Here is a 107,681-nt window from a genome sequence, read left to right as displayed (position 1 = left end):
TAATACGTGGACTTTTCTCAGAATGGTGCAAAGGGAAAAAAACACAGAGCATGTCAGAACAAGGCAGAAGTGCTAAAACAGCAGAAGAAAACATCAGGTTCCACTCTTGTCAGCGAGGAACACGAATCTGAGGCTACACAGGCCCCTGAAACTAGACAGTTGATGATTTGGTGAATTGATGGTTCTTTTTCCAATCGTCAGCTGCTCAGTTTCTGTGGGCTGGTGTTTCCAAATACCAGGAGATCAGCAGTTTATGAAATACTCAAACCTGCTGTTCTGGCACCAACAAACATGCCATGGATAATGTTCCCGAGATAAGATTTTTTTCCCCTCGTTTTAATGTTTCATGATTTCAAGATTAACTGAAGCTCTTGACTTGTATCTGTGTGATTGTAAGCATTGTGCTCATAGGGTTGAATGATAATTAGAGAACTGATAATCGCAGATGTTCCTAATAAAGTAGACATAAGTTTATAGAGTCAACACAGTCACATTTGTTCCATGTTTATTAATGTTTTCTAACATAAACATTTCAAAATATTTATAAAGAATATTTGCAGTTCTGCAGAAAAATAATTTACATTTTTGTCTTGAGGTCAATAAAAGAATCTGAATTTAAATGGCAGACATAAAAGACCAAAAATTTAAAACATGGTAGGACACATGAAATAAATCATCAAGGCTGTCTGAAGCAAGTGAGATTGTCGAACAGTCTGCAAAAGAGCATGTGTTGGCCAAGTCATTTTTTTTACTTCACTATATTGCTTTAAGGACTTCCTTTACCACGCAAAAGGCACATTGTACTGTATATTTTCATTTCAAAATATATTTTGAGGTACCAATTGCCCAAAAATGAATCAAGGTCACAGATAGGTATGTCTTGTAAACCTCAGATAATAGTTTGTTTTGGCAGATTGTTTGCACGATAAATATTTGCGCTGTCGATACGAAAGCCTATGCTTATCTAAGCATGCAAATACAATCACCTTTACACAAAACCTTGCTTCACACTACTAAACAGTAATTTGTCATGTCTTCTGCCATGAATAAGCAAGACGATAAGGATCAGTCTGGAGCCTTGGGCAGACACGGTGAAGTGAGTTGTCAGAGATGGTGTGAACATGCAGCAGAACTGAGGCAGCAGTGGGGGTATAGAGTTTCAGCAGAAATAGACTACATGTGCTATTCATGTTTGTCTCTGCAACTGTTACCTTTATGTTGTCTTTTTGTGAATTAGTGATAAATCCACAGCATGTTTAATGCAGGCTAACACAAAAACATATTGCTGGTTAAGAAGTGAAAACTGGAAAATAAATTTAGTCAATTTACTTAAATAATAGCTTCATATTAAAGCGCTGATGCTACAACCTAGCTTTTAGACTAGCATTTAAATGTTAACAAATTAATACAATACATATTTCATACTTAAAGTTTAGATTTGTTAGAGAAACTCCATGAAACTTACCTGTCTGATGCCAAAAAGTTACTTTATTAGGATTCAAGTTTCTTTTTTCATTCTTTAAATACAGATATTTTAAAAAGAATTATAGTAGGAATTTAAAAACATTACCACAATAGTTGTAATTTGTCTCTGCTGTTAAAGTATAAAAAGAAAAACTAATAATTTCCAAGGGACTGAAAATTGATGTACAGGACATCAAATTCTATATGTCATTTAGATACCTTGGCAAAAATGTACCCTTTCACCCCAAAATAATCTTTGCACCATGAAACCTACTTGCATTTTGAAATCATTACCAACCAGAAAACAGGATTTATGTTGCCTACTTTCATTCTCATTATAATTCCTTTTAATGTTTCTAACCCGAGAAAAATGGCAAAGCCTTTTTATGTTTTTCATCTCTAAACTGGCTTAGTCCTATAATCCCTCAACCTTATTCCAGAGATTCAGTCCAGCATCCGATATCCTCTAACAGCTGGCAACTTTAGTCTTTTCCTGCTTCTGTTTGTTCGGCAAATTCAGGCTTGTTCCAGTTGTTTGGCTTAATTTAATTATTTCCACTGTGGAATAATATCACAGTTGGTCAGTAGTGAGTCAGAATTATGGTTGAGTAGATTAAAATGTGAGATGGCCAGCAATTAGCTGCCACTGTGATCCAGGGCACAAGAGAATGCAGTGGAAAGACCAGTAATAAATGTGATTCAACTAAACATTGTTGTTTTTCATCTTTTGTATTAGTTGGAGATGAACATAAAATACAGCAAGAAATACAGCAAGCAGCACATTTATTCTTTATTAATACATTTGGGTTTTTTTTTTTCGTTTGTCCAAACACAGACAAACTGACATTCACTAGTTGTTCTGATGCATGTAGTCAGGATTGCCAAATAAAATACATTTCTTACCCAATCTTTGGTAAAAAAAAAAAAAAAAAAAAGATAGACTAAAAGATTAAAAATATACACCAAACAGGCATATTATTATGACCACATGCCAAATATTGTGTTGGTCCCCCTTTTGCTGCTTAACAGTCCTGACCAGTACAGCATTAACAGCATTAACTTCTTCAGCAATTTAAGCTACAGTTGCTCATCTGTTGGATTGGACCACATGGGCCAACCTTCTTTTCCCACATGCATCAATGATCCTTGGCCACCCATGAACCTGTCACCGGTTCACCACTGTTCCTTCCTTTGACCACTTTTGATAGATACTGACACCTGCAGACCAGGAACAGCCCACAAGAGCTGCAGTTTTTGGAAATGCTCTGACCCAGTCATCTAGCCTGACAGACAACATCTACATAACAAATGGCAGCAAAAGCACCAGCCCTCACTGTACACAATAGAAATGATATGACTATCTTTTCCATATTGCTTTACATTATTGTGTGTTTTAGCATGATAAGGCTGAGACCACCAGGACTGTTAAAATCTCTGGCCAGCAGCAGACGGATAAAGGAAAGTGGGTGTAAGCTACAGAGCATGACAGTAAAGAGAAGCATTGGAATGGAAGGGGCTTTGTCTAAACTTGTAAACTTTTGGAAAACTGCAATACTCTTGCAAGTGTGAAGATAACCTACACACATTTTATATGCTTCCCCAAAACCAGGTAAATACATAATATGCATGATGCAAGCAAAGATTCCTGTTACATTGAAAAAAAGAAGTTGGAAAGAAATTTGAGGGGCAAAAACATGATCATTTCTTCTAGATATGTGTCCACAAAGCTTACTGAACTGATTTAAACTGGTATCTCTGCTACTCTACTGGCTATTTGTATGTAGTATGAACTCAATGCTAATCTCATGAACAATATTGTACACATGGGAAGTGATTTTTAAACATTGTGTATTTCAGTTAGAACACGTAGTTAGATGGCAATTATTTATTTAAAAATGTATAGGAAAATGCATAGGTTTTGAGTAAAAAAAAAATATATATTGACTTAAGATATAAAGACACAGAAATAGTAATTTCTAAAAATAACCTTTTCCTTTCAAAATCTACTAGTACAATGTGAATATTATGCAGGTATAGATTCATGATCCAGGTGTGTAGTTCGAGTTTGTACACACATCTATTTATTGTCGATGATAAAATATTAGTAATTGTTGACCAGTTACTTGACCCTGATATCCCATGTCCTAGTCTTCAGGGCGGAGATGGAAAAAGTACAAACATCCTTCACTCAAGTAGAAGTAGAGATACTCATACTCACTCAAGATAAAGTAAAGAATTATGGGCTCTGACTTGTACTTAAGTAAAAAGTATTCATCACTACTAACTGATTTAGTGTCACTCTGGTAACTGGATCCCACATCATATACAACTTTACAAATGTTGTTACCTAATGAATGTGTCCAGGCTACACAACCACCATATATAACACAAGCAGAGAAAAGATGATGATGATGATCAGGTGATGAGGAATGGTTCTGTTCTCAGTCATGTTTACATCGCTGACTCGCTCTGTCTCATCCACGTTAACCCCATACTTCTTGTTACACCAGTGGCAGGCTGAAAAAGCTATGCATTGACAATAAATAGGTTGTGCTGAAAACGGAGAGAAATAAAAAAAAAAGTTTATCATGTCACCAAATAGATTAAAACTAAAGTAATGAGCCTGGTTTGAAAATGTAAGAAGAAGAAAGTACAGATATTTGTGTAAAAAAAATTTATGAGTGAAAGTAATAAGTTGTCAGAAAAAGAAATAGTGAAGTAAAGTATTGATACCGGGAAAAATTCTACTTAAGAACAGTAACAAAGTATTTGTATTTTGTTACTTCTTATCTCTGCTTCAGGGAGATGAGGAAGAAAGTGTTCTCTTGACTAAGTTTAGGTTTTGGACCCGAAGCAAAGAACTAGTGTAATTGTTTTTTTCTTGCCAGAAACACTGGCCAGATGCACAGCAAATCAAAACAACACATTGGAGTTTCTGTTTGCAAGGCGTTTTTTTTTTTTACTATATACTTGGCCTTTATTTACTCTAAACAAACCAGCTGAGAACAATTTTTTAGACCCGTAAAAACATTAAAAGACTGTCAGGAAGACAGTCCAGTGTGCATTGTTACCCCCTCCCCAGGTTCTTGGGCAGACTCACAGAAACCCTGACCAGAACAAAAGGATGCTCTTGAAGATTTCTGAAGATGAATGAATGAATGAATGAATGAATGAATGAATGAATGAATGAATGAATGAATGGAAAAAATAAATAAATTGTTTTACAAAAAAGATATAGTGCATGCTACATGTTTCATTGTATCAGCATCTCAAGGCTGTGTCTGTTCCTTCCATTTTTCTTCATCTAAAATAAGCAGGGCCCAGGTGGCTCACACTCAGCAGGTTGCTGGAGATGGCCTCTGCTAAATGACAATTTTGTTGCTGTGCTGAAGGTCGGCCCTTGCAAACTAGGAGCTCTGACATATATGATAGATTTTTCTGTCTGCTTACAAATTATTTTTACTGTTTATGGCATATGATATGTAAGAGATGAGTATAGATGAGTAGCCATTAAAAATGGTAGAGGATGTGCAACAATAAATCCATGCACTCTATATAAATATAGTGTGTGCATATATATATATATATATACACACACACACACACACACACACACACACACACACACACACACACACACACACACACAATATGTGTATACATGATTTCATCATTGCATGTCCTTTCCTATTTTTTATTACAATAATAATAACAATAATAAAAGAATTACTCATCTATACTCATCATTTTACTCTTACATTTCTAATGGCATTTATGTATTATTGTAATGAGATTCAAAACCCCTGAAAGGTATTTATAGTAGAATAGTAATTCAGCACAAGTAAAATAGTCTATAAACTACACTATATTCTTAAGACAGAAAACATGTAAATGGCAACCTTTTTAATTTTTTTTGCTGCTGAAGTTCAGACAGCATTCAGGACGTGGATAATGTGTTTCAATTCATTCCATTATGGCAAAGGTCAAAATTCCAGACACATTAGCCATTCATCAATCACATCTGGCATTCAGTATTGAATATCTCTGGAGACCAGAGAAGGCAAGAAGAGAAGGAGAAAGAGGAAGAGGCTGCTCTAGTCTCAGGTGATAGTACCAAATAAAAGAACCCACTCAATTATTTTCAGTCATGAATGTGACAGATAATGACACACATTTAGCTACACATATACTTTAAAGCCCATCTGCATTGTGCGCGTGTTGTCCTGCAAGTTACAACTGATGAATGCAGTATTTGGGGATTTGAAAAGCTCTCTGGTGGGAGAATGCTACTGCAAGTTACTTAAGGAAGGTTATTACAAATGTGATGGTCAATACGTGCTAAAGACCTTTCCATCTTGTCTCCCACACTACACAGTTCACAGCAAATGATTGTAAATATTTTCATATTTTGTTGTCTATAAGCAAATGCTTTCAAATGCACCAAGTATTTATCTCATTATTATTATTATGGAGAAACTTATATATATATATATATTATTGTACTAGTTAATATTTTCCTTTGGGAAATTCAAACTATATTCACAGACAGACAGACAGACAGACAGACAGACAGACAGCTTGATAGATAGATAGATAGATAGATAGATAGATAGATAGATAGATAGATAGATAGATAGATAGATAGATAGATAGATAGATAGATAGATAGATAGATTATCAACTGATTAACTAATTATTAACTAATTATACAATGGATATATTAATGTTGCACAAATTATTTATTTGGGTTAAACAACAATTTTTAACTATAAAACACAAAAAGCTCAATGACAGGTTAAATATTTACAGTATGGCACTTTCCATTCTGCAAACTCCAACAATCAAAAAACGAGAGATTCGACTACCAAGGCAAAGCCAGTCATCACCATGGCAACACTCAGAGCGTCCAACCACACAGACAGGCGGGCCGTTGCTGATAGGATGTCTAAAATGGAGGAAATCTTCTTTGTGATGAAAACAATTCAAGAGCTCACCAGATCTTTGCGTTAGATATATTTGATGGTCTGCAAAACCATCCCCATCTGTAGTTTATAGCTTATAGAAGTGACGGCAATGCAAATGTACAGTTTTAAAAACCAAAAAACCTAACATATTATTTCCTCAGCTAAATAGACATTTGTTGTATGATCTAAATAAACACTGGAAGATACATTCATTTTGTCTACTAGCCAAACAGACACAAGAATGCCTTTACTAAACTTTTATTATAAACAATAATAATAATAATTAAAAAAAGTATGGAAATAACACTTGAATTCTTTGTTAAAAATGAGCACACACTATACATTCTCTATGCCGAAATGATTCAACTGCAACTATTTTTAAACGTTTCCAATGTGTTCTGTGCTTGTCTTCTCACAGGGCTGTTTCACATCATCAGCATTTTCATGACCCAATAAACTGCGTTCATATTTAACAAAAAAAACCCCAAAAAAACCAAACAGCAATCAGACACATTTTTACTTGAAAATTATTCTTCTCTTTAACAGATTTTATAAGATTGAGTCGTTTTTTTTATTAAAACTGGTGATCTATCTATACATCCATACATCCAGAATATAATGTTTGTATATTTATCACTAAACTGTTGTCCTTGTCCTTAATTTACACATTCTGTAGTCTGTCTGTTAGCTAAAAAGTCTAACTTGGTATAATTGTAAGGTTTAAGTATGATGACATATTACATATCTGTGCTGGCATACGATAGACAATTTTGGAAATAGTCCACCAAATTTTACACAACAGCTCTTTTTTTTAATACTTAACATAACGGACGGATTTATAGGACCCCAAAATATTTTTGGACAGATGTTCCTTTCATAATAAATCTTTTGATTTGCTTCTTTTTTTTTTGTTATTAAATAAATCGCACCACTGCAGCCTGAACATAATAAGAAAGCTCAAGGCCCAGTTGAACATGGGAACAGTGTATATTTTTAATGTAGTTGAACATGTATTTGTTTCGTTTCTGTAGTTTCCTCCAGCCATAAATAAAGATTACAGAACATGACCAGTGCTGTTTCCAACTGCACCACCATCCATTATAGATGAGGGAGAGAGGTAAAGCAGTCCCATGGGTCGTCCCCCAGCTGTGTTCCAGCAGTGCCACCATTTGCATGCGTTCCCACCCACTTTTCATAATCACACCGACAAAGCGAGGCGACTTCACCCGGCTGCTTGCACACACATCCCGTCCCCATCCTTTTTATCGGGCTTTTCTTTATCACGTGCAGCACTGAGCTGTCGTCTCCTTTAATTGGTTGAAAAACCTCATTTTTAGAGGGGTGGCCATTTTCCTAATGGACCTGCCACCATCCTTATCGTGCCACTCTTTAAAGTGCGTCTCCACACACATCCCCCATTACTGAGCCAATTTTATTTTTGCGCTTGTGATGTTTAATGATGCAGTGTGGCTCAGCTACTGACCTGGCTATAATCTGAGACTCTGTGCAATGTCATTAATGTGACTTCTGCTCCGTGTTGTGTCCAGGAGCTGCGAATGAATGAGTTGTACCTGCCCAGACAGGGCCAGTGCTCCCTTGAGGAAAACGCACAATCACAAAAGGCAAGATGAAAGAAATCTCTCTAAATCCAACTAAATAAATGAAAACCACTTCAATTTCAGCATTAATAATGCATGTACTGAGTGCGTGTGGCCTTAGGTTGCTTTTTTTAGGCAATCTGCCATAAGATAATTATTCTTTCCTTCTAGCTAAACTAATAACAGTCAGTAACTGACTATTGTTGTATTTAGTAACCTTAATATCATATAAAGCAGTTAACACTGCGTGTTATGTTGAATATATGTAATATCTATGATATTCAAAGAGGCTTATACGCTATAATGAGCGCTTCTATCTGCCAACTGCATGCGACTAAAATCACATAAACATCATGCAATGATATTTATAAATATCCAGACGATAAGATGAGGGTGTGTGGGTTTTGTGTGCAAGAAAGCCTTATTCTTAGAATCATACATGAACATCAGGGCAGAGCTTCTAATATTTGAGTCAAAGCATATACATTTAAAAATAATTTTATAACTAGTTGAAATATAATAACAACATGATTTGAAATTTACTAGGGTCACCAGTTTCAAATACTATGCGGCTTCGGCTTGATGCTGTTAATCTAATTTGGGGAAAATGTATTGTTTGTTATACCTTAATTTTGTATTTAAAGTATTTAAATATACTATACAATGACACACCCAATAACATGTCACAATGAAAGATAACATTTTCAAAATGGAGCTTGGGTTTCTGTCTGTGCAGAATTTCATTGTTTGTGCGGGTTTCCTCTGCAAACTCTGGTTACCTTCTAGAAACATAATGGTAGATGTTTTGAGTTGTCCGTCTATGGAAAGGTGTGTTTATGTTCCATATATCTGGATAATCTTCATATATACTGCAACGGATGGATGGATAGATAGAGGTAGATAGACAGATTGTTGAGACTTAATGGTAAACACAAATTTTTTTTTCTTCAGTGCAAAACATCCAACATAAACAAAACAACCTGGAAAAATGTAAGTAGATTAATTCAAACTAATATTATATGTTGTAATTTCTAGTCATTTAATTGTAATAGAGCTTGTAATAGATCCCTGTATGCCGCATGTCACTCACTAATATCCTCAAACCCGACTATTAAAAGATCATATAGATGTCCATGCACCAACTGGTCCTCCCAACCTAAAAGCTACAAAAAGTAAGGTTAGAAATACAAATCAAATGAAATGTATAGTTGGTTTTGAGAGGGAATCAAAGTTAGCCATTGGGGAGGTGTTCTGAGAGGAGTTGACATGTGCGTCAGGGAGTGTGAGCAGCATGACTCTTAACCAATCTCATTATCACGCACATGAACACACACACACACGCACAGACAAACGCACACAATTAGAAGCAATGACAAACCTCCTTAATCTGTTCATCATCCATCTCTCACACCCCTCCCCCGACTGCTAACCCATACTCACAGATACTCACTCATCCACATAATTGTAATTTGCTGTCGTGGTAACAGCTGTGTTTGAGATATCGTATCATCTGTTTTGAATAAACTGAATGAGGAAAAAGTTACTATAATTGCAGCATTTTTTTTTTTTTTATTATCAGCAGTTGTAATTGTAACTGCTGTAAATGTAGCTGCCTTATTTTTATTTATTTATATATATATATATATATATATATATATATATATATATATATATATATATATATATATATATATATATATATATATATATATATATTAGTCATTGCTTCAAAAGAGAGAGAGAGAGAGAGATAAAGAGACTGGAATAAAAAGCTAAGCAGATGGAGAAATGTGCATCAGCAATGGGATTTTCTCCACAGAGCCGTAGGTACCTGGATTTGAGAAACAGGATTAGCCTGTGTGTAATTATTCGGGTGGGTATGCCTGCCATGCATTGTGTCTGTGTGAGGAAGTGAAGTGAAGAGGCTGGGGGTATTATGAGGACATCTTGAACATTCAATTGTTTCTTGACGACTGAATTTAATCGAACTTTTTAAGCTGAATTTTGCAACGAAATACGCATGATGTTTGCCAAACTGTGTCCTGTGTGTTTACAAAAAAAACCCTGATAATATTAATCTTACTCCAAGACAAAGATGCAACAGATGACACCAGGGAAATCCCTTTTTAATCCTTGAGCAAGATGGCTTTAAACTGGCACTATAGACAGCTCCCACGCTTTAGGATTAGAATAAAAATAGCTAGGTGATTTAATTGACAGCCTGAGGAATATAAAAAGGTCCTATATATCGCTATATAGCTGCAAATATGAACCTCTTTCCATCACTACAATGTAAGATAATTCACAATTGAAACAATCTAGTGTGGTGCCAGGGTGAGGTCAGAGACTTGCTAAAACAATCTAACAAACACAAGCTTCATTCTGAACCACAAGAGAACTTATCACCCAGAACAGACTTGTCTTTGGGGCAACAGTTGCAAGTTGAAGCCTCGAGACAAGACAGAGTGAGAGGAGAGCCAAGCAAGCTAGAAGAGAAAAGAGACAGTGTTTCGCTAAAAATAGTAGTGCACTCACATGCACTTTCAAGAAGACAGAGAGACCTTCTCTAGACACAGGCAAGACTTAAAGAGTCCTTGTTAAAGTCTCAACAATACTCATTCTTCCCAAATGGCTTTGGCTTGATTTGATTTGATGAGTTATGGAGATAGCAGGTGCAAATGTGTTCAGCAATCCCTGAGCTGTGTGATATGAAAAGACACATTTGGCTGTAGGGGACAGAATGGAGTGATGACAGAATGTGTGTGTGTGTGTGTGTGTGCAGGCTGATGAGCCTCGCTCCACAGAGGGGTCAAGATTGTAGGGACCCAGTGGCACCAACCACGTCAAAACTGTCTTGGCACCTCTTTCACAATCAACACAGACACACATGCACCCTCCCACACGAGAAATGTGTTGGATCAGTTCAGCTCCAGACTTATACACTGAGCCCAGATTAACAGATGAATAAAATTTAACCATCCTAAAGCTTCGCTATATGAAAAAAAGGATACTGATAACTGCTCATAAGGCAGGAAAAAACAAAACAATGGTATTTCCATTTTGTTATGCTAATTCTCAAAACACCAGAATGAACAACGTATGTATCAAACATGCCTTGGATTTCCTTCCAAAAATGTGCTGTTTAATTCTCAGATTCGGATTGGTCACATATTATAGTAATTGTAACATGTTTCTAGATGGACTCATTAGCAGGGTAACGGTTCAGTTAACAGGGAAAAAAATCTCAATATAATTTAAAAGCTAATAATAGTAAAAAAAAAAAATATTAATTAAGCAAAAAAAAATTTTTTTGTAGAAAAGCTTCCTGTATCCTTTAATGAGGTAGAGATAGGAGAGCATCAGTCTGTAAGTTTTCCACCAAGACTTCAGGATAAGGGTGTCTGCCCCTTTTGGCTTCCAGTTAACATGACAAGCTGTGTGTGTGTGTGTGTGTGTGTGTGTGTGTGTGTGTGTGTGTTTATCATCATTAAGAGAAAAGAAACCAGAGCCTGCTAAGTGAATGACTGCTTATACTGCTATAACAAAAGTGAAATCAGGAAGGAGGAAGGTTTGTTCTACAGATGGTCTACAAGTCTGTTAAGTGAGAGATTTATAACTGGTTCATTAATTACTGTACTGAAATCACTGTTCATTAATAATAATTGCCAAAACTGTTGTGAAATAAAATCCTTTGAGGCATGCATTTAGAGGAAAATAGTCTACTTCAGGGTGTAAAGACTAAACATATTCACAGTAATGGATTATTCTCCTATAACTGTAGGCTCTATAGTGTTTTACTGCCAGTGCTATAGGACTTATTTATGTCACACACACAAACACACACACACACACACACACACACACACACACACACACACACACACACACACACAGCAGCCCACCTGACATGTTCGCGAAACTTATCCTATTTGTGCCGAAAAATCTTTACGACCAATAAATATCATGCAACCTGCATCTCTGGATGCCCACCAAGTCCTCTGAATGTTAATCTGCAGGAGCCAGTGTTTAAATGCCGCTTAGAAGCGAGCCCTCGTGTCAGTGTTTAGGGTCCAGAAGGCCTCTAAAACAACTCTCCATTACAGAACTCGGTGTTCTGTATTTTGCTGATTTCACTGCTGGAGTCATTCAGCACCAACCGCTTTCACCATCGCGAGGCACCGAGCTGCCATCTGTTCTCCATGCTGCGGGACGCACTTCTTCCTCCGGCACTGGCTCTGATGCTTTTTTTGTATAGAGTAAAAAAAGCATAAATTGAGTACAAGGGCAACTCACAGTGAGCTTGTGAATGGGATGTTTGCTCAAAGTCCTCAAAAGGTGGATGACTAAACTTCAAATGGGAAAGTATGTTGTAAACAGTGAGGAAGATGTTCCATTACGCTGAGTTTAAATAGAGGATGAACTTTTGCGTTTTACAGCATGCTTGTTAGCAGTAGTGGAAGGTTATGGGGAACATCATTGGACTGCCCAAGTAGTAGGTTTAAAAAATAAATAAATAAAAAAAAAAATCTGCACTTGGGGAATGATGTTTCTCGTCCCTTTACATTTTAGCCCGTTTTAAAAAATCCTACAATATGAGTGCACTGTTACAGCTGCCAACACTGAGGTGAAACAGCAGGCAAAATGCTTATTTTATACAACTTCACATTCGCTCTCCATTTCCAATAAATATTTCCATAAAACTAAAAACTATTAACTGGGCACAGAAAATGTAACTCTATTAATGAACTCAAATGCAACAACGCAACAGACAGAAATTCGAACAGTCTTCTTCTAACCGTTTTCTCTATTAAAAAACACTTTCAAATGCACAGAAAAAAAAAATCAATGATAAATTCTGATCATTCCGTAGCTGAATGAAATAGAAGTGAAAACTGTAGATCATTACACATTTATTAGCTTTACCCCACTTTCACAATTCCTCAAGGAATTGAATAAACATACAGATCACTGTTACAGCAAAGGAAATGAACCCTGCCTTCAGCATCAACTCAGGGAATCCAGCTGGGCTTGAATCATCTCCAACTACAAATAAAGTAGAAGAACAAAAAAAAATTAATTAATGTTTGACACTTTCAAAAGAGGTAGCATGCTGAATCTGTTTGGCTAGTCAAGTGGAAAAGTTAATGAATTTAATCTGACCTTGTTGTAGAACTCCAACAGTTCCTGGTGGTTGAATTCCACATGAACCTTCTGTAGATGCTGGAAGCAATTGCAGTTGAGGAGAAGAGATAAAAGAGCAACAAAAAAAAAATCAGTGAGAATCAAGTGTCTATATAGAAGCCTCTCATAAATTATTAGCATACATCTGTCTAGAAAAGTCAGTTCCACTAAAATGCATTTACACAGACCCAGTTTTGCCTGTGAAGTTGGAATATTAATAAAGCAAATACAAGCAAACTTGTGCTTGGTCAAATACAAATACTAGGCAAAGTAATACCTGTAAAATATTACATACACCATGATCTTTATGAGCTTATTAGTGGTGGCAGCAACATATCCACACTGCAGGTACCTGAACATCATGATGTCAAGTACAAGTATGTAAATATTCTATAATAATAAATCCTCTCGCATGTAACATGGGAAGTTGCTGTCGCAGAACAAGTAAAACTCTTCAGTATGTTCTCGTGTGATGCTCTTTAAACCAGCACGTATGAAAGCAAATTCTGGAGTTGCAGCACAAAAGAACCAGGCTTCATTTGACAGATCTAGGTTAACAATAACGTACACCCAAATCACAGAGGTGGTCCTCAGAAGCCAGATGATAAGTACTGAAATAAAAAGCAGTGCCCTCTTATCTTTTCTCCACTTTGACAACATTGTACCGAAATAAATATGGTTAAAAAAAAAAAAAAAGCGATGGCTTTGTGAAGACATGAGGTTTATTTCTAATTTCTGAATGAAACTTTAATGACAAATGTTGATTCATGAGCAGTTGGAGTATGACATTTCTAATGGTTGAGAAGGTGAGGAATGGCTGACACAAAAAGGCACTTCTCATGAATCATTTGGTTAGGTGAAATACTTTTTTGCTTCCTGTCAGTGAAATTCAGCATTTTTGAAAAAGGGGAAAACAAACAAACAAAAAAAAAAATTTAGAGGTGAAATCTTATTAAAAAGTTTTCTACTTTCCACAAGCCTTCAGTTCCCAAATTGTCAGGGGTATAGACAGCTTACTAACAGCAGTATGTCTTTTCTCATGTATTCTAAACTACAGAGTATCCCAATCGGTACATAGGGGAAATTAACACTTCTGCAAAGTCTACTAAAGTTTTTTGTTTATTTCTTTTTTTTTTTTTCCCAGATAGCCTTCAAGTTTGCCTTTGACAAAAGAAGAAAGTATTGAAATCTTTGGCTCGATTTTCATGGCTTGTTCGAGAATCTATTGCAAGGTTATGATGGAGTTTAACATGAAGCATGGCAAATGCATCATGCGCCAAACATGTATGGAAAGTTGGAAGTGTGCGTGTGGGTGTATTTTAAAGAAATGGAAATCATGTGCTGGATACTCTTGAGACCTCCTGCATTTAACTGACCCCAGAAAATTCACAAAGTTTTTCTTAGGTAGACAAATTAAAATAAACATGGCCTGTAAAAAGAATGATTAGAAACATATAAGATATATTATTTGTCATAATTTACAGTGGTAAAATGTTAGCAGATGCAGTTTCATTATAATTTAGGTAGCCAAAAGTTACTGTAGTATCCTTATGTTGCTTTTGTGCATTAGGAATTCTACTAAATCGGTGTGTTACTATTATATTTAACTATTTATATATTACAGCTAGCCTATAGGAGTCTCAAAAGGATAGTTATGTTTGGCATCTATTTTCAAATCTGATTATAAAGTCAGTTTCATAATGTTGGCAGAATTTTATTTACTTGTTGTTACTTATATTTAGTAAAAATGTGAAAAAATTAGTTTTACCTGATTACTTGTATCCTGTATACAATTCAGATGAATTTGGTACATATGGGAAGTGGGACCTCAGTGGATATGATACTGAACTTCTGATCGAAAGGTTGCAAGTTCAAATCCTAGCAAAACAAAGATGCCACTGTGAAGCCCCTTAACCCTCAAGTGCTTGCTTGTATAAACGAGATAATTGTAAGTAAATGTTTCGGGCAACCATTGTTGGCAATCAGCATTATAACTTACTACAAAGCTGAATTGCTTTTATATAACATTCCCTAAAGACTGGTAGAAAATATCTTCCAGCACCTGCTTGCTGTTAAATGTTGAAACTAATACACTATTATGCCAGAGCATTAGCTCATGGTGTGTCTCTCATAGTTTTGTCTGATTTGAAATTGAAGAGGAAGTGACTTTTTCGGATGCGGGAGGGTGGGTTCGATTTCGTTTATTTTACCTCACATAACAAAAAGTGGTATTTATGACAAATAGCATAATTTATCATACAATCTGTCCTACGAGAGACAGTTAACACCAGATGAGTTTTCTGAAGTATTTTTAGGTGCACACATGGAGCAAATTGGCTTCTATGTCACTTTCATAAGTCAGTTTTTAAGTGAACCGTACAGCTGATGCATCGGCAACTGTGCCAACCCTTTACATTTAACAGACACTGTCGCTTGTGTGTGTTAGATTTTTTTATAATTGTATTTGACGTTACCGCTTCAGTCAGAAAATAATTGGATAGTCATGTACTACAGCTTGTTTCAAATTTCTTTGTTATGGCAAACTCCAGAGGACCACAATTTCTCAATGGCTCCTGAGTTTTCCACCTGCGTATGATCTAGCTCACACTAACATTTTAAAAACTTGCAATCATGAAATCCAAATAAAAGAAAACTGTTAGGAAAAAGTTATGAAAATCCAGAAATAGAACAAAATAACAAGCTGTTTCTGGGAAATCATCACACAAACGATGAACAGAGCATTTATGTTGGATTTAAAAAATCCAGAAAGTTGTGAGTTAATTTTAAAATGACCCACACACTTGTAGTGAGACTGAACACATTTAATATCATACACAAGTGTTTGAAATATAGTAATGAATGTTAAATTACATGCAGCAAAGTATTATAAAAGATCATCATTGATGCCTTACAGTTTCAGGGTTACCGGTTTGATCCTGAGCTCAGGTTGTAGTGTTTCGTCCGAGTTCTGTGCTATCCTCCCACTTCCCAAAAGAAAGCATTAATGCGAAATGTGCTAATGCTAATGTTTTTATCAAAACAAGATTGGCACACACAAATGGCTCAGCGCTTAGCGCTTGGCTAAAGAACAGAAACAATGACGAATTATTTCATATTCCTGACACTAGTTCTTGGCAACCTAAAATGATTCATGTTTTATAATAAATTACAGTTTTTTTTTTTTGTTTTTTTTTTTTTTAAGAAAACAAATGTGCCAGTAATTCATGTGGCAGTCATGCCAATGATATATTCAAATGCATTTCATAATACTGTTTCTTAAAAAAAAAAAGGGTCAAAAGAATCATAGAGTGATGATCATTTACTTAATTCAAAGCCAAAATAAGAACGAATCTTCCTTGAGATTTGTGTAGCTGGTAGGTAAAGCTTGTATATTTGTTCCAGTATAAAACATCTATGTTACTGGTTCCCAATCTAGTGATAACATTTTCAAATAGGGTTGGAACTATCCAAAATCTTAATATGTTAATATGGAGATTATCAGACATGCATAATGACAAAGTATATCTACTAATAATAATGAAGTGCTACCAGGAATCACACTCACCCAAGCCACATTTAATGAACAGAAACATGTATTCTTTTGTGTTTTTCATCCTGACACACTGCACTAGTAGTTCAGCAGTAAAGATGAACATATTTCCCATCCAACTGTGTCAAACAAGCAAACAAATAATAACACCCAGCATGGTGTCTCAATCTGCACATTTATACATTGTTCTAGAGTAACTCTGTACTACTATTAAATGTTTTTTGCTTTTTATAGTTAATATTTAAATTGTTTAAAAAACCTTCATGGAGCGTTCAAGTCTGCTTTGTATACAAGTCAACTGGATTTTGCTACATAATTTTAAATGTAAGGAAAGAGTTTCAATTTAAAACTTTGCTCACGACAACTATCACGAAGACAGCGGACGTTTCAAAGTGAGACAGCTGGTTACTTTGTGTAACATCGCTGTGCATAAAATCGCCAAACCTTTTACACTAAATCTAAACCTAATGGAAACTTAGTGGACAGGGATACTTTGGCTTTGACGTGTCAGCTTGTGAATGCCACTTTTACGTTTTCCAGATGTGCATAAGATCCCAAACGAGAGTGTGAACAACATTAACCAGGCTTCTCTGCTTTGCGTTGGGCCACAGGACACCACCAAGTCATGGATTATTTTCCTAGAACATCGCACCATCTTCTAAACAAAAACTAACAAGTCTATTAATTATAAAATGTTGAAATGTCCTAGTGCTTCATCATAAATCTGAAATTATATATATATATAATATATTTTTTTTTTTATGTGGGCAAGGTATGCAGTTGCAAATAAACTATTAACAATGTTATTAAAAATTGTAAATTTATATCTGATTTTCAATAATATAATTAAAAGGCAAATTCACCAATTGTACCTGTACTGTTAAAGTCCCTAACTGTAAGTAGAGTTTCTAATGCATAAGTAATAAATTGTATGCACCGATTCTGAAAGCTCTTTATCAACAATTTACAGCACATATGGCAAGTTGGGTTGCCAGATCCAGTAACAGCTTCAGACGGAAATATGTCCATAATTAGAGTTCCACTGTGTTGTTAGGACAAGCCAGTATTGGAAAACTGCTCAATAAGAGCAGGAGAAAAGACAGACAGTAAAATCGTATGCCCTTTTGTATGTGATATTTTTGAACACTCTAGCAAAGGATTAATTTACATTTCAATAATTTACAGTTTAAAATAGGCAAAAGGAGGAAAAAAATCCAATCTCTTTATTTAATCATAAACCAGTATTCAGGCCTACAATCGCAGAAACCTTCAGACTTGCACCCTCACAAAAGTCGGCAGAAAAAAAAAATCAATAGCAAGAAGCTTACATGCCCCTTGTTATATTTTAAATGGACATATATTGACCATGTGAATCTTTAACCAAAGCAATGACCACAGAAGAGACCCTGCCACCAAGACACCCCCCCACCCACCCCCACCCCAAAAGGCATCCTTAATTATGGATAAACCCCCTCCCCAATTCCTAGGTTAACTGGTTGCCATGGCCACCGAGCTCTTGGAAAGGCTTTTCCGCTGTACTATGCTGTCTTTCTCCACATAAAATGTCAGTCTTCCTTTGTGCACGCATAGCACTGCTTCGAGGAATACATTGTAGAAGTTTCATTTCCGTGTCCCTCATTTTGTGATGATGAGTTTCTCAGGGGTGAAAACAGTGATAGCTGTTTTGACCAAAAGAACATGTACACAATTCCACTTAAAAATGCGAAGCAATTTAATATTTCGCATTTTGTGTGAATGTGTGAATATCGTAACTGAAGAGCGCTGCCAAAATCCTAATCCATGCTGCACATATTTACAGAACATACTGCATTGATTTGGCGACTATCTGCATGTGTTCTACATCGAAATGTGTTCTGCGTCTTGTCTAGAAGGAATTTGTTTCAAATATTTGGCCACACACCCCAAAGTTAGGAACAAGGAACAAACAGTATTCATATGTGAGTTTGAACAATAACTTCGATCCAAACAATATAAACAAAGAGTCTAACAAACTTTGCAAGCATTCATTGTGTGCTGCGAGCCGATGCTGGTGGTGGAGTCATGTCTAAAACCAGACAGTGGTCGCAGAGAACAATATTAAATCTTCTCTTTGTCTCGTCTCAAACAGTAAACATACTAAAGAACCTGAGCCAAAAGATGGTGGCAGAAAGATGCTAAAGCCTGTAAAGAAATGGGATCGGATGCATAGAAGCCAGCAGGATGCACCAAATGACGTTATAGTAACCCTGCATGCATGCAGTGTGAAAGAACTACAGTAGGAGCATAAACAGGAATGGGTTGGGTGGTGTATCTTTCTTTCCTGTTGATTTTATACAAACCCCCCCACCAACTTCATTCCCATTCTGTGGACTGAAAAGTAATTTATTTTAGCAAAGAAAATGCATGCTGCTGAAAATCAAGCTCAGTTGTTGCTCACGCTGCAGGAGCGCTTTAAAATAAACAAAAACCAGATGTGATATCTAAAATATCCAATAGATGATGCGACAGCAGTGTTTGTGGTCCCCCTCTTTTTTTCCGCACTTCGTCCTATGCTACTGAAGCACCCTAGAGGCGAGTGTGGTTTCATGTATTTTCAGCACTCAAACAAAGAGAAAGCCTAAGTGCCGACTAGCTCTCTGAGACGCATCCATCCACGGTGGCACACAGATTGGCATTTATGGAAAGCAAGATAGAGTCAGGCCCCAGGTGACTAGCATGATCCAATTAAGGCGAGGAGCAGTGCATGTCGACATGCCCGGCGAGAGGTTTAGGTCGCCTAAGACAGAAAAACAAAATGGCAACCGTAATTGGAGAAAGCGCAGGGAAAAAAAAAAAAATACGGATGACTACGCAACACATGGGCATGATTCCTAGAACAGAATTTTCATTTCAATAATGCATTTTCTTATGGCCCTCTCTAGGATTTGTTATCTCATAAATCAGGCCTCCTCATGTTTAGAAGCACTGATGAGTTCTCCGTTATAATTAGATTTCCTCATTTCCTTTTAGGTTAATATTCCATACGAGTCAAACACACACTGAATGAAAAGTGCAAGTTTATATAAAGGCGCACAAAAGCAAACGCCGTTTACTGACATTTACACAAATGAGAATGCGACGAGTAAACCAACCCAGCGATGTAGCTTTTGATTTGTTTAATAAAGATGAGGTCACCTAGGATATTTTTCTCGGCCATCATTACAATAAACCACATCCTCTGTTGTGGCTTCGGGTGGGCGGTGCTGGAACCAGAGCTCTGCCCCGGCAAAAACAAGCAGTGCACATCCGATTTATGACCCACAGTGTGCATCAGCCACAACACAAAACAGCAACCCCAGAACGTCGTATTAGTCTGAATTCGAAGCCTTTGGGGCATTAGTCTGGGCATTTTCTTTATGTTTGGAAGCAACAAGAATAAGAAAAATACCTCATTGTTCCAATAAGGGCCTGGTTCCCCCAAAGCTGGACGAATTCATGCAGGCCCGGGGGGGATTTTCACATGGTTTTCACACTGCCATTCAGTACAGTACACAGCCAGAGTGCAATAACATCACCGAACAAAGGCTGGGATTGTCCCGTAGCGGCCCGATGCTCAAAGGCGCATAATGACAGAGCTGGATGTACAGAGCACTCTTTCAGCACTCGTCACATCGCTAATCGTGGGTAGGCCTCACCTTCCCTATTGCTGAGCGTGGAAAAATAAGGGATGGTAACAGTTCTCCACTCAGTCGAATAAGTCTGAATAATATGGAGAGAGGCTCCCTCACATTAGCTGGCATGAATGGAATGAAGCAAGAATGGAGTGCTAAGCTCTGGTTTAGCATAACATAATAACAAAGGGCAGAATCTGTTTCGCTGTCTGTGTGCTTCATTTCTACCGTGTACATCTCGAGAATTACAGTTACTTCAAGAAAATGCATTCGATTTTGTAATAATAATTTTTCACTCTAAACCAGTTAATGTGTCTATAAATGTATTATTTATACTTTTTGATTGCTTGGTTTTGGGCTTCTACATACATTTACGAGTGTTGAATCCGCATCCAGGAGAACACTATAATTTAAATCTGTACTAAGCTGAATATTTTTCTAAATGTTTTTTCTTAAACTAATGTCAAGGAGTGATGAGATTCTACTCTGTACTTTCCGCTTTAACAGAGCCCATAAACTTAAACCATATGCCATCAAGCGTAGGTTTTTTGGCATTCCTATAGCACAGAACTTTTCCTAAATCCTTTTCCCCGCTCTTCCTGCCTGTGTGGTCAGCACTCATTCTCAAGTGTTTGCTCATCCAGACAATTACTGTTTCACCACATCAAAACCAGGCCAAGCAGAGACGTAATGATCTCAGGCTGCTTTTCGGTTTGCCAGGTACCAGACTGCACTTGTGGCATTTTAAACAGGGCCTTAAGGAGGTTCAGAGCCATGTCACATCTCAAAATCAGAAACCTGGCTGAGAGGCCTTCTTCCAATTTAGATTAGTTGTTAGTTAGATTATTTCAGACATACAGCCTCATTATATCCGCTGAGATTCATTTGTAAATGAAGATTCTTGCTGCTACACCCCTATACATATGTTTTAGGTTTGAAAATATTGAAAATTAGGTGATATTAGTGAAATACGGAATTAAAATCTCCTGAGATGGCTTAGGAGCTGCAATTTGATCAAATATGTTGAGGCTTTTCTTTCTGAATAAAGAACTGACAGTATGTTAATGTTGCTTGACTGATTTAGAGCCAATTGGTGCATGATTCTCCAAATCCTACCCATCTAATCACGTTTGACGTTCCCCTCGATAAATTAGCTAAGGAAGGGAACAAATTTCAGCGTCTTTAAAATAAATAGATAAATAATAAATCAGCTTTATTTATCTTCCCTCAACCTGCTAACAAGCTGCTACTTGTTGAATCAGGTCTGTGAATAAAGTTACTGCAAATTAATGAGCTCAAATGAAGGTCCAACCAAAATTGAATAAAAGATGTAATAAAGTGCAGCAAATGTGATGTGGTTTCCACTTTTTAAAGGGACCAAAAGTAAATTGAGCAACTGGTTGTTCAGCTGTTCCATAGTCAGCGGTGTACTTTTTCCTCATCATTTTACTGTTTTATTTGAAAGCTTTTTGCTGTAAATGCTTAAATGAAATCCAAACTGCTATCATTGGCACTATAGCTAGCTATCATTAAGTGGGAAAATGAACATTAGGTGTAGTTAAAAAAAAAAAAAAAAAAAAAAATCTATTACTTAGTACATCCTTTAAATAAATAAATAAATAAATAAATAAATACATTGCATGAGCAATAAATGGTCTGCAATGGCCAAGTCAATCACCTGAGCTGAATCCAACGGAGTATGAATTTCATTCGCTGAAGGCACAATGCCCTTAAGGACAAGCAGGAACTGAAGACAGCTACAGTAAAGACCTGATATCGCATCACCAGGGACGAAACCCAGCATCTAGTGGTGACTGTGAGTTCTAGATATCAGGCAGTCATTACTGTAAAGGATTTCAGCCAAATGTGTTTATAATGCTTTTAAAAGAGCGCTGCAATTCATATACCATTGATCTGTTTCGAATGCACATGCTTTTAAATTAAATGGAAAGTGTACTCATTATTTAATCTTAAATCCAACCCTTTTTTGGATATTTGTTCTAGATTCCCCAAGATGATGTACTACTGTATTGCAGTCCATAACAATGAAACATTTATTTTAGGTGAATATCCTTACAGTGCTCCGAACTCTGTAAAATAACTGAACTTAACAAGACATAATAACTAGACCCAGGTGAACGCCTACACTATGAAAATTTTCCCTCTTTCCATTTCTCTCTGTAGTTATAGAAATCAACACAAACAAGACTTCCACCCTTCTTTGCCCTTTGAGACACTTTATTTACACACATACCCAAAGATATCTCGCAGTGCCCTACTTGCTGAACCTTCATGAGTGAAGGCTCTTTCCCTGTAACTCATTAGTGTTTGTTTACAATCCAAGGGCGGCCTCAGAGGACAACAAGCCTGGTTTGAGCCGCTTCAAAATATGTAAAGTCGTTCTGTTCCTCCATCTTGTGATGCGACTTATTTCCATACCGCAGCTCTCGCTAAGGATAATCCGCCCTCATTAAACCCTGCACTCAGGAGGAGATTAGCAACTCATTAGCATATAGGAGGGCCCAAGACTATCCAAAAAGAAGCACTGGTGAATTGCAAAGTCTGTTTTGGTGGAGAGAGAGAGAGAGAGAGAGAGAGAGAGAGAGAGAGAGCTGGGTATGTGAACGTTTAACAGCATAGGTGTCCTCATTTCATGTTTAATTAAACTACTTTCAGTTGTCTTGCTTTTTTGTAGTCAGTATAAAAACACAACATAGGGGTGAGGCAGGAGTGAATATATCCGAGCTAAAATACTTTAGTTATAGGGGAAAACATGATCTGATAACCTCTCTTGCAGAATGGCTCTTGTAGCCAGCATTCTCCTCCATCTTGTGACTCATATAATCCCAGAGTCATATTTAATATAAATCTGAAACATGTGAATCAGTCCGTTAGTTTAATCTAATCAATGCACTGGTGTGTGCTTAACATTTACAGAACTTACAGCAAGTAGGCATAATGCATTGTTCACAGAACGAATTCAGATTTGTTTATTTGAAAGTAGGTCAGCGTGCGCCGTATAGGAGGCAGACGTATAGGACAGAAACTGTACTGTAAATAATTTAGTGCTGCTTGTCGCGTGGCAGAATTTAAACATGTCTGCAGTGTGCATTAAATCCAGCTGCTGTACACATCAGTCTGGGATGACTTATAGCGTCCAATGATCCAGTGGCATGCTACCAATCCAGAGAATCCCTGTCATCTTGCCAACTGCAATCGCGCTCTCTCTCTACTCTCTACTCTCTACTCTCTCTATATATATAGTTTATTTATTAAATGTGTGAAGAGCTTTAGGCTCAACATCAAACAAAAAACTTTAAGAAAAAGTTTGTAGAAGAAGCAGACACCCAGAATAAGATGACTCTCCCCCCCCCAAACAACAAAACTGTAAGTAAATGGATTGCAAATGTTTGCTTGTAAGGTTTGAAGAACCCTGTCCTAGGTAATCACCCAGAGCAAGGATTTCTCTAATCCAGTACATCTTTCATTTTTCCCTACAGCACAAGCGCAAGGTTGGAGGGTTTGGCATCTTATCAAGAATTTACTAGTTCTCTGCTTTTCATACTTGACAAGCCCTGTCAAATTACTGCCCAACTCATGTCAATTCTGTTGTGATGGTGTGCAGAAATAAGTCTGTTTCCTCTGTAAATAGCATGTCCGACAAAGACACAACTTCAAAGGGTAAACGACAGTCTGCCACTCAATCGCTCGATCTGGATTCCATTTTCCACTGACCGTTATAAAAATATAAACATCAACAAACTAATCGGTAGAGCTCCTGTCACACAAGGTCTAAGGAGCCCTATTAAATCAAGCTTAAAACAATAAATACAGATATAGTTTCTCTTAAAAAACACTCTACAGACAAAACATTTAGACAAGAATACATACATTTAAGATCTTAACATTTGGAATAAATAAGAAAAAAATAACAAATAAAGGAGTTTAGTTCCGTCCACTAAACTGATTGGTCAAGCAGCGTTCCAAGTATTTCTATATTTCCTGTAACTGCACTGAGATGATTAACTGTATCATTCCTTACATCTGTGTTCACCATGCAAAATCTCACTTCCTAGTACAAAACCATTACTTCAGTAGCAACATAATCAGAATATGTGCGAAAAGATACATTTTAGGATTTTATCTATTGGCTTAAAAGATGATTCCATTGATCAGAAGCACCTTTAACCACAATGAACAAATCAATGTGAGCTAGCTAGCCGATATGCTATAAAACGAGTGTAAAGCTGCATGAGATCTGTTTCAGACTGTTTTGATCAAATTAAGTACAATATTTCATATGCTTTGATAGTTTATTGTTTTTAGAACCGTCGCATGAAAGCAATATCACTCACAATCAAACAGTTATACTGAATAACCATATAAATATGCTTACATATGGTACTCACCTTGCAGATATTGCTTCATCACTAAACAGTAAATGAATCGTAATGAGGATGTATACTGGTGTTAGAAATACAGGCAACAAGTCTTTTTAAATGTTGTGCAAAGTGTGCAACGTTTTTTAACAGTCTGCTAGAATTTTATTTGTTGTCCCCAACAATTAGAGGTACTTTGACAAATAGATTGTTCAAAATCTAAATGAATCACCTTCTGTGAGATTTGCATTTACTAACCATAGTCAAAGTGGGAATCTAGTAGGAACTAAAAGAGACCATGAATTCCAACTGCCACATCTACACTCAGAATATGAACTATGGTAACATTCTTATTAGGGTCACAGTAATGAACTAAAGCCTCTATAACAATAAGAACAAAGGACCCATTTCCATAACACATACCGTTCCAATCAGAAGTTTTCTAGTCTTTTATTGTTTTTGAGAAATATGTAAACACACAAAGGCTGGACAGTGAATTCCTGGAACAAAGATGTTTGGATAGATGAGTTCAAATTGGACATTTTTGTGCACTTTATTGGGACACTTATGTAAGCTGGAGAACAGGAGAGAAGATGTTAGCAGACTGCCTTACACAACAAGTCAAACAAGGAAATGGAAGCTTAATGGATTGAGGTTGTTTTGGAGCAGGAAAGGTTGAAGATTTATTCTTGGAATACTGAACCAACATGGCTCCCATACCATACTTCAACGACATGCAATTTCACCTGGACTAAGATTAACTGAAATTAACCTTACTATACAACAAGACAACAACCCGAAACATACCTCTAAGCTCTGTAAGCCTTATTTAAAGCAAATAATCAGCTGGAGTGTTTAATTTTCCAGTCACTGGATGTAAATTCTACCTAACTGCTCTGGGATAAACTGGAGTGCCAGGTCAGAAAGAAATATTAGCGAAGAACTTGTTAAAGAAACACCTTCAGCAAGTTTCACAAGAGACATGGGAAATATTTCAGCTGAATGTTTGCTTAAACAAACTGTCCAGATGGCAAGAATGTGTAACATTTTTATTCATGCAAAAGGAGAATTTTTCAATAAAAATTTAATTTGATATCTGATATTCATATATTTGTTTGGTCAACGTAAAAGTTGTTGCATACAAAACAAAAGGAATATGCATGTCTCTCAAAAACTATAACGGTCCAGATGTTTCCAAACCTTTAACCGGCTCTAATAAGTGTTTATTAATAACCGTTCCAATAACCCGCAACTCAACACCAATCATTGTGGATTATAGACGAGCCGGGAATCACAATGACGCTCCCATTCACATCAACGGAGTTGCTGTTGAGCGTGTACCCAGCTTTCAGTTCCTTGGAGTCCACATCTCTGAGAATCTCACCTGGTTTCTGAACTCTTCTATCCTGATCAAAAAGGCACAATAGCGGCAGTTTTTTCTGAGGAGACTAAAAAAGTCCTGTCTGTGCTACACGACACTGGAGAACTTTTACTGCTGTACCATTGAGAGAATCCTCACTAACTGCATCACAGTGTGGTACAACAGCTGCACTGCTTCGGACCGTAAGGCCCTTCAGAGGGTGGTGAAAACTGCCCAACAAATCATCAACACTCAGCTTCCCACCTTGGAGAACATTTACAATAAACGCTGTCTGCAAAGGGCAAGGGGCATTATCAAATTTACCTCTCACCCCAACCATGGACTATTCACACTTCTCCCATCGGGAGACGCTACAGGTGTCTCAAAGCCGCACAAACAGACTAAAGAATAGCATTTTTCCTGTGGCTGTTACTGCACTGAACAGCTGGTTCAATACTGTAGTCACTTTCTGTATATTTTGCACTTTTTATTCACTACACATTTCTTAACTCATATTTGCGCTACTGTACATTCCGCTCATTTTTATACTGTATCATACATACATTCATACTTGTACATAACTATAATCATGTCATTTGAGTATTTTTTTTCTGACATCTGTCTATGCATAATCTTTGCACAGTATATTGTATATTACTATATACCATGTATAATTACCTACTACACCATCTGTATTTACCCTCATCCCTGTATATATGGACCTCATACCTTATTTATCTACTGTAATTTATTGTAAACTGGTCACTTCTGCACTTCTGGTTAGATGCTAACTGCATTTCATTGGCTCTGTACATGTACCTTGCACAATGACAATAAAAGTTGAATCTAATCTAAAAAAAAAAAAAAATCAAATACAAATTACATTCACTGGGAAAAAAAAATTGAAGAAGTGAAAGAAGGAATCAACCATGAACATCCTGTATATTACTTTTTAGAAATAACGTCATCTCCACTGGGTTCCTAAACTTACTTTGAAATGATCTCTTCTGACTTAAGTTCAAAGTCTCCTATATTACCCACAATGCCACTGGACTACATACTGAGAGCGGCACCGGGGAAATCTGCTCTTGCGTCATCTCCAACTAAAGAGTGATGCAGCAGCGTGTTAGTCTATCTGCACACTTTCCTCAGAGATGGTGTTCTAAACTGTAAATTGAATCCTAATACCACCTTAAGCACCTTCATTATTGCTGTAACTCAGTGCGTCATATAGCTATTGTACACTGCATTCTGGAAAATGTGGCTCATCCACTAATTCTACATTAAATTAGTCATTAATAGAATACTGAATGTTACTGGAAAAAGGCTGAGTGGGTGCACTTTTGTATGTTTAGTACCAAAACAGCAAAGCCAATTTAAAACATTATCACCAAATTCTCACAATAATAACAGAAATGCAGCGCCAACCAACAAATTAGCATCAGAATGGCAACAAGCATCACGAATATGTCATCACAAAATCATTCAAAGACTTTCAGGGTGGAGTTTTCATGTACAATATGTGCTTGTCTATGAAAGCTGCCCACGTACATACAAACAGAGAGACCTCTGCACTCGCAATCATGTAAACAGCTTCAATGCAAGTTCAGACATCCGGCTCAATTATTGAAGTGAGCTCAGCAGGCCATGTTATGGAGGATAAAAAAAATATCACATTTATCTGGAGAAGTAATAATAAGAAAATGCAGTATACCAACAACACGGTTATCCACTAATACAGCTCCTGCCGGTGTTCTTGATAACATGACAGCTTGACAAATTTATACACCCTAACATGATATTTTTTACTCTAGATGTTTCATTAGTCTATCTTCTATCTCTAGGATCTGACAAGTTCCACAGCATGCGTCTCAGCGCTAAAATAAGCTACATGATGAAACCAAGACTATACTTCTAGAAGCAGTTCATATATTAGTGTTAGAAAAAATAAAAGAAACAATTTAACGTTTGTTTTGCACCGGTTCATTTTGTTCAAAGTTGTCAAACTCGGGTGTGGTCCGGGGAATCTGAGCTTTGCCGCACCTGTAAACAGTGGTCTAGGGTTTACCTCAAGTGTACTTCTGGGTCAGTGCATAATCACGCATGAAAGCTATTTGCACCTGGAACTGGGTGTCGAATATCGTGATAGTTTCAACTCATGATAGAGTGACTAAGATTGCTGGTAATGAGAGGATCGCATAAAATGCACTTCACCTGACAGCCTGCATGGCTAAAATCTTCCCAAGGATTTTTCAAGCCATGCCACCATGTTTACGCTTTCAAAAAGCAGATTATAATGGAATCCATGCACTCAGGATTGCTTATAATAGTAGTATTTTTTATTGTTTTTTTATGTATCAAACCTGCCTTCAGACAGGCTGAAATCTAGAGTAAAACCTTACTAAGATCTATTTACACCCGAGACTGGAATACTCTCCAGTGTATGATCAAACTCTTGATGTCACCCAAATGAGGATGGGTTCCACTTTTGAGTCTGGTTCCTCTCAAGGTTTCTTCCTTATTACATCTAAGAGAGTTTTTTCTTGCCACAGTTGCCATGGCTGCTCATCAGGGACAAATGCACACCATTCACCTTGACTGTTGATTTCTGTAAAGCTGCTTTGAGACAATGTCTGTTGTGAAAAGCGCTATACAAATAAACTTGACTTGACTTGACTTGACTCTCGGGCAAGGTTTTCATATGCATTTTATATACAAATATTTTATATAAAACTCAAATGCATGTTGGGTTACTACGATTTCCAGTGAGTGGTGCACCTTATTTTTTTAATAGTTATAAGTTTTATGATTTCTGTACTAAACTTTTATGCCAGTTTTTAATCGTTTCAAACATTTGAACCGTACCACAGAGTGTATAAATAACCTGTGAAGAAGGATTTCACTGGCTTGGAGAAACAGATGCATTTGCATGTCACACAGAACGACCAAGTAGCAGAGTGTAGAGTTAATCAAGGATGTTAGGAATTTATCATCTGCCTTACATAACTTTACCTCAGTCACCTAATTGAAAGCAATGGTTATTGGTGGGTTGAATTATATTTGGTAACCACTCAATAAGCTGGGCAGCTCGGAGTTAAAGAGTGGAGATGAGTAGTAAAACGGAGCAGACCTTAGGCTATATAAAATATCTGATAACTAAGCAGTCTGGAGCAGTGTAACAAAAAAAAAAAAAAGAAAAGTTCAAAATACAAACAATGCCAAGAGCTCCCTCTTTTACAATATGGCTATTTCAAACAATAAAAGGTTTGCAGGCAATGATTGTTGGTGGACCTCAAAAACTGGTGTGAAAGGGTATGTTAAAAATACATGTGATGCTGTAAACTATTTGTTTGGCTTTAACAAGGACTGTGTCTCACAGAAAAGTTTTTCAGATGGTATTATACAGCCGGTTTTCTTTAATAAAACTTTCAAAAGCCTTTTGCTGAGCTTATCAGAATAAAAAAATCCAATAAAGTATTTTAGACTGTATTTAGCTATTTTTTTAATAAACAAATTGTTGCAGACAAACAAGGATTTATTGCTGGTTTCAAATACATACATGCACAAAAAATACAACAAAGCCATAGAGCAGACTACCATGACGAAAACACACACACACACACACACACACACACACACACACATACACGCACACACGCACGCGCACGCACGCGCACGCGCACGCACGCGCACGCACGCGCACGCACACACGAGAGTAGAGGTCAAACACAAGATAAAGTACATAAACCTGACATGGAACTGATGTTCTTTCATAATTAAATTCACTTCCCATTCCATTAATGGAACCCATTTGACAAATTTAATTTTCAGTTTGCAGCATTCCTCCTGGCTTCATGTTGGACAAATCTTCCAGAACCACCTGTACAGATTTAGCATTTGATCTCTGCTTCATTCATGTGAGAAGATAAGGTTTCGTTGGCAGTGTTCACCTTAAAGAATGCATGGAAAATCTGATCAGGCATCAATGCCACCCTGATAGCAGAGTGATTCGGGCTTTGTTTATTTTCGCCTTCCTGGGACACGGTCTCTGATCTCTCAAGCATGTAGACTTGGCCTGGGCTCGATTTACTTTGGTGATAGTTCACAGGCTATGCTTGGACAAACTACAGACAAAACCGTTAAAAGATATACCATGGAGAGGTAAGCGAGACGTTCACTCAGTCATTCCTTTGAGCACGGCTTTTCACTGGGATAATGGAGACTCACTTACACTTTTAGCCTCATAGTGCTAAGGTAAGCATCAATACCATTACATTACTTTGACTGTAAGGACACGAATTTAGTTGAAGGGCAATTTGGCACAACCAAATAATAGAGATGACTAGTGCATAATGGTACCCACCACTGAGAGGAAAGTAAAAATAAACACACATTTCCATTGCTTTCCTCATCACAGGGGGACACTGACCACACAAAAGCACGCCGGATGCCGGATATGACAAGTCTTGAAAAGAAACGGATTAATCAAATAATTTTCACATCACAATTTATCACAGTGATGCCAAAGTCTCAGTCTTAGGACTGTGAGAAAAGCCAGCGGTAAAAATGTAAGCATCAAAAGAATGAGTCATTCAATGTGTCAAAATGACAGCAGCGACAAACTTGACAGGTACCCGATTAACATTCTATTCATCCGAAAACTGAAAAGAAGACTTCTTGACCATCTTGAGGTCAGCGAACATCAGTCATTCCAATATGTAAAAGTGAATACTAGCATCAACGTGCATAATCAAAGTTCAATAAGGATAAAGCTCTCATAAGATGTGCCATGCTTCTGTTTATCTGAGGCAGCTTCAAGCATTCATGCAATAATCTAGAGGTAGAATAAGAACCCCTAGATAGGGATTAACCATAGAAAGAATAGATCGAATAACTATAGAAATTATCACAAGTTTGGTCTAGAATAAAAATATAAAAAACACTTTGCAAAAACTGTCTAAAACTGTTTCTACTGTCTAATAGGGATGTTTAGATTCAACAAGTCGCATCGGTGCATCAACATAAAAGTTAACGATGTGATGTTTTGATCTAATCAAAGTGTGCATCACATACAATTTGGCATTTGTATTGCCATGCTTCAGTTTTACCATATTTGCATCGGGAAAAACTAATATATTTGTATATATTTATTAGAAGAGGCGCGATATTCTTTTATTATTTAGAAAGTAATTAATCATTTGTGAACAATATTGTATATGTAGGTTAATTTCTCCTCAATAAACTGTTTCTCAAGCAGGTTCTTTCAACACCACGTGAATATCATGCATCACAACTCTAAGTAGAACCGAGGTGTGTCCTGAGAATCACATAGAATAGAGATTAACATGGCAGAGGTAGAGCTTCATCTTCCTGGAGACAGATCAGGAAAAGAACGTCTAGAATTGAATCTTTTTTCACTACGAAGGCGTGTTTGTGAAAGGGCCATGCGTAACAAGTCAGAAGGCACTTAAGTAAATTAATGATTTGCTGTGGAGCAAAGAACAAAAAGTGAAATATCTGTACCGTATTGAATTACATCGTATTTTTTCCGTTGCCTCGTATTGCATTGAATCGCATTGTGTTAAATCAAATCGAACTCTGATCACACTGCATCATAACACATTGTTGTAATGTATGTATCAGATGCACATCCCTAGTGCCTACATTACATGATCATATGCAAGAAAGAAAAAACAGGAGATTGTATGCTATTGTTAGTCAAATTCTACATAGACATTTAACTAATTAATCAAAATAAAAAGAGGAAAAGACAAAGATTACTTTTTATATATTTATAATCCATTTATATAACACCTTTTGTAAACTTGAGGTTGCTACATAAAGAAATGGGTTTTTCAACAGACAGAAAAACAAGAACATGTTTTTTCCCCCACATGGATTTTTTTTATACCTGAACAGATACATTTCGATCTTAACTTTGAAAGACTGCAGCCCCAGAGAGTCCAATGTTTTGGGACACCAAAAGATCTGGCTTACATATTGGACAACCTAAAAGAAGACTTGAGAATATGCACTGGAGGTTAGAAAGAAAGGAACTTAAAAAGGTAAGATGGAACAAGGCCATGTAAGGCTTTCTCTGTCAGAAGTAGGAAGTATATTTGATGTGGGCTGAAACCAATCTCCAGCAAGGTTCATGGAGCATATCAGTGATGTGAAGAGATTGTGCAGAATGCATGAGGACTCGGGAGGATCAGTGTTGAAAACACACTGAAGCTGCTGTATTGCTTTTAGAGACCAAAGAAAAGTCAATTGCTGTAGTCAAGATGAGTGGCAATAAAAGCATAGAGCAAAGTTTTGGCATCTTTTGTGTTCATCAAGAGGTGGCGGTGAGCAAGATTGCAAAAGAAGAAGAAGAGAAAAAAAAAAACCAAATGTGGGACTGTCAACTAAGGAGTTGAAAGTTTCTATCAGTTTAGTTGTAGACAAATACAGTTCATACATAGTTTAACATTTTGAAGAAAAACAAAAACAACAGCAGTACAATAACCCCCCGTTTATCGCGGTGGTTACGTTCCGAAACCGCTCGTGATAAATGGACAACACCAAAATAACATTGATATTTTATGTAAACAGTACTGTACTGTAATAACATTTTAATTCATTTTATAATGAATAATTCTATTTTTATTCATACATTTCATTATTTTAATATAAAACAATTCCCTATAAATTTTTGTCTATCGTGCTTTTGGTGAGAGACCGGGAAAATCAGCTAAACAAATCAGTTATGTGGCAAAAGCAATTCCGCGATAAACTGGGGGCGCGAGATTCGAACCGCGGTAAAGCAGAGATTTTTTTTACATATTATATACCTTCTTACAATCATCTAGTAAGCAGTTTATGTGATAAAAGTAGGGCTGAAACAATTCCTCGAGAAATTTGAATAAAAAAAGTTTTTTTGTTTAATCCATTTAACTACATTGTGTTTCCCCACGAACCATTATTACTGATGCACCACCCGCTAAACTGTGGAGCGCTCTGGACAGATAAACACAGAAGACCCTGCAGAATAAAATAAAATGGAGGAATGGGGAGAAAACAGCGCAGGGCAGGCGACGATTCAGATGGAAGAACGTTTTCATTACTTAAAAAAAAAAAAAAGTTTGCCTAATTCCTAGAATTCAGACCTTAGTTTCCATCACCCCCTCTGTAATGCCAGAAAGCTTTACACATTTAAAATCAATAGAATCGCATGTTATCAAACTAAGCGTCCGATCCCTGGAGAGAACTCTGTCTAACAATCATCTCTGGAAGAGATGTAACAAGACAGATGAAGCAGAGGAGCTTCGTTCATACACCAACAGCTTCAAACTTTAAGCCGACAACATGTTTGCACCTGAAATGTGGATGCACCTGAAATGTTTATGAGAAATAAAGTCGCCAATGCAAGAAATATAGTCAGAATTGCGAGAAATAAAGTCAGACTTGAGCAAAAAAAGGAATAGTAGGAATTGCAAAAATTTAAGTCGCAATTGCAAGAAAAAAAAACAGAATTGCGAGAAGAAACTTGGAATTCCCGAGGAATAAATTTGGAATTAGGAATCCATAGGATTCAGGACAAAATAAACGACAAAGTTTCAAAAGTTTGGGATCATTTTAAACTTAAAGAAAACTTTTGATACTACCTTTTTTTTTTATAGAGGAGTCTTAAAATTATTTTTATATTTTTAATTTATGATTTTTTGTGTAATGTAATGTGGCATTTACATGCACTTAATAGGTTTAGTTTTCACAAATATTCTTGTATGCAATTTCAACAATAACATGTAAATTTTTCTAAAAAGGAAACAGATTACTTGTTTATTTTAAGAGACGTCTTATTTTCTCTTGTATATTTAGTATTGGAGCCAGTGCACTCTCAATGCGGGTCCCAAGCCCGGATAAATGGGGAGGGTTGTGTTAGGAAGGGCATCCAGCGTAAAACATGCGCCAAATCAAACATGCGGATCACGAATACAGATGATCCGCTGTAGCAGCCCATAATGGGAGAAGTCGAAAGAAAGTTTTATTTAGTATTTTATAATGATAAATTACATCTCATCCGATTACTAGAATTATCAATGGAATACTCGATTACTAAAATAATTGATAGCTACAGCCCTAGATAATTGACAATTGTTCTTATTTAAATAAAATGCATTATTATTATTATTATTATTATTATTATTATTATTATTATTATTATTATTAATGCTGGGCACACACACTTATTTTTATAGTCCTTTGTGACTGTTGCTTGTCACACTGTACGAACATGATCTCCATGTCACACTGTCGGATCACGGGTCATAATCTCAGATTGTACCACAGTCAAAAACTGACACGCACACAATATATAAACGAAGTCTGTATGAAATCCTCCGACAGTGCCAGAATTTAATTGGAGGAAATGTAACTCAATGGCCATTTATCAGATGTTGGTAAACAAACCAGTGACCAAAGACTACAGATTTTAGCCTCGGATTATAGGAATATTTTAGGACGACCTTGTCCTAAAATATTGGACAACCGTGGCAGAAAAATCACAGATGATAGGTATAACCGAGTCTGCTACATAGACACACACACACACACACACACACACACACACACACACACACACACACACACACAAGCTTACATACAGTTAGTAATCGGGTGATTGTGAACATGTCTGATGCTGGGAAGGAAAGTCTCTGGTGGCCATATTAGTTTGATGTGGTGTGTTTGGGGGGGGGGGGGATGTTGGGTAGTTGTTTTTGGAGGTTGTGGATTGTCTGAAAATAGTATACTCATTATTTTCTTATCATACACCATATATACTAGTATCACGTGTGACAAGTAGTAGTATTAGTCATAGTAATGAGCAAGGACCAACCTGATTTCCAATTATTCAGTGATTCCAGGCACTGAAAACATTAAAAGCTTTGGAGACAAATCCACAAACTGATAATGATCCTCTTTACACACAAACATGGGAACATTTATTTAGCATCTGAGTGTTAGGTTTTTCTATTCATTTTTTTTTTTTTTTTCAGGGCTAATTTATTTATTTTCAGGGCTTGGAATGTAGATCACACCTACAGGTTGCAAATGAAAAGTGTTGAATTATGTATAGTATACCACCATTTTGTGTCAGTTAGGGTCTCACTTAGTTTACATAAGCACTTAATATTCTTATGATGTTACAGATCAGCTAATTTGGTAAACCTAGTTTTAGCTGAAATAAAATGCTGAAAATATAATATATAACATACAGTGAGGAAATTAAGTATTTGAACACCCTGCTATTTTGCAAGTTCTCCCACTTAGAAATCATGGAGGGGTCTGAAATTGTCATCGTAGGTGCATGTCCACTGTGAGAGACATAATCTAAAAAAAAAAAATCCAGAAATCACAATATATGATTTTTAAACTATTTATTTGTATGATACAGCTGCAAATAAGTATTTGAACACCTGTCTATCAGCTAGAATTCTGACCCTCAAAGACCTGTTAGTCTGCCTTTAAAATGTCCACCTCCACTACATTTATTATCCTAAATTAGATGCACCTGTTTGAGGTCATTAGCTGCAAAAAGACACCTGTCCACCCCATACAATCAGTAAGAATCCAACTACTAACATGGCCAAGACCAAAGAGCTGTCCAAAGACACTAGAGACAAAATTGTACACCTCCACAAGGCTGGAAAGGGCTACGGGGAAATTGCCAAGCAGCTTGGTGAAAAAAGGTCCACTGTTGGAGCAATCATTAGAAAATGGAAGAAGCTAAACATGACTGTCAATCTCCCTCGGACTGGGGCTCCATGCAAGATATCACCTCGTGGGGTCTCAATGATCCTAAGGAAGGTGAGAAATCAGCCCAGAACTACATGGGAGGAGCTGGTCAATGACCTGAAAAGAGCTGGGACCACCGTTTCCAAGGTTACTGTTGGTAATACACTAAGACGTCATGGTTTGAAATCATGCATGGCACGGAACGTTCCCCTGCTTAAACCAGCACATGTCCAGGCACGTCTTAAGTTTGCCAATGACCATTTGGATGATCCAGAGGAGTCATGGGAGAAAGTCATGTGGTCAGATGAGACCAAAATTCTACTTTTGTGTCATAATTTCACTAAACGTGCTTGGAGGAAGAAGAATGATGAGTACCATCCCAAGAACACCAATCCTACTGTGAAGCATGGGGGTGGTAGCATCATGCTTTGGGGGTGTTTTTCTGCACATGGGACAGGGAAACTGCACTGTATTAAGGAGAGGATGACCGGGGCCATGTATTCTGAGATTTTGGGGAACAACCTCCTTCCCTCAGTTAGAGCATTGAAGATGGGTCGAGGCTGGGTCTTCCAACATGACAATGACCCAAAGCACACAGCCAGGATAACCAAGGAGTGGCTCTGTAAGAAGCATATCAAGGTTCTGGCATGGCCTAGCCAGTCTCCAGACCTAAACCCAATAGAGAATCTTTGGAGGGAGCTCAAACTTCGTGTTTCTCAGCGACAGGCCAGAAACCTGACTAATCTAGAGAAGATCTGTGTGGAGGAGTGGGCCAAAATCCCTCCTGCAGTGTGTGCAAACCTGGTGAAAAACTACAGGAAACGTTTGACCTCTGTAATTGCAAACAAAGGCTCCTGTACCAAATATTAACATTGACTTTCTCAGGTGTTCAAATACTTATTTGCAGCTGTATCATACAAATAAATAGTAAAAAAAATCATACATTGTGATTTCTGAATTTTTTTTTTAGATTATGTCTCTCACAGTGGACATGCACCTACGATGACAATTTCAGACCCCTCTATGATTTCTAAGTGGGAGAACTTGCAAAATAGCAGGGTGTTCAAATACTTATTTTCCTCACTGTGTATATATATATATATATATATATATATATATATATATATATATATATATATATATATATATATATATCTCTATCAATAGACTATGATGTTTGCGGATAATATTGTGATTTGTGTTGGGAGTAGTGAGCAGGTTGAGAAGAGCCTGGAGAGGTGGAGGTACGTGCTGGAGAGAAGGGGAATGAAAGCAAGTAGGAGTAAGACCGAGTACATGTGTGTGAATGAGAGGGAGGGCAGTGGAGTGATGCGGTTGCAGGGAGAAGAGGTGGTGAAGGTGGAGGAGTTCAGGTACCTGGGGTCAACAGAGCAAAGTAATTGAGCATGTGTAAGAAAAGTGAAAAGAGTGAAGGCAGGGTGGAGTGGGTTGAAAAGTGTGATAGCAGGAGTGATTTATGATAGAAGGATATCTGCAAGAGTGAAAGGGAAAGTTTATAGGACTGTGGTAAGACCTGCGATGTTGTATGGTTTAGAGACAGTTGCATTGACTAAAAGAAAGGAGGTGGCGTTGGAGGTAGCAGAGCTGAAGATGTTGAGGTTTTCGTTGGAAGTGACAACATACAGGATTAGAAATGAGTTTATTAGAGGGACAGCGCATGTATGACATTTTGGGGACAAGGTAAGGGAGGCCCGATTGAGATGGTTTGGACATGTGCAGAGGAGGGACATGGGGTATATCGGTAGGAGAATTCTGAGGATGGAGCCACCAGGAAGGAGGAAAAGAGGAAGACCAAGGTGGAGGTTTATGGATATGGTGAGAGAACACGTGCAGGTAGTTGTTTTGAAAGAGGCAGATGTAGAGGACAGAGTAGAATGAAGACAGATGATCCGCTGTGGCGACCCCTAATGGGAGAAGCCGAAAGAAGAAGAAAAAGATGATATAATGTATATAATTTTACAAATAATTATCATACATATAAGAATTTAAAATAATATAGTTAATGATCACTTAATCGATTGTTTAATCAAGATTTATTAAACAAAATGCTTGTTAGTTGCAGCCCTAACGTTGCAGATGATGGGATGACAACTTAAACTCTACATGAGAGCTGTAGAGGACTGGGGAACTGTTTGTTTAACCACTGACATCAGAGTCAGAGTTTGATGAAAAAAGAAAAAGAACTTTCCAACTGGTAATTACGGGTTTCACAAAGACATAAATGGTTTTACAAGTTGAAAACTGGTAATTACCATAAATTCTGACATCACGTCATGAGTGCCTTCATATGGAATCATTCAGTGGTTTGTAGTTTACTCTAGACAAACACAGCACTGGACAAACAAAACTATTTCATGTAGTAATCTGAAGTGTAGTATGCAGTATTGAAGAATAATCATTTGGGATAGTGTATATATATAAATAGTTATATTTTTGTTTATTGATATGTAATCCTTGTACTGGTTGCACAACACTTTTTACACTTGAGAAATATAAACTTCAACAGTCAGTATAATTATTAATAATTTTAATTAACTTTTTGGCACATTATATATAGCCCCATTAATAAACTTAATTCTAACTCTATTAATGCAATTGCTTAATGGTAATCATGTCATTATTTTATTTAATAAAATCTTCAAACTTCTGCATAGTAGAACTGCACAGTGTTGCCTAAAATCCAGCTTTAGAGGAAATAAATTTTAGAGACTTTCAACTATGTACAAATTCGAAATTTTACTGGGTTGGAAAAGGTTTTATACATTTTCCTACAGGTTACTGTGTTGCTGAAAACTGAGCATTTCTGAAAACTGAGCACTTCTGAAATCAGAGCATATTACTTATTAAGCTCATGAAGATTTAATACTAATATCACTCAAACAGTCTGAATTCAAAATGCTTGCTGGCAGAAATCGACAAAATTACGCAATACAGACAAAACATTTATAATTAATTTGCTAAATATGTTTGCTACCCAACAAACTCATAGAAATGCTAACTGCCATATGCTAGGTCAGATTTTACATAAGAATATCTGCTAGTTAATTCGATAGGCTAAGTAGATATTTTTGCTAAATATCACTAAGTAAGCCACAAGAAATAAATGTTAGGTCACTATTTTAAAGTGATTCATGAGCAATTTGTATCTATAGGTACAATTGTGCTTAACTGCTAACTGTAGTTCATGCTAAAAATTCAATGTCTTTCTCAGTGTGTACTGTAAATATTTATACAGGTCATATAGTGCAGACTCTTGCCAGGTTTAAGTACAAGAAGCGAGTAAATTATCCTTTCAGACATGGCAACAGAGCTGGTGCCGCTAACTGCTGGGATTTCATTAGGAAAATGTGATAAAAGCGACAGTAAGCAGCTAAATTAAGATAATATTCAGTGATACTAAAAGCCTGGATATTTCAGAGAGCCGACTTAGTTCATTTTCAACCATATGAGATTTCACAGACGTCTACACACAAACGAATTAGTATAATATTTATACTAATTAATCTTCAGCAGGAATCTCAGTTCGCCTCAGTGTTATGTAATATACTGTATCCAAGTTAATATCCGCATGTATTATATCTAGATTAATATCTTTATATCTCACAAGTCTACATACATGACTTTTGCAACAGAGGTAGCTTATATTATATAGACTTACTTCAGTAAATAAAAACCAATATCTACCTTTTCTTCATTACATCCACCTATAGGTTGTACAATTCACTCTTTTTGTTCATTATTCATATTAGATTTCTTTTTTTTTTTTTTTATTACACTTCACATCCTTATGTTTAATCATTATGAAGTCACAACCAGGTCACACAAGAAGTCTGCAACAAGTGAGATGGATAAAGGTATGAAACTCCACACATTTGACACTGGCTGCATACTGATTCACTGTTTTCGTGCCTTGAAAAAAATAATCATCATGTACATGGCTGTCTTCAGCAATAACTCTAATTAAAGACCTACCTTTTACTCGCAAATCAGCAAATTAGCACTTCATTTAAAAAATAATAATAATGTGCCATTTGTGCCAACAGTTTTTTTTTTTTTTTTTTTACTGTTATCATCTTAGAAAGCTTTTCAATTTCGTAAGCAAATGTTCACTCTGGCATCTGCCAAATGCGACAAATGTTAATGTAAATGTAAAATAACTCAACCCTGAACTTTCCAGTGGTGTTTTTGTCAGGGATAATACTGTCTATTTAGATTAGACACGCTACCAACATAATCCATCTCTAATCTTTAAAGTGTACTCAAACTGTACTCATATTCTTTCCCTGCAGTTCTTTTTTAATCACCTTCTGAAACACTTAATAACTTGCAACCTTGCATAATCACTGCATGCTCTTAAATGCAGCTTCTATCTGATCTGTACATACAGTACAGTGTGGATATAAAAAGTCTACACAACAATGTTAAAAGTACAGATTTTTGTGATGTAAAATCTTAAGTCAAAATAAATCATGTTTGACCTTTTTTTTCTTGATAATGTGGTATTCTGTAGCAACAAACAAATCCACTAAAACAATTACAAACCTTTCAGGGAAAGTTTTTTCACTTGGTTGAATATGCATGAATTCTGTTTTATAATAAGTCACATAGTTCCTCTGAATTAATCACATTAAAACTCAGTTTCAAAAGTTAAACACCCACACCTGAATTATTATGATTAACTGCAAATAGTTAGGCGCACAGCTGTATAGGACGTCTTTAGATGCAGCAGCATGAAATTTTCCCTTTACTTGAACTAGGAGACCCAATCCTGTTCCAGCATGACAATGTCCCAGTGCACAAAACATACTCAATGAAGATAGGCTCTGCATGGGTTGGAATTTAGAGCTTTGATCTAAACCCTATTGAACATGTTTGGGATGAACTGGAATGCTGACTGCACTCCAGCCCTCCTCACCCCACCCACATCAGTACTTGATTTTACTTAGACCTAGTAGAACATTTAAGAAGTGTGGAGGGAATTATAAGAGCAAGTTGGAACTAAATGAAAAATGTGATGCTCAAAAACGACATTTATATATACGTACATGTACACACACACACACACACACACACACACACACACACACACACACACACACACACACACACACACACACACACACACATACATACAGTGAGCAAAATAAGTATTTGAACACCCTGCTATTTTGCAAGTTCTCCCACTTAGAAATCATGGCGGGGTCTGAAATTGTCATCGTAGGTGCATGTCCACTGTGAGAGACATAATCTAAAAAAAAAATCCAGAAATCACAATATATGATTTTTAAACTATTTATTTGTATGATACAGCTGCAAATAAGTATTTGAACACCTGTCTATCAGCTAGAATTCTGCCCCTTAAAGACCTGTTAGTCTGCCTTTAAAATGTCCACCTCCAATACATTTATTATCCTAAATTAGATGCATCTGTTTGAGGTCGGTAGCTGCATAAAGACACCTGTCCACCCCATACAATCAGTAAGAATCCAACTACTAACATGGCCAAGACCAAAGAGCTGTCCAAAGACACTAGAGACAAAATTGTACACCTCCACAAGGCTGGAAAGGGCTACGGGGAAATTGCCAAGCAGCTTGGTGAAAAAAGGTCCACTGTTGGAGCAATTATTAGAAAATGGAAGAAGCTAAACATGACTGTCAATCTCCCTCGGACTGAGGCTCCATGCAAGATATCACCTCGTGGGGTCTCAATGATCCTAAGGAAGGTAAGAAATCAGCCCAGAACTACACTGGAGAAGCTGGTCAATGACCTAAAAAGAGCTGGGACCACCGTTTCCAAGGTTACTGTTGGTAATACACTAAGATGCCATGGTTTGAAATCATGCATGGCACGGAAGGTTCCCCTGCTTAAACCAGCACATGTCCAGGCACGTCTTAAGTTTGTCAATGACCATTTGGATGATCCAGAGGAGTCATGGGAGAAAGTCATGTGGTCAGATGAGACCAAAATAGAACTTTTGGGTCATAATTCCACTAAACGTGTTTGGAGGAAGAAGAATGATGAGTACCATCCCAAGAACACCATCCCTACTGTGAATCATGGGGGTGGTAGCATCATGCTTTGGTGGTGTTTTTCTGCACATGGGACAGGGCGTCTGCACTGTATTAAGAAGAGGATGACCGGGGCCATGTATTGCGAGATTTTGGGGAACAACCTCCTTCCCTCAGTTAGAAGGTTCATTGAAGATGGGTCGAGGCTGGGTCTTCCAACATGACAATGACCCGAAGCACAAAGCCAGGATAACCAAGGAGTGGCTCTGTAAAAAGCATATCAAGGTTCTGGCGTGGCCTAGCCAGTCTCCAGACCTAAACCCAATAGAGAATCTTTGGAGGGAGCTCAAACTCTGTGTTTCTCAGCGACAGGCCAGAAACCTGACTGATCTAGAGAAGATCTGTGTGGAGGAGTGGGCCAAAATCCCTCCTGCAGTGTGTGCAAACCTGGTGAAAAACTACAGGAAACGTTTGACCTCTGTAATTGCAAACAAAGGCTCCTGTACCAAATATTAACATTGACTTTCTCAGGTGTTCAAATATTAATTTGCAGCTGTATCATACAAATAAATAGTTAAAATCATATATTGTGATTTCTGAATTTTTTTTTTAGATTATGTCTCTCACAGTGGACATGCACCTACGATGACAATTTCAGACCCCTCCATGATTTCTAAGTGGGAGAACTTGCAAAATAGCAGGGTGTTCAAATACTTATTTTCCTCACTGTACATACATACATACATACATACATACATACGTGTGTGTGTGTGTGTGTGTGTGTGTGTGTGTGTGTGTGTGGCAAAATTTTGGTCTCGTAAGATGAAGGCAGAACTTTTTGGCAATCGCTCAAAGGGCATCTTGCACACTGTGAAGCATGGTGGTGGCAGCAGAACTTCTCTTCTCTGCAGCTCATACTGGTGCTATAGTCAAGATGGACAGCCCAGATTTACATGCTTTGGACTACAATATGGTTGTATACAGAGGTTACCCTCATAATACAAGGAAAACATGCTTGATAAAGTATTAGTTAAAAGAATGTGCACACAGGTACAATCAGGTTAATGCAATATTATTTATATATCTTTTTTTTATTCGACTTGAATTTTGGCATTTTGTTAGATCACATTAAAATAGGAAAAAACTCCAGCATGATTTATCTCGGTTTCAGTTCTTTTACTTGAGTAGTAAAAGAATACTTTTATTTAAGTAAGTTTTACAGCTTTTCCACCCACCTCTGATTCTCAAAGATAATTAGATGCAACTCTGTAACAGAAGCATGAAGTTAAATTAGTGCTCTTAGTCTTCAGAATTTGAAAACTGCAAAAAGACTGTTGTCTGGAAAAGTAGGTCAAGATCTTGTAGCAGATTTATTAATTTTTTTACCTTCCATTTGCAAGGTCACACTCACTAGAAGCCATTTCTCCCCTCTCACACGACAGTTACAAACTGAGGAGGGTGCAGGCAAGCATGTGCTTCCTTCCAAATAAAGGAATAAAAAAATGAAGCCAGCCACGGCATCTTTTCAAACGGATGCTTCGCTGTAGGGCATCTGTACACACTCGGTGGAAAGTGTTAAATCTTCAGAACACACAAGCTCACTAATGTCACTGTGACTAAGAGGCACTGGAGTATTTCAATCAATACTAGACAACTTGGTCAATTAAGCTCTATTGGACTACCAGCCTTGAACAGCTGTCGCATTATTTATATCCAATTTTCCGAGAATATTAAAAGCAAGCCTTTTCTTTTGCATCACACAGGATCCTCAGATTTGTAAGAGCCCAAACCACTAGGACTTTTATACCATGTCTAGATCACTTCACTTTTATTAATAACCTTCAGAAAACATTAATCCAGGTTACTGAATGTCATTCTATGGCCAAGAAATGGTGAAAGCTCCAGCTAAGTCCCTCCCTGCTAGCACAGCACTTCTTCATTCCATTTTCAATGGTGCAATCTCGTACTGCAAGCTAAACAGGGAAATGACACGCTGACGCCGCACTCTCAATCTATAATTTGCTTTCTGCCACCAGACAGGAGCACAGGGCTCGATCATAGGCACAAAGGAGCACGGCAACATAGCCGGCGCTCTTTACTTGTAACTCCATGACCTTTGTGCCGGCCTATGACGCAGGTGCGTCCTCTCCAATCCATCACAGGCATGCTTTAAGACGGAGATCAGAAAGCTTAGAGAGAGGGTGTGTGTGCAGTCAGAGGAAAAGAAAGGCTTTTGACTTATAGCATGGCTGGTATAAATGTTAGAATTTCGTAACAGAGTAATTACTGTACAGCTTGTTAAATAGGGGTCATTCAGGCTGATCTTAATTTGGTTGTAAAAAATGTATTAAAGCATTTATTTTTGAATGCAAAGCATTTTAAACCCTGCCAGAACTAATAACTAAACTTTAGTTAAGACCTATTCATTTGTTTTTCCTGTCGTTATAACTAGTACGTTTTTATATAAGATTGTTATTTACACATATGCATTTACTAGTAATATAATGTAAGTATGTACTGCATCATATTGCATGCATCATGCCGTTTACAACCTAATGCATCATAATTCATATTTTTTTCATTTGACCTAATAGCAATTTGCACTTCTGGTATCCATCATACTGTTTACCTGTATGTCATCTCATTTCATATGTTTCCTATTTGCACTACTGGTTCAATGTTAACTACATTTCATTGTCTCTGAATTTATACTCTGTACGGTGCAAATACAGTCGAACCGAACCCAACACAACGCAGGCTAACCTAATCCTTACAGGGGGAAAAGAAGTGTCCCTGCTTTTTCTAATGTGTACCTGCTTCAAATACTTTCATCATTGTACAGCCTGCACTTAAGGCAAAAACATGTTAGAGGTCGACCAATATGGGTTTTTCTGTGGCCAATTCCGATATTTAAAAATCAGGGCCGGCGATGGCCAATAAAAGATTTTTTTTTTTGGCAGATTTTGTTCCCCCCTTCATCCCATTAAATCCAACAGTTAATTAACAAGACTTTATACAGAAAATTGCTTAAATTAAACATTTATTGAACAACACCAGCCTCTCCAATTAGTGCACCCAAAACTGCCTGTGACCTAAACTACAGCTGGTTGAAGGCTCCCTAACAATACAGTTCCAAAATGTTATTCTCTCATTCTCTCTCCAGAAGTAACATCATATTTAACTAATTAAATATATAATCCTAGATTAAGAACGACGGATAAGAACTTAAAGCCTGGGACAAGCTGACATTTCAGGTGGTTTTTGAGTTATGTTTTATGCATGTCGAATCGGCAGACCTTGTCGACGAGAAAGAGAATTACAAGTGGGTATTCATCTTATCCAATGAGCACACACAAAAAAAGGAACTGGTAAAAGCACACAATGATGGAGTAAAAAGGGAATGCGCAGACACTTGTTGACATTCTTGCACACATGACTGAAAAAAGAAACACAAATCCGTTAGTATTTGCTTTATAAATTCACAGTTCTAGCTTGTCTGGTTTCCCTGTTCGGAATACAGACTACTGCCACCTGCTGGTATGGGAGAGTTATGTTCTCTCACGCAAGCGCAGAACGCACGGTTTGGCATGTTAGACGCGCCTGTCTAATAATCAGCCTAAGGACAATCGGCCGATGCAGATTAATTAAAGAATGCCAAAATGCAGTCGTCAACATCTAAAACTATCAAAAAAGGCAGTTTACAATTTAGATCATCATACTAAAATGGAACTGGTGTCAGGTGAAGGTATGAATCATAATCAGAGGCATAATGCCAGCTTCATTGATTTCAATATTGCAGCCAGCAAAAAACATGGTATAATGGAAAAAAAAAGAAAAAGAAAAAAAATTCATACATGACAAAACGCATACAGACATAAAATGCTAAATTAGTGTAATTGTTTTTTTCAGTTCTATCTTAAGATTAGTCCGCCCGGCTTTTTTTTTTCTTTTGAACCATATTGTGCAGCAAAATTTTTAGAGCTCACTAAAATAAGCTAGATAAAGCTCAGTTGTGCATTAGTGCTTCTGCTGACATTCATCTGTTGATAGATTACAGAACTCGGTCTTATGCAGGTAGCAATAACAATGTGAAGTTCCTTTTAAACAGTTCTGAGTCATACGATTTAAGATACAAACGTATGTCTGTCTAGAACAGAGTCTTTGCCACGAAATTAAGAACAGGAGGATGTGATGATGAGCATAAGCCCAACAATAATGGGAATGCTGCATCTTGCAAAACAAGAATGCACATAGCACCTTCATATTTACTGCATGCCAGTCATAGCAACTATTTATACCCACACTGACTCATCTAGTGATAAAAAGAAGAATATAAAAATGCCTCGCTCGCTCCCGTTATCCCAGCATGAGAAAAACGGCGACTGGAAGGGAAAGTGTCTATAAGAATTACGAACACTCTGAGGGAGAGGAATTGACGGAAATAAAACAGCAACATAACCTGTACCGCTGGGGCATCTTCATGGCAAATGCTTTGAAGGACAGGGACATTAAAATGCTTGATGGAAGACGGATGGAAACGTGCTACAAAGGGTTGACGTTTACGAGTAGAATAGACTAAATTAATTTGTGCAATTGTCAGTGAAATATAGCAACGTCTATTAAATACTTAAGTATTTCAGTGTGTGGAACAGCACATCCGCACTGGTACACCTACACATTTGTGCAATTCTCTAATCAGCCCATGAAATCTGGGCATTAAATCTGAGATACAGTTCAAAACCTGCAGTTACTGTTTACATTAGAAATCGAAAGATTATCTCAGTAACATTGAATGTAGCATAGTTGGTGCCACACGAGATAGTATTTCCGAAACTGCTGGTCACCTGGGATCGTCATACAAAGCGGTATATACTATATAAGATTCACTGATTCACATCGGTGCATCGGAATAAAAGTTAATGTGATGCATCGATTTTAAAAAGTGTGCATCGGAAACAAGTTGGCATTTGAATCACGATGCATTGTTTTTATCATATTTGCATCTGTAAAAAGTGTTTTATTAACTACTTTTATTATTTAGAAAGTGACCAATAAAATGTAACCAATATTATATTATGTAGATTGGTTTCTCCTCGCTAAACTGTTTCTCAGCACCACCGCTGCTACCTGAATATGATGGATCACAACACTACGGAGACGGAGGCGTGTCCTGAGAATTACATAGAATATAGATTAACATGGCAAAGGTAGAACTGCATCTTCCTGGAGACAAAACAGGAAAAAAACATCTGGTTTTATTTAATGTTGTTGTTTTTTTTTGCACTACAAAGGCGTGTTTGTGAAAGGGCCATGTGTTAGTAGTCAGAAGGCACATAAGTAAATTAATGATTTGATGTCTGTCTGAAGCAAAGAAATAAAAGAACTATCTGAAACGTATTGCATTGAATCAAATAGAAATCGAATCTCATTGCATTATAACAGGGGTGAATCGTATCATATCAGTAGCTGCTTCATATGTGTCTTTAATGTATCATATTGTTGGCAATGAATAGAAATACGAATATCATCGGCTTTGATTATGGAAATGCACATCCTTAGTATCTAGTGTCTTTACAGAATCGCATGAAAAACAGAAAACATCCAGCGGTAGAAACACCTTCTGGGTAAGAGAAGGCAAAGGAGACAAGATGGCTACAGTAACTCTAATAAATAACTCATTACAACTGTTGAAACAGAAACGCATCCCTGAACTCAACTCTTTAAACCTTGAGGCAAAAGCGCTACAACATCAGCCTCAAGTCCACATCAGGTCCCACAGGCTCAGAACACATTTACAGAAACTGGACAGCTTCAAGCATCAAGCAGATTTTGACAAATACAGCAGTGCTGTTGACTAAGTGCATTGCTTTAAGCATGCACTAACCTAAATCTAAATTAAAAGCTAAATCTGATTTCATAATGTGCCAATTTATTATCATGTGCTATAGTGCCAGATCCAAATCCAGTTGAGAACCTTTGCAATATGACCAGTCATTTCAACATGGCATCTTTCAGAATGTGTCCAACAACTTGTGGCATCAAGGCCATGAAGAACTAATGTTGTTCTGGGAGCAAAGAGGACTGGGTATTTTAAAACTAACCAGTATTAGAATTCTGTTTCTAATAAGGTAGGGGAAGGGTATAATTAAAGAATTGGAACACAGTGTACACAAAATGTTTTCAGCTGATCTGATAACAGGAGAAATAGCTAATAAAACTGAAAAGTACACTAAAAGAGTGTGATGGACACTTTGGACAGAGCCTGGAAATCACTGAAAGCAAGTGTTTCCTCAGCTATGCTGCTCGGAGAGAATGTGCTGTACATACCCGCTGCACGCCAAATTCCCTCCCACGATAAAAACATTCCCTCTATCCATTTTTAAAACACTATAGCTGCCGAGAGAGAGAGAGAGAGAGAGAGAGAGACAGAGAGAGAGAGAGAGCGCGATAGCGCGCGAGAGAGGCTCACGGGCCACTATTCATAGCAACAGAAATGTCTCTTGTGTGGTAACTTTGGTGATCGCCTAGGCTCCCTTTTAGATCCCTCTGGTATGTCGACACTACAACGGCTGAGAGTTAGAGGGCCCCGTCCTTTATACTGTACAGCTTGTGGGAAAGCAGGGATTTCGCATAATCCGAACATCTACAGTGGCATCTCTATATCCAATGCATTCAGCCATTTAGAAAAAATCAATAGCAAAAAATAGAACATCACCCCTCCATCTGCGATCACACTATGTAAAAGTTGATAACACTATTATTAGAAAGGCAGTAGACTGACGATTCTCTTCCTTTTCATGTGATGCTGTATCTTTCTTAGATACACTATATGGCCAAAAGTGTGTCCTGACCATCACACCCACAATCACATCCGCATGTGCACAATTTCATTCCACATTTAGTCTCCTCAATGCTCCTATAATAAGGCTTTCTACTATTTCCAGAGTGGCTGTTGGGATTTGCACATTCAGCCCCAAGTGCAATAGTGACATCAGGCACTGATGTTGGTTGAAAAGTATTCCAGTTCATCTCAAAGGTGTTTAGTGGGGTTGAGATCAGGGCTCTGACACACAAGGCATATTATACAAAAAATTGTTTTGTCTTTTTTTCCATTAGATTTTCACAGATCAGGAAATGTGCATGCATATCTAAACACAACAACATGTATATTATTAATATTATAAAAACGTACAAGCACAATTCCAGATACTTTGCAAAATGTAAATAAAAACAGAATGCAATGACTTGCAAATCTCATTAATTCATATTCTATTCACAATAAAAAAACATTTCAAATGTTTAGACTGAGAACATATACCATTTTAAGGAAAATATAAGGTTATTTTGATTTTGATTGCTGCAACAAGTCTCTAAATAGTTAAAACAGGGCCGTGTTTACCACTGTGTAGCTTTAAGTCTTCTGTTCGTATAAATCTGGAAACTAAGGAGACCAGTTGCTGAAGTTTTGGGAAAGAAATGTTTTTTGATACAGGATTCTAGCTGCTCAACAGTTCTGGGTGTCCTTTGTTGTGTTTTTTGTTTCATGGTGCGCCAAATGTTTTCAAGTGGAGAAAGGTCTAGAGACTGCAGGCAGGCAGGCCAGTCTAGCAGTTCACCTGAACTCTTCTATTACGCAGTCATACTATTGTAATAGATGCACTAGGCAGTTAGCACAGTCATACTCAAATATGCAAACCCGTTCCTGAAAAAGACGTTTTCTGGATGAAAGCATTTGCGTTCATTCCATAGTTTTATTTACATTTTACACATGGCATAGAAACTTTTTTGGAATTGGGGTTGCAACTCAACTCACCATAATGCAGAATCAGTGGAAGCTTAAGTTATTGATGCATAAAAAAAAAACTGCAACTGAAACAAGTGCAGAAAATTGGATTAGGCAGAACTGGAAAAAATAAAAACACCCTGCAGACCATGAAAGTCAATAAAATGGAAATAAAAGAAACATTAAAAAGCTCTCATTCGTTTTGTGTGGCCCAGTACCAAATTATCCTGATGCTGGTCCAATGCCTGGTGGCTGGGGACCCCTCTACTACAGTATACTGACATTGAAATAAAAAATAAAAAATAAAATATTTATATATATTTTTTTTTTTTACATGCAAATTGGATGAATGGTGTAGGAATTGCAGCAGCTTTTACATCTGCTCACATTCCTTTACCTGTACAATTAGCTGCTCACTTGATTCATGGCCTGAGTGTGGGGTCTAGTGTGGTGTGCGAGTTCCTCATCATTTAACTTATGAGTAAGCAGATAAAAGATCTAGAGTTGATTTTGTGTGTTGCATTTTGATTTGAAATCCAAAGAGCTGTTATTGCCAGCTAAGCAAGCCATCACTCGGCTAAAAAAAAAAATCACTGGGCCAAATTACTATTCGGACCGCAGAACTACCACTGATGACACTAGAATCTTTATACAAAACCACTTCACAAGTTATCCAGCGATCCAAATGTCCAGATATCCATATACCTGAATGTATGTTACCTTAGAGAGATGTCAAAGTATACTGTTTGGCAGAAAAAAACTCAATTTTGGACTAAGCTTGACTTTTTGTCACTTTTGGCTGTTTTTCAGATTTCAACTGTAACAACTTTTGACAGGTTTTTTTTTTTTTTTTTTTTTGCAGGTCGCCTCACATACAGTATATGATGACACTGCCAGAAATGCTGAAAGCAGAAAGATTCACTGAGGCAACGATCTTCATGTTTAGACAGCACATTATCGTGTCTGTGTTATGTCTGATAAAAAAACATTTTTTAAAAAGAAATGAATAATACCACCAATTCATAGACAAAAATATTTCACGTTTATACTCGAAAACTAGTCTAGAACGATAATCAATAAGTCTTCAACTCGCACACTGCACTACAGAGCACACTGCTTACTTTCCCTCCCAAACAAGCCCAGATGCAGTTGCATGCAAATAATTGAACAAGTGTGTATCAATCCACCCTTTCATCAAAGCAATGTGCATCAACAGTGCACTAATTTACCCATCTAACAGAGTAGCGATACAGGCAAATAAGAGCTTTCACTGATTGGGAGAATCAGCATGTGGCCAAATCCAGTTTTCTCTGCATAATGATCAGTGTGCAGACAAAATCTGCAGTGTTTTCATTCACCAACATTTATCATCAAAGGGCCGTTTTAAAATACATTGAGCTACCCAAAAAAGAAAAAAAAAACATGTTCCAGAATAATGATGCATGACTACTCGCGACTTTGCTGTGGCAATAAACCAAATGATAAAACGTTCCGGTTCCTTGCAAACTGACAGAATACACGTTAAAACAAAAATAAAGCAATGCACAAAACATCCCTAAACAAACCAAGTGTACCACAACCAACCGCAGCTTCCTATCCTTTTTTTTTCTTTTTACTTTGGTAAGGTGATTGCAAGCTATTATTATTTTAAGAAGGTACCAATTACAAGTTCATGGTGTGAGTTGTCACTTGCATTATTTTTTTTCACTCTTTTTTATGATTGCGTAAAAGCCGTTTACATGGAACGCCATGTACGAGGAAAACAAAACCAAAATGTTTACAAAGGATCTTTGCATTTCTTCATAGCGTAAAATCAGATGTTTAATTGCGTTCCTCGTTTTTTTTTTTTAAGGTGATAATAAAGGAGTTCATCAAATTCACAAGTGAGAAATCCAACAAAGTGCTTCCTGATCCTCATTGGCTGAATCTGAATTAAAGTAGGATCAAGGACGAACGATTGGACTGACACTGCCTATCTATGATTACACTGAATCAATTAACCTCAGTGTTAACAAGGAAAGAAACTAGAGGGCAACCGATTAATCGGTTGTCATTACGCAAGCGGCCTCTAGAGGTGAATCACTGACGCAACTTGCTGTTTGTTTCTTTTTTGTTTTTTTTTACGAGACTGCGCGCTGCACGGAGAGGACATTATTATATTTAATACGCATAATTTATTCATTATATTCTTTCATTAATATATTCACTTTTATATAATTAGCACATTTACATGATTTAGTACTGTTTTCAAATTTTCTATGTTTGTACTAAAGTTCAGTAGTATTGTACATAAAGGGTTTTGTTTGTTTGTTTTTTATCCAGTTTCCATTTGAAATACTATGGTTTGATTAATTGTTTATCTGCAATATGATCCAAACTAGCTATCGATATCAGTAAAATCCACTATCGGTCGACATCTGGAAGAAACCCCTACAGAAGACAGATCAGATGTATACAGCTTGCTAATTCGAATTTAAGTTGAATGAAACATTCGTGTTTTTAAGCAATTGCAGTCAAACAACTGTCTCTAACTAGTTCAATCTAATTTCAGCACAAACCCATGGACTAAAAATGAAGGTGTACTTTTCAATGATTTTGCCCTTGTTTTGAAGCCTGTGATTCACAGAGCCTTATATCAGAGGAAAAGAAAACAGGAGGATCCCTAAGAAGTTCAAAGTAATATCAAAGAGTCTGGTTCCTTTAAGCAGAAGCCAGCTGTCAACCGGTCATGATAAGAGCGAGCCCAGGACTAAAGAGGACGGGGACAAATATGCCCAAGAGACTTAGAGCACTTTGTCCATCTAGGGTTAAAGTCTTTGGAGCAACAATCAACTACAATCCATGGTCACCTCCTCTTGTGCATTTTATAAACTTCAATCGTCTGCATTGCTGTTTCAATTTAATAGATGATTCTTATTGCAGCTGCAAAATCACTGAGGCTTGGAATATGTGAGTGAATACACCAGAGTTTGGGCAGAACAAAAAAATAAAACCAATCAATTGAAGCCATTTAATACAATCCAAAGCGTGTTGGCAAAACGGAGTATCATCTCAAACTCAGGACAATGAGAATTAACATCGAATATATTTTAATATATCATGGCCATAAATATTATTATGTGTACATACATAACACCCAACCATAGAGTATTCATTTCACAATAAAACCATAGCCAACTTAGTATAAAATCACCACGATTATATACAGATTAATTTTAGACATCTACACGAACATGATCTTTATTCAATGTGTCCATCTTTCCTTTCGCATCAACACTGACAGATTACTAATTGCAACATCACTACGAACAGTCATCCATCATCCGAGCAGCTGTTACTGGAGCACTTCTTTACGAAAAGAAATAAAACACATCAAATTGTGTTCAAAGCTCTGAAGTTTCTGGAGTGTTTTTTCCCCCCTTTTCATTAGAATGAAAATCTGTCTTTATAGTTCATCATCTATTCAACAGCTCTTGGGCAGAATGCCAAACACACAAAATATATACCTATTAGTGTTCTGGTGTCATGTCTTCTTCAAAGTATAAACAAATGAGTTTGCAATTCAGTCAACAAAGAGGTCGTCTTTTTCGGAAAAACAGTGACAGTCAAAACAAAGAGACTGTCTTACAACAGATCAGGTGTTTTAAACTCGGATGGATTTAGAACGAGTTTGAAGTAAAAATGTGGCTTAACCTTTTATGCATTTATTCAAAAGTTTTAAAAGCACAACACAAGCCTTTTATTTAAATCTAATTCTAACACCCGGTCTAAACCCAAGAACACTATTTAAAGTAAAAGAAGTTGCCACTGAATGTGAGATGCAGAACAAGATTCTTGCTCGTCAGACAGACTCGCATTTTGCCATGTGGTAACAGCGCCCCCTATTGAGTATCTGAGAAATGAACGCACGCTGCACCGTTCCTTCCATTCTGTTGAATTGCTCCAGGCATAAAGTTATCAATTCCTAACAGAAACACCCCAAGTGGATTTATTACAGAGAAAATGTTCTGTTTATACTGTATTAGAACAAAAAAAAGCAATAGTACATTATGTATTCCCTCAACTACAAGGACACTGTGGCTAAATATCCTGTATAGCAACTACCGTTATAACGCTGGCTAAAAAAAAAGATTATAGACTGTAAGTCATGAATAAAAATGCACATTCGAATCTTCTGAAACATTAGAAGGTCTGTCTGCTACTGCCGTTGGGCAAAACAGAGATTTGTGTGTTTATCCAGATGTTTTGTTACTCCGCAGGCTCTGATTACACCCAGATCTTGCCAATTCATATACAAAGATTCAAAATACAAAGGAGCTCTCGCAGGGCTAATTAATATCTACATAAGCAATGTCTAGCCGCCAGTTCTGTTAATGAGACTTTTTTGTTTTGGTTTGTTTTTTTTGTTTTTTTTTTTGGAAAGACAAAATGAGTCCAAATTGGCATCTATTTTAAAGCCAGGCACTTCCTAAAAGACAGCGAAGATGCAAACATCTCCACGCATGGATAACCTGCAGGAAGTCTTTTACCTCCGACTCTTCGTCCCCTCTGATTCCAAGGTCCAGCACGGTGTGTGGCTCTTTCTGCTTAGCCTGTGATGACTGGCCCATCTGAAGGTTTAGCTGCCACCCTATATGCTCCAGCTTGCAAGTGAGAAAAAAAAAAAAAAAAAACACTTATTACACACATCATTTCTTTTCACTCTGCTTTTACGGCGATGACAATCCAAGCACACTGGCTTTGCAACAGAGAACTCACTCCCTTCATGTCATAATAAGTAGCCATGGCCTTATGCCTAATCCTAAATTCTGGGTTCTGCATTGATATTTCATGGAAGAGCTTTCATATTTTATGCCACAGTATTAATATTCGATTAGGAAGTCAGTTATCATTATTAATCCATACAGCCTTGAATAAAACGTCTGGAAACATACTAAAGCTCGGTCTTGTGTGCATGAAAGCAGGGGCAAAAGAAACCCATTTACTTATATTTAAATGCAGCAATGTTTGTCTGTAAGAAACTAAAGTCATACATATCATAAACGCATGAGTTCACATTTCCCCCGCTGTGCAAATGGCACACCTACACTGCTTTCATAAGGCACTTAAACTCCCAGCAATCATTCCAAATATGTCTATTAGAAACTTTCTTTGTTATGCTAAATGTTCTTACTAAAATCGTTACGAAATGCTAAAGACATACAGAAACTATGTAATGTACATGTAAATGACAGCTTCTATATGATTAAAATAATCTTACCTAAAAAAAAAGAAAATTCAAAATAAGGCACAAACTCTTCACTGATATAAATCATGCATTGGATGTTAATAAGACAAAACACAATAATATATGTTCGTTAATATGACCACCAATGTGTCAATGCTGTGCCCTTGAGCAAGTCCTTAACCCTCAACTGCTCAGATAATTGCAAGCTTACAGTTACCTTGCAAAACTATTTAGTTCCTGCTGTCACTCATGTTATAGCACAATAAGCACTCATTTCTTCACCAGGCTCTTCTCTCTCTGAGGTAATACGCCAAAAACACTGTCATGTTACAGAGAAGTCGAAAAAAGAACAATCGCTAAGTCGTGACACTCATTAAAAGTTAAATAAATGATTCTTAAAAGAAACACCCAATCAACAATTCGTAATTTAACAATGACATAGTTTCCAACCCATTTATTTAAAATACAAAATGAACAAAAAATTGTGGACACCTACCAACCACATCCACATGTGCTTTTTGAATATCCAGATTTTGTCCCCCTGTGCTGATATAACTAAATCATTATAATGTGAAGTGATTTCTATTGCTACTGTATTGTTTTTGTTTTCACCCCAAACAACTTTACAGCATCCATCTTTTACAAAAAGAGAACTCACCTTCTTGGGGGCAAATATCGCATGTCTAATCTTCTCTACCACGTCAGGGCCAGCTGCTGCCCAAGCCTGACTAAATGCCTCGGCTTTGTCTGAGGCGATGTGGATGTTTTCCAGCTGCTGCTTCAGAGATGCTGGTTTAATGTTGTGATGCACAGCCTACACACAAAGCACACAAGAGACACTTTCATTTATCGGTTATATCCTACAAAAGTAGTGCTAACAGTAGCATGTAATAATTACAACCAAACTGCCATTAAAAAGTTCAAAATCACCTCTTAAGTGTTTATCCAACATTACCAAAAATTACCAGAATGAGGGCATTTGAATTGTCCAGCCTGATCAATAGAGAAGATGCTACATGAAGGTTTGAAAAAGCTCAATAACACCAAGAATCCTTTTTTAAAAATTGGAAGGTGGTGAAAGAAATTCTAGTGATGCAAAAATAGTTTAATGCCTAAACAATATCTTAAAGTATAAACATAAAATACATGTGTTTTCCCTCACAAAATAATTTCTAGATAAAATGTAAAAAATATTGCATATGGACTTTAAGCATAAGCAAAAACAGCTTATTGTATATAGTTACAAAAGACTTCCTATTTATCTTTAAGTGTGTCCCAAAACTCATACCTACTTGATACCAACATTCTCGTGGTAAACCATCTCTCTGTAAACTTCTCTTTCCAACTTCTCATTCATAGCACGAAATACATTGGGGCAACAAATTGACAATCATAACAAATCCTATCCAATAGTGATCCAGAGTTTCAGGCCAATATTGGTCCCAGAGCCTTATCAAGCTAATGTACCTCTGGATATAGTTTCATCTCGTACCACCAACCTGTTCTAATAAGAATGATGACGTCTCCAGCACCAAATGAAGAGCTTGTTTCTCTAAAGCCAATGCAGTCTGTAATTTCTGCTCTTCATCTTCACTGAAAGAGCGCTCGTCCTGAGATAGAAACAGATATTCAGGCGTTAAGCAATGGGGCTCAGCATTAATGCAAAAATCTTACACATGTCTATTCTATTAGTTCATCTATAGTAAAGATACAAATAAATTCCACATCATTTTTGTATAATACAGTGATCTTCTGTGGATTCATATTGGAATTTGTGCTCCAGTACTGATCACATGCACATTATCAACTGTTAATATCATGAACAGCAGCTACGCTAATTCCTCTCCACTGCTTCTCTAACAATCCCAAGGCATTCTGATGTTGCTCCAGCCCCAGTCACCCACCCCAAGAAGATTGTGGACCTTTAAAGAAGTAGATGCCTCCAAACCTCCCAAACCATCTAGAGACGTACCAGCGCCAAATGGATCCCACTTCATGTGGAGTTTTGACATTGGACCTCTTTGAGTGTTTAAAGGCTCTGCCATGGAAAAGCTGGTGTTGGATCTGTGATGATCTCGAATGCTGAGCTATTTTATGAGTTGCTCAGTAGCTCCTAGTTTTATCACCACAAATGACTGTATAAGATTGTAGAAAGATCATTACTCATAATCTTACACTCCAGTGCTCATGTTAGTTCTCACTCTCCAGTGTTCTGTATTGTTTAAAGATGTATGATCACACTCTTGATATCACCCAAATGAGGATGGGTTCCCCTTTTGAGTCTGGTTCCTCTCAATGTTTCTTCCTCATAACATCTAAGGGAGTTTTTCCATGTCGCCGGGATGGCTGCTCATCAGGGATAAATACACATCATTCACCTTAACTGTTGATTTCTATAAAGCTGCTTTGAGACAATGTCTGTTGTAAAAAAAGTGCTATAGAAATAAACTTGACTTGAATACATTAAAACTTGGCATGTTGGTGGTTTTACATTGTTTAATTATTTGATGATAAATACAAAAATATTCCCAAAGCCTCAGCAATCAGTGCAATTAGACTTGCATTCTTGTTGAACTTGAATTTCGGCTGTAATTCAGCCCAATTCCTGAGTTTACATGATCATTAATATGATCCTGACAGTGTTTGAAATATGGTGATTTAGAAAGAAAGATCTTGCTTTCAGGTGTTTAAAACATTACTGTTATCCCTTATGTCGGAGATTGATAAGGTTTCTCTTAGACAAGTGCTGCTAAAATCTGAAAGCTCAGAAAGTCATTCACATTAATTAATATAAATGTGCTTATCTTACTGTTTCCATAGAAACTGCTACTACACAGGCACATATTTTACTCTAAATCTAAAACTAATTGATATTTAAATGTGGTATTAGACCAGTATTACACAATCTAAAACTAATACCATTTATTTTCTTTCTTTCTTTCTTTTTTTTGCTAATGTTTAAACAAATTGTCAATCCATGTCAGATGGATCATCTCAGATTTGCTTCATACTTTCTGAATATAAGGTCACTATTCCAATTAAACAGTGTTAAATATAGTTTAGAAACAAAGTTATATATGCATTAGGGTCTGAGGATTACAGGCTTTAAAAAGTGGATGTGGCCTTGGGGTATATCGGTAGGAAAATGCTGAGGATGGAGCCACCAGGAAGGAAAAAAAAGAGGAAGACCAGGGAGGAGGTTTATGGATGTGGTGAGGAAACACATGCAGACAGTTGGATTGAAAGAGGCAGATGTAGAGGACAGTGGGTATGGAGATGGATAATCTGCTGTGGCGACCCCTAATAGGAGCAGCCAAAAGAAGAAGATGCTAGATGTGACATTTACAGTATCTTACAAAAGTGAGTACATCCCTCACAACCATTTTCAGCAACCAACCATCTTCTCAAAAGACAATACTTGGATCTATTTTACAGTAGTCAATGTGCACCTTGTATAGCAGTATAGATTTACTGTCCTCTAAAAATAACTCGATATACAGCCACTATTGCCAAAATAGTCGGTAACAAAAGTGAGTACACCCTGAGTTATAACAGCTGTATGTTGCTTGACCATGCGAAGTCGCATGTCCTATTTATGTTCGTGTTTTTGTCTGCTTGACAGGACCATACAAATTAGTGTATCTTGTATTTGAGCAGTTTGGTGATGTGGGAAAAAATTCTCTCAAACTGACCTCTGGATGTTTAACAGGACACCTCATCGCAAAGAAAACTCTGAGGATTTTGATGTTCTCCACAATGACAGCCTAGGCTATAAGAATATCGGTAACACCGTGAAACAGTGCAGTGGCCAGGGTCATACAGAGGTTTTCCAAGACAGGTTCCACTTGGAACAGGCCTCGCAATGGTCCTTAAAAAAAAATTGTTGTCCTCGTGCTGTGCGTCAGGTGCAGAAGCTGCTTCAAAAAACAGATGCATAAGTGCTGCCAGCATTGCTTTAGCTCAGGCAAAAGGGGAAGGTCCACTTATCAATGCTCAGACCATATGCCGCACACTGCAACAAGTCGGTTTGCATGCCCGTCGTCCCAGAAGAATGCCTGTTCTGAAGCTGGCACAAAAGAAAGCTCACAAACAGTTTGCTGAAGACAACCTGTCCAAGACCATGAATTACTGGAACCATGTCCTGTGGTCTGATGAGACGAAGAACTTGTTTGGCTTAGACAGTGTCCAGCATGTGTGGTGATGCCCTGGTAAGAAGTACCAAGAAATCATTGTCTTGCCTACTGTCAAGCATGGTGGTGGTAGCATCATGGTCTGGGGCTGCATGAGTGCTGCTGGTACTGGGGAGCTGCGGTTCATTGAGAGAAACATGGATTTCAACATGTACTGTGACATTCTGATGTTCTTCCTTCAAGAGATGGACCAAACGGCAGTATTTCAACATATTGACTCCAAACACCGCCAATATGACAACTGCCTTGCTGAGGAAGCTGAAGGTGATGGAGTGTCTCCAGACCTGAACCCTATTAAGCACAGAAGTGGAAGAGTATCCCAGCAACCATCTGTGCAGCTCTAGTAAATTCCGTGCCCAGGAGGATTAAGGAAGTGCCTTAATGGCTGTATGTTGAGTTATTCTCAGAGGACAGTAAATCTGTACTGCTATACAAGGTGCACATTGACTACATTATAATATATCCAATTTCATTTTGATAGTATTGTCCCTTGAGAAGAAATACTAAAATGGTTGCTGCAATGTGAAGGGTGTACTGACTTTTGTGAGATGCATAGTTACATAAAGTTTTTAAGATTTTAAATAAAATGTACACAGTTGCATATTTGTACATATATTTTTTAAAGGTCCTTTGGCTCTCTATATTTTCACATTAATTAAATAATGTATTTTTTTTCTAGATTACTAATGATAGTATTTATCTTTACTGGGAGAAATGTTTAGCAAACAGGTCTCTGTTTTTAAACAACTCAATGTTTCTGACGTGTTGAAAAAAAGGCTTATAGCTCATCTATGACAGAAAAATACCATTTAATTAGAAAATCTGAACTTTGGTATGTTGAACCAGATGCCTTGTTTTACTTTAAACATATTTAAATAAGGTTTTAAATACACACTTACCATCCAATTTATTAGGAACATCTGTACAACTGCACATTCAATCACATTATAACTGTATAACTAAACAGTAGCTAATCATCTTGCAGAATGCAATAAAAAGAAAATCATGAATATACCCGCTATTGGTAATCTTTATGTTTTTAACTGCGGCATGGATGAGTAACACCTGTACTGGTTTGAGTCAAAGTGAGTGAATTTAGCCAAGTATCAATTAGTCCCATGATAGTGACCGAGATCAGAATTCACTTCCCCATTCTGATGTTTAATGCAAACATTACGTGAAACTCTTGACCTGTTTTTGTATTAGTTTTCAGAAGTGTGCCGCAGCCACATGATTGGCTGAGTAGATGAATAAATAAATGTATAATTGTACAAATGTTCCTAAAAAGTACATAGTGGTTCCATAGTGATGGTGCAGTAGCGCTCCTTTCCTTGGTGCATTACATTTAGTGCAGTCAGTCATGTGATGCTCCTTACATAATAAACACCATTGTAACTGTGGCAGCAACTTCTCATCAAAATAAAAAAAATACACCACTGACCAGACAAATTGCACCAGGATTATTAAATTAAGTACATACATATTGTATGTGTCTCAGGGTTGAGTTTTTCTTTTCATTTATTATACAGAAGAGCTTTTGGAGGAAACGATAAGTTTGGGATTCATACCTTGAGATGAAGTTTCTGAAGAATGCGAGACAGAAGTCTGGACAGTTTATTGACCTCTATAGAGTTGATGAACTTTACTGCCTCTTTGATGCTGTTGAGAGAAATAAGGAACAGGACCAATTTCAAACCATTGGACCGTATTGTAGCTCTTCAAGCATTTTTGCGCATGGCAAGATGATGAACATTTTTCTTTTTTTATTATCACTTTGCATAGATTACTTTTGTAGCCATTCTGCTGTTCCACAGCTTACAATGTTTGCACTATAACGACATCAGAAATGTACATTTGTTATCTTATAATTCATGTGAGGCTATTTGGAGGATTCACAGTGTAAACGAATTTCATAATAGCGTTTAACAGACTTCAGTTTCGTGTACATAACATATAAGTAAACTCTTAAATCTTAAAAAAAATAAAAATTATTCCATCATGTTTGCACCTCATTTGTCTATAGATGAGTGTACATAAAACACAATAGTACACTACATCATGCCCTCACTGTGTCTGTACACATCATGGTTTTTTTTCTTTATACACTGTTTATCTGTATATTTATTCTCTTATCTTTTGTTTATAATGGAAATAGTTTTTAGTATTCTCTTTTACTCTCTGTCCTTGTTTAATATGTCAATTTCCTTCCGAGATGAATAAAATGATTAGACAAACAGAATGACAGATAGATCAGAGGATGATACATGGCTGGGGTAGCTTTTGAATATATAGTATTGTATAGACATGGATGGATGGATGGATGGATGGATGGATGGATAGATAGATAGATAGATAGATAGATAGATAGATAGATAGATAGATAGATAGATAGATAGATAGATAGATAGATATCAGTGAGTAAATCAATCGATCAATAAATTCATTTTTTACTCTGGATCATCCAATAGCTACTGTTTTAGCTCTTGATTGTATTTAGAGTTTGAATAGCCTCCAATAGCAAACATTTTAACATTTCATCCAATTCAGCTTTAGATAACATCACAGGTTAGCGATCAGCTAATAACAAGACAACTACAAAATGCCTGCACTGCTCTAAATGTGATCTCACTCACCTCTGTGTCTCTTTAACAATCAAAGCCATGCTGGTGTCTCATTTATCTTTATATTAAAGAACTCTATTTCATCTAGCTAACAAGAAAACCATCGGTCATATCCCAAATAACTTTCCTCAGGATAAATAGTGCACTACATAAGAACCGCTATTTCATACCCTGTGTAGTGCACTATATAGAAATAAAGACGGCATTTGGAATTCGACCTTGTCACTTCCTGGTTGGAGGTCACGTGTCGCTCGGTCATATGACATGAAAGCCGAATAGACGACATATTTGAATATGTAACATTTTAAAATGTAAAAAAGTAAAAAAATAAAAAAATAAAGTCTCAATGACTTAATGAATTTATTTATTTATTAATCAGTCACGATATTAATACTGCATATCTGCATATTATTCATAGTGTAATGCAGGGCTCGGCTTGTAGATCATTTGTTACCAGGTCGCACAAAAAGAATAAAAAACATTAAAAAAATTTATACTATTTCCGGTTTATTAATTTTTGCCTATTTTTCAAAGACGAGTTATTTATGCATCGATCAATTAAGCACCCACTTTATGCATTGTGGTGAAATTTTTCTTATACATTTAATATTTAAATTTATAATGAAATTAAATGTTTAATAGTAATATAATTTGCACATTACACTCTGACCAGACATAACATTTTGACATTATAACATTATGACCGAACACCGATCATCTCTTCATCTTGGCACCGGTTAGTGGGTATAACATATTAGCAGCAAGTGAACATTTTGTTTTCTTAAAGTTGATGTGTTAGAATCGAGAAAAATGGGCACGTGTAAGGATTTGAGTGAATTTGACAATGGGCAAATTGTGATGGCTAGACGTCTGGGTCTGTTTCTGGTCTGCAGTGGTCATTATCTATCAAAAGTGGTCCAAGGAAGAAACCGTTGTGAACCGGTAACAGGGTCATGGGTGGGCAAGGATCACTGATGCACGTAGTGGGGGTATGATCCAAGATGAAGTTGATGCTGGTAATTTTTCGATGGATCAGGAATGTTTTAGCAGCGAAAGGGGAACAACACAATATTAGTCAGGTGGTCATAAAGTTATGCCTGATCAGTGTATAATTTTACTCCAGCACCAATGTGCCACTGTCATAATAGTTGTAGAATAATTTTTAATAAATTAACAAACAAATAAATAGATAATTAAATAACTTAAATTAATCCAAGGAGGACCAAAACAATATTAGTATAGTCATGAATCTTCTTCTTTTTCTTTCGGCTTCTCCGTTTAGGGGTCGCCACAGCGGATCATCTGTCTCCATACCCCCCTGTCCTAACTGCATGTCTTCCCTCACCACATCCATAAAACTCCTTCTTGGTCTTCCTCTTTTCATTCTTCCTGGTGGCTCCATCCTCAGCATTTTCCTACCTATATACCCCATGTCCCTCCATGTCAAAACCATCTTAATCTCGCCTCCCTCACCTTGTCTCCAGAACATCCTACATGCGCTGTCCCTGTTATAAACTAATTTCAAATCCTGTCCATCATCACTCCCAACGAACACCTCCACATCTTCAGCTCTGCTACCTCCAGCTCCACCTCCTGTCTTTTAGTCAATGACACTGTCTCTAAACCATACATCACAGGTCTTACCACAGTCCTATAAACTTTCCCTTTCACTCTTGCAGATATCCTTATATCACAAATCACTCCCGCCACTCTTCTTCACCCACTCAACCCTGCCTGAAAGTCTTTTCTTCACTTTTCAAACCACGCTCCATTACTTTGCAGTGTTGACCCCAGGTAGGTAAACTCCTCCACCTTCACCACCTCTTCTCCCTGCAACCGCACCACTCAACTGCCCTCCCTCTCATTCACACACATGTTCTCTGTCTTACTCCTACTGACTTAAATTTCTCTCCTCTCCAGCACGTACCTCCACCTCTCCAGGCTCTTCTCCACCTTCTCCACCTGCTCTCACCACAAATCACAATATCATCCGCAAAAATCATAGTCCACAGAGTCTGACCTCGTTCCTCAACCTGTCCATCACCACTGCAAACAGGAAAGGGTTTAGAGCCGATCCCTGATGCAGTCCAACCTACACCTTGAACGAGTCTGTCATTTCTACTGCACACTTCACTGCTGTTACATGTCCTACACCACCCTCATATACTTTTCTGTCACACCTGGCTTCACATCCACAAACACATTTTTCTGACCTTCTCAATACTTCTCCATTAAAAATTCTCAAAACAAATAATGCGTCTGTGGTGCTCTTCCTCGGCATGAAACCATAATGTTGCTCACAGATGGTCACCTCTTCTCTCAGCCTGGCTTTCCCATAACTTCATAGTGTGACTGATCAACTTTATTCCCCTGTAGTTACTGCAGGTCTGCACATCTCCCTTATTCTTAAAGATCGATACCAGCACACTCCTTCAGGCATCCTCTCACCTTACAGAATCCTGTTAAACAATCTGGTTAAAAACTCCATTGCCATCTCTCCTAAACATCCCCATGCTTTTACCGATATGTCATCTGGTATCCTTATGCTCTCCTGCATTTCCTCATTCCACCACCATGTCTCTTTGTCTTCCTTTCTATTTCCAGATGTAACACCAAGTACTTTCCTAGCTGTCTCCCTTATCACTTCTGCAGTAGTTGCCCAATCATCCAGCACCTCTTCACAACCACCGAGCCCCTGTCTGACCTCTTCCCTGAACCCCACACTAGTCTTCCTCCTTCAGTTTCCACAATTTTATTCTTCTTTTAGTCCTTAATCTCCTCCTCTTATTCTTCACCTCTTAAACCATCTTACAGACCACCACCCGATACTGTCTAGCTACACTGTCCCCTGCCAACAACTTACAGTCTCCAATCTCCTTCAAGTTTGCTACATAGAACATAGGCCATACCTTACCCATCACCTCCTCATCACCTCTGTTCCCTTTACCTACATGCCCATTGAAATCTGCTCCAATCACCAATTCATTCCTAGGTACCCCTTCTACCACTCCATCTAACTCTCTCCAAAATTTTTCCTACTCCTCCATCTCACAACCCACTTGTGAAACATAAGCACTAATGACATTTATCATCACGCCTTCCAGCTTCACGTTCATCACTCACATTATAAACTCTACTACACCATTTTTCTATTTATCCACACCATGGTAGAACAGTTTAAACCCACCTCCAATGTTTCTGGCCTTAATCCCTTTTCCATACCAGGCCTCTCTCCCAACATCAGCCCTCAACCATACTGATTTGCATATAAGAAGCCTTAATGGGATTTCCAGAAGACTGGAGGCAGTAAAAGCAGCACCAACTCCATATTAATGGCCATGGGTTTGGAATGGGATGTTGAACACACATATAAGTGGAATGGTCGGGCATCCATACTTTTGTCCATATTTGGGGAGGTGGTTAAGGCTCTGGGTTACTGATCAGAAGGTTGAAGGTTCAAGCTCTGGTATTGCCATGCCTTGAGCAAGACCCTTAACCCTCATTGCTCCAGGGGTGCTGTAACACGGCCGATCCGGCGCTCTGTCCCCAACGTCCTAACATAGCTGGGAACAGTGTTGGGCAGTAACCCATTACTAGTAACGTGTTATAGTAACAAAGTTATTTTTGACAGTAACTAATACTGTAACGCGTTACTTTTAAAAATAAGGTAAATCCATTACCGTATGGTGCGTTACCCTTTACTTTTTTAAATGAATTAATTTCGGCTGAAGTGTAGACTACAGTCTAACTTGCTTACATTACAGCAGCATCGCATTGTAGGATTGGTGGATGAACCACTGTAAACAGGAAGAAGACGCACTGTAGGATTGGTGGATGAACCACTGTAAACACGAAGAAGATGCACTGTGGGCGTTTTTCCATTAATTCAGGTCTGTGCAGCAGTAATGGCGAGTCGAGGCGAGAGCAAGACGAGTTTCTCAAAGTGGAAATATGCTCATTATTTCACTTTAGTTGAGTATAAGGACAAAAACTTTTTAGCCAATTGTAAGCTGTGTCTTTCTGGGTCGGAGGTCGTATCTACTGCGATAGCAGCAACTCCAATCTGTCAAAGCTCCTCCAGAAACTCCATGCCTCGATGAAGCTAGAAGCTAGAAGCTAACCCGGTGTTATGTTCTACATTGTTGAAAGTTTTCAGATTTAAGCTGTGAAAGGATCATTTTTAAGAGCTCAACACAACAGCAGAAGCCACTTTAGTTTTTGATTCTGAATATATTATTCAGCTTGTTTTGTTATTTATTTCAGAAATCCTTGTGATATATTTAGTTTGTGCTGGTCTGACTTTAATAAAATAGTGTTTAGAAATTACTTTGTGTTTAAGTCAGTTTTGTGATTGTATAGACCATAACGCATAAAGGGCATTAATGGGAACATTAAAGAAGGTTTCTTAAAAAAGTAACTAAAAAAGTTACTTTTAACAGTAACACATTACTTTTTGGTGTAAGTAATCAACAAAGTAATTTAGTTACTTTTTGAATAAAGTAACGAGTAACTGTAACTAGTTACTATTTTTTAGTAACTAGCACAACACTGGCTGGGAAATACAAATGCTTTTCTTTTGTTGCTACACCTACATTGATTTTTTTGTAACAAGGCTGACAAAAATTCCATCTACTGATTTTAGTGAATACATTTTTACGATTTTGTTGCACACTTGAGTGCAGTAGCTAGATCTTAAGTATAATTTCAGTTACATTTTTTTATTGTTTAGATAAGTGAGAACCAAATAAATAACACAATTGCAATAATACAACCCCAATTCCAAAAACGTTGCGACACTGTGTAAAATGTAAATAAAAACAGAATGCAATGATTTGCAAATTTTATAACCCCTTATTCTAGTCACAATAAAACGAATATAAAATGTTTAAACTGAGAATATTTACTATTTTTAGGAAAAATAATAAGGTAATTTTGAATTTGATGTTTGCAAGAGGTTTTAAAAAAGTTAGAACAGGGCTATGTTTACCACTGTGTAATAATTCTTTATTAATCCATTAATAATTCATGTGTGGGAAGAGTGAGAAGGCAAAGATACTGAAAATTTGTTTCCCAAAATGTAAACCACTTCAGCTGTCTAAGATTACAATAATCACTCTCACAGACATACAGATCACCACAGACAGCATGTAATCTCACACCAGAGAATTGCACAAGCAACATCTTAACAGAAAAATGCTTTCTCCTTCAGTAATGCATGAATTCAGGACAACACATCTAATCTGAAGTGTGCACCTCTGAGCTAAAGTGTGCTTTAGCTCTATCTTGAATCTATTCTCTACTGGTAAGGTTTTGACTTTTGTATATCTACTTAACTTAGTTGATTATAGAGTGTTGGTCTGTGCCTATTAGTTCTCCCCATGATCCAAACCAGTCTGGCTTCAAAGCGGCACATTTCACAGAGACAGCCCTTTTGGCTGTTTCTGTGAAACTACATGCTGCTCGATCAGCCAAGCTGTCATCTGTGCTCATCCTTCTTGACCTTTTAGCAGCATTCGACACAGTCAACCACAAGGCTCTCTTGTCTACCCTCAGGAGCCTCGGTATCTGTGGAGCAGCATAGAAATAGTTTGCTTCCTACCTGTAAGGTTGCTCATACCAGGTAACATAGAGGGGGTCCACATCTGCCCCATGCAGACTCTCCACTGGTGTTCCACAAGGCTTGGTACTTGGTCCCCTTCCTTTCTCCCCCTATACCCACTCTATTGGTAATGTCATATCCTCACATGGGTTTTCTTACCACTGCTATGCCTATGACACTCAACTCATCTTTTCCTTCCCTCCCTCAAATACCACATCTTCCGCTCGGATCTCGGCATGCTTGACGGACATATCTTCATGTATAAGTGCTCATCAATTAAACTTCAACCCCAGCAAAACAGAACTGCTGATTATCCCAGGTGATTCATCTCCAGGTCAAGATCTCCAAATAACTCTTCAGTACTCTCTTCTCTCCCCTTCAACCACTGCTCGCAACCTTGGTGAAACTAACTCAACAGAGTTATAGGCTGATTTATTTTAAGTTTGTAATCCAGTGTACCAGTGTAGATTTATTCATTGCTAGAGACTCAAAGCACTTTTGAGTCGCTCCGGACGGGCTTCTGCTAAATGCAGCAAAAACCTTACACTGCAAAACTGGAATTTTTGGTTGGCTTATACTTATTTGATATTTTAAATTGCACATTTATTATCAGGCCCTCTAACAAGATTCTAGAAATGTTTGTTCATGTTTAAGAATATTTGAATAACAATAATAAATAACAATAATATAACAATCATATATTTTAAAATATTTTTTTTTGTTTCACTTCCCATGACAAAGGAGTAGCATCATTTAAAGCAACATGGCCCAGAACGGGCAGTTTCTACAGATGCTATGGATGCATTGTGAGGAAATCTGGTGTGTTAAGGAACACTGGCTTTGTTTTACTTGTGGGCTTCATGAATGACAGTCACCCCAACATAAAAGTGAAATTGTCCTGCTCACATGTAGCTTTCATTTGTTGTGTCCCAGTGTATGCATTTTCCATGCATAAACAAACACATCATGAATGTATTTAAATACAAGTACTTTATTTAGAAAGAACAGGTAATGTGTCAGAAAGTATGTGCTGGAAATGTTCACCGGGCCTCTGCTTTGAGATTAAATGTGTGCACAACAAAACAAAGCTTCATGTATGACAGTCACACCAACATAAAAGTGAAATGTTCCTGCTCACATGCATCATTTGTTGTGTTCACTCTAAATACAGTACTTGTATTTAATTAGAATCCTGTTGTGTGTTTGTGTATGCATGGAAAATGCAAGGTGCAATGAGCTTTTAATAAGAGTTTTCTATTATAATATATTACACTACAGTGTAAGGAAAGCACTAATACAAGAAATAAAGAGGCTTTTTTTTTATTGTTGTGAAAAACAGAAAACACTCACATGCACTGATTAAGATAAAAGCATTTCTTAGAGTAAGAAAAGATAAATTATATATAAAATACTCTGATTACATACAGTATAATACCAGTAATACGATTAAAGCATATACAGCATCACTTGGATGTTTCCATAATCGAGGATATTTATAGGTCTGGTGTACAAAGCACTATAAAGACATGATCTTCAAATACTGTAGCAGCCAAATTGTAGGAGCAAACCTTCAGAAAGGCTAATGGAATGTAATAAATAAATACTTCATTTCCATAGAGTAAAAAAAAAAGAGAAAAAAAAAAGATTTACACATAAATGGCATTCCAAGACCAAAAGAAACACGACAGGAAACCGCAAAGTACCTTCTTTACAAGATATTCAATTTGTGTTTGGTAAACATTTAGCATATATGTACGCCCATCCTGTCCACTGCTGTTATTTAAAAGACGGCAAGTTTGGCACTTTTATGCTGATGTCTCCAATGTTGATGTTCTTGGGCATTTCTGGCAGGTTCATGTTCTTTACTGCTGAAACAGCACGTGCAGGAGCCCCTGCAATACCAGCCTGTGAACACACACGCACCAACACACAGTAACAGTAGTGTTTGAACCATGGCATGGAAATATTCGCACAAGAACAGGCAACACGGACAATCGAGTCACGATTCACAGATACAGTCGACATCACACGAAATGCGAAGCACATAACAGATGGGTGCAAACTGGCATTCTTGTTCTCACAGCTCAATATGCACATGCATGTCTCGGGGTCAATTTCGAGTGTAACTACCTGCAAATCGTAACAATGAAAACTGAATATCTGGGTGTTCACAAAATGCAAAGGTTAAAGCATGGGCTATATAAATTTTTTTCCAAAACTAAAAGTCTTGAATGAACTAGGCACGAAAAATAGGGAAAAGCAGTGGAAGAAAAAACAAAAAAACATCTAATCGCAATTCCACAGAGGATGACAGGAGTTAACTTGTTAACTTGACATGTATGCCAGACAAATTGTCAACCAGTGCAGCGATAAGGCATTTTCTCATGATTTGAGGCAACTACCCCATAATTGTGCCTCATTACTATAAATAATAAGAATTTAAATGTAATATTGTTCCTTAATAAGCCAAACTGTTACACTGTGTATTCCATTCACAACAAACTGGCTACCATTCTGAGGCCAGTAGGCTACTTCTTTACTGGCAGCAATGAGCAATCTGTTCTCAACACTTAAAGCACTTATTTCATATAGCACATATTAAAAAAAATAGATTAGATCTATTAGATCAATATACAACGATCAGCCAGAACATTGAATCCACTGACAGATTAAGTTAATAATGTTGATCAGTAGCACCTGTCAAGGAGTTTGGGAATATATTAGGCAGCAAGTGAAAAGTCAGATCTCAAAGTAGGTGTGTTGAAAGGATTTAAGCTTTAAAAAGTAAAACTCTAATGGCGACATGACCGGGTTGTTGCATTGTTCTAAAACAGCAGATTTTTGGGGAGTTCCTGCTATACAGGGCTTAGTACCTACCAAAAATGGTCCAAGGAAAAACAATTGTCAACCACTGATAGCGCACAAGAAACCTATAGGAATCGACAGCTTGTTGCATATGAGGCTACGTAGCTGCAGACCGGTCAGAGGGCCCATGCTGAACACTGTTCATAGTGAAAACACATATGACACACACAAGCATCAAAACTGTATCATGGAGCAATGGAGGAAGATGGTCATACAGACAACTGAGTGGAAGTGTCAATAAGGAAACAGATGCTGTTAGGATGTACTATGGGGGGGGAGGGAGGCAAGCCAATGGAGGCAGTGTGATGCTCTGGGCAATGTTTTGCTGGAAAACCCTGGGTCTTGGCATTCATGTGGAAGTTCCTTTGACACATACCACCTACCTAAACATTGTTGGAGATTAAGTACACCGCAGTCATGGCAACAATATCCCCTAATGGCAGTAGCCTCTTCCAGCAAGATAATGTTCCCTGCCAAACTGCAAAGATTTTTAAAAAATGATTTGGGGAACATGACAAAGGGTTTGTCCTCCAGCTGCCCAACTGTCCAGTCTGAATTTGATCAAACATCTGTGCAATGTGCTGGACATGCAGATCCATTCTACATAGGAACTTGCAACCCAACTTATAGAATCTGTTGCTAACGTCCTGGTGCAAGATACCACAGCATACCTACAGAGGTCTTGTGGAGTCCAGGCTCTTTTGGGAATCACACAATATTAGGGAGGCGGTTTCAAATGTTATGGCTGACTGTATGTAACGATCAATTTAGATTTTTTATATGCACTACAATTTCTAAAGACTATTTAACTGGAAACCAGAATTCCTAAAGCCAACCAAAGAATGAACTTCCTTTGTGTAAATGCTCTCATTAAAACAGGTTTTATATATATATATATATATATATATATATATATATATATATATATATATATATATATATATATATATATATATATATATATAAAACCTGTTTTAATCTCTTACGGTAAAATTTTCTGTTTTTTCCTCCCTAGATTTTAAATATAAATAAAAATCATAATACAGTATGGCATTCAAAAGGCCTAAATATGAAAGTATTAAATAAAAAAGAAAAAAAAAAAAGAAATAAAAATGTAGGGATAACATTCCTATACAATCCCAACAATACAAGCAAAAATGGTGAGGATTGCACACTGAAATATTCACAGCCAGAGCAACAGTGAGGAATTCCACACATTAGTTAGTGACGGGTCAACAAAACTGCTATATGGATATGTGAATTCTCAAATAACCCTGTATACAGTGTGATTAATATCTGCGTATGGATATTACATCTGTAGCATGTTATAAAGTGATTCAAAAAGGAACATATTTGTATGTTTGTCCCAAGCCTGGGTAAGGAATTGTTGACAGAGCCCATAAGAATAGATGCACAGACAAAACTGTGAATAAATGGAATTAAAACTTCTAACAGACATACAGACACGAATGTCTAGTAAGAACTGACTGATTACAAAAGGTGTAAAAGAATAATGTGCTTTTATTCATGCATATTGAAGATAAGCTGTGAGAGGATACAAGTCTAAAACTAAACTAGTGATGGGCATTACAACATTATTTTTAATCAACCATTTAATTAGACCAGACCACGAGTTTAAAATTGACTGGTTCACCACTCGGCAGTATCTGGACATTATGTGCAGGCTAATGCACATGCTGCAAGTTCGAACACCTACAGTAGCACACATCCATGTGTACATTCATTGTATTACTCATAAATAAGAATAGATATAGAATAATATACTGAATTTACTCTTAGGGGATTAATAAAGTACTTGCTACTCAACTCTGAAAAGTAAATATAACGTAACTATATAATGTCAAGAATAAAAAACCTTTACGCCTACTACACAATAAATCACATTTGTTGTAGTGTCACTGTCAGGTGACCAGTAGATCAGACTACTCTGGGCCGTAGGGAGAAACTCTTCACTATAAACTATTTATTATAAAATAGGATCCACTCAAACATAATTTTTAAGCAACTCTATAATTTATCAAAGCATGTGAATGATTTGTTTCTTTGTAATCTTGAGTAAAGAAAAAAAAAATCTATTGGGAGATCTATAGAGACTCTGATCTTCAGCTGCAGAAAAATGGTCACTTGTTATGCATGGAGCTATTGTTCTGTGTATTCTGGATTACGACCGGTGGTGGCAAGAATCACCCGAATACCAACGTTTTCACATGCACACACACACACATGCTGAGACCTTCAACAAAGTCAAAGTACAATGTATAACTCGGTACTGACAATAAATGAATTGCAGTCGTGTTCCACCTGAAACTTTCTCTCTAGCCCTTTGCTAGCCCCCAAACGACAAGGAACCATGAATAAATAGTGTTCTATTTTCCCCTCCTAACCACCTGAGGTCTGGGTAATGTATGCCACATCATCATGAGGAATTGAACACACCACACATCTGCTTGCCAACCCCTCCCTAACAAGACTCGTTTTTTATTTGAAAAGCCTCCAGCAAGTTCGTCTCTCTTCAGCAAGCTAGAACAGCCTGTGCCCCTCTATCTGAGACAAGGGCACCTCTTTTTGTGGCATATGGGGGTCCTAGGCTAAGGAGTCATTTTTGAGTTCACTGTGAGGACGAGCACCATGCCGTGTGAGGGTATGATATACTGTGAGCGAATGAATGAGCTGGTCCTTGATGGAGGCACACAAAGTAGCCATAGTGCAAAACTTTGAACTGGAATGACGAATTCTTGAAAGACAAAAGGATAAGCGGACATGAAAATAGGGATCGCAAGAGACCAGCAATGTGACCCGGTCCTGTTCTTGCACAGCCTGGATAACATCTGGCAACTTTTCCTGAAAGAGAAAGTTTTTAAAAACCAATTCGGGCTTCTCAAATGGACATTTAGACAGAACAACTGTCTTTCGACTGAACAATGACATTGTTGCATGGAACTCTTGGTCTAGATTGTGGGGCCTGATTTCTCTATTATGTATCTGTCCAAGAGAGAACAACCATTCTGAATCACGGCAACAGCTTTTTGGAGGGTCTCATGTCAAAATAACTGATTTATTTTCTTCCAATTGTGTTATGGTTTTCAGCTGTTTTGTGCTCTGTGGCACTCGTTAGTGATGGGATGTCTAGCAGATGAACGTCTGCTGAGTGCTAGTGCAACTGCAAGGCAGGCAGAAAAAAGTATGGGTTGGTGTGAAAATGTGTGGTTCCACATGGATGGATTTCCCAAGATCATTTTGTGATTCTCAAACCTTGATTTTTGAAGCCGAGTTTACCAGTACCTGCAAACAGATAGCTCTGTGGTGCAAGTGGTCAGATGTGTGCAAGGCATGAAAAAGAAATGGAAAACAAAGCTATCTACCAGCAGTATTTACTGTTGGTGAAAGGTCCCGGCATGCATGCATATCCAGGTGATTCCCACCAAAAAGTTACATAAGACAAGATTGTTTTTGTTTTAGAGTATAGAAGACTCTTTTGTGTTGGCAAACTGAGTTGCCTGGTTTGATTTAATTATTAAATGACTTAAAAGAAATGGACGAATGTCCACATTTAAAAACTGCCCATCACTAGACTGAGAATTTTTTTTTTTAGTGCAATAATCCCATGCTGGTCATCAACAATTTAATGAAATTGCTTTTACTACTGTCAAGATTTGAAATATTATAAAAGTAATACATGAAATAGACGATTTTCGAAAATTAATGCATTTAAGTCAGTCAGTCATTACCAGTTATCAATTTGCACCGATAAACTTATAAATACTCTCAATCTGGGAAACAAAAACAAAAAAAAAGATTTTCTGTCCCAAATATTTTTTGGCTTGTGATCCATATTATGCCATAGCAAAATCGTCTCTTTGATTAACACAATATTAGCGATTTCCCCAAAAAATGTTAATACAAATCTGCTGCGATCTTCCATGTTATCCTGAGAACGAACTTTTGTTTTGGACTGAAAGCCAATCAACAATTGTTTTAAAACTGCAGATTTTCTATTTGCCTGAAATAAATTCCACAGTTATAGCGCGTGTTCAGCGCACAGAAGTAGAAATCATTCAATTTAAACCCAAACAGGTAACAATTAGATCTGTTTAAACTTTTAGCTTCGTTGCTATGGTTGTCTTCTGATGATGGATCTTCACTGGATCCTTTCAACCAGACAGTTTATGCGTTTAAAACTAGACCTTGCAGTCTGCACAAAAGGTACACCGTGTACCTCTTAAAAGTCTAATATTCGTCCTCAGGATGTGCAAAATTGTACAAAATGATTGGTTGGGAATTCAGAGCAGTACCTGGGTCTACCTGTCCTGCCTGGGGGACTGAAAGATAAACGTCTGCAAGAAGAGAATGGAAAGAACTAGAGAAAGTCAGGAAAGAGGAATGAGGAATGGTAGTTAAAGCAGATAAGTAATCACAGTCTGTAGAACGGAAAGAGTGAATATAACCCACCTTAGACCGCAGACTATGTGATTGAACGAACAAAATGTACGTTATTATGCATGTGCATGTTATTATGCATGTGCATGTATAATGCTGTGATAGTCAAGCAGCAGGTTGTGGTCATTATGCACATTTCGTAATACTTTCACTCTTCCTGTATTTTTTTCAGAAAGCAGCAGTATTTGAACAGGGTTTGCACAATCTGAGCTATAAGCAGACATTCATTCTGAAGTAATCAGGACCTACCTCCTCCACACCCTGCTAGTATTCAGAATGCACTTTAACATACTTTTGTGAGTCTAAGCACAAGGTGTTCTCCTGTTAACAAGTACTGCAACTGCTGTATGAGCAGATGGACAAAGATGAATAAGCTTCCCCATTCTGCCACTACTGTTAATTCATTATGTCCAGATGACTGGATGAACATACCAGGAAGTTTACTTAATAGTTTATGCACAGAAAAATAGTCATGCTGTAACAGGTTTGGGCTTTATCAAAGACATGGTAGAAAATCGCATGCTTCCAATTTTTTCGGCAAACCATTTGGGGAAGGCTTACATATAGATAATATTTGGTCAAATAGTGAAGTTTATATTGTTACAAATGGCTGTCACCTTCAAAATCCCATTGTAGTCATGTTTATTATTTCCTAATGAGAAAGGTACAGGGAAATGTGTGTTTGTGTGTGTGTGTGTGTGTGTGTGTGTTATACTGTAAAAATATAGAATTATGGAAATCTGTTGGGTAGTTATTGTAATATCATGCCATATATACCTAAACTACAGATAATTCAAAAATCATTCAAAATGTAAAATAATTCAAAACATATGATGATATAATTAGCAAAAAAGCTGCAAGACTCAAGTTAGACAGTTTTAAAAAAAAAACGTAATATGAACAAACGTACCGAATGTTTATAATTTGCTCATTCATATGTAAATTCAAGTTAAGGGTCATTTTGTAACACATTGCGGTCTAAGGTAGGTTGTCAAAAGAGAGATCAAGCAAGAAGATTTGATGTTAATGACACAAAGGTGCTGAGAATAATTCAGATATTTACTCACTTATTCACTCCTTTATAAAACAAAAAACAAAGCCCAAAAATTGGTTATTTAAAAAAAAATTTATAATTATACATAATTGCACCCATGCAATTACTAAACTGAATTCCAGTTCATTCATCTATTGTTAGTAATCTGTTATTTGTTGGAGAGATAGTAAAAGTAAAGTTCGATAGAATTCATAAAGTTCAATAGAATTCAAAATGCCTGTTTTTGAAGCCACAAAAGACTCAAACAGTGAACATGCACACTAAGTACACAATTATTATCAGATCCACAGTATCTATACCAATAGTCTGCTATGGGTGATTTTTTTTGTACGTGTGTAGAAAACCCAAAATATAAAATAGTAACAGTCTTCAGCAACTTTTGAAAATAGTGTTACTTGGCCTCTTCGACACTGTCATGTTTTTCCTGGATAATAAAACTAGTTCACTCCACTCCTGATTCACCTTGGAAGAAGATTTTATCTGCTTGAGGTGAATATCTGGGCACTACATGAAAGGTAGCAAGCAGCACTAAGGATTTAAATAGTTAGACATCGGCAGGCAGCAGCAAGGATTATTTGACCATAGCAGTAATTTGTGTAATGTAGTGTGGGTATTGTAGTACAGGGAAATGGCTGAAAAAAAACTACAATAATACAATTTTGACAGGGAAAATCTAACTAGTGGGTAAAAATTGGCAAAGCGTTTAACATAATAAATGAAGAAACGAACAGACAAAGTCCCTGAGATTACATTTCTCCCCGTTCTGATGTGTCTGCATGATTTTATGCATTGCTGTTCTCCCACGTTATTCGGTGGGTGATATCATGAACATGCAGGTGTATAGTTTGACCTTCTAAATAAAATGTACCATTTTCAGATAAATAAAGAAACAATGTAGATATAAAAAGCAATCTTTATAACTATTGAGAGGCACAGAATAGCACAGCTAATCAATCAGGACAATGTTGAATGAAAGCAAAAGGTGCCAATTATACTGTTTTATCGAATGATGGTAATAAACAATATTGCCTGCCAGCAAATCTTTAATGAAGCCTGAATCATTCTAGCAACCAAATATAATGTCTTTGACTCACCATAAAATCTTAATCATTACTGCCATCATCCCCACAACCTTCTAAGCGCTCTCTCCGGTGAAAGAGAACATCTTGTTAACATGAGTGTTATGGTCATTTTGGAGCTGTGTTCCAGCTAGCTGAAATACTCGGTGAGAGACGCAGCACTAGTCACGTGGGTGTTTCGGGTGAAGTCAGAATTTGATCCCCCAATGGATACTGTAAATAACTCAGTTTTAGAGCAGGGACTGCAATTTGCAGGTTGAGCTTTTAGTGTGGAGCACAGCATAGCAGGCCAGAGAGCCACAAACAGGCATCACAGAAAGGGCATTCTGGGACATGCGGTCCACATACAGTCATGCCTGCACATTCCTAGAATAGAGTTGCATAGCTGCATGAGTCTTACCTCAGACTTCTCGATCTTGTTTTGGGAATCCACTTGCGTTATGATCTCGTTCATGTTAGTCTCCAGGACCATGCCACCCATCACCATCTCAGACAGGATATTGTGTACCTGGGAAATGTCAAAGTCAAATGCTAACAGGTAACAGTGAAAAGACTGGAATGCAATACTCTTTGATTATTTTCTTCAGAAAAAACTCAATCACAAATGTGCCCTTATATGGACAGAAGTCTGTGGATACATGACCAGCACACATACTGTATATGTGGGTCTTTCCTTCTCTGCTGGCACAAAGTTTGAAGTGTGCAAATATATTAACAGAATTAACTTTGCCAAATGTGGTGTGAAAAATCTTGTGTGACCTGCACAGAGCCTTGACCTTAACCCCCCTAAATAACACTCAGATGAACTCTATTATTATTATTATCTAAAAAATAAATAAACAATAGGGAAATAAATCTAGAACTGGATGCTTGTGGGTGTGATGGTCAGGTGTTCACAAACAAGTGGCCATAAAGTGTAAAAGGTCTATCTAGGGAAACGTTTGTTTAAATCATTATACATTACCTTGTCAACATGGAAAATAAGGTCAAGCTCGCAGACATTCTCAAAACATTTGTCCAGCGTTTCCACAAACACCTGTGTGATGACAGATGACACGATTATTTTTACAGTCCAATTATACTATAACACTGAAATACACTGCTGACAATAAGGTACCTGGATTAAGTCTAGAATGCCGAGTTCACTCTCTGAAGAGTCCACACAAAAGACAAAGTACAGCGTGGCGTAGTGTCTGTAGATCAGCTTGTTGTCCGAGCCACCGATCAACCTGGGTGTAAAAAAAATATCACTAACACTGAGCAGCCAAAAATAAAATGCTTTCCGAGACTTTTAATTATTGTTGAATGCGTTTATTACTATATACAATTAAAGCGTGTTAATCGTTCTTACATTCCCCCCTCAAGAAAATTGCAGACGTTCTCATCCCGCTTTGATACCAGGTGAAACGTTTCCCTGATGATCTGCTGCTCTGTGTCTTCAGTCTGGAATAAAATAAGCAAATAACTGAATTACTGTGCAATAGTTCTATTTTTCATAAGCAGGTCTGCACAAAAATTGTATTACATTACATTATGAATTCGTTTACACAGTCTATTCCGCAGCTGCTACACTTGGGCAACCATTCCCACTTATTTTACCCCGTGACCTCAGACATACACATGAAGCGTGTCAAATCTACAAAAGATAAAAGAGAGAAACGGCAGAAAATTGAGTGAAAATTGAGTGTGGCGTTATATCGCACAGAATGCACTTCACCCATCATGTCAAGAACTCATTTAGGTTCGTTTAAAGCTTGACTTTTGGTCCACATTGGAGGTGTGGAGAAACATCAGATTCCAGCTCACATGCCCTTGCAATTTCCCTCTTTTTTTTTCTATTCATACCCATAAATGAAGAATAAACCCTGAAGAAATCAATCCACTGGAATGAAACTTTTCTATGCCGTAAAAACCATAACCTGCAAAGATTTCATGGTTGAAAACTCTGTGATGGTACAAAACGATACCAACATGGACAAAAAAAGAGAGAAAGAAAGAAAAACAAACAATGCCATAATTCACTGGTTTGTGATCACAGCTGGCAGATCACTATGGACAAAATTTGCTTGGATGAATGTAAAGGGCTCAAGAGCATACACGATTCAGTAATGTGAGCTCTTTAAGCAGCATTTACATCCCCACTTCATGACAAGTGACAACATTTAGCTTGGCACCTACACCGTGGAGTGTGGAGCAGTGCGTGTTCCTGCAATGAGTGTGATTAGGGTGTAGTTATCAGCTGAGGTTACTGGTAGCTCTTGCACTAGACTTCTTAAGACCATTTAATTCCACTCTCAGAAAAAAACCGCCCAAAAATGTAAATTAACAAACCGACAACGTAAAATCGAAGTGTGCTGCTGTTTTTTGAGATAACAGTAGACCTGCATCTCGTTAATCCCCTTAAATGACTCCCATTAGGGAAATTTATATTGTTTCCTCACACACAGGGACACTGCAACCCATAACCTCTGGTGTAAAGGCTTCATACAGGGCACTCGCATTTGATTTTATTTATTTATTGTCACTTTGGGGGGGCGGAGGTGGGAAAGGTGGGTCTCTAACCCGTCTTGAGTTGATACTTCTATTACACATCTGATGTTACTCCAGGGTAAATGGATGAAAAGGAATGAATGAGGTAAAGGAATAAAATTGAATCAGCTTGAACCCTGCGAGCACACACTGCATTCTTGCTCCCATAAAATATTTACATTTCAAAAATAAACAGTTTTTACGATTTAGATTATTCTAGCACCCACGTGCCACTAGATATTATTCACTCGAAAAAATGTCTATTAACTCCGTCCCCACCTGCTACGATGACCTGTGAATTCAATAAATATACATATTAAATATACATGTTATACTCAAAAGAATCCAAAGGAAGGAACAATGAAAAATGTATTCGTTGACATCACATCTATACAGGCGAACTGTTCACACAAGCCAGAGGTAATGTGATCTGATATTAGCTTAGGCTCAAACAAAAGGCGCGTGTGTGTAGCTTTTGAGCTTTTATTCCGACAGCTGGTGGAGGAGTTTAGATTCACAGTTTATAGTGGCAAAATATTCTGCACTTGTATGTTGTTAATGGGAAAACACTTCTGTTCATTTGCCCTGGATAAGTGAGTCCAAAAGCTGAATTTCTACATCCTGAATAATTACAAGAAAATAAAAATGCAACAATAACTGCTTGTAGCTATTTATAAAAACAAACTTCCTATAAAAAAATTTATAATAATAATAAAGCAGGATAAAGAATATTGGATTATTAAAGAGAATATTTACTTAGCCAGTTTTTTGCCTTTAAATTGTAGAAAGGAATTGTATGTGTAATAGATTTAGATTAATCCCAGAAGGTGAAAATGAGACATTTTAAGGTTCAAGGTTAAAGTACACAGTTTTATGTACACGGCATGGAAGATAAAATTTAAGTGCTGCCTACTAGAACTTAACATCTTGTACAACAGTACAAACACTAATGATATTCTGTACACTTAAATAGTTTCTATGATTTTAAAATGTATATAATATATTAGCATGCTGATAGTCGATTAACTTGTAGTGGTTTTACAAACAATCACACAATAACCAGGAGCAACAGGGAAATGAACTACAAGACTACAGATCTTACATGGCAATGATATTTGCATGCTTGGTGATGGTACTTGGAAATGATTTTTGCATGGCAATGATCTTGCAATACAAACCTCAATAAACAATAATCAGTAAACAGCCAAAAATCGGCTGCTTTCACAGACAACAGACAACCTCAATACTTTTCCTACAGCCGGTCAACAAACATAAGATGATCTTGTATATTCACTGATCACTGCTTCAGACTAATCTGTTTTGGTGATGGTATAGTTTTTAGTCGAGTGATTATATCATGGCCCTACTGCAAACCAGTGCCTGAAAAGTGTTCCTATTGGGATGAATAAAGTATCTATCCATCCATCCATCCATCCATCCATCCATCCACACTAAAGTCCAGACAGCCAATGGGTTTACAACCTCAAAACAAAGATCTTGAAGACTGTAGTGAGAAAAGAGTACAAAAGTTATCAGATAATTCATATCCTGTGAGCTGAGCGTCTGAGGCTGAGATCACATGCTTAAGGCTGAGTGCCTGTGGTAAGTGACAGGCTTTTTTTTTTTTCATGAGTCTGAATCAGAGTGCATACTAGGTAAGAGGAAATAAAAATCAAAACAAGCAAGCAGCACTAATCAAAGAGTGGAAACAGTGTATGCTTCCTGTAGTGGCTCATTTCTCCTCCACCTCCAACAATTTCACTGTGTGTTGAGTTCTTCTATTACAACCTGAACCATGCAAATCTACCAGTCTTAGAACTGTGGGTATGTGAAAGAGATGCATGGATCACTTCTCTAATCTCAGATCACTTAGACAGGCAATTTATGATTTGCTGTCCAATAATAAACCAAATAAATGAAAGCAAACTATCTGATATTAAATTGCATAGCATCATATTTTTTTCCCATTGCATCATGTTGCAATGTTGAATCAAACCGGAAATTGGATCATACTGCGTTGTACATCGTAATAGGGGTGAATCGTATCACATCGCATCGGTAGCTGCTTCAATCATAGATACATACATACAAACATATATATATATATATATATATACACACACAAACACACACACACACACACAAACACACACACATTAGGGTTGTCAATCAATCAAAATATTTAATCGTGATTAAGCGCATGATTGTCATGAGTTAACTCACGATTAATCACAACTTAATCACACATTTTTATCTGTTCAAAATTTACCCTGAAATACCCAAGTTTTTAATACTCTAATCAACATACGCATGGACAAATATGAATGCTTAATGCAAATGTAAGGATATTATTAGTGAAAACATACTCCATTTAGAGCATGAAGACAAAATATCCTTGTGAATGTTTTTAGTAATTATGGTGTTTTATATTACGTAAATCTTTCGGGCACCAAACAGAACTTTTGCTATGTTTCCACACGGACGGTTTTAATTGCCGGCTTTGTGCATTATGGCGGATTTTTGGTCTGGGGAATCGAGACGTATGTCTCTGATCCATTACCACAGTAGATGGTGGTAATGCGCTACTTAAGAATGTGAACTGCCAATAAAGAAGAAGAAGAAGAAGAAGAAGAAGAAGAAGAAGAAGAATTACGGCCGTTGTTGCTTGATTTGAGACTTGGCGCATCAGTATAACAAAAGTTTAGTGATTAAAAATAATATTTTGCTGGAGTTTATTTATTTATTTTTCCTGAGTAAAGAAAGGACGTTGGGAATAAATGTGTTCGCCAGCACAGTACAGATACAGTACAGTGGGGAAACGAAACAATGTTCCCCCCAGGACCAAGGTGCTACATCAGATATTATAAACAAACAAAAAGTAACACAAATCCACACAAAACCACCTGGGTGTGACATGACGTGTGTGACATGACGTGTGTGATATTTAATGAATAAAGAACAACATAAGACAGTGAGACAAAGTGACACCACAGCAGGGACCATGACAGTAGATTTGTGGCAGTTCAAATGGATTTGTCCATATAATAATAATAAATACTGTACATGGGAACCCTGAAATTGTGTTAGCAGCAATTATGTGCAAATGATGTTGGTCGTGTGTGTGTGTGTGTGTGTGCGCGTGTGCGCGTGTGTGTGTGTGTGTGTGTGTGTGTGTGTGTGTGTGTGTGTGTTGAATCCAGCCTGGGAAGACTCACTGAATCACGAGTCAACCTCAAGGCCGGGTCACGTGGTAACCCGAGCTCTCGCTCTCTCTCTCCTGTGTAAGAGTATATGCTGGTAGCATCACACATGATCAGAAATTCAAGCTCATATTACACACACACACGTAACACGACACTCTCTTCCCTCTCTTATCTAGTATTTCATTAACCTGATTCAGTCGGCGTGTTTTTTTTCCAATTTATAATTAACATTCACATGATGATGCATGCTCTTGTGCAAGAAAACACTCCATGGTCAGTTCTGGAGGATGTCAACCATCACTGACTGACCCCGATGTTGCAATAATAAAATCAAAACCAAACACTAAACAAATCAGTCAAATCAAACGACACCGAAATTCCAGGCAAATGATTTGTCTTCTAGTGCCTGTTCAGCCCCTGATTCGACTAGCCAGTTAGCTCCAGACATTTCCAATGGCATTATCACATTTATTAGTCTGTGAATTAATGACTGTGTAAAATGGCCAATTACAAAAATATACCCCGAAACAACTGTGGAGGTTCTATGAGAAATGAGAGGAGATCTCTATCTCTCTACATCTCTCTCTCTCTCTCTATCTCTATCTCTCTCTTTCTCCCAGACCTCTGTTTCATCCGACTGGTGCTTTAACTTAGCCCGGAGTTTGCTAGCTAGCGTCAATGAAACTCATACTTACGTAATGTTCGTAAAATTTCGAAAGCCTGGGTTTTCCATGGTTGTTGAATATGAGTATGGCTTTTATCATGTTACTGTTTAAGATGCAGTGAATCCGAATGCCAAGTCGGGTAAAGAACGCTCCGCTCCGCTGTTACAGTACTTGAGTGAAACTAGTGCTGAGCCACTCAACTGCACGGCGGCGCGGCGGATGCGCACACGCAGTGCGTGGAGTCGAGCGACCGCCGCACATCATCCCCATATCCTTCCGCAGAGGCTCAAAGAAAAAGTCTCACTAACATGTTGATACACACTGACCAGACATAACATTTTGACATTATAACATTATGACCGGTGAGTCTTGGCACCTGTTAGTGGGTGGGATATATTAGGCAGCAAGTGAACATTTTTGTCTTTAAAGTTGATGTGTTGGAAGCGAGAAAAATGGGCAAGTGTAAGGATTTGAGCGAGTCTGACAAAAGGCAAATTGTGATGTCTAGACGACTGGGTCAGAGCATCTCCAAAACTGCGGCTCTTGTGGGCAGTTCCCAGTCTGCAGTGGTCAGTATCTATCAAAAGTGGTCCAAGGAAGATACAGTGATGAACCGGCAACAGGGTCATGGGCATCCAAGGCTCATTAATGCAGGAAGCGAAGGTTGGCCCGTGTAGTCCGATCCGACAGACGGGCAACTGTAGCTTAAATTGCTGTTGAAGTTAATGCTGTTAATGCTCAATGGGTATTTGGGTGTTTGGGTGTTTTAGCAGCAAAAGGGGGACCAACACAATATTAGGCAGGTGGTCATAATGGTATGCCTGATCGGTGGCCATAAAGTAATGCCTGATATGCACAGTGCTTTATCAAATCAAGTCCATTTTAGTTGCTATTTATTTATTTTTATTATTATTATTATTATTATTATTATTATTATTATTATTATTATTATTATTATTATTAACCCATATGCATACTTCATCTATTCATTCATTTAGTCATTCATTCATTTATTCATTCATTCATTATTTCCAGTAAACATTTTCTTCTGGTCTGGTTCAGTGGATGTGGATATGGATATGAGGCAGGTATGCCCTTGATGGGACACTACAGGGCACCAGATACACACATTCAGACCCAGGGACAATATGAAATCCAGAGGAATCACTTGAGGAGAATATGGAGACACATTAGGAGAACATGCAAACACACAGGGCCCTTGTGCTTTGAAGCATAATACTGTGTGCTGGACCACAATGCAACCCTTTTTTTATTATTCTCATTTAAAAACTGTGACAGATCTGCATTTATTTATATATGTACAGTGAGGAAAATAAGTATTTGAACACCCTGCTATTTTGCAAGTTCTCCCACTTAGAAATCATGGCGGGGTCTGAAATTGTCATCGTAGGTGCATGTCCACTGTGAGAGACATAATCTAAAAAAAAAAATCCAGAAATCACAATATATTATTTTTAAACTATTTATTTGTATGATACAGCTGCAAATAAGTATTTGAACACCTGTCTATCAGCTAGAATTCTGACCCTCAAAGACCTGTTAGTCTGCCTTTAAAATGTCCACCTCCAATACATTTATTATCCTAAATTAGTTGCACCTGTTTGAGGTTGTTAGCTGCATAAAGACACCTGTCCACCCCATACAATCAATAAGAATCCAACTACTAACATGGCCAAGACCAAAGAGCTGTCCAAAGACACTAGAGACAAAATTGTACCTCCACAAGGCTGGAAAGGGCTACGGGGAAATTGCCAAGCAGCTTGGTGAAAAAAGATCCACTGTTGGAGCAATCATTAGAAAATGGAAGAAGTTAAACATGACTGTCAATCTCCCTCGGACTGGGGCTTCATGCAAGATCTCACCTCGTGGGGCCTCAATGATCCTAATCAGCCCAGAACTACATGGGAGGAGCTGGTCAATGACCTGAAAAGAGCTGGGACCACCGTTTCCAAGGTTACTGTTGGTAATACACTCAGACGTCATGGTTTGAAATCATGCATGGCACTAAAGGTTCCCCTGCTTAAACCAGCACATGTCCAGGCACGTCTTAAGTTTGCCAATGACCATTTGGATGATCCAGAGGAGTCATGGGAGAAAGTCATGTGGTCAGATGAGACCAAAATAGAACTTTTGGGTCATAATTCCACTAAACGTGTTTGGAGGAAGAAGAATGATGAGTACCATCCCAAGAACGCCATCCCTACTGTGAAGCTTGGGGGTGGTAGCATCATGCTTTGGGGGTGTTTTTCTGCACATTGGACAGGGCGACTGCACTGTATTAAGGAGAGGATGACCGGGGCCATGTATAGCGAGATTTTGGGGAACAACCTCCTTCCCTCAGTTAGAGCATCGAAGATGGGTCGAGGCTGGGTCTTCCAACATGACAATGACCCAAAGCACACAGCCAGGATAACCAAGGAGTGTCTCTGTAAGAAGCATATCAAGGTTCTGGCATGGCCTAGCCAGTCTCCAGACCTAAACACAATAGAGAATCTTTGGAGGGAGCTTAAACTCCGTGTTTCTCAGTAACAGGCCAGAAACCTGACTGATCTAGAGAAGATCTGTGTGGAGGAGTGGGCCAAAATCCCTCCTGCAGTGTGTGCAAACCTGGTGAAAAACTACAGGAAACGTTTGACCTCTGTAATTGCAAACAAAGGCTACTGTACCAAATATTAACATTGACTTTCTCAGGTGTTTAAATACTTATTTGCAGCTGTATCATACAAATAAATAGTTAAAAAAATCATACATTGTGATTTCTGGATTTTTTTTTTGAGATTATGGCTCTCACAGTGGACATGCACCTACGATGACAATTTCAGACCCCTCCATGATTTCTAAGTGGGAGAACTTGCAAAATAGCAGGGTGTTCAAATACTTATTTTCCTCACTGTATATATATATATATATATATATATATATATATATATATATATATATATATATATATATATATATGTCAACATGATCGATTACACTTATGTAAATTTATTTTTTTATGCAACATTTACAAAGCAAAAAAACAGAAATGTGTTAAAATCTATACATTTGTATACATTTTAATCTATACATAAGCTATAAAAATTGGGATGCAGCTGACAACTGACATCTCAGGATATTTTGTAGGGGAGAGTCGGTTAGTTCAAAATTTACACAGGTTCAATTTCATCAGACTGAAAACTTGCTCACAGAAGTTTAAGCTTAACATTTTTTTACATTAAATGTTAAATGAGAATTAAAGATCTGCAGTGGCAGCCTTCAGTGATGTCCTACCTGAATCAGTCCACCTTTTAATACCATTTTATGCACTTATGATGCCACGGCTATAGAATCCTGCAATATTTCAAAGAAATGCAGTATAACAGAGCACTGCATTACAGACTCTCATACAGTGAGAACGAATGCCACTGCTAAAACGAAAAAACCCAATAAACAAAATTTAACTGCAACCACAGCTGCACCACCCACATATGTCATCTCGAGCAGAAGCATTGATATTAACCTCTTAAAATGACCCTGTGTTTTCATTATTGAGCATTTATTCCATGCATTACAGTTTTCCGGGCAAATTGTGTGTTTTGTGCAAATTCTATGGGAAAGAAAATGCAAAAGTATAAATGGTTCATGAAAAAGCTGTTTCAGCTTTTATTGAAAATGTCCTTGAAAGTGTATCTGTGACCAGATCATATCAGATCCATTGTGCAGTAAAAAAAAAAAAAGATTCAATCCACACAAATATATTTGAGCTTGTGCAGTTTGCTACAGATGCAGTTTATGAGCTCTGACTAGTGCGCTCTCTGACCATCCAATTAAAGGGCATGAAAATGCCACATGACTGGATGCCAGATAGCAGGCTCCAGAACAAGACACAACAAGTCCCAGTTTGATTGGTTAAAGCAACAGCTTCAAGCAACGAGGATTTGAAGCTACCAAGAGCCCACTCTGTTTATTTCTGCTGGCCTTATATCACTATGAGATGAGATGTTTGAAATCTGATAGAAACTTAATCGTAAAATTAAAGTTGGTGGTTCTTTTGCTTGCAGCAGTTCACCCAAGATAAACCCTATGAAATGAGATGAATAGACTATTGGGAATAATTTAATAATTTTTTATGAACAAAATACTAAAAAGTTAGTTAGTGATTCTGATAGAGATTAGCTTTATTAAAATGTTACTTTTTTTTTTTTTACTTTTTAAGTCACAATTTGCAATGTTATGATGTTTTAAATTGACTATGATTCACAGTTAAAAACATAATTTGCCTTTATTAACACTTTGTATAAAATATTTGTGGAATCATATTGAATCAAATCATGATGTAATATCAGTATTGTGAATTAAATTAAATCATGACCAGAGTGTATTGTTTCACCACTATTGTTAGAGGTGTACATAGGATCATTGCTGAAAGACCCAGTTGTGACTAAGTATTAATGTTGTGGAGAATGTATTTGAGGGGAATTACCTTTAGTTTTACTAGTTGATCCTTTTCCAACTTTCAGGCACACTGACAGAACGTAATAAGCAGTAACGTAGACCATACCAAAACACAAACAAATATTAAATATAGCTTGTAAACAGTTTGCGTACAATATACTGTATTTTAAAAATGTTGTATTTTATTGCGATTATCTGAAACCATGAATAGAAAAGATGGGTAGTGGGAAAACATTTGTTGATGTAGCTACAGTTGCATACAGAGGATGACTTACTTTTACTACTATTATTTTTAATATGGCTCATTTTTAGGACTACTACTCTAAATGTAGAATTTGTGCTAAGGGTTTTAATATTCAAACTGCACTACCTGAAAGCAGGTTCATTTTATGAGATGTTAAGAAACTGGCCTTTTAAAAAGAAACGCAGGCATTAAATAGGAATGTACCACAATATGTAATATCAAAGCGAGTAATATGCTGCTTTTTTTGTTGCACAAATCAGTTACATTTTCAAATCCAAACTCCTTATTCATCCCCCTGTCTTGGTGTTCATGGTTGTCTGGTAACACACTTAAATATAACGCCTTCTACAGAAGTGTGACTTGAAATCTGTGACAATTTGGAGTGGTGTAAATGAGAGCAAACTGTGTTTCTACATTGTTTTTCTAAATTAATGAAGGTTAAAATTTTGGTATTAACATGGCCACTTTAAACAATATTCCAGCTGCTTTTCGAAACAAATGTCAAGTTAGGTCAAGAGGTCAAGAGGTCAAGAGGCTTTAATTGTCATTTCTACTATGACTGGTACACAGTACACAGTAAAAACGAGACAACGCTCCTCCAGAACCCTGGTGCTAAACTAAAAAACATAGGGCTAGAACACAACACAAAGCTACATAAAGTGACAGACAACACAAGACAAAACACATAACCCAAGAAAATGCCGACCAGTAAACCTACTGTATACTCTGATGTATACAGTGCTGTTCAAAGAGAACTATTAAAACTATAACTGAGAGTATATGTAAACAAACACAATGCAGTGCAAAAAACAGCAGTAGCAGCAGTCACAAGATGCAAAAAACAGCATGTAATATGGTGAAGTATAAATAATAATAAATAAATGATGGTGGAATGGATTGAGATGAGTAATAAGTTTGTGTTAAGATAAGGTTGTACAGTTCAGTAACACACATTTGAGTGAGTGAGTGAGTGAGTGTGTGAGTGTGTGTGTGTGTGTGTGTGTGTGTGTGTGTGTGTGTGTGTGTGTGTGTGTGTGTGTGTGTGTGTGTGCGTGTGTGTGTATGTGTGTGTGTGTGTGTGTGCGTGCGTGAGTTCCATTTCAGTTCTGTTTATTGAGGAGCCTGATGGCTTGCGGGAAAAAGCTGTTACACAGTCTGAATGTGACGGCCCGAATGCTTCGGAACTGTTGGCCGAAGAAGGAGAATGAGAGGAGGAAGACGTCTACAGAGACAGCAGGAAAAGTAGACGTGTAGGAGAGTGAAGGTTCGGGTTGGTACTTTAAATGTTGGTACTATGACTGGTAAAGGGAGAGAGTTAGCTGATATGATGTAAAGGAGAAAGGTAGATGTGTTTTCAGGAGACCGAGTGGAAAGGGAGTAAGGCCAGGAACATTGGAGGTGGCTTAAAACTGTTCTTTTATGGTGTGGATGGAAAGAGAAATGGTGATTCTGGAGGAAGAGTTTAGTAAAAGTGTAGTGGAGATGTAGTGGAGGTGAAGGTGTTTCTGATAGGGTGATGAACATGAAGCTGGATAAATGTCATCAGTACTTTTGCTCCACAAGTGGGTTGTGAGATGGAGAAGAAGAAATACTGGAGTGAGTTAGATAAAGTGGTAGAAGGTGTACATAGGAATTAAAGATTGCTGATTGGGGCAGACTTTAATGGACATGTAGGTGAAGGGAGATGTTTAGGATAGATGGCAGTGGAATTTTTAACCAGTTTTTTAAACAAGATTCTGGAAGGTGAGAAGATGCTTGAGGAATGGAGAAGGAGTGTGCTGGTACCGATCTTTAAGAATAAGGGAGATGTGCAAACCTGAAGTAACTACAGGGGAATAAAGTTGATCAGTCACACCATGAAGTTATGGGAAAGAGTAGTGGAAGCCAGGCTGAGAGAAGAGGTGATAATCTGTGAGCAGCAGTATTGTTTCATGCCGAGGAAGAGCACCATAGATGCATTCTTTGCTTTGAGAATGTTGATGGATAAGTATAGAGAAGGTCAGAAGGAGTTGCATTGTGTGTTTATGGATTTAGAGAAAGCGTACGACAGGGTGCCGAGAGGAGTTGTGGTATTGTATGAGGACGTCTGGTGTGTCAAAGAAGTATGTGAGGGTGGTGCAAGACATGTATGAGGACAGTGTGACAGCAGTGAAGTGTGCAGTAGGAACGAGAGACTGGTTCAAGGTGGAGGTGGGACTGCATCAAGTATCGGCTCTGAGCCCTTTCCTGTTTGCAATGGTGATGGACAGGTTGACATATGGGGTTAGACAGGACTCTCCATGGACTGTGCTGTTTGCGGATGATATTGTGATTTGTGGTGAGAGTAGGGAGCAGGTGGAGAAGAGACTGGAGAGGTGGGGGTACACTCTGGAGAGAAGTGGAATGAAAGTCAGAAACGTGAAGAGAAGAAAAGAGTGGGTTTAGAAGAGTGGCGGGAGTGATTTGTGAAAGAAGGGTATCTGCAAGAGTGAAAGGGAAAGTTTATAGGACTGTGGTGAGACCTGTGATGTTGTATGGTTTAGAGACAGTGGCATTGAGTAAAAGACAGGAGGTGGAGCTGGAGGTAGGAGAGCTAAAGATGAGTTTATTAGAGGGACAGCGCATACAGGAAATTCCGGGGACAAAGTGAGTGAGGCCGGATTGAGATGGTTTGGACATGTGCAGAGGAGGGACATGAGGTATATCAGTAGGATAATGCTGAGGATGGAGCCACCAGGAAGGAGGATAAGAGGAAGACCAAGGAGGACGTTTATGGATATGGTGGAAGCAAAATTGCATACAGTGAGCTTTCATTGTGTGGCCACGTGATGGCGCAAGAACCCATCTTTAAACCGCGTCTTTGATTAGGAATCAAAGCTCTTCACCACAGCATTAGAATCAGACGTCATTTGCACTTCAGAAAGTACAAAGTGTATTTGAAGGTTAATTTTTGCAAGTAGTCTTTTAAAGAGTAGCAAGCTGTCAATGTTTATGTAAATAGCATTCATGTCATTTTGCAAACTGGCTGTATACACATGCAATAAGTAAAATAAAATGATTGTTCTGTACATTAGAAAATAATAATATTAGATTATTTTGCAGTTTGTAGTAAGTTTAGATTTACGTTTAACCCTATACTTTGATATACAAATGAGTCTCAGCGTAACAACGTGTCCCTTTTTTTCTTTTGTGGCTCCCAGTTGAACAGAAGCCCAGCTTGAAAATAAGAATGTGTGACTGGATTGCACCAAATGCACCAATATGAGGTGATACGTCAGGCTAAAAATAAAGACAATCACGTGTCGTATTTTTTCTCTTTTAATGATAAATCTAAATAGATTAACTAACAATACAAACAATACTTTTTCGAAGGATTTTGTTGCGTTTTTTAAATGGACCACCACACCCGTCTACAACAGAGTGGTACAGTCCAAGTTGTACCCAAGTTTATAAAAACGTTAGACTCGCACAAAGTGTTCATGTCTGTGATTGAGACTGGGAGAATGGAAAACACCGAAATGGTGAAACCAGAGACGCTGGAGGATCTGATTAAGATCCTCCATCAGATCTTTGAAAGTGATCATGTGAATATTGAGGAGGTGCAGAGTATTATGGAGGCATACGAAAGTAAACCACAGGAGTGGAAGAAATTTGCTAGATTTGACCAGTACAGGTACAGTGATTCTTCTTCTTCATCATCTTATTTATTATTAGTATTATTATTGTTGTTGTTGTTGTTGTTGTTGTTGTTGTTGTTGTTATCCAAGAAAAGCAATTAAAAAAAATGCTATGGCATTCAAACAATTCATACCATAGAATAAATAATATAGAATAGTTTTTTGTCTTGTTCATTCTTGCCCTTTAAAGATTCACTCTTTTGTTTTGTTTTTTTGTTTGTTTATTTTTTGCATGTTGTTTGTTTTAAGCCCAATCTTTTGTTTCAATGTGGTGAATATTTATCTGTGCTTGCCACGTTGGCCATGTTTGGAAAATGCCATTATATGGTGGCATCAAGTTGCTGAGTGTTTTAAAAGGCTTTTAAAGTTTGGCTGATGAAGGGTGGGGAGCAGACCACCAATCACAGGCCACGGTCCCACACACACCCGAACACCGAGCCAAAAAAAAAAAACTGTAACTGTAATCTGAGGATCAGTCCACTGATAGCACCTTCTAGAACTGTAGCTCGGGTCTATTCAGATACACACACAAACAGAAGGTTTACTATACTGCAAAGACCTTCTTTAACTGCATTTGTTTGCTTGGAATGGCAATTACAATAATATATATATACAAAATGTGTCATTAAACTAAAGAAAAGTTGGAATAATGTAGTTGCACCAAACATTACACAGATTGTGATAAAACAAGGTTTTACATTAGAGTTAAATCTTGTGCATCCAATGTATCCAGTTCCATTGTCTGGTGATGAATATAATAAAAACTGGCAAAAACTGCTGGGTTTTTTTGTCTCTTTTTTATTTTTATTTTATTTTTTTATCTATTAAACAAGTAAAATCTATTTTTGTCAGTCATATAAAACTAACTGAATGATTGCTTTACACGTGTGTTTAGGTATACCAGGAATCTCGTCGACGAGGGCAATGGCAAATTTAACCTTATGATTCTGTGTTGGGGTGAAGGCCACGGCAGGTAATCAGTTAACGATAATGTGCTTAGGAAATATTAACAACATCAGATGAACTAAATTCGTACAAAGGTATATCAGTTTTCAGGCTTGAGTTATGCTCCTGGATTTGCGCTCCTATAAATACTTTAAAGAATGTTTGGCACTGCTACTTTGTGCTTCTGTTTAAAATGATTGTGATTTTTTTGGTTGATTTATAAATAGCAATTTGCATCAGTAATAAAAAAGAAAAACAGGCTGAAAAAAAAGAAAAACAGTCTTGATTAAATGGGTTAAATACCTAGCTTAATCTTAAATATTTTAATAAACATAATCTACACTGTAAGGGTTTAAAGTATGCGTTCATTTAAATGATGTTTCCGTATGGAAGGTTCTAGACACGCAAACTGATAGTAGAGTTCAGCAGTCTCATGCTATGTGGTAAGACGTCTTAAATGGAAAGGACACTTTAAGAAGCATAATTCATGAGTTCGACCCTATTTTGCATCAGCAAGATTTACATTTTATATGTATTTTTTTGCTCCAAATCTTTATATAAAAGGTAATGATTGTTACAAGATTACTCAACACAGGAATGTCATGTGCTTTGTTTAGTTCAGTTAGTGTGTGACAGCAAAATTATAGTTTTTCATTAAAACATGTATCAATATCTTATTATACTGTACTGGTTGTGCATTAACTGTAATGATTATTTATATTTAATCTGCACTTGAAATGAATGACTTTAAGCTTACTAGCAGTTAAAATGAATGTTGTTTTTGTTTAGTTTTTTGGTGTAATAAGAGTATTTATAACAAGAGTTATTGCCTTTTACTAAATCTGTACATGCTCGTTGCCACTTGCAGTAGTATCCATGACCATACAAACTCACACTGCTTCCTGAAGCTTCTGCAAGGCCAGCTGAAAGAGACCCTGTTCGAATGGCCCGATGGTAAAGCACATGGCGACATGGTCCAAAAATCTCAGCGCATTTTGCAGGAAAACCAGTGTGCTTATATTAATGGTAAGATTGTTTGATCAAAAAAGTGTTAAGGACGCATTTTCTTAAAGCATCAACTGTTTGCTTAATTATTGATTCACTTTTAGTTAATAATCTATTAACACCGATTACAAGGAATTGGAGATAAAATTGATGAAAGGTCATAGGGTGATTAAATGCAAAATTCCTTAGCTGCCACACCTGACTGAACTTCTAAGTGTGTTGAAAGGTCATGGGAAGGATCCTAGTTACATATTGGAAGTTTAAAAATAGCATGCGTTGAAATATACATTTACACTAATGAAATATGGATTCATGTGAATGTTTTAGCATGAACTGTACAATCCAAATGTATGTGTTGCAGATTCCATCGGTCTGCACCGGGTAGAAAATGTCAGTCACACAGAATGTGCAGCCAGTTTGCACCTGTACAGCCCTCCTTTCGAGCATTGCCAGACATTTGACCAGAGAACGGGACATAAGAACACAGTCAAAATGACCTTCTGGAGTAAATTTGGCCAGAAGACACCAATTGTAAGTCTAAATGTTCTAAATGTTATGCCCTAGATAACCAGAATTATTTATTTTTTTTTATAATTAGTAATAACACTAAGAAGAATAATTAATATAACAAAGAAAAATTGAGAGGGTGTGTGTATTTTTAAGCATGATTAAGAGTGGTTTTTCTTGCATAATAGCAGTGTAATTGCATAAAAACAGGGTGTTCACAATAAACAATTCTTCTACCCCACAATGTTATTTGCAGTAAGCTCTGGTTGCTAAGCAGCATACTATGCAAAAATTAGACTGTTCTGTGAAAGTGACACTGGTTTGTGTGTAAGAGTTATTTAGCATAAAATAGAATAGATAACTAATGGTGTTGTTTTTACAGATATGCATATATCGAAGATGTTCTTAAATGAGGTTTAGCCATATTTTAGACCCACACATTCACAATTTATTCTAAAATGCACAATATTACATAGATACATTTTTCCCCAAAAAAACAATCGTATGATTAAATCGTAAGTAATTTACAATGAGTTAAATTACAGAGCTAGATTGAACTGTAATAGCACTTTGTACAAAGGTGGGTACAGACTCCAATCTAATGTGTTATTAAACAATAAATGTAAAAGCCTTGGTGCTATCAGTGCCAGGATTTCTGAAAAAATATACATTTTACTGAAGATAACGATAAAGCAATTCAGCCTTGATTGAACAGTGGGAATGTGGCAACATGCGGAAGTGTAATTGTTTGTTTAAATGGCTAATAAAATTGGATTATTAGATTATCTTATCACTTCTTATCATATAAACCATCTAGATATACATCCAATTCTCATTAAATGGTTATTTATTTATATCTGTTAAGAGCTTGACATTTCCTGAAGAATATCTTATCTTGAAAGATAGAATCTAGAAAATCTACCAGTGCAAATGGTTAAATGTGAGAAAAATGTTCATACAAGTCTGTTTTTCAGGCAAAGCATTTTTGCAACAAGCGCAAACCTGCTCTCAAAGTTTTATCCACACAAAATTGTCGGCTTCAGCTTTGGCAAATACAATGTACTTATCTTCTATTCAGTAGTTACATAAGCTCACCTTGACCAAACTGCTGTCTGGCCAAGCACATTGCAACATTACTTCTGTGATAAGATAAAATAATGATGAGAGGGGATGAAAACACTGCTTACGTCCCCACTATTTTTTTTTTTTCACATTTTAACTGAAAGTGACCTTATTTTGTCGACTTGGTACTTATCCTTTCTTTTTTCTTCTTTTACAGGGAACCACAATCTCACAGGAAAATAACTGAGAATGGAGAAGTAATAACTGTACATTTATTGATTAAAACAAGCAATGTCGACATCGTTATTTTTTGTAATACAAAAATAATGATTTGATACTTTTTGGTAAATTTACAGAGAACGTTTGGTAGAAGGACTGAGTAATTCATGAGGTATTGCCATGACCCACTGTAAGCTTGGCAAATGCTGCTGAACACATTCTAAAGAGTCTGAATAGCAGAATGTGGCTGGACTGCCTCAGCAATCTGTTCTTTGTTCACTAGGTTTGAGAAAAGTCCTAACAGCATTCCTAAGCGTTTATGACCTGTGTAATCAAACCTTTGTACTGTTACTAGGCCTGGAATTGTTTTTTCTTGATCATGTAATTGATGAGAAGAACATACTTAAATTGTGTTGTATTGTGTTCACAAAAAGGTAATTAGCTAAAAAGGGAATTTCGTAAATCGAAGAGTTTAGTGTAAGAATGAGCACTTTCTTTTATTGATGTGTTAATTTTGATGTAAGCTGGCATGGTTTATGATGTCCACATTGTAAAATAACACCATATGTAGTCAAAGTCCTACATGCATTTTGCATGAGTTTATTTTTTATACATTTCATTTGTCTGTAAATTACAAATGGAACATTCAATGTTAGGAGGAACAAAAAGCCTAGATGTCTTATATAAAAATAAAATAAAGTCTTAGATAACAATTAGTTTTTAGTTTAAAGCAGAATCTAGAAAGAAAATACGAATTTAGTTGCACAGTGAACGGCACGTTTTTGAGTTATATCTATAGAGGTATTTATAGGGTTGAATTGTATGAACAGCTTTTTTCTAGCACCAGCCAAACATTAGGATGATAAGAAAAGCTTTGCTGTAACTGTACAATATGAAATAATATTTCTGTAAAATGTTTCCAATCATTTTTGTCTGTCCTGTATAATAAATTCTTTATTCATTTGGTGCTAAACATCCTGATTTGGAATCAGTGTCTCTATGACTTCAGTAAATTGTATATCGACAGAAACAATTTGGATTGTTGATGATTTTAATATAAATACGTAATAATTAAAAAATAAACACATTTTGAGGCTTTATTGTAAACCCCCCCAAACCCACATTTATTAGAGTTAATATTTACACTATTTATTAAAAAAAATGCAAAAATTGAATTTCAAACCATGGTTTAAAGAACACAGTGCCCTATTTAACATGAAACAATGAGGATAAGAGGATCAGTATAGAGTCAGACAGTGCAAAGTTCATAAATACAATAATGACAGACAATATACTGTACACTGAACAATAAACAAAACACAACACAAAAGACACATATGCAATTGTAAATAAACTCTTAAACGGTATACAATATAGTCAAAAAGTGCAATTGTGTAACCAAGAACTTAGTTATAAGAAGTTATTTATATAAACAACAGAATTATTTATGAATTCTTTATAATTTTAACATGAAGTCTGTTTCATAGAAGTGTTTTGATATACACTTGAATGTAAAACTCTTTATAGCAACTGTGGTCCTAAATAATCTTTATGCTGGGACCGTTCTGTGCAAATTGCAAGCAAGGACTTCGGCGAAACAAGCTATAACAGTATAACTAAAAAGAGACTGCTAGAACATAACACAAAAATTATTAAGGGCACCATAAAGTGGACAGCCGCTCTATCATCATAAAACCCAAGAAGATGCATATGGGTGGGGGTCTTTTATTGCTGCACATGATTAAACAGAAACACCATCCAGCATAAACAAGTACAAGAATTTATTTCTTGTCAGAATAAAGAAGGACATTTATGGTAAACTAACCATAACTCTTTAGACTCTTTAGCACATCTAAAAAATAAATCAACCGGCTAAACAGAGAGGTTCTTAAAGAAAACCTGCTCCAGAGAGCACACAACATTAAACTGGGGCAAAAGTTTGCCTTTCAGCACAACAACTTGAAGCATACAGCCAAGACATCACTGATGGGGCTTTGGGACAAAACTGAATGTCCTTGAGTGACTCAGCCAAAAGCTTAGACTTCAATCCTGTTGATTGTCTGTGGAGAAACAGAAATATGTCATTTCACAGACACTGCTTGTAGAACCTAATTGAGGTGCCAAGAAGTATGGAGAAACCTCTGAATGAGGGAAATTTGCCATTCTTACCACTTGCTGAGATTGTCAAAACCTTCACTAGCACCCACAGATGCAACATCAGGCCCTTTTCAAGCTCCTCATAGCGCAGGAGCAGCACTCCGGCAGTGTCTGTATTGGTAGACCAAATGGTTCAGCTGGCATAGGACCATTGGCAGGGTATCCACAGGAAGGCGAGCCCCCTCTTCTCCCTCCCACTCTCTTTCATGCTCATTCTTCCCACTTTTCTCACTGCCAACCCCCATCCCTGCAACAATAAACAGGGGCCAGTTCCTCTGAAACCAGTTTTCCAGTCACCCTAACCTAAAAAAAGTTTGGTACATTTGGTACATTCTGTACCTGAGGGCAAAACTTCAGGTTGTTTGTCAGACCTAAAATGACAATATCAACTGTATGACAAGTTACGGTATGATAACCTACAGTTGAACATTAAGTTCTGCATTGCTTGCCAAGAGGCAAGGGTCCTTCAAGGTCATAAAGCGCATCAGGGACATTGTTTACGTGGTAATGCAAAGCGATAAATGTAAATTAAGGCAGATTTACCACCTCAGTCTCCATAAACCTTGGAGAGACGTGGTCCCAGTAGCTTTTCTAATAGTCTATCCAGAGTGGGAGGAGCTAGAATGGGAGTTTTATCTAAAAATCGTTGAAAAAAATCCATCCCAGTCCTTTATGGAGATCTTCTTACACTGTTCCGAAACACGGTGCCCAAGGTTGACCAAGTTACAAGTAGAATCTTATAATGTTCTCACCCTAATTAAAAGTTATTTTCATATAACACCACATTGAGAAACCCCCATGAGTGGTGATATGCAGTGTTTGCCTGAGCACAAAATTCAAGTGCTTTGGGGGAGCTTATTGCCATTTTAGATATGGGTATTTAAGGAGCCCTACACTGACTAGCCCATTCCAGTTTCTTGGTTTCCACTGGTTCTGTGTTAAAAAGTCACAGCAGTAAGTTGTACCGATGAACTGCTCGATCTATAAGGGGCTGCTTTTTTCAACACTGGAAAAAAAGATATATTGGACAGAATCATCCATATTGAATGCAAAGTGTTCTAATTACAGCCTAAAAGCCAATTATGTGTAAATAATATTTAAACTGAGCCTGATGCACAATAGCTCTTTTTTTATATAGTTCCAAAAAATTTATCTAGACAACCCAAAATTGTCTTCATGTGAAGATATGCATAATTCTGTGATGTCTAGAAAAGTATAATAAAATGAAAGTAAAGTGCAAAAAAATTTGAAATATCAATCTGGAAAAACAAAAGTCTTAGGCCTTTGTTTTCTTTCCACTATCAGTCCAGACATACAAACATAACTGCAAATGTGTCTGGCGACTGTGTGTCTGTTTCTTTGCCAGGAAAAAGACTTTCCTTTAATATATTTTTATAATATTTTCCTATAATTGTTCACCCAATTCACTCTTTCTTTACTCAAAAGAGTAGATTGGAAAGACTGGAGATTTTGGAATTGAGCCTCTTAAATGCTACATGGACCATGACTGATTAACAGAGATTATTGGGATAGCTGAAGCTTAAACGTTTAGTAATATATTGTTTAATTTCATATTCTTCATTAACTCTTCATTCTGGGCAAAACAAACAGTAACCATCTAATATGATGAACAGGACCTTGTGTTTGATGTCATATGTAATCTTTGCTTTCTCCCACAAATGTGGATAAAATCCAAAGTTGTGTAAGAGTCTGGAAAGGACAGCATGGAACGTGCTGGCTTGCAATTAGTATAAATATTTTACTAGTTAAGTCAATATTCACAAGAACCTTGATCCAAGTTGAAGTGAACATTCCGTCACATATCAAACTTGTGGGAGTATTTTAAGCTTTATGCATTAAACTATTATGCATTTATGTATTTTTTATTTATTTATTTATTTTTATTAGATTTCATTGATGCATATTACATAATTGTGCCAACAACTAATTTTGATATTTATAAATGATATAGAAGCTATATAGAATTATCTGTTTACATGCTGTAGGGATACACAGATTAGTGTACTTTCTACGGTGCTTTATCACATTCGAACACCAGTTGTGAAAATACCCATAAAACGTAAATACTATGTTTATCTACCAAGCCTTTATTTAGAGTTCTGAAAGACGTGATTAGAGTGATTAGTAAGCATAATTTATTTGTCCAAAAAATAAGACACACTGACAATATATTGTAACATATTTACTGTAAGAAAGAAGAATTTAGTTGTGCCATGTCAGTCAACAGAACAAACATTCGGAATCTCAAACCATATATTAAACATGATTTTTTTTTTTTTATATATATAGACATGGGTATTATAGTTGTGACTATGCAGAAAATAGAATGTATTATTATAGTGATCATTAAACAGCTGGAAAACAAACAAGTTTATTTCAAAACACAGGACATTTTTATAAATGACTTTATAAAGGAAGCAATCTCTTGATGATCAGTATAGAATTGGTTCCAGGGTAAAATATAGTCAAGTCAAAACCTACAAATGCATAAACAGAACATGTAATTTGTTTATGAATTTGCTCCTGTAAATCACACACAAACCTTTAGATGTAGATTTTTATACAAGGGCCAATATATATATATATATATATATATATATATATATATATATATATATATATATATATATATATATATATATATATATACAGTATACAATATATTTTTCCATATGTCTCAGTAAACACAACAGAACTTCACATATATTGAATGTTAAACATACTTCTGGAAAAGTTAAAACATGTACATTCATATTGTTCTTCTTCTGCCTCGAAGGCAAACAATCAAAAGTGAGACATCTGTTTTTGAACAACTTAGCTTTCAGTTAATGATCACGTAGCGTACAGCAGGTCATGAAGTTCAGTACATGCTAACCAGTATTATAGTATAGTATAGTATAGTATAGTATAGTATAGTATAGTATAGTATAGTATAGTATAGTATAGTATAGTATAGTATTAACCAGTGTTACTTAATTAATAGATTATCCAATTTGCTTATTGGATATATATATATATATATATATATATATATATATATATTTATATAATATGTTCAATTTCTAGCTTTTTATCTCACATTATCTAATTAAATAACCACACAGAAATTGTATGATCAATTTATTTTTCTGTGGTAAGCAGAACTTTGGATTTTGGTTTTAGAATCTGTATTTTCCTGTTATATGTTATATTGCACATGGTGTATATACTCTGTACAATAACTGCAAGTTGTGACATTCTGGTTTGAACTTTTATTTTTTAATTAAGAGTAAATCAACCAAGAAAAACACAAAACAGACTAGAAAAATACAACTGAATCACCAATACTTATCATATAGCACATGTACTGTAGTGTGTGTGTTTTTTTAGCATTGTTCTCTAACTGACAACGTGTTCTTGTTAGAAATAGTGCTGAGGTTCCTTTTATTTAAAAATGTGGTTGTGGTGGTTCGATAGTTGTAGTGTATCAAATGGTGAATTGAACTGCTGACTTTTATGTTTTTAGAAAGGGATAATGGAAACAAAAATCTAGAGCCTAGGTCTCTTTGATAAAACTTGGCTGTCCAGTATACTATAAATTGTGACATTACTATATATTGTGACATATATATATATATTCAACTATAATTCAACTAATTTGAATTTGACGTCCAATAAATTGCTTCAGAACTGAGGTTCAGTGTGAATCAGAGGGCATTGAAAGTTAAATCATTGAACAAAATGTAAGATTTAATTGAGTAATCTGCTCTCTAGTGACTATTCCGCATGCTCTGTTTTGAAATGTGTGTGACTGCTCTTTGGTCTCTGGTTTAATTCTGAAGGGAAGAACTTTCATTGTGAAAGAACTGTAATTGTTTATGGATTATTTTTTTGGTAATTTTTTTTTTTAAGGAACTTATTTCATGCCAGGAAAGTTAATGAATGAGATTAGATAATAAATATGAGGCAATAGAAACCCTAATTTATTCATGTCCCGTAATTTACATCTAGACGTGTTTAACCACTTAGAACATGGCACCTTTTTGTTTAAACCCATTGTTCAAGTGATTTCAAATATTGAAAAGAAATAATGGCTGTTTATTGTTGCCCAGGTGTGGCCCAATAGATTGATTGTTTAAATGTTTAATTGCCCTTTATATCTGCTTTTAGTCTAAATCCTGGGTTTCACCTGTGAGGAGTGCAATTGTAGTTTAAAAAAAGAACAAATCTACATGACCAGAGAGTTGTACAATGGGAACAATATTTAGAATCTTTGAAATGTCCTGAAAAAGAAAGGAAACATTGGTGTGCTAACATCACGACATGGAACAGGTCACCTAAGGAATCTATTCAAACAAGAAATGGAGAAGCCAATCCACAAGATATAAACCACTCGTCAGCAGTAAGAATCATAAGACCAGACAGAGATACAAAGAAATACAGAGATGAGACAAAAAGTCCTGGAACCAAGCTTAATCTCAACCTAATGTAATCATTTATTATTACCTAACCATACAGAATTCTTCTGTAGGCAGGATTTGGATTTTGTTTTAAGCATTAGTATTTTTGTATAAATAAAGAAATAAAATTATCATAGATGACTACATCATCAAAACAATGTATTTTTGGTTAATGTGCTCTGACTGACAAAATGTTTCTGTTGAAGGAGTGTGGTGTAATAATTTATTTAAAAATGTGGATGTGGTATTTTGATAGCTGTAGTACATTTTGTGGTTGAAATGAACTGAATTGACTGATTGTTTGTAAGAAGAGATATAATTAGAACTATCTCCAAAAAAAACCTGTAATCAAATATGGACTAAGACTATTTTTTTTAAATATCATTTGGCTTTGTTTGCCCAATGTATTGCCAAAGAAATGTAAGCAGAATGTAAGCAGCATACAAGCTTCTCTCTTTGCTGAGGCAGCAGGTGAAGCAGAGGCCATTGATGGGTTGCTTCATGAATCTTAATATCATTTTGTAATCTGCTCTTTAGCTACTTTTCTACATACTTTGTTCTATAATGATGTAGGACCAAAGTAATGGAAAAGATTATGTTGTGGACAAAGAAAGGATCTGCTCATGATTCAAAATATATTTTTTAAGTATTTATTTATTTATAAATATAAAGTTATCTAAAATATGTGCCAATCACTATATACTACAATGAAGAATACATTTCACTTCCTAAAGAGGGGACTGAAAGGAGAAACTCTCCAAAACAAACAACTGAAAGAAGCTGCAGTACAAACCTGGAAAAGCATCATAAAAAATGTAATAGTTTGATTATATCATTGGGTGGCTGGTTTGATGCAGTCGTTGCAAACAAGGCACATGCAGCCAAAAATGTACTTGAATTTACTTTACGACTATCTGTTCACTTCTATTTGTTCAATTCTATCTCTACGACTATGCGTTCACTTTTGCTCACCTAAAAATGAGTGGTCTGCCACCAGAGGTGCCATGTTCTAAGTTGTTTAATACATCTAGATGTAAAAAGCAGAAAATTAAGGATGACAATCAGTTCTAATGTATATATTTTTTTTTCTTACCTGAAACACAAAATGTCCTGAACAATGAATCGGCCTTGCTGTTCCAAGAGGAGAGATTAAAGCATGTGTTTTTTCCAGGCCATCACACATTTATCAATCACCACATTGATGTTTGCCAGTGGACACATTCAGGGTAAGTTTAAATATTGATTTATATGAAAGTATATTACTAGCCCTTGAATTGCTTGCTATGTTTGATTTTGATGTTTCTCCCCCAAAATCACAGAGCAAAAAATAAATCATCAGATAATATTTGATCTGGCCATTTCTAGGTAAAATTAGGAATATCACGGATGTTGTTTGCTTGTTTTTATGCTTGTTTGTGTGTTAGTGAGTGGTACTACGTCTGTTTTGTATTTAATTTATAGTCGCCCATAAAAATAAAAAAAAACACTGTAGCCATACTGCCATCTAGTGGTATTTGACACTTATATCAGATATAGGTTTTCTCAAGTATATATTTTAACTTTTACAGTTTTTCTCAGTTGCTTTGGAGCAAGTGAGCAAACTACTTGCTTAACCTCCACATTATTTAGTCATTTGTGCTCATTATAAGAACATTTCTTGTTGCTTTGATCAAATTGCAAATGCTTTTGTACATTCATTTAATCGATTATTCAATCGATTATGATAATATATAATTGTCCACTGCTATGATAATATACAATTGTCTGCTATACTAGTTTCACCTAAATAGTCTTAACCCCCAAAACCTCTCAGCATCCGTTCATTGCATAAGTCATTGAATCCAAAATGGTTAAACCAGTGTTCATCATCCATCATCTAAAATTTCTATTAAACTTTTTTTTTTTGTAAATGTGATTTGAGTTGATTTGAATTGTGCAGATGAATCTTGAATGTCACTAATGAAGGAAAGTGTATGGCATCAGATCAACCAATAATCAACTGGTTCTCTAAAACAGGTCAAAGGTGAATCTTGTGAACCTTTAGTTGGAGAGTTTACACAGACAGAGCAAAACAAAGAATTATTCTGAAAATGGAAAAGTGCATTATTAAAACACTTCATACAAGCAGCACAATACATTGGATACATTAAGCATTTGTATTTTTCTCCTATACATGTATGACATACTTTAACTACTGTAAGATCAAGAGTAAATAAAGAAATTAAATAAACATAGATGACTACATCATCAAAACAATGTCTTTTTGGGTAATGTGCTCTGACTGACAAAATGTTTTTTTGAAGAAGTGTGGTGTATTACAGTTTTTCTCAGTCGCTTTGGAGCATTTCTCAGATCATAAATTTAATTCTCAAAACTACTTGTTCAAACTCCACATCATTTAGTCATTTGTGCTCATCATAAGAACATTTCTCGTTGCTTTGATCAAATTGCGAATGCTTTGGTACATCATTCAATCGATTGTGTACAAGTGTCTGCTGTTTCCTACATTATCAGTTGTTTATGTCATGTTGATCAAAATGTATTATACTAGTTTCACCTAAATGGTCTTAACCCCCAAAACATTTAGGCATCAGATCATTGCATAAGTCATTGAAAGCAGAATGGTTAAACCAGTTGTCAAAACTTATCAAGCTCTTCTTCATCACAGTTCTAGTAAACTTTTTTGGTAAATGTGTCTTGATGAATTGTGCAGATGAACCTTGAATGTCACTAATGAAGGGGCGTGTTCACTTTCAGATTAACCAATAATCAACTAGTTCTCTAAAATAGGTCAAGGCTGAATCTCTTGAACCTTTACTGTAATTGGCGAGTGTATATAAAAAGAGCAAAACACAGACTTACAATTGTTGGAAATGAATGAACAACTAGGAAACGAACATGGTCGAGAGCCAAGAATAAGGATGCAGCTGGAAGGGTAAGGAGGCAAAATAGAGGAAGAAGAGGCCAGAGACATAGACACATTTCATATGAAATTAAAGCCACTATTGTGGACAATGTTGTCAGTCATGGCCTCACAATGGTATTGCAATGGCCCAACAGACTGGGACGTCAGGGGGTAGAGACAGATGCACTGTATAGTGCGGCATGCGCCGTTCTGCCTAAGAAGTGTTTCCTATGTTTACCTTTTGGAATTTAAATTTGTGTCTTTTTATTTTCTATCACAATGACATTACATTGAAATTTTTTAGTCAGTCCATCAGTAAAGAACAATAAAAAAGTGTGAATCCTGTCCAGTCTCTTACGATCATAAATTTGTGCTGTTGAAATTCACAGTTGCCAATTCAGCCTCGTGCATTTTCAATACTTGTAATGCAAAACACAGTTTACATCAGGAAATACTAAAATAAAGCATTGTCATATTGAAAAAATGACTAAACATTTTGACTATCTTGTTCGTAAACAATGATAAAAGGACTTGGTATTTCGATGGCAATGATATGTTCATTGACACAAATACTTAATTTTGAAAGAAGTACTAAGGATTTCGAGTAAAAAGCACGCTTTTGCAAGAAATCCAATGCATTGTGCTGTTTGTTCACATTGTTTTGAAGAATACACTTACTGATTTGCAAATCTTAAGGATGATTTGAGAAATGCTCCAAAGCGACTGAGAAAAACTGTAAGAACTATTCGACAAGATATCAAGAAACTCAATGGGGTAGCAGTTTCCTTTAGAGTACGCTCTATATCGCAGCCCGCTCAGAGGTAAAGGCATTCTGTATCCAGTAACTCTGTTGGGGCTGCGATTGACCATGTCAAGCTTTTCATAGCTTGGTAAACTGTATGTCTGCCTTGAGTGGTGAAGCGTGGAAATACAAATGAATAGGAATCCTTTCTTACAAGTTCTCTAAAATAGGTCAAGGCTGAATCTCGTAAACCTTCAATTGGCAAGTGTATATAAAAAAAGCAAAACTGTAATTTATTTAAAAATGTGGATGTGGTATTTTGATAGCTGTAGTACATTTTGTGGTTGAAATGAACTGATGGACTGTTTGTTTGTAAGAAGAGATATAATTAGAACTATCTCCAAAAAAAAAAAAAAAAAACCTGTAATCAAATATGGACTAAGACTATTTCTTTTAAATATCATTTGGCTTTGGTTGCCCAATGTATTGCCAAAGAAATGTAAGCAGAATGTAAGCAGCATACAAGCTTCTCTCTTTGCTGAGGCAGCAGGTGAAGCAGAGGCCATTGATGGGTTGCTTCATGAATCTTAATATCATTTTGTAATCTGCTCTTTAGCTACTTTTCTACATACTTTGTTCTATAATGATGTAGGACCAAAGTAATGGAAAAGATTATGTTGTGGACAAAGAAAGGATCTGCTCATGATCCAAAATATTTTTTAAGTATTTATTTATTTATAAATATAATTCTATGTTTACATAGGAGAGTGTCTGTGTACACTCTCCAACTGAAGGTTCACAAGATTCACCTTTGACCTGTTTTAGAGAACCAGGTGATTATTGGTTGATCTGATGCCATACACTTTCCTTCATTAGTGACATTCATCTGTACAATTCAATAATTCAAGTCACATTTACAAAAAAAAACGTTTAATAGAAATTTTAGATGACGGATGATGAGCACTGGTTTAACCATTTTGCATTCAATGACTTATACAATGAACGGATGCTGAGATGTTTTGGGGGTTAAGACTATTTAGGTGAAACTAGTATAATATATTTTGATCAACATGACATAAACGATTGATAATGTAGGAAACAGCAGACACTTGTACACAATCAATTAAATTAATGTATACAAACGCATTCGCAATTTGATCAAAGCAACAAGAAATGTTCTTATGATGAGCACAAGTGACTAAATGATGTGGAGTTTGAACAAGTAGTTTTGGAAATTTCATTTCTGATCTGGGAAATGCTCCAAAGCAACTGAGAAAAACTGTAATACATTATTTGACTTTTATCGGTCAATAAATCTATATTTATGCTTGTCCTATTCTAATGTTACTTAAAAACAGTCTTTCGTGTATGTGTATATTAGTAACTGAGTGTGATATGATTATACCACTTTTACTACAACTACAACTAATAATTACAATAATATTAATAATAATAATAATAATAATATGTGCTAATTAAGCTTGTTATATTAAAAATTGTGTATCCATCATGCTTTATCATCGTACAACATTGCCTTTAAAACATTTGAAACAGTTTTCATTCACAAATTATACCAGAAAATAGCATTTTTATTTGTTAGTGTCTGAAAACCTGTCACCCCTCACAAGAAGTGTTGACATGATATTCTTTTAAGCTCTGCAATAAAATAAATAACATTGGCCAGAAACATCCTGTCTGTAATTTTTAGATAGACAAACATAAAAAACCCAAATTGTCCAAATGAATTAGGTTACACTCCCACAGTAAAGATTTGCATATTTGTGTAAGAATTAAGAGGAATATAATCATCACCACCCCAAGGTTACTGCAATGTGTTCATTTAAAAAAAATCATTTACATTTTATAAAAATATTATAAAAAATGTTGACTGAACAACACTATTGTGTAAAACATTACATTTCTTGAAGAAAGTACATATAGCAAGCTTTTCTAGGAAATAATAATAATTAAAAAAAAACATGTCAGAAGGCTATTCAGAAGATAACTTTTTACTAGGAACACACTATGTGGACAGAATTATTGGGACACTTGAAATTTCCAGCCATTTGTGGCTCTTCCCCAAACTATGGGGATG

At 36.8% G+C, this 107,681-nt stretch overlaps 3 protein-coding genes across 5 annotated transcripts; 1 reads left to right on the top strand and 2 right to left on the bottom strand.

The window, feature by feature from the left end:
* Window positions 1-12,919: 12,919 nt before the first annotated feature.
* commd10 (COMM domain containing 10) lies at window positions 12,920-62,009 on the bottom strand. The gene is made up of 7 exons (XM_083553688.1): window positions 61,787-62,009; window positions 60,722-60,812; window positions 56,463-56,573; window positions 55,622-55,777; window positions 54,266-54,379; window positions 13,187-13,246; window positions 12,920-13,069 (listed from the first exon to the last, which is right to left on the bottom strand). Exons 1-7 carry the CDS (start codon window positions 61,813-61,815, stop codon window positions 13,031-13,033), a joined length of 600 nt encoding a protein of 199 aa, XP_083409814.1. The 5' UTR covers window positions 61,816-62,009; the 3' UTR covers window positions 12,920-13,030.
* A 6,668-nt stretch (window positions 62,010-68,677) lies between these two features.
* On the bottom strand, window positions 68,678-83,461 carry ap3s1 (adaptor related protein complex 3 subunit sigma 1). 2 transcript variants are annotated; one of them, XM_083553560.1, is made up of 7 exons: window positions 83,257-83,461; window positions 78,181-78,272; window positions 77,947-78,058; window positions 77,794-77,865; window positions 77,230-77,337; window positions 74,552-74,593; window positions 68,678-69,278 (listed from the first exon to the last, which is right to left on the bottom strand). In XM_083553560.1, the coding sequence occupies exons 1-6, from the start codon at window positions 83,323-83,325 to the stop codon at window positions 74,558-74,560; spliced, it is 489 nt and encodes a 162-aa protein (XP_083409686.1). In that variant the 5' UTR covers window positions 83,326-83,461; the 3' UTR covers window positions 68,678-69,278; window positions 74,552-74,557. The 2 variants fall into 2 exon arrangements, with proteins under 2 accessions (XP_083409686.1, XP_083409685.1); XM_083553559.1 differs by lacking the exon at window positions 74,552-74,593 and having other exon boundaries at window positions 83,257-83,457.
* Window positions 83,462-90,687: 7,226 nt separating this feature from the next.
* cdo1 (cysteine dioxygenase, type I) lies at window positions 90,688-96,295 on the top strand. 2 transcript variants are annotated; one of them, XM_083555544.1, is made up of 6 exons: window positions 91,375-91,580; window positions 92,480-92,557; window positions 93,398-93,555; window positions 93,896-94,065; window positions 95,321-95,360; window positions 95,460-95,596. In XM_083555544.1, exons 1-5 carry the CDS (start codon window positions 91,387-91,389, stop codon window positions 95,348-95,350), a joined length of 630 nt encoding a protein of 209 aa, XP_083411670.1. In that variant the 5' UTR covers window positions 91,375-91,386; the 3' UTR covers window positions 95,351-95,360; window positions 95,460-95,596. The 2 variants fall into 2 exon arrangements, with proteins under 2 accessions (XP_083411669.1, XP_083411670.1); XM_083555543.1 differs by having other exon boundaries at window positions 90,688-91,580; window positions 95,321-96,295.
* Window positions 96,296-107,681: the final 11,386 nt, after the last annotated feature.

This window comes from Silurus aristotelis (genome assembly GCF_946808225.1).
Source record: "Silurus aristotelis genome assembly, chromosome: 11".
NCBI lineage: Eukaryota > Metazoa > Chordata > Actinopteri > Siluriformes > Siluridae > Silurus > Silurus aristotelis.
This window is presented reverse-complemented; position numbering and strand designations above follow the sequence as displayed.

Excerpts from the sequence above, each read along its gene's own strand:
- ap3s1 (XM_083553559.1), bottom strand. The coding sequence starts at position 83,325 with ATGATAAAAGCCATACTCATATTCAACAACCATGGAAAACCCAGGCTT. Across the intron at positions 77,866-77,946 it reads GCATTCTAGACTTAATCCAG|GTGTTTGTGGAAACGCTGGA; the intron begins GTACCTTATTGT and ends GTCATCACACAG. Across the intron at positions 77,338-77,793 it reads TTATTTTCCATGTTGACAAG|GTACACAATATCCTGTCTGA; the intron begins GTAATGTATAAT and ends GACATTTCCCAG.
- commd10 (XM_083553688.1), bottom strand. The coding sequence starts at position 61,815 with ATGGCTTTGATTGTTAAAGAGACACAGAG. Across the intron at positions 55,778-56,462 it reads CATCATTCTTATTAGAACAG|GCTGTGCATCACAACATTAA; the intron begins GTTGGTGGTACG and ends CTTTGTGTGTAG. Across the intron at positions 54,380-55,621 it reads CGATATTTGCCCCCAAGAAG|CTGGAGCATATAGGGTGGCA; the intron begins GTGAGTTCTCTT and ends CTCACTTGCAAG.
- cdo1 (XM_083555543.1), top strand. The coding sequence starts at position 91,300 with ATGGACCACCACACCCGTCTACAACAGAGTGGTACAGTCCAAGTTGTA. Across the intron at positions 92,558-93,397 it reads TGGGGTGAAGGCCACGGCAG|TAGTATCCATGACCATACAA; the intron begins GTAATCAGTTAA and ends TGCCACTTGCAG. Across the intron at positions 94,066-95,320 it reads TTGGCCAGAAGACACCAATT|GGAACCACAATCTCACAGGA; the intron begins GTAAGTCTAAAT and ends CTTCTTTTACAG.